Here is a 110,172-nt window from a genome sequence, read left to right as displayed (position 1 = left end):
TTTTTTCTAATAAAGAGAGAAAAACAATTCAGTTTCAACAGATGTCTACCCTTCAGAGAATTTTCATGAATCAGTTATCGGAGTCACATGTCGTTTTGTTTTGTCATGATACACAATTTCATTATTATTAATACTTTTATTATTATACTTTCTAAGAAACTGAAAGCAGGTACAATGGGATTTAAAGAAGTAGAAGTAGATTCAAACTCATTTCCGTTTTTGTTTTGTTTTTTTCACTCAATGAGAGGCAAATACTGTGTTCATGTGTTCGCGTGTAAAATACAACTTGGATTTGTCAGCTTTTGTAGTAAGCTACAGACCTGGGATATGAGACAGAGTTGTGCCGACATCTAGTGGAGGAAGATTGAATTGATGAAAAACAAAAACCTGAGATGTGAATTTTGACCAACCTATAACTGCACAGCAAAATCAGTTTTTGTGTTTGTTTTTTAATGATTATGCTACATTATGGTTTGATTGTGAGTTATATTTATATAATCAATGAGGATCGTCTAGCTAGATTGTGTTTTGATAAGTTTATCAATCAGTTATTACTTATTAGTATCTTTACTGTGATTACTGTGTTTTGCCCTTTGTGCATTTGTTCAGCCGGTAGATGTCCTCATATCCCCGCAGCGCTGCTATTATTATTTCAATGTTTTCTCTCATTCCTGCTCTTTATAATTTTCATCATAAACTCATATTTCACTATGTGCACTATGTTTTTACATTTTCAAAAGTCTTTATGACATTAAGCGCCAGACGCACAGGAAAAACACAGTAAACCTAAAAAGTCAGAAAAAAGTAGAAGCCACCAACACTCTTGTCCTCTCTTTAAACAACTTTGAAATGAAACAAAATAGAAAGCATGCTTTTAGATGTTCCCAGGTATAAATTAAAGACAAAGGGAGAGAGGGCGTTTGCTGTGGCTGCACCCAGACTGTGGAACAGTTTACCTCCTCACGTCAGATTCTCCAAAAGCCTAGAAACTTTTAAAACTGCTCTTAAAACTCACCTCTTTTCATTGGCTTTTAGAAACGTTTAATTTATTTGTTTATTTATTTTTTATTTGATCAGCGAGGTGTTTTACGAAATTGTGTTCTATTGTATTTTTATCTGTATTTACTGTACAGCACTTTGGTCAGCCTTGGTTGTTTTTAAATGTGCTCTATAAATAAACTTGACTTGACTTGACTTGACTTGACTAAATGTGGTGGATTCATGAGCCTTGAAAGAATTAAACGAATCGTCGTGTGTGATAGTAAAAAAACCCTTCAAAGATTCTTGATGTTAACATCTGTAAGAAGAAAGAAATCTTTTGTTCTTGATGAAGTTTAGCTGCCAGTTGATACGTGTTCCCTAATTTTCTGTTGTTATAAAAAGACCCAAAAGACCTCAAAGACCTAATTTTTTATGACTAATGTAGGGCAACGGTGTAAAATCTAAACACTTGTGAGACCGTCAGACATAAAGGAAACAATGAGTATGATCAAGTATTCTAAGCTGAAGTTAGAATAAATTTAGCTTTAATTTACACTCTACTTGATCCCTCTTTGAATTAAATCCCGTTGTTTTCCCCGAGCGATTTGACGTAGGCATGTTAAATCCGACTAATAATTGTTACAAATCTGACAAAAAGGCAGCTCAAAATTAGTTTTATTTTTAGACCACATGTTATGTCACATTAATGAGAGAACAGCCTCGATAATCACATTTATTTCCCTCGGTAAACATACTGTAGCGGAAAAGCTTATGCACAGTCATGAAGGCCAAACTGCGAGTTGGCTTTTGGTTTTCCCAAGGGGCTCTTGACCTTGACGTCCTCTTGCTCACTCCGTCTGTTAGCATTCACGCATAAACAGAAACATATGAAGACACAGTTACACACAGAAGTGGCAGATAAATAAACACAAACCGTTTATACAGATTTCAAACTTAGTTAACTGTGTTTACTTATTTTGTCAATCACCCCCATCTTTATCTGTTTTAAGTGCAATGTCCTCTCAGGGCCAGCACAGACCTCATAACTGGATTGGCTGTGTTAGGGGATCAACATTTTCCTTTTTTTTTTTTGCTGTTTTCCCAGTGACTCTGCTCTGATCTGATTTGCTCAGGAGATTCAAGATCACCATGTAATCTCGAGCAGTTATCAAAGCATTAATTTCTAGCAGCCACACAAAATCCAAAGCTACTGAGGCCAAATGCACACATTATGAAAGGTCAAAAATAACCCCTGTGGAGCTAAATGGTTATCCATAGCGGTTTTTGATATGGGCGGGGCGGCATCGTGGTGGGGGGCGGCATCACGGGCATCGACAAAAAACAAACAAACAAAAATGCTCGTACTCGTGCTGCCCCGACGTCATGCCAGCGCATAGTGGGAATGGCATAGGCACGATCAAAACAGGCTAGGACCGCCACTGATGGTTATAATATTAGTTTCTTTTTAATAGACTGAAACTGAAATCAGCAAATGCTAAATGCAAAGTTTCATTTGTATTTAAAGCAGGGTATACTACTTTCAGTGATATAGAGTAGCCTTTCTTTGGGGGTGCTAAAACCTCCTTCAGTCCATGCAGATATCCAAAGAGATTCATGCTAGGCTAATTGGTGATTCTGTGTGTGAATGGATTGTTTCTGTGATAGACTGGGAACCTGTGCAGTGTGTCCACCTTCTTGCCCAGTGTCAACTGCGATGGCGTCCAGGCCCTGTGTGGTTAGAAAAACTGATGACTGGATGTTGTGCATAAACTGGCCTGCTGCTTTAGGCCAAAATTAATGTTTATGTGTAAAATACAACTGAGGTCAAATTAATAGTAAGAGCTGTTGGTCTATGTAGTAGAGTGTGATTCATCTATGTGGCTGCTGTAGAAGACACTGTGCACCAATGAAGAGTGAGAACTTTAAAAAAAGAAATTAAGTATACAACAGTGATTCCAAAATAAGTTGGGTCACTGTGCAAAATGTATATAAAAAATGCAAATCTAATAAACCACACTTCACAATAGAACATAAAAAAACATATAAAATATTTAAACTAAGACGTTTTATTATTTCATGTATAGTAAATAACTGATTTTCAATTTGGTTACAGCAACATGTGTCAAAAAGATTTTAAAAAAGAGCATCTTAGAGAGGTACAGTTTCTTAGAAGTAAAGATGGGTGAAAGTTCATCAATCTGCAAAAAACTGTGTAACACTTTCAGAATTATTTTCTTCAATGTAAAAATGTGTTTTTGTCATCTACCGCACACAACATCAGAAGATTTAAAGAATCTGGAGAAATCTCTGTGTGCAAGTGACTAGGCTGAAACTCAAAATTGGATGCCTGTGTGATATCTGGGCTCTCTGGTCCCACTGAATTAAAAACTGCCCTGTTTCTGTTACAGAAATCACTGTGTGAGTTCAAGAACACTTCCAGAAAACACTGTCTGTGAACACCGTGCCATCCGAAAATACAGGCTAAAACTCCAGCATACAAAAAAGAAGCAGTCTGTTATTAAGGTGAAAAAAAAAAAATTCAAACCTACATGGCCTTGTGTGAAAAAGTGATTTCACTAAACCTAATAACTGGTTGGGCCACTCTTAGCAGCAATTTTAAGTACCTTCATTTAGAAGCTGCTTTTTGTCTTTACTTGTTTTTTCTTTGTCTAATATTTGAATCTGTTTGATAAACTTAAATATTTAATATGTCGTGTAAATGTAAATCATGTGAAGTATGAAGTGGCCTCAGACCGGTACATCCTATTCTGGTCAAAGTGTGTGGTTTAATGATTTAAAATAGTGATTTCTAAAGAGCAGTGATGCACAGCCCCTCTTTAATCCAGATTATAGTGAAACACTAATCCTGTAAAAATGTGGTTTCTTCAAAACAAATATGTTTTTGCTAATATGAAATGTGCTATGTGTACATTGTTATTGGTAAGATGAATGTGAATATAGTGTTCACATGTCCATTCATTTTCTGTAAATCACACTGTGTACAAATAGTGGGATTTCTAAAATTCAATGAACTGATTGGAGGAGCAGCTGTGTTCAGCATTACCATTGATTGTCCTGTGGCTGCTCAACAAGAGCATTTGTGCTGCTGTGTATTGTGTGTGTGCGTGTGCAGTCTCATGTTGTCAGGGTTATATAATCGGCTCCACATCTGACAGTCAAGATCACTGACAGTCAAGAGAGTTTGGTCGACCTGAGGCAGCCGACTGATGTTTTATCTTGTGTTTGTGCTCGGCTGGCCTGGGGTCAGTCATGAGGAGCCGAAATCCCTCTCTGGTTCTATTAAAAAGGGTGGCAGAGGAATTAGCACCCCAGGTTGGGTCTCTCTTTTCATTCCTCCTCACCAAAGGATTTAAAATAAGACCAACTGGGCCTGTTGCACGTTTTTACTTTATTAATATTTTGAATTAAACCTGCTGAAATGTATAATTTATTCATTTATATAACAAACATTATTAAACACTTATTTTTATTTTTATACACATTTTCAATAATGGGCAGACCAATCTGAATGTGGGACATTGTCACACATGCAGCAATTACTACCTGTATGTTTTTCAAAAAGATTGATTATAAATTCATTATAAATTATCGTTATGAATGATTTTAGATATTTTTGTTTTTCCAATATGCTATGTTACAGTAATCACCGTCATCCAAAGCCATGTAATAACACACCTCTGCCTCTGTTGCACTCGCTCGGTTTCCTGTATAGTTCTCTTTACAGCGCTTTGATTTTTGTGAAATCATTGTTAAGCAAAGCATTGTCTATAAAAAATAAGAAGCTGTGCTCGAATCTGCTTTAATGTTCAATGTAACTCAGCTGTTTGACTATTAGCAATTTCCTGGTAGCCACATTAGCTGTCTATTATTAAGGTAGGAGGTAGAAGCCAATGATAAAAGGCTAGCATAAAGATATTAATATTATATTAATAGAAAGTATTACCCATTATCAAGCTAATTTACTTTTTTTTGTTAGCAATTTGTCAGTTTGTAGGTCCAGCTTTATAAAGACGTACTGATGTAAGATTTAAGACTGACTAAGACTGTGTATGAAATAGAGCTAGGTCTCCTTTTGGTTTGTGAAGTCCCATTTTGAAATCTGATATTTTGCATTTGGGTTTTTGAGATAAAGTAGTAAACATATTTAGACGGGAAGGTGGAGTGCTGTATTTTCATATACCTTGCAAATCTAGTGAGCATGATTGTGTATCACACAGAAGGATACTTGGTAATTAGGGCAAAGTCACATATAAATAAAATACTGGAATTAACTGACTAATTTGTAAATGCTGAGGTTTTTATAATATCAACAAAAAACAATTAATCAAAAACTGTAGACATTAACCACCTTCTTTTTTAAAAAACAGTCTGTGCTTGAGGCTACAGGATCCATTCAAACAATATAGTTAATACAAATCACATGCTACCTAGACTTGTTTTGGGGGCCTCAGACACACACACACACACACACACACACACACACACACACACACACACACACACACACACACACACACACACACACACACACACTTGCAATCGTATTCCTTCCAATCTTCCACATTATTTTTTTATAACACTGATTCATGACTTCTTTCTTTCTCGAACAGTCCAGACTCTCCTTGCGCCCCCCCCCCCCCCCCCCCACCTTTTCTCCAGCACTTGTAGTCATCTTCCTGTGTAATCCTCTCAAAAAACCCATATGAAAACTTCATTGGTTGACCAGACATAATCCTCAGTGAACTCTAAGTACCTGAATATTTTTGATTGTAAGAGAAGGAAAGCCGATGGAAAAGAAAGCTACCCGTGCTCTGCTGCCAGACATTTGGATTCAGAGTATAACATAATCCAGCAGCTATTTGAAGTAAATCTTTGGCCAGTGTGGCTTAAATAATTAATCTGCAGACATAATATATGACGACACTTCATGATTAGCTATTAATAAACCCTTTAACGAGATTTTATCTCTATCCTTAAGTGTTTCACAGCAATTCTTCATAGTCAGGGATAACATACTGCACAGAAACAAGTATTTTCTTATTTTTTTTCTTGTTTAATATTTTATTATCTAGAAAATATAAGCTTCCTGTACTTTTCATTTTACTTAAAATTGCTGAGTTGAAGATGTTCCACTATTTTGATTCCTGGAGAAATTATAGCGATACCAGATAGGAGCTGAAATGATAAGCGCTGGGTTACTACTATTTTACTCTGGTGGTGAACTGACTTTCTAATTATTTATTGCATAATGCTCTTTGAAACAACAGATCCTTTCATGTTGGCAGTTAATAACGGCCTGCAGCGGTTCAGGAAGTGGGGTCAGAATAACCCTTCCTACCAGATGACAGCTCCATATGCCCACCAGTGTCCGGGCACTTCAATGTACATGTCATTAAGGCTCTGGTGGTTATTTTATGTTGATAATTACTAAAATAATCTCTAGAGGACTCTTGCATCTAGCAGAAATAGTCCTTTTTTTCAAGTACAGATCAAGGAACCATAAATGTCCAATTTCTAATGGAAAATGGTTGACTTACCTGCAATAAATGAGAAAGTTGCTGATGACACATGTGTCAGCAGTTCTTAATTATGCAACAACACACTCAACTGACAGACTGTCATCAGTTAATCTGCTTAAAAACACCAACTGGGGGCTTCTACTGTATGTTACATCCACTGAGTGTTAGGTCCACAATGCTGGTTGAATGAATACTACAGTGTAATCACCCTGACACACATCCGGTGGAGGAAGAAATACCCAGAGCTAAACTCAAGTACAAATAGCGATACTGAAGAGTAGAAATACACGCAACAATACATACTGTATACATCAGATCTTTATACAGTTAGATCTTGATGCTTATTTTTGATAATGGTGAATTTTATTTGATAGTTTACCTCCTGTACACAACTACAGTGGATTTTAAAGCAAACAATCAAGATGTGATTGACCTGCAGTGTTTCAATATTAATTCAAGCTTTTCAGAAAAATTTGGAATTAGTGTTTTTTAGGAATTACAACCCCCTTTACACATCATTCCATATTTTCAGAGGGTCAAAAGTAATTGGATAATTCATGGACAAGCAGTTTCATGACCAGGCAAATCCTTTTTCCTTGTTTAGCTGATTCCAAGTGTTGAACTTGCTCTGTGCATCTTTTCATTTGAATTCTCAAGTTAAGATTCAAGAGAAAGAGGTTTCCAGCACTGCACACATAGCTGCTATTTAAACCTCACAAGGACTGTCAGTCATTAATGGTAATTTACATTTGTTAGATAAGCATCATAATCTTTTTGAACATGAATAAAACGATAAGAAAAGACAAGAGAGTTTATCTATCTGCAATTCTTTATTATTTGATTATTGAATGGATATTGAGTGCATGTTGTCACTGTTTTAGATTAATCAGGATGACTGCAAATTATAAACATTACATCAGCCACACAAAAACAATGTTTTCCAGTATTTATAGGATTTTATAGGGACCGGTCATTATACAAAATCTACTGTATACATTGTAGAGTAGAATTGTTGTCTTTCAAATTCCACCAACTAATATTTAAGATTTGAAAGGACCTCATTTATTTCATTCATTGCATTTTCCCAGGAAAGTCTCTTGGAGGCATTTCTAAACACCTGCCAGTCCACAGTAATCAGTTCAATTAGTTGTACATAACGATAAGTTATTCGAATGTGTCACCGCTTTGCTAAGTACTGGTAAAAAATCCAAACTGTCACCCTCAGATGAGAGCAAACTGAGGGTACCAACAAGAATAAAGCCCTTGCTCCAAACTCAACACCTTCGATCTTGACTAAAATTTGGATCTGCCCAATTAATACGTCAAATGACTTCAGGAGAAAAGTTTAATTGTATGGTCAGACGAGACAAAGATTGAGCTATTTTGGCACAGTCACAAATACACATCAAAACTGATTTTGGAATCAATAAATTAGGCTAACAATAAACTTCTGAAACAGCCTTCCCAAAGCCCTGACCTCAACCCTACTGAACATTTGTGGACTGTGCATAAAATCCATTCGTGCCAGGAACCCAACTAATTAAAATGAACTCTACCAATTCTGCCAAGAAGAGTGATCAAATATTAAACCACAATTATACAGAAGCTTGTTTATGGCTGCTAAAAGCATCTGGTTGAGGTGCAACTTGCTAAAGGACCAAATAGTAGTCGGGGTGTGTGTATGCGGATTGGAGAAAAATAAAAGTACTTTGAAACGTGGGCACCAAATTCTTGTTTTCTGACTCCAATGACTCCATCTGGGAAAATGAACAGTTCTAAGAAATAATTAAAAGCCCAGAATTATCATGGCATTCATGTCCATGATGAGTGTGAATGATTTGTGACCACAAATGTATTTTATGTTGCAACATAAAACAGAAAAATGATTTGTTAAAGTAGTCCTCATCTTTAAAAACATATCCTTTTTAAAACAACTTTTATATTAAATTCTGAAGCACTCTGCTGTTTTCCAAAAGTTTACGTGTGTTATACATTTTAGCATTTCATATTACGAGTATCAACAGTTGGTAAAAGAAAACCATAAGAATGTGGTACGTGGTTTCTGAAACCTACTTAAAAAAAATAGTCATTTTATAATAACCAGTATGGTACTGTGTATTGTTCAATGTTGTGCTTAAACAATGGTGTATTTTACATAAACATCAAAGTAAAAACAAATTTCATGATATGCAGAAGTCAAATGGATGAAGTGAAATGTTCCTTGAACATTAATTCATAGAGCACTCTGGACCAGACATGAATTCGCCTCAGTAAATAACACTGATTTATTCAGTTCTTGGTGATATTGTATTGTTATAGCAAACTTTAGATGCTGGCGTGGAGGAAAGAAGCATGTTTAGTCGATCTACAGGCAGAGTGTTGTAGGGGCTGTGAATTCAAGAATGGTCCTCTTTTTTTAGAGGATTAATGCACTTCCATCCTGGTGAGAGAGATCACTCACAACCCTGCAACACATGATGGGATATCAGTGGCCTGAATGCGCTTTCATATTTCATTAACAGGCACCATAAAGATTAAGAAACTGAATGTCAGACTGTGATGTCTCTTTTTTAGCTGAATTAATCTATTTAAGAGCCTTTCATCTTCAACCAGATAGCAAAATAGGCAACTAGTAAGGAGAAAATGCTCTGATTGCTGTCTGCAAGGACATTTGCACTATAAGCAAAGTGAAAAATGATTAAAATATCCCAGGCTGCTGTAGCAGAGTCTGTAAAATCAGAATCAGAATCAGAATCAGAATACTTTATTGATCCCTGGGGGAATAAATAGTCATATTTGCTCTGTGCATCACTTGCTCTGCAGGAGTGTTTGCATTAAAACTAACTGGATTAACATGAATGGATGGATATGTTTAATTCTGAACTCAAAATTAAAACAAATCACATTTGAATTGAGTGACAGAGAAATTCATGTGGTTACAGAAGTAGCCAAGCCCAAAGTTTCTGCTGTTGTGTATGGAACTGTATATTATTAAACAGCACAATAAACTAATGCTGATCTCCCAAAGTCCATTAGGAGGTACTTGTTATTTCATATGTTTATTTTGTAATGTGACAATCATTTTAGAAATACAACTGCAGACACAACGGGTAGCAGAACAGGTGCAATGGCTACCACTGCTCAAGACACACAAAATGCACAGACACTCACAAACATCTATGTACCTGCGAGAAACCACAAGGACAGAATGCATGTAATTATTGCATGCTCAGTTTATTTGGACTTGTTCTCAATTTGAGGCACATCAATCTTTTCCCCGGTGATTAACTGCCAAATGCCGCCTCTGTAGTTCTCATTTCCCAGTGCGTACAGGAGGGCATTGAAGGTGGGAGTAGTCTTAGCCAGGATAGGCGCGATCTGCAGAGACAGGACCCAAATATTATGGTCAATTAGATTTTTCTTAGCAGAAATATTAGGAAATAATTTGTGTTGTTTATTCATGTTTTGGACTCTACATGGCGCTTTGCATGTCTTCTGTAACAAAGGGCAGAATTCTTTAAATTCAAGGAACAAATGTTTTATATTAAATATGTACATTTGAACTACATGCAAAAACAAGCAGCTAAGCTAAGCTGTATTTCTTTAATGCATTACTAAGTGGAGTCAGAAAAACTTTGTGCCAAAGTATGTAATGATAGTTGTTACCATTCTGAGCTTAGGTGAGACAAGGTTTGCATTCTCCACAGCAGCATAGAAAGCCAGGATCCCATAGGGCCCCCAGCAGAACAGCATAGTCTTCAGAGGAGTGTTGGGGTTGAACTGTGGAGAGGAAACAATAGGTAGTGGAGGGAGGATTAATGTGCAAAGGAATGAATAGTGGGAAAAAGAGAGGATAAGAACAAAAATGATTAGCAAACCACAAAGAGTGAAGGTGAGAAAAAGGCTTTGTGTCATGAGGTTGTCTGCTTGGAGGCAAGTCACATGCCCTGGTGAAAACGAGTTTGTGCTAAGATCATCAATGCTAAGCTACAAAACAAAAACACTGAGTGGGTGAATGAGAGGGCAGGTCTGTGTAATCCAAGGCTGAAAGCAGACATTATTCAGTTCACACATACAAAGCAGCACTGACAAATTTACATATAGTTTTCACAATTCCTATCTATAAGTAGCTTTAGTTTTCTTAACATCGTTTCACTGACACTATATTACCTTAAAAAAAAAGATTTTTGACCTCACAGAACTGAACACTTTTGCTTACTGTGCATACAAATGTCTATTTGTCACTTTTTGGTCATTTAATTGTATAGTAACTTTTTGGGTTACTGTGTGCACAGATTGAGTTTAGATTTACTCTGTTCACAGAGCTCCACAAATGTATGCTACACATAAGAAATGATGAAAAACCGGGGTTTATGTTTGATTTAAAAGTGGGATGAAAAACATATGATTTCATTGTGAAGCACTTTGTGATATTTATCTTGAAGGATGTTTTATAAATAAATATTTACTTACTTATTTAATAGGCTATTATTACACACTCAGTTTGTACTGCCTGGGAAACAGACCGTCCATAGGGAAACCAGACAGTGAGTCCTTAAAGACCCATTGTAAAAGGAAAGTCCGAACACTTTTTTTCTAAAAAATTTAATTTGATAGCTGGGGTCGAGATTAAAAAAAAGTGTTAAATTTCAGTAAAACACATTTCTGTATGCACCAAAGCAGCTTTAAAAAATTCTCCATAATGATTTCACACATTTCAAGCAGCACCCAACTAACTGGGCTACCATCACAACCAGCTGCCTCTTATAAAGACATATAAGTTCTTGTTTTGCTCCTGATTTGTGATATAGTAATCTTTTGAAAACAGGTGCCAAGCAATCAGAGTACATTAGTGATTTTCAAATATTTTGTGGGCTTTCATTTTTTGTATGAAAGCAGGTTTAAACTTTAGGCTCTATGAGGACGATGTTGGCAGTGCAATCTAGGTGAACTGCTACCAATTTGGTAGAATTGAATGAACTGACTTTCAAATGGGAACATTACATTAGCTAAACCTCTATAAACAATTTGTTTTTGAGGCCATTTTATCAAATGTGTGTTTGTGAAAGACCGTCCTACACTGAGTGTTAATGTTATCTCAGTAAAATGAGCTTGCTTCTAGGTTCATGAGGTAAATAAAATAGTTTTGTTTATAGAGGATTGTTTAATTTATCCCCAGAGAAAGATGAAGACTCCAAAATGCTCGAAATAAAGAAGTGATAACAATCAGACCAAGTCAGACAAGAATAGACAAAATTCTCTGTGTTTAATGATACTTTATCAAAATAAAGCCATATGCACTGTAGTGCTTTTGCTGGACATTAGCCTGATTTAAGCTTATAAAAATCCCATCCGTCCATCTATTTTCTGTATCACCCCTGACAGTGGGTGAGACACACAATACACACTAGGCAGGCTGCCAGACAAATTACAGGGCTAACACAGAGCCAGCCATTCATGCTCACATCCACACCTACATCAAATTTAGACTCACCAATTAACTTAACATTCGTCTCTTTGGCCCATGGGAGGGAATCAGAGTACCCAGAGAGAACCCACAAAACATGTAAACACTGCACAGTACCACAAAGTCTCTATTATTAAAGCTAAAAAGACAGAAAAAATATTGCTGACTTAAACAGGCTGTACTTTAAATAACAGCAAATATACTAAGCTTACAAAAAACTAAATAAAATTGTCCCAACAGCTATAATGGAACTATAGCTAAGAAACTGTGATCTGTCTGAGCTGTGGAAGAGTACACAAAGTCACTGTCTGTTAAATCCTGATCAGGCACTTACTGCTGTTGTGCCTGGCAGATAAATCTGTGGCTCACAAACTACTGTTTTCTGTCTTTTTCTAATACAAACAAACCAAAAGAAAAAAAAAAACCTCAATGACATACGAGTCCACTTAAAGTCAAAATGTCCAAGTGTTCTAGCACCATGGTGAATCTGTGTGGTGCTGAGACTGTGAAAAGAATCTCCGAACTCCATCCACATATATCGGGGATTCCCTACATACTTATATTTAATCATCTGTAAGTAGCTGAAAAGAAACACTGACATTTGCTTATGCTTGAACCTTTCCAGAAGGGATAATGATCAGCTCTGTAAAACTGATTACACATTTACAAGATGGAGTTTTCTTTTAGATAACCCCAAATTATTTGTGACCATTTTCTCTCCTTAATTTAGGTTGTGTCACATTCCTAGGCGTTGTTCTGCTTCCAAGTTTTAATGCAGACTTTCCCCCTTTTCTAATAATTTGACTGTAAACTGTTTGATTATTACATAATTACTGTTCTCTGGTAGAAATGGACCGATCCAAATATTAGTATCGGTATTGGTCAGATACTGACGTAAATTGGATCGGATATCGGAGAGAAATAAAAAATGTAATCGATCCATTAAATATAAAAAAAAAGCACCTCACAAAACTTGCGACAAGGCATAACTTGGATCATTAACCGTGGCAGCAGTATGCCTCAGGTGATAGAGCGGCTGTGTGTATAGCCTACCAATCTGGCATTTCATCTCCGAGGAAGTTATCCCAGAGAGAAGTAAAGCAAGTGTGTAAGTTCATCTCTGAATGTTTGTGAAACATTCCCGCGTTAAGCTTTACAGCCGATATATGGAGCGACTGTCTCTTCTCTCTCCCTCCCTCTCCTGCTGCTACTTCAATCATGAAATCATGAAACTGATCAATGATCAGCTGATCGGCTTTTCTGTCGCGAGTCCATCTCTCTTGCTTGTCTATCGCTCACTTCGCGCCAGAAAGAGGAAACCAGCGGCTGAACAACAGCAGCACGTTTAAGCTTGATAAGCTGTTGTTAGAATTTATTTAATATTACTTTCTACACCAGGATCTTTTTCTACGCAGCTGACGGCTGGTAACTGTGCAGGAGCGGATCTAGCAAAGTTTAGCCAGGGGGGCCGATAGGGCATGAACAGGGAAAGGGGGCACAAAGACATACTTTTCTTTCTTATTCTCATTTAAAATGTCCAGCTTTTAATAAATAATTATCTGAATCTTACAACCAAAGTTTTAATCTGATGTAAAATTTATAGAAGTCCATTACTGTACATAGTAACTATTAAGTCTAATATACCCTAGTAAGCTATAGTACTTTTTCCTTTGGGAAGGTACCACCTGTGCAGTCTGCAGTTCTGTTGAAGAAAGATGTTGAATCTATTTAATTATTCTTGAAAAATAATTGATTTCTGTGCATTTTTTCCCCACACTGCATCAAATTAAAGTTGATTACATCAATTAAGCATCATGAGGTGGAGGGTGGGTGGTTCCCTATTTTTTTTTTTTTTTTTGCTGGGAGTTTTAGAGCCCTATTAGTTAGGTTGCTTACTCTTTAAAATACCAGAATAGGAAGGATGGAGTAGGTTTAAGTTTATTAGATTGATCAGTATTGCTGAACTATGAAATATTTTGGGTGTAGTGTATTTTTTGCATACAGGTATAACAGAATAGCTTTAGTTTTTGTTTGTTTTTAAACTTGAGTATGAACTTATACAAAAAGCAGCAAGATATTTAAAAAAACAGTTTTATTGATTAAAAAACACACTATATCAGATTCATATCGGTATCAGCAGATATCCAAATTTATGATATCGGTATTGGACATGAAAAAGTGGTATCGTGCCATCTCTATTCTCTGGTGGAGTACTGGGTGTATCTACTGGGCAGTTTGTGTTTGTAATCAAAGTGTCCCTCCAGCCAGCTCGGATGACTGTAAGTAATGAGCTTATGCAACACAAAGCGGGTCACCTGATTCAACCCCTCCAGAACTCCCCTAATGAACATTGTTCTTCTCACTGCACACCAGTACCCACATTCCCAGCTAAAGCCACTGATCTTCACCCTGTGGTAATGACCTACATATATCCCAGCGTAAATGCTCTTCATTCACACACTGTTTTGTGTCTCTGAATAAAGGCCACATGAGGCTATTGTGCTTATGCTAGGTTGAGGAGAATCCCTCTGATTTCTTTCAGTGGGCAACTTCAAAGCATAGAGAGCCTTTACAAGGACTACATATTTTAGAGGATTTATGCATCTGTTCTTATAAATGTCAGATTCTTTGATTTTGGAGTAATTCCCAAAATTCAGTTAAACTTGTTTGGATTTGTTCTGTATGCGTTTCTTGCTACTCCAAAGTGAATCTGGATATCAGTGCAATCTACAACACCTTTTTCCCCAGCAAAAGACATCTTCTTCTAATCTTATGTTGCTAAAGTTTGTGCATAATTTAATTTACTGAACTTACTCTGGGGTTTCCTGTCTTCTTGAATTTCTGTGCAATGGATTGGTAAGAAGACATGACGACAAACACCTGGATACCCATGTTGAAGATGCTCATTGGAACCAAGTAGGACACGTAGTTTCTATGGACAGAGACACACACAGCAGGTTAAAAAAAGTGAAAATAACATATATTTATCTTGCAAGCACTGTGCAGAAATTATGTTTGTATATGGTACCTGTCTCCCTTGCTGTAGTCCAGTGTGCAGCAAGTCCTGAGGGGCTCGTAGTCGTACTCTCCCCAGCCAATGAGGGGCATGGCGGACCAGAAGGCAGTGAACAGCCACACAAACACAGCCAGAGTGATGGCACTGCTCCACTGCAGCTTTGTCCCTGGGAAGAACAATATTCTTTATGACTAGTCTAAACACCAGCAACACAATGAATGCATACTCAAGTAGGCTACTGATTTTGTTTCTGTTTTAAATGTCACACTGCTGCTAAGAAACAAATGTGCATTCTTAGCTAAACTAATATCTTAACTAGAGCTGCTTGTTTGCAACAGTTATAACAGAGTTAACAACAGTGTAATAAACCCTGCACTAACCAAGGGACATTTGAGTTGAGTCATTTCCTCTTGCCCATGTACCCTGGTAATGATGTTTAAAAATAAGGTGTAGGACTTATTGTTAACACTCAAGCCTTCCAGGTTGCAGTTTTAGTACAGAGGTGTCAGCCTGTGTTATAGCAACTGTTCAGGTTGCTATTTATTTGCATATTGTCTCATTATTTTGTCTGTAGAAAATTTAAAGACAGCAGTGTACTTGGCTGATTTATGTGCACATTTGTGCAACATAGGAGAGGAAAAGTTGACTGCATTTGGTATCATCAGCCAGATATTGACTTACTGGTGCAGTACTGGTGATATCTGTCCCAGGCAACAGCAGCTACAAAGTGGATGCTGGCAAGAGCTGTCATGAAGCCCTGGAAACCATGAGTCTGGCATCCATCAGAGCCATAAGGCCAATACCTAAAGACAGAGGATGTATTCAAAGTTGACTGACACAAGAAACCCCTTAAGCACCAATTTTAGTAAAATACATAAACAAATCACTAGTATAACATTTAATCCATGAACTGGTGAACACTGAGAGCAACGGGTCTCATTTCCTGATTGCAGTTTGAATATGCTCTGTACTGACCCTCTTCACTGTACAGCCTTAATTGGACCACTCTACATCGATTATACAGCTCTGTACAGATGATTCGTCACAACAGGTGGCCAGCAGTAGCCTATTGTCACCGGCATTATTTTCTCATTACATTTCATCCCACCCACATGCGGATGGACCTCGATGTCCATTATGAAAGGGGTGGTTACATCACTCACCTCAGAAAGCTGGAGAAAGCGGCGATCGTGGCGTTCATGGAGATGCCAATATCAGCCATTGCTAAACTGAATACTAGGAAATTGCTGGGAGTCCTCAGTTCTCTCACTTTGAGGAAAGCAAGCATTGTGACCGCATTTAGAAAGAAGCCCAGCAGACCTTTGGGGAAGGGGAACAAAAAACGCACACAATGCAAATCAGCGCGCACAGCGATGCTTACTGCGAAATAGCTCACACCTCAGGCGAAATTCGTCGCATTCATTTTTATTTTATTTTATTTTTAGACCATAAGTAAGCATTATTTTGCAAGTTTACAGAGAAACGGGTCCGTGTCAGTGACCGGGAGGAGACATGTCCTGGCGTAGGTTAATGGCAAACACAGCAGGCAAAGTCCTCGTAGTATTTGGCTGAATTCCAAGACATAACTTACCCTCCACAAGCAGACAAGATCCCAGGGAAAACACATCAAACTCGGAGAAGCCCTCCGGTAAAGGGTACGAAGAAACCATCCTGAAGCCTGGTTTGACACACCAAAGTGCAGCTGTCACAGACTCCTCTCGTTCCGCTTGTTTACGATGCCCCTCGGTGTGACCGAAGAGAGCCGGCTTTTAAAGGGGCATTTCACGTGAATGCTTGCAGTTTATTATGTAAAGCCTCTCTGTCGCCCCAATCCGCGCAGGAATGTCTTAATGAACGCGGAACATAACCCTTAATGCGCATTTACGCGCCGCAACAATAAAGCCTTCTATTAATTGCACAACGAGCCTTTGTGTTGTGGTGTCCCGGTGAGGATGCAGCGGCTGCTGAAGTTAAACGACGAGACTCGGGTTTGACCGAGTCCACAGCCGTGTATATACACAGGTTTGCTTCATGGAGGCACAACAAGTGTTTGCAAAACAATGCCCCTGCCAATCAGAACCACACCTGCATTCCCCATGCATCAGTGTTTAGATTTAAAACTGAAAAGCCTAAAAAGTACAACTGAAGCCATAATACTAAAAATACACAGTGATAAATGTCTGTGGGCATTTGCTATTATCTGCATTCATACACATTATTCAAAATTAAGATTAAGATTAAGACTACCGTTTTCACACCAGTGCTTTGCAGCCTGTGTGTGCAATGTGTTGCAATTCAGTAAAGCTATCTTAACCAATTATTTATTGGAAGCACTCTACAGCGGAGCCATGCCAGTGCTGCTGTTCTGTATCTCTGTTTATAATTTTTTGTTCTTGTGTGCAAAGAATCAAAGATTTTGATCAACAGACTGACATCAAGTGGTTAAATCAGCTGTGCAAGGTGCCTAAAATGATAGAGGATAAAAACAAAAACTGGACCAGCATAAAAAACTAACAAACAATATAGCACAAAGTGGGTTTGTGTGCTGCAAGACAAAAACTTGTGAACACTAACAGTCAAGTTCAGATTTTTCTTTATTGATCAACATTTGTGGAAATTACATGAAATCATGCTATTGTCCCTAGACTTCTGTGGATTCCTCAGGTTTCAATATAGGGAGAGGGGACAGAGATCTCTCCAAGTCTCATAAGGATCAAGAATCTGGATAAATTCAGATGGTAATGTAAAAAAAACGTGCTACTTACTGAAAAAACTCATAATGATTAACAGTCACGGCAGGGCTCAAATAAACATGCTACATTTGAGGCAAAGAAAAAAAAGCAAACATCACAGTGGATTATGACCATTTCGGAAGTGTTTTTCTGTGGTAATAAATAGGGACGTCTCTGCGCAGCCTATCCGATTCCGGGAGGCAATACGCATCCAGATGAAACGAACGCCAGCCTTTTCGCTAATCCTTGTCTATCCTTTTTTATCTCGGGACTCATAGTAGTCTGATCACTATGGGGCAGCGAAGCGGTGGGACAGCGCCATACGGATGACATTCCTGTAAATGAAAGAGAAAAAAAATAGTCTGATTGACTTCAGTGGGCGCAAAGTGGGCGCATGTAGGCAAATTGCGTATGCATAAAAGTTGGCCAAAATGTTCCTCGTCCTGCTGCTGGGGCTCTACGTGGCCACGGGTCAACTTTTTTCCCCAGTGAGCGCCTGCCCTTCGCAGTGCAGCTGCTTTTACCACAACCTGAGTGATGGATCAAAGGCGAGGTAAGTTGGATGCCCAAAGTGAAATGAATGTATCTTGTGTGGTATTTTTTGTGTGTTTGTTTCTTTGTTTTGTTTTATTTGTTTTTTTGCACAGTGATGCATTTTGTCATCATATGAGGACAGATGTTTGCACAGAGGTGAACACGTGTACAAAAGATAATTCAGGGAGTGCATGCCGCTCCAATTTTATTTAATGCGGGATTATCTTTCAAAGGCACTTTCAGGCTTTCATCTATGCTTTTTTGTGTTTTGGTAGGACGGGGAATAAGTTTTTAAAAAAAAATCATTATCCACATAACTTTTGCTGCTTGTGAACTTTTGAATACACATTTGTTGTCATTAATTGTCGATTTAGTTTAAAGTTTTAGTGATTCGTAAACTATGCACAAATGCAATTTGTGAAGTTAACTCAAATATTTTCCGACTTTTAGGAGCGTGATTTGCAATGATCCCGATATATCTCTCGTGCCTGTCGGGTTTCCTATTGACACCTCCAAGCTGCGGATTGAGAAGACATCCATCCAGCAGATACCCAGCGAAGCCTTCAACTACCTCTCCAGTTTGGAATTCTTGTGGATGTCTTTTAACACGCTGTCCGCCTTGAACCCGGACAGTTTCCGGGGGCTTTATAACCTGGAAGAGCTTCGGCTGGACGGGAATGCCCTTACCGCCTTTCCTTGGGAATCTCTCATGGATATGCCCAGCCTCAGACTTCTCGATTTGCACAACAACCAGCTCACTTCCCTGCCCGCGGAGGCCACCACGTACATCAAGAACCTCACCTACTTGGATCTGTCCAGCAACAGTCTGGTGACCCTACCTGCAGAAGTGCTGTCCAATTGGCTGGCTGCAAAGCCTGCACAAGGGCCAGACAGCTCCAAGATGATACTCGGTGAGAGGCAGTGCTCATCCTAACATCAAGTCTCCATTTAAATCCTTTAAAGTGCATTTTAGGTGCATTGTTTTCTTCTGAGCTTAATGAAAGTGTGCTAACTTTTTGCAAAGCAACTTTTTTTTTTAAATTTTTTTAAAAAGCATCTTAAGCTTACATAAGCAATATATAATTTGACAACAACAGCTGTTTCTGGTGAGTAAAAACATATTGTATAAAAAGTAACATTGGAAAAAAGTAACATCTTGTCTTTAATATGAAGGTAACAATTTCAATAATAATTTCTGAAGCTCTTATAATATTTGATATTTCATCTTTAGATTCCATATTTAATAACTAATATTAACAGGCTGTATATTGACATCTATTACATGCTTTTAGAGTGTAACATAGCAGATTTAAGATGCTTTTGTTTAAAACATTATCTCTTATAATGGGTGGATTTAAGTTACATTTTATTAAAGAAAAGAAAAAAGAAAAACACAGTTCAAATTGTATATATATAAAAATACACACAACTCTATGCACTCTGTTGGTGGAGGTGTTGTGATCAACAACGAGTCTTCTTATAATCTTCTTGTAGGGAGTGTGAAATGACAGCAAAGTTTGATCTTGATCTCTAGTCAATTTTCACCATCATCATCATCATCATCATCATCATCATCATCATCATCATCATCATCATCATTGCCATAGTCATGGCCATGATGTAGTTTATGAATTAAATATTAATCCTCTTACAGGATTAACATCCCTACATCCACACCAACCATCTGTAGGCTGGTCTATCACTTCGTCCACAGCTGGACACTTGTCTTCCTCCTGTAGCCTCACTTGTACCCTTGCCCTTAGGTCTCCATGACAACCCCTGGGTGTGTGACTGCCGGCTCTATGACCTGGTCCAGTTCCAGAAGTCTCCGACTCTTTCAGTGGCTTTCATCGACACGAGACTTCGATGTTCAGCTCCGGAGAGCGTGTCGGGGGTCCTGTTCAGCGACGCAGAGCTTCGCCGCTGTCAGCTTCCACGTATCCACACAGCTGTGGCACGAGTAAGGAGCGCTGTTGGAAACAATGTGCTGCTCCGGTGTGGGACCATTGGCGTCCCCATCCCAGACTTGACATGGCGCAGGGCAGATGGACGAGCCCTCAATGGAACAGGTGAGTCAGCAGCTATTTGGATAGATGAGATAAGATGATTTTGTGTGCTCTGTATTGCTGCTGTTAATTAAATAGAGAGCCACGAGTGGCGTTAGTAAGTCTGAGTGACATCTATTGCCAACACAGTGAGTTACGCAACACTGATCATCAATGCAACATTGTGTAATCACCAGCTTGTTGTCTCTTTTCACATTTGTCAAAGGGGACGTCTCCGGTGTCAAATTACTTTATTTTTTTTTAAATCGTTCTTCTGTTGTTATTTTATAACTGTGTTATTCCATCTCTGCCACTACAGTCCAGCAGGAAACCTCAAAGGAAGGAATCACCTGGTCAATCCTCAGTGTACCAGCAGTGTCCTACCGTGATTCAGGTAAATTCATCTGCAAGGCCACTAACTACGCAGGGAATGCAGAGGCTGTCATTTCCCTCGTTGTCTCCAACTCGCCAAAACCAGAGGGGAACCAAACCAACAATGACAAGAAGCCCAAAATCAAAAAACCAAACCAAATGGGCAAAGCTGCCTACCAGGAGAAACTGGTGGCCAGATATGTGGCTCCAACCTCTGCTCCTTCATCCTTGCCGGCCCTGGATCCTGGCCTCCTGCCTGGTGTTGGGCCTGATCCTGGACTATCCAGTTACAGCCTGACTGAAGGAGCCACCCCAGGGCCTGCCATCTCCCCCAACTCAGATGCACTGCTGGATCTGGAAAAGACTAATCTAAGTAACTTGGCAGCTAACGCCTCATCGTTACAGCAGGACCCGGACAGAGTGGTCCGCTCAGTAAAAGTTGTAGGGGACACAGACAATACAATTTCTCTAAACTGGAGAGCCCCTAAAGCCAAAAACACAACAGCATTTAGTGTGCTCTATGCAGTGTTTGGAGAGAGGGACATGAGAAAGATCAATGTTGGAGCTGGGCAGAACCGTGTAACCATCGATGGTTTGGTGCCCAGGACCAAGTACATTGCTTGTGTGTGTGTGAAGGGTCTGATCCCCAAGAAGGAGCAGTGTGTCATATTCTCCACTGATGAAGCAGCTAGTGCTACTGGTACCCAGAAGCTGATTAATGTTATTGTGATCACAGTGGCCTGTATCATTGCAGTCCCGCTCACTGTTATTGTATGCTGCGGGGCGCTGAAGAGACGCATTCAGAAGTACTGGGGAAAGAAATCAAAAGACATCCAAGATTCATATGTTACATTTGAAACACTCTCACCCGGCACAAAGGCCAAAGGGCTCGAGGGTGAGTATTTGAACAGACTGAATCCCGAGGAGTCCAACCGGCTGCTGTCAGCCCGCTCCAGCCTGGACTCCGAGGCCACAGCTAAAATAGAGGGACAGCCTAATGAGTACTTCTGCTGACGTCATGCTCCAGCTCCGGCTCCTGCTCCACGTCATCTTCCCCGCACTCACCCACACTCACGTCACAGTCCAAACCCCAAAACTCGTTCACATGCCCACCGGCACCCTCATCCCCATCTCAACCCACATCCGTATCCCCAGCATTACCCATATTCTTCCCCTCAGCAGCATCCTGACGTCAGTCCCCCTGTAACGCGCTCCCATACACCCCCTCCCATCCCTCCTCGCTGGATAATGCCACCAACTCCACCGCCACAGAGAGCCAACTTCTATCAACGGACTTTTGCACGCTGCACAATAATGGAAATATCAGTTTAAAGAATTTGGGAAACTGCGTAGATCTGGAAAATTTCATGTTTCTTGCAGATGTAGTGAAACTCACTGGACTGTTACACGCATATTCATCCATTAATATTAAACTGCAAGCGCGCTCATGCTTTTATGTCTAAAAGAATGTTTTTTATCACTAAGCCTGTAAGAAGAAAACATGATGCATGAAGTGAAAGAGCACAGCAAACACTAAAGTTTTATTCCACCTCACGTGCACGGCCCAGCGAAGAAACCTCTCCAATCCAATTTAATTTAAAGGGAAGTCAATGGTAGACAATCCATTGTTTATATCATATATGTATGTGTATGATTTGTAAATACTTTATCAGATTATGTACACATATACATATGCAGTTAATTCTGTGCCTCTGTATATATCTGTCATATGTTCTGAGAGAAGATATACACATAGGCATGGTTCATTTCTCTGGTGAATGGAGAGAAGCTGGAGCTGGAGAGAAGTACTGAAGGACTGAACTATGACACAATGTAAATAGGGTGGAGATGGTGCAAAAAGGAAATGTTAAATCATTTATATTCCCCCAATGAGGCACATACTTAAAATCTTTCCATGTGACTATTTTGTGCCACCTAGAGGCATCATTACCCCATTAAAAGTGGATCTGTTCGTTCCAATGATACTTACCTATTTGAATATAGTTAAATAAACTTTTATACTGCATGTACTTGAGTGATATTGTGTGTTCTTATAACTCTACTTCACCTCACAATAATAATCAGTCTCCATACTTTGGTTCTGAGATACTATGGGTCTCTGTAATCTTCACTTACAAAGTTCATTAAAAAATATTTTGTTTATATATCTGCATATTTAATCTCTTGGACAATATCAAACTTTGAACTATTTATAGTTTACTAATCAGAATATAGAGCTATCTAAAAGGCACAGTGGGTCAGACCTAGTGACACTAAGTGTTAATCGTGCGTGTCTTGCCCAAGATTTAAATGTCACTTCTTCCTGCACTGTACGTCAGGGATTAAGCTTAATAGGCTTCTCTGGTCTGCCGCACTCGGCATGTCTGGAGCACGAATGTAGCCCTCAAATTCAGGATCTTTTTTTTTTTTTGTGGACTATGGACATAATTTGTTACCTGCTTGTTATAGCTTTAATAAACATTCAGGCTTGTGAAACTTTTTCTCAGTGTTTACGCGGGTGCAGCTGTGTAGAAGACCGACATGGAAGGTAACTGGTTTCAAGTAGTTCAGTCCTCCTGGCGATTTCTGTTTTATTTATATGTCTGTGGGTGTATACGAGTCAGTGATACAGAATATAGTTATAATACATAGTTATATAGTTATTTGCCTCCAGAAGGTAACATTTGTTTTTTGACGGATCCTAGCAGTCAGTCAGATATTACAATAAATAATAACATCATCATATAAACTCTTTCTTTTAATCTTAGGTCATTAATATGTATGGAGGAGAGAGCATTTGGGGCTATACCACAAGACCTTCCACATGAGTTGACAAAAATACGAATTGAAAAGTCTCAGTTTACTGAAATACCCAGAGGGGCTTTCTCAAAAACGTTGACATTGGAGAACTTGTGGTTGAACTTTAATGAAATCACACTGATAAACTCAAAGGGTCTGGAGGGTTTGAGGAACTTAACCGAGCTCCGTTTGCAAGGCAATAAGCTACGTTCAGTACCATGGACAGCATTCGAGGACACGCCGGCTCTCAAGATCCTGGATCTGAAGCACAACCAGCTGGACGTCCTACCGGAGCATGCGTTAAGGTTTTTGCCAGGTCTGACTTACTTAGACTTATCCTTCAATCGTCTTACGGTGATATCGAAGGAGGTCTTCCAAAACTGGCCTCTCTACCAAAAATTACAGAACATGGAGGAGCGGGAGGCGACAACATCTGGGCCAAACGTCGTCCTGGCACTCCACGACAATGCCTGGCTCTGCGATTGTCGCCTAAAGGGCTTCGTGGAGTTCATAAGGTCTCTGAGCCCTCCGATTATATTGATGAACTCCTACTTGACTTGCTCAGGGCCGGACTTTAGGGCGGGCAAGTTCTTCCATGAGATAGAGCTACAGGCATGCATGAAGCCCGAAGTCAGCACCCAATCAGCCAACATCAGCCTGCCACAGGGCGCCAACGTCACCCTGCAATGTATCGCCAAAGCAAGGCCTGACCCTTCAGTGTGGTGGACATATGGTCTGAAGATAATCAGAGGATTTCATGGTAAGAGTGTGGTGACCATAGTGTGTAATAAACTACTGCACATCTGATACTTAAACACACATTTCAATGGTGGTGCAGCAAACCTTTATTAAGATCAAGAGGATTAAAACTCAATGTATGCACATGGTGATGTAAGCACCACCAATCTCCCAATCTGCACAACACTGTCAGTGTTGATTAAGAGTCTACACTGCTGTCCATCTTGTTTGGCCACCTTGTAATTAAATAAACCGGCATGTCATTAGACTTAACTTGCTGAGAGGAGTGCTTACTGCAGATCAATCAAACAACATGCAAACTCATAATAATCACACTACTGCCCCCATTGCTATTCCACCACTATTTCTGCTGCTGACATTCATCTGTCTTAGCTCATAAGAAATATTCTCAAACATTATAACAATATTGAGCCATGCAAGTATAATAACTACAGTCTACAATGTGAGATCACAGGAGAATAATTATTATTTTAAACCTTCGATTTTGTGGATGAAGCAAAACAAACCATCCTCTATTTTGACTTGAGAACAACAAAATTGTTCAAGTTGCAAAATTCTTGGGATTTGTTATAGATGGAAATATAGTGCAGGTTACAGTAAATTGAACTTTTTAGCTCCTATCAGGGTAATGATCACTTCAGCTTAGGTTTGCACAATATATAATGAACATTAGTTGTTATTTTACTGTTTAACTGTTTAAAACAAAAAACAGACAATGTGTATCTATGACTGTCTAATAAAGTACAGGACTCTTTAATTCTATGTATGTTTGTGGAAGATCAGTTGCAGGACACTTTTGTTTGGTCTTTTTATTTAATTTTATTTAATGTTCTTTAATTTTTAAAAATATTTTACTCTGTAAGCTTGTTGTTCCCATAAAATAACAGCCCTAATGTCATCCCAGAATCTCAAGAAAGAGTGGATGATGACACCATCAGATCCCTCCTGGTGATCCCCTCTGTCCATGCAGCTGATCATGGTGTCTACACTTGCATCGCTGTCAACTTCATTGGAAACTCCTCCGTCAGCATCTTTCTAGAGGTGCGCTCTGCAGGAAGCTCCCAGTCTTCACTCCTCCCAGCTGTACCGCGGGCTGGTGATGAAAATGTCTACATCGACATCCGCATCGCCAAGCAAACAATACGGGGTATCTCCATTGAGTGGTTCGCTGCCCTAGAACGTCCCACTGAAACCTGGTTCACGATCCACTTTGGTCGTGCAGATGCTGATAAAAAAGAAATAATCTACATTGGACCTGGGATTAATTCTTACTCCATCTCGGACCTGATGCCTGCAACTAAATATGAAATTTGTGTAACCCTCAAGAATCACGCACCACGCCCAGAACAGTGCATCATCTTTGTAACAGGAAGTGACATCACTGAGATGGAACAGAGGGAGAAGCTGATACATATAGTAGTGATAGTTTTAGCCATGGTGCTGGCAGTGCCTGTAGGCATGTATGCATGCACCACTGACACCAGGTTGGCCTGTTTGGATGGTATAATGGAGAGCTGGAAGAACCGAAGGAGAGACAGAGGCTCAGCAGGAGGCATGGAAAGGGAGAGGCAGGGTACCTTCGACAGTCTGCAGGCCGCCAGTGATGAGGGCCTGGTTAATAAAGGTTCCAGTGAAGACAGGAAGGTGAGGAGGAGGTCAGAGGACAGACTGAATAAGGCCAAAGCTGACCACAGCAGACTCACAGCTGAACTATATTAAAAAACCCTCAGTTAAAACAACAACAGAAAACATGGCAGTGACATTGTTATAGAACAATGTCTTACTTTCTATTTTTGGAATAAATAATAGAAATACTAGCTCTACTATACTGTGAAAAAGTCTTGAGCCACCCGTTATTTCTCGATATTTGGCTTGTTTTTTCAATGTTTTTTTTTGTGTGTTAAGCCACCTAACACTGACCTGAATCAGACATACATAATAAAGACACTTGTGCCTACACATAACAAACAACTTAGTAACAAACCTATTTTAAATTCTATCTTTAGGCACTTTGTTTCGAACAGCCTGTTGCAAAAACAGATCATTTCCCCCCATTTCTTTAGTCTATGAAAAAAGCCAAAGCTAACACAGTTGGATAGACATAAAAAATATGTTTGCTTCAACAAGGTGAGTTTCAAAGTGCTATTAGTTGAAAACGTCTAGGCATGCTGTGCAGTATATGCTTTAAAAGAAAAGAAAAGACCTGACACATGCCCTGAGTGAGGCATTGGGCCCTTCAGTCGATCAGTCGATGGATCAGCAGATCTAGAGCCCAGACCTCAAATTTTTGAAGAGAACAGAGAACAGAACAAAAGGCAGCCAACATCCAAAGAAGACTGCTAAATTAAATTACAAGAAAGCTTGTCTCATAGAGTTAAAGATGCGTTGAAAAGTATAGGTTTTTATTGACTTTAAAGCTTGTTAGAACTCTACAAACTCTGTTTTTGTCTTATATACTATAATTCTAAAAATTTGGGCACGTTTTAAAAGAATTGTTGCACTTTTTTCCCTTTATCCTAGCAAAACATGCAGAAATGAGGAGTGGCTCAAGATCCAGTGCTGTTAGGCTTATATTACTACAATATTCAGGGGAATGATCATATTTTCTGCCTTGCTTTAAATCTCATCTCTTCCTCTGTTCTAGGCCGAGGAGGTTGTTGCAAAGATGTGAACGATGGCCGTTATGTCAAGGATTTGCACCAGGGTAGAGGCTGTGCTGAAGTTGATTTTTTTCAGACTGAAGTATAATGCATCTCTCTTGTTATCACAATGCAGCATTTTTAACTATCAGTAATAATTCATTTTATAAATATTTGAAACAGAAAAGAAAAAGCCTTTGCCATTGATTTCAATCAGAACGATATCAAATGACTTTCTAAAGAAGACTTTTTTCCAGCTTCTCCAATGATGGATATTAGCTTCTTTATCAACTATTATGTGTTAGCACTTAAGCATTATTCTATGGATTTACATGCGTGTTAATTTTACCTCATTTTCTTCTTGTCATGTCAAAAGTGTAAGTTAGGATGGATTTTTAATTAGAAAAACAGATGGTTATTATATGAAAAAACCTCACACCTTGTAAATAGAAAATGTTCTAGTTACATTTTTTGTGTGGTAGTGCATATATACCTCAACATGTTTCATGTGTGCAGACTAAAGTGGTTGTTTTACTACATTTTCTATAAATTCTACAAAGGTTTTACATAAAGCAAGCACATATGCAGAATTAGTGTCAGTTACTATAGATTCTTACAAATACCCAGCAGAAAATATATTTTGCTTTAAAACATACTGTCTGTTGTCAGTGTCTGTTTAGCCCTTTTTATAGCTCTGCTAAAGCAGGATTATAAGGGGAAAATCTCAAAGTAGGGAGAAAACCTTTGAGTCTGGTTTTATGTAGTTTGCGGCTACCAGAAAACACAAGTTTATTTGAATCTCATTGTTTTGTTATTTAAGTTGTGTGTTCCATATTTGAAGATAGGCATAGCCTTAAAGATCAAATTGCAAAAATTGCGCTTGATTGCATCTGAGTGAAATTCATTCATAGGATTAGGTTATGCAGAGAGGAAGTTTCCTTTTTGTGGATAATGTGCTGAAAGGCATTCAGTTTAGTTTTATTCATTGATTTCTTTAAATCCTATCTCAGTCACTGTACATGTACGTCACAGTTCCCGTTTTTTTTCTGCGTACACACGCAACACAGCAGCGATGTATCACACATGATCTGCACTGACCAACCCGCACAGATGGCACATCAGATATCCTTTGGCCAATGGCATTGTTCATTTGACATAATACCCAAACACTGGCATCCTCTCCAATATCCCCTCCTGCCGTCACTTTATGATCAGATCACACAAACCCTCTCCTCCAACTCCATGTGTTGTCCCCTGTGACGCAAGAAGATCAGTTCATCTCTGACGGGGTTTGCATGTATTCACTTAAGATCAGGGTTTTAAATGACTGGCTGAGATTGGCAGCTCTCATTTTCTGGAGCACAGATACATCTGCTTTCTTTCTTGGGTGGGGGATTGATGCTGCTTTTTGTTGTAATCCTTTTCCACTGCCCATGACACAATGCAATGTAGAATTCTATAAACACACAATTTCAGCTACTTCAGCACAGAACAGCACAAGATTTTATCTTATTTTTTCCCCACTTGCCCTAATGTTGCCTAAAGCAGTGCATTATTATTACTGACCTCCGCAGTAGCAACATAAATAAAAGAAACGTTAACCCTCTACACAAAAGCCTTTTTTTCTTTTTAGTAAGGAAAACTCACATTTTATTTACCTTTTAAAACTTTTGTTGCTGCAAACATATTGTGGGTGCTTTGAACCTTTCATGCTTTCTTTCACTCTAAAGCATCAATGCTCTTTGCAACTTTCCACTCTGTAATCCTCTGTCAAATAGCCCAGTAATCCTGGCTGCCTCTTACATGTCATAATGCATGATCATTTGGGCTTTTCCTCATATTCCCCCATTTCACTCCAGAGCATTAACAGCTTGCAACATTGGAAAAAAAACGGGGGAAAAAATGTGAGTTTGGATCCTCAAAAAACTTTAAACTTTAAGTGTCCTGACCTGCAACAAAAGTGAAACCGTTTTTGTATGTGGATTTTCTTTTATTATAGTTTTGTCTCCATCGTACTGGAGGCATAAGCACGTCAAATGTGTCAGGTGAGGCTGCAAAATGTTCAGTTTCAGTCACACACATCTTGCCGGTTCAAACTAGATCAGGGCAGATGGACTTTGCGTTTTAGGCCACTATGCAATATTGTGCAAAGATGAACAAGTTGTTTTTTTGGATTAGAGAGGGTAATCTGCAAATTTCATGTTTTATGTAACTCTGAAATAGTGTGCATGTTTGCCTGATGTCTACACAAATACCCAGAGATTGGTTTAGTGTAACTTCATAATTAGTAGTGCTGACATTGACATTGAATCTGAGCAGAGCAAAAGGGCTTGTATCAGCATAATAAAGTATATTACATATTTGCAGAGTACAAATACTTTGTTACTGCACTTAAGTAGAATTTATCTGAGTAGTTTTTTAATGGAAACGTTTTTACTTTCAGCCCTACGTTTTAAACAAATATCTGCACTTTCTACTTCTAACATTTTAACTTGTTACTTTTGATTTAACATTTGAGGGGACTTATAATTTCATGTCATTGTGGGCCTTCAAACATCAAACTCATTTGAGCCTAAGCAGTAACACATTAAAGGCAATCCTGTGTATTAATCACCAGGAGATGCTGGGTAAAAAGAGATGAAAGATGCAAAAAAAACTGTGTGCCACAGTTTGGGGTTAAAGTGAGTCAGTGATTTTTTTAAAAAATTGTTTGTTTTCTGGGCGTTTTGGTGTCGGAACGACTGCAGGTGTCCACAGGTAAGCTGTGGTAGCGGTACTTCAGCATCTAGCTAGCCCTACAGAAGAAGAGTGACCATAAAGGGAGTTATATTTCGTGGCAGGTAATTTCAAATGCAGCATTTCCACCAGCTTAACAAACATCAGCAAACATACAAACTGTTTGTGTGTGACATTATTAATTTTTATATTATGCAAAATAAAATGAGGTGGGCTGACGGTGTTACTTAAAGGTTGCATGAAAATAGTCTGCAGTTTAGTCCAGGATAAACTGGTTAGTTTCCTGTACTGTGATGGATTTAAAGTGTGTGTGACTGGTGCACAGTGAGTGTGGTGCTCATGGTCAAGTTAAGTTACATAAAGAGTACTAGAGATTAATATGAACTTTAGCTGATAATGCCTAGATTCATTCATCAAATTCTATCTGCATACCAGCTGCATAGGGTGTAATATAAAGACAGCATAAACAGTGTACTGTCAGTGTAGACGATGGAAATGAGCCAGGACAACTCATGAAACACCTGCTCACATCTGGTTGAATTCAGTTGTGTACATCCTCAAAGAGCAGCAGGTCAGCTAATCACAGCCTGTACATTGAGAAAATCTACTGAAGCACTCAGAAATTATTGTGAGTTGTGATTCTTTTTCCTCATACTGAGCCGTTACAGCTGATTTTAGGGTTCCCCCACCTGCTGAATCCCACTTTAAACCCTGACTGTGTTCATTTGATCATCATGTGATTAACAGAAAATAGAGCTATTTTTTATTATTTTCCTTTTTTTTTCCTGCTCATGTTCAGCTTAACGGATTCAAGCAGAGTATGTTTATTAGAATTAATATTTAGACTGAAATAAAGTTTGTATTCATATCTACTAATTTAATTTAATTATTACATGAATAAGGCACGAGGTCCAGTTAGCTTTCCATAAAAACAGGTCTAGGAGTTACTTTCTAACTTTGAGTATATTTCTGAGGCAGTACTTTTTTTTTTTACTTTTAATTGAGTATAGAAGTTGAATCAGTACTTCAACTTTTACTGGAGTATTTTTCAACACTAGTGTCTGTACTAGTGTCTGCACAGGATGTCTGTGCTTTTGCCACCTCTGCATATTTGCAGAACATCTGGTTTAATAAAAAAAAAAACAAAAAAAACAAACAGCGCATGTGTAATATTGTTGTGTAAGGCCTTCTTCAAGCATCTCATTTTAATTCCTGTTGTTCATATTTTCATCGTGCTCCAAGACTATTAGTGCTCGAACTATGGCAATATCACAACAAATGCTGCAACATGAACATTTGCAAAGTTGAGAATAGCATTTTGAAGTATTTTTAAACACCTTCTTTGTGTTTCACCTCAGGGACAGTAGTTTAAGCAGCTTCTACTGTTACCAGAAAGTGGCAGTAGAGTACGGTTTGCAAGCTCATTAAGACGGCATTTGTCTTAAATTAATGACATCAAAGCTGTGTTTAAGTTTGTGTCAGTGCCTTCAAGGCTACTTTGGACATGATACATGTCACATTAACTATGTTGCAGTCTGGATGCCTGAACAGTTAAATCAGCACGTTTATAAATACTTCAATAAGTGCCTTTTCAAATTTTACAGTTCATTGAAAAGTTAAATTTGCTGGTGAAGAAGGGGAAATACTCTACTCTAAAGTAACTCTAAATAATTGTAACCTAAATAAAGTAATCTCATCTTGCAAACTAACAAGTTAATAGAGCTGTATCTATAACATACAGCTTATAATTTGATAATATAGTTTAGGGAGAACTTTAATGTTGCTACGTGTGTTATTACTTTATTTAACTAACACTGCCTTTATTTGGAAAAACAATGTGCTTTTATTAGTAGAAAATTCCCAAAATCTGCCACATAGAAAACAGAAGAACCCAGAAAATAAACATATGGCAGCTGCTACAAAACAGTGATCCAAACAGTACAGCACACCTGCAGAGTCGGATTAAAGGCCCTTCTTATGTGATCACTTGGTCTCCTTCACCTGGGCTGATCTTGTCATAGAGTTCAAGTGTCATGAAATCTCTTGTAAGGAGCTTGGATAGATCCTAAACAAACAGTCTCATTTGTTGAATTCTGAATGACTTCATTTCCAAAACCAGGTTTGCGTTCAGGAATTTTAAATTTGGTGTGTCACCACATAAATAAGGGGGATCTAATTGTTTCAGAGTCATACAAAAGCCAAAGGGTGTGAACTGAAAACATGGTTTGAATAATGACAAACATGCCAGGAATGTTTTTCTGTTTTAATAAAAATTGTGTTGTTGATTTACAAGGAGTGAAGCTCTTTGTTGTTTCAGTATATTTCAACACACACACACACACACACACACACACACACACACACACACACACACACACACACACACACACACAAAGCACTGTTCATGTAGGTTATGAAAGCATCAGTCTACCGAACAATCCCACCTTCAGGTTCATTTGCTGGCTGCTCTGGAGCTTTTTATCATCACACAGGGCTTAACGAAACTCTGTCTGATTGTCTGTCCTTTCTAAGTTCTTGAGATGGCCTCAGGTCTGAGAGTAAAAATAGAACCTTGATTAAATAGTGTTAATGATCTGGCTTTCTCTTCTGCTCCAGCCTCATCTTGAGCTCTGAAACCAGCGCTTTGCTCACAGAGTCCTGCCTGGTCACCACTGCCTTCTTTAGAGGTTTGGGTGCCACGGTTGCTGAGACTGTGGGAATGACCCACTGCCTCTCCACCGGGAGGCAAAAAGCTGGTGGAGGTGCACAGGGTGGCGGTGGCGGTGGCCACTGTCTCAAAATCCTGCCAGCATTGTTGTTGTGGTTGACATTCTCCACGATTACCTCTGGTTCCCGCTCTTCCTCTTTAACCTTAAATTTCTGTTCGTTCCTTTCGGGTCTCTTTAAGGGGTTTTTAAAAAGCCAGGTGTGCTGTGTCTTCGGCCTTCTCTTCACACGGCGATTGGGCAGGATCCGGTTGGACTTTTTGTTGCGCATGAATGTTGCGGTGGAGATGAGGACTGTCACTATGATCATGAGACTAATGATACCAGCAAGCATACCTAGGATTTGCAAAGGCTTGTTTCTATTCTGCATTAAAAATGATCCCAAAGGCCCCCCTTTGAGTTGAGTCTGTAAAAGAGCACAGGGAGAATTCACATCCATGGGAGTGAAGTCATACTCTGTCACACAAAAATATGTCCTGTGTATGTTTTGTTGCACTTTGTGCGTTCATCATTTGGTAAAAGATGTGTTAAATAAGTCTTTAGTGCCATTATAATTTACACAGACATAAAGAAAAACAAAGTCGCTTATTTATTAAATGTAGTTTCCTTGATGGACGATTGATTTTGTTGCCTGCTTCACTAATTTTTTATTAAATTAGTATTCTGCTCTTCTTATATTTTGTCAAGACAAGATCAGAGAGGTTGTCTGGGAAACTAGCGGAGACCATTCAGCATCAGAATCATAATCAGCTTTATTGACCAAGTATGTGCACACATACAACGAACTGGGCTCCGGCTATTTCTCTGAAAATGAGAATTTATGTGTGACCCAAACACAAACGTAAATAATTTGTTTAATTTGGTCGTAGCGTCATATTAAACCAGAAATACAGGTAAAACAAATTGTATAGGATCATTTATATTGTGCTCCTGTACTCTTTTACAGACACAGCCTTGTTCTGAAATAAAATCCTCTGGACACGGATTGCTACAAATTCTTGGTACCACATACTAATAACAATAGTATTGCTGTGTTGATGAGCTCAAGGCGAGCTTCCTTTATGGCACAGGCCTCCTTATAATCTTTCTGATCTTGCCCTGAGGTTGCACACGTGTCTTTTTCAAAGAGCTGCAGTACATAACAGTTGAAATGAAGACTGTCAGTGAAATGGCAAAGCTGACAATGGTCAAACAAATCCCAAACACTGTCCCTGGACGTTTCCTTAGGCCCATGAAGTATGAGAAAAATCTGGATTTGATCTGTAAACATGACAATTGCATTTGTGTGAGATTCAGTTTTGTATTTCACTATACATTCTCAAATTAAAATATTATGGTATAGTACTTTGTATAGTGTTTCAAATTTGATGAATGTGCATAAAAATAATAATAAACTGTGGATCTTCTGTTTGATATCATGCTGTTAACATCGCAACTGTGCAGGATGATTTATACAATGTCGATGCATAAAAAACTGGTATCTTAGTGGGTTTATCGTGAAGGCCTCACATAGATTTCATTGTCATATTGCTGGTCTTTTGCTTTGTTTCAACTTACAGCTTCAGTGATGTCAATCTTGACGACGGCGGTGGTGGTGAGGGATGGATGGCCTCGGTCACGGGCCTGCACCACCAGCGACCAGGTGCAGTCTCTCTTCTTGGTGATGTTCTGAATGATGGCCATTGACTTGATGTAGGACTTCAGCATTATCTCGCCTGTGTCAGCGTTAATGTCAAAGATATTGTTTTCTGGCTCAGCTTTCATGATGGCATACTCGATAACGTTGTTGGGGACCTCTGCATCATCATCCACAGCCTGCAGACAGTAAGGGTACTGAAAATATTCACTTTTACCAAGTTTCATTTTGTTTAAAGAGAGCTGCATACCTCTATTTTCACTGGAGCTCCAATCACCATGGTCTTCTCAAGGAAGTTATCATAGAAAGCAGGAGAGTGGTCATTCAAGTCCAACACAGTCACAAAGACTTCAGCCAGGTTGTATTTCCCCTCTGTGTCCTCTGCCTTCACATAGAAGTTATACTTGGACCTGACCTCAGCATCCAGGCTTGCCCACGGCTGTGTGTAGATGATCCCAGAGTCAGGTTTGATCAGGAACCTGTGTACAGTGATGAGTCTTCTGTAAACTGACTTCTTTGGACAATGAATATCAAGACACCATGCACCATGAACATTTTATACGTATTTGTTATTGTAGATTATATGATACTTTTCCCCCCTAAACAATTAGTCATCTGTTTTAAGCACTTGGATTGCACTTCTTGCTAAATCTTGGCACTGATTTTGTCACACAGACTGTGAGTTTTGGAGCTTTGAAATATAATTGTGATGTAGGCTGCTAATACCCTAACCTCAAATCTTTAGAGTGTCATTTAGGTCCAGAAAAAACCTACCTCATTTTTAAATGAGCTAACACAAAATCAATCTTATTACTTCTAGAAGCCAGATTGTTTTCGTCAGCTGGTCCTGTGACCTTATAAACACATACATTTGGTGCATTATGAAGTGATTGTTATTCAATGGAATGATTTTGTGATTAAGAGTATAGAGTAGGGGATATTAGGTGGGTATCCTAATATCCCCTCGACTTGCTGCCGGTACGTTGGGGTTTTTCCCGGTGGACGAGAGGGTTTGTTCCCTGCGCCTTAGGGTCGGGGAACGGGTCCTGACTGTTATCTGCGCTTATGCGCCGAGTGGCAGTTCAGAGTACCCAGCCTTCTTAGAGTCCCCGGGGGGGGGGGGGGGGGGGGGGGGGGGGTGCTGGAGGGTGCTCCACCTGGAGACTCTGTTGTCCTGCTGGGAGACTTCAATGCTCACGTGGGTAACGACAGCGAGACCTGGAGGGGCGTGATTGGGAGGAACGGCCTCCCTGATCTGAACCCGAGCGGTGCTCTGTTATTGGACTTCTGTGCTAATCACAGTTTGGCCATAACGAACACCCTGTTCGAACATAAGAGTGTCCATAAGTGCACGTGGCACCAGGATGCTCTAGGCCGTAGGTCGATGATCGATTTTGTAATCGTATCAGCAGACCTGCGACCATATGTTCTGGACACTCGGGTAAAGAGAGGGGCTGAGCTGTCAACTGATCACCACCTGGTGGTGAGTTGGATCAGGTGGCGGGGGAAGACGCTGGACAGACCTGGTGCACCTAAACGCGTAGTGAGGGTGTGCTGGGAACGTCTAGCAGAAGCCCCAGTCCGCAAGATCTTCAACGCACACCTCCGGCAGAGCTTCAACAGCATTCTGAGGGAGACTGGGGACATTGAGTCCGAATGGACCATGTTCAGCGTCTCCATTGCCGAAGCTGCTGCATTGAGCTGCGGCCGCAAGGTGGTTGGTGCCTGCCGTGGTGGTAATCCCCGAACCAAATGGTGGACACCAGAGGTGAAGGGAGCCACTAGGCTGAAGAAGGAGTCCTATCGGGCTTGGTTAGCCTGTGGGACTCCGGAGGCAGCCGACAGGTATCGACAGGCCAAGCGGAATGCGGCTCGGGCAGTGGCTGAAGCAAAAACTCGGGTGTGGGAGGAGTTCGGAGAGGCCATGGAAAAAGACTTTCGGACTGCCTCGAAGAGATTCTGGCAAACCGTCAGACGTCTCAGGAGGGGAAAGCGGTGCTCTACCTGCACTGTGTATAGTGCTGGCGGAGCGCTGCTGACGTCGACTGAGAAAATTGTCAGGCGGTGGAAGGAATACTTCGAGGACCTCCTTAATCCCACTGACACGTCTTCCGAGGAGGAAGCAGAGTCTGGGGATGAGGGGAATGACCCGCCAATTTCCGGGGGCGAGGTCACTGAGGCAGTTAAACAACTCCTTGGTGGCAGAGCCCCTGGTGTTGATGAGGTCCGCCCCGAGTTCCTGAAGGCTCTGGACGTTGTAGGGCTGTCCTGGTTGACACGCCTCTGCAATGTTGCGTGGAGATCAGGGGCAGTACCTGTGGACTGGCAGACCGGGGTGGTGGTCCCCATCTTTAAGAAAGGGGACCGGAGGGTGTGTTCCAACTACAGGGGGATCACACTCCTCAGCCTCCCTGGGAAAGTCTATGCCAGGGTGCTGGAAAGGAGAGTTCGTCCGTTAGTCGAAACTCGGATACAGGAGGAACAATGCGGTTTTCGTCCTGGTCGCGGAACACTGGACCAGCTCTTTATCCTCTCCAGGATACTTGAGGGTGCATGGGAGTTTGCCCAACCAGTCTACATGTGTTTTGTGGACTTGGAGAAGGCATTCGACTGTGTCCCTCAGGGTGTCCTGTGGGAGGTGTTGCGGGAATATGGGGTGTCTGGCCCATTGCTACGGGCCATTCGATCCCTATACAACTGTTGCAAGAGCTTGGTTCGCATTGCCGGCAATAAGTCGGACTCGTTCCCGGTGGGTGATGGGCTCCGCCAGGGCTGCCCTTTGTCTCCGGTTCTGTTCATAATTTTTATGGACAGGATTTCTAGGCGCAGCCAAGTGGCGGAGGGCTTTCGCTTTGGTGGCCTCAGAATCTCATCTCTGATTTTTGCAGATGATGTGGTTCTGTTGGCTTCATCGGGTGAGGCCCTCCAGCTCGCACTGGAACGGTTCGCAGCCGAGTGTGAAGCAGCGGGAATGAGGATCAGCACCTCCAAATCTGAGGCCATGGTTCTCAGCCGGAAAAGGGTGGAGTGCCCACTCCGGGTCGGGGATGAGTTCCTGCCCCAAGTGGAGGAGTTCAAGTATCTCGGGGTCTTGTTCGCGAGTGATGGGAGAAGGGAGCCGGAGATCGACAGACGGATTGGGGCTGCAGCTGCAGTAATGCGGACGCTGCACCGGTCCGTCGTGGTGAAGAGGGAGCTGAGTGTAAAAGCGAAGCTCTCAATTTACCGGTCGATCTACGTCCCTACCCTCACCTATGGCCACGAGCTGTGGGTAGTGACTGAAAGAACGAGATCGCGGATACAAGCGGGAGAAATGAGCTTCCTCCGAAGGGTGGCTGGCCTCTCCCTTAGAGATAGGGTGAGAAGTTCGGCCATCCGGGAGGGGCTCAGAGTAGAGCAGCTGCTGCTCCACATCGAAAGGAGCCAGCTGAGGTGGTTCGGGCATCTGACAAGGATGCCCCCTGGGCGCCTCCTGGGTGAGGTGTTCCAGGTATGTCCCACCGGGAGGAGGCCCCGGGGCAGACCCAGGACACGCTGGAGAGATTATATCTCTCGGCTGGCCTGGGAACGCCTTGGTATTCCCCCGGATAAGCTGGAGGAGGTGGCTGGGGAGAGGGAGGTCTGGGCCTCTTTGCTTAGGCTGCTGCCCCCGCGACCCGGCCCCGGACAAAGCGGATGAGGATGGATGGAGTATAGAGTATGCAGCAACAGCAAGTCTTAGCATGGCTAGCTTAACGTTGTATAAAGACTGGAACTAGTTGAAGTCGTGCAGATGCTTTTCGGAGTCTTGTCTCACTGAAAGGTTGCCCTAACTTCTCGTAAAGCCAAAAATTTTCATTAAATTGAACGGACAAGATAAAACAAGTTTGAAAGGTGACTTCAGAGGTGTTAGTGAGCGAGGTCAAACTCTGGTTCTCAAACTCTCGGGGTAGGCTCAACTGATGGAGCACAGAACCACTCCTGATGAGGTGAGGACAACCAGGGGAAAAATATGAAATTGAAATAAGAAGAATACTTTTTGGGGGAAACAAACAAGCAGGATGCTGTTATGGAGACCTCATATTACTAAACTTCAACCTATAGTGCCAGATTTTCTTTAATTATGCGATGCTGGAGAGATAAGATACAGTAAAAGATACAGATTGTTTCACAAACTGACTTGTTTAGCTGTCCTACAAGGTTCCAGCACAAGTTAGTCAGAAGCAAAGAGCAGTCTATTTTCTCCTCCAATCCCATTAAAGGATTATCGCAGACCGAGGGCGGGCAGGCAAAAGGACTGTCTACTCTTGTGTACACTTAAGCGCTCAACCACAAAGTGTAAAACAGTGTAAAGTCTGCAATATGAACTGCTTTATTCTTTCAGATGCAGAGCCCAAGCATGTGGTCATGCATTGCTTCATAACCATTTTAAAATCAAAGCAGCAATTTCGAGAATAATCTGAGGTGACACAGTTTCAAAATCAGTTTGACTAAACAAGCACGCACTAAGCTAAATCTCTCTCCTCTGCTTATTTTGGAAATCCTTGTCCTTGATGCCTTGATGTGACATCACATATCTCTTCTAATTTATTGCTACAGAGGGGTGTAAAAATACTTTCCCCTTGCATTTGAACAACCAAAGTAGATGGTAACCTCATTCCTACCAGCATGTGCCTGTGGGTTTGTGTTGCAGCTGAACAGACAGTGAACATAAATATAAACCCAAAAAATAAAGGATCCCAATGGCAAGATGTGTCTGCATTTTAAGTGTGAGTAAATGCACGCTGTGGATATACAGTACTCTGTAATATCAGAAAGAACTGTGTAGTCTTGGATCTGGAGAATGGATTTCTGCTGGGAAACTAATAAAAAGTGAAAAACACTAGTAAATCCTCTGGGCTACGGTGCTTAGGGGAAATAAAAAGAATCAAGTCGTGATATGAAAAACTAGTGTGCTCTTACATATCTGTCCAGCTTTCAGGCAGATGTGTTTTTGCTACAGTGTATGCTTACAGTGTAGTGCATTATTTGAAGAGATATACTTTATTTGAGCTTCTTGACACAGTTGTACATTAGATATAATGTTTATTCTATAAAATTTGGTTTCACTACTGGAAAAAAACCCACATGTCAGGTGTTGATTACTATATTTTACTATAGTATAGTAAAATATATTCTTTTTTCTTTGTACTATAAACATTAAAAATATTCTTCTGTGATCACTATCCAAAGACTGATGAATAGACACAGTGAAGGCGACAAAGTTATTTAGTTATTCTCTGAACATTTAAAAGATATATTCTAAAATCAAATTAATGCTTTTTCTACACCAATGCATGTGAATATGTGGAGGTCTTGTGGAGATGTTGCAGAGATGTTACATCTGAATATGTGAATGGAACAACAGCATTTAAAAGGACTCATTTTTACTGTGTCCTACTGGCAAAACATAAAGCTCATTTATTGCACTTACAGCTCAGCCCCTGATCCATAGATAGAGTACTTAACTTCACCCCAAGGTCCTGAGTCTGGGTCAAATGCCTGTAGACAGGTATCAATGAATCAATCAGTCAATAAAATCTTTATTTTGAACATAAAGTAAAGACAAAATCAGCAAAAGCCATCATATTCACATGGGAAAAACAAAAACAAAATTCACGTTCACACAGATTCAAGTTAGTGTAATATGTTTATGCACTGAGTAATTATACTTTCATTAATTATTTGTAATTATTTAATAATTATTTAACTACTCTAGTATTGTAACAGTATTATTTTTAATATGTCATTAGATACAAATATCCATCCATCCATCTATCCGAGCAACCACAGGCGAGAAGGAGGGTCCATGCAATTATCAATATTTAATGCACAACCTAATAGACATTTAGCACCCTGTCTCATCCATATAGTGCCGTGTAAGTGAATGACAGAGCTATGATAGATCATAGAGAATAAAATGTCATGTTTGGCTGTAGATTAAACACCTGAGTTCAACGCAAGTTTTACAGCAGTGAGTTTAATATGTTGCAGCACCTATCCTACACTAAACTGTCATTCAAGCACAGCCAATGACCAGTACTGTGTTGACTTGCCTTTTCTCTTTCCTCTTTCTTTTTAGTTTGCATCTGTTTTCGTCATGAATGAAGAAAAATCTGCACTTTCGTGTTGTCTGCCAGCATGGACTCAGTAAACTGAATGAAAATGTGCTCAACTGGAACATGATGTTTCAGGGGTCAGCTATAAAAAGACAGATTTTTGATGTCATAGGAACATCATCATCATCATCGGCTAATCTTTGTGTCTGTAGCTGCTGGGATGCCTGTTCACTGTCTCTATGCGTCCAAGGTCAGTTGTTGGCTGCTCTTCTATCTGATTGAAATTGCCTGGGATCAAGGCAACAAACCCCTGTGGTGTTCACGCAAGGTCAGGATTTAATAATGAGCCTCCCTGTTGCTTTGAGCCCCTGTGGGGCTGACAGGAACAGACAAGGGCAAAAGACGATGTGAGCCAAGTATCAATCAAATCGTCATGTCCTTAAGTGTTCCTTTTACTTCAGTACATATTTTGATGCTGTAGAGGCATGTGCTGCTAAGCATCAGAGAAAAAAAACATGTCTGTGAATTTGGTGTTACACAACAAAATGAAAGTGATAGCCATCTGGCAGCTTACGTCGCCTAGCTTTTATCTACATGTTTTCACATATTATCCCAACCCTCCCCGCTCAAAAAGTCTACATTTAGGGGATTAATAGCCCTGTTGGGCATTTTGTTAAAATCAGCATTCCTCTTTAGCTCTGAGTGACGTACATTGGTGATGGCATGTATTTTTAGACAGGATGAAGAGACTGGCTCACCGTGACTGTGACCACATTGGAGCCACCGGGTGAATTTTCTGGAATTCTGGCAATGTAGTAATCTGAAGAGAATTTGGGAGCGTTGTCATTGGTGTCCAGGAGATGAATGACGATGTCCGCTGTAGCGCTGAATTTCTCTGGTGTGTCGATCTCAACCGCAAGGAGCTGAGGAAGAAAAAAATATTAGAAATATACATGCATTTTTCAAACCTAATTTTAATCTACTGTAGTGCATGTATATTTTGGCATGCTAGTGTAAATAATTTACCTTGTATGTTAGAAAGTGGTATTTCTCATAGTCCATGGCAGCAGAGTCTTCTACTAAGATTGTGACTTGGGCCTCATTGAGTACAGTCTGAGGGACAACTCGCAGCATTCTTCCTGGTCCAATCAGTCTCAGGTTGAATTTAGCATTTGCACCCTGCAAAAGCAAAAACACATAATTATCATATCAGATCTATGCTTCATATGCATAGATCTGTAATACATAATAATCTGCATTATTTTCAGAGCTAAAAAAAAAAGCAGGCATGTAGTAAAGTCTCTTATAAAAGTGATGAGTAGCAGCAATAATATTCTGGCTCACACAGAAAGATACTGTCTGACGCTGCAACATTATTATCAGAAAATATATGTAGCCCTGGCTATATAAGTAGCTCATTATTTCAATTTGTTCATTAATATTGATAGTTAATTGCAAATGTTTAATGTGTTCAAGAATGTATACAAATGCCTGCAAAGTATGTGATGTGTGTCAGTTAAATGCACAACCTTTTTATTTGTATTTTGAGGTTTATGTCATTATTTTTGATATGGTATTGATATGTACTACAGCTCCAGTGAACCCTGAAGTAGTCTCAGGTAGAGGGGTGGGAGTAAGTGGGGAGCCGTGTGCACTCTGCAGGAAGCGAGAGAGACGAGAGCTGAACAGTGTCGAGTGAACGCAGAGTTCATAGAAGGGCGACAGACGCATTTTCGGGTTAACGGATAGTTAACTGGAGTCGAGAACTGTTGTACCCTACTGTGAGGTAAAGGTGGATTTTGTCTGACACTTGTACCCAATGTTATTGTGTAAAACGGATTAGCGCTAACACAGCCGCTAGCACAACTGCTAACATAGCCGCTAGCGTAGCCTAGCATATTCGCTAAGCTCTTGTTCTGCTCTGTTTTTATTTATTAAGCTAATGCTAAGATTGAATGTTATCGCATGTGAACTGGCATTTAGCGGAGTTGTGTGATTCAGTAGGAGGAGACGGACGTCTTGCTGGTGGTCAGAGAGGTCCCTTCTGCTGGTGTGCTGAAGTTATGTGTTCACGTGGGAGCACGTGGAAAGGACGACTGTGAGTGCTGCTGCCGCGGCCTGCTGGTAGCCGTGACCCAGTTTCCCCGCTATCCCCTTGAACTGCCTGGAGGTGTGAGTACTGTTGTTTGCACGTGCTTTTTATTTGTACTGCTTGGCAACAAGTGAAGCGACCATATTGTTTTAGGTCCCAACGCACCCTAGCCACGACTCAGGCCTGCAACGAGGGGTTTGCTAGCAGAAAGACTGTAGCACTTGAGGTGTGTGTGTGTGTTTGGTGAGAGTGCGTGTGGGCCCACAATATTATTTGATTATTTTGTTTCTGTTGAGGTAGATACCTTATCATTGTTTAACAAACTTTATTGATTTTACTTATTTTCTTTGTGTTGTTAATTCAGCATTCACTAAAGTGGAGTTAACTTTATAATTGACCTGCTTGTGTGTGATTTATTTCCATATAGTGTAGTTTTATTGCATATTTAATACCATAAGCATTAAAAAGGGAGTATCAATAGGAAAGTAACAACAGGAACCCAGGGCCCCTCTCAATAGAACGTGGGACGGGTGTTACACATATTTAGTGAAAATCAGTCATATGGCTCGTAAAGTACACAGAGCTGAAAACACAAAGACACTTGCGTAAGCTGGCAAATGGCACAGAAAGCACCTTTTAATTGTGTTGGATTCCTTTCAAACTCATGCAATTTTAGAAGGATTGACTGTGATAATGGCAGGATTAAAGTCATTATGAGGACAGAAACACAGACTCTGTCCTGAACACTATGCTGTGCTATGATGCTATGATTGATGTTGACTAAACCAGTTACTCATTAGATAACATTATAATTATTACAGAAAACAAATGCTATTACATAAAAACCAGTCATTGTTACTCTTGGCTGGCTAAGGCACCTTTGAAAGACAACCATGAGTGGTACGAGTGTTGAAAAATACCTGCAAAAAAGGAAAACTTGAAGCTTGTCATAGTCAGTGTAGAGAAAATAAGACAACAAAGGTGTTCACCTGATCAGAGTCATTGACGGTGATTTTCAGCCCCCGGAGGATCTCTCCCTCGGGTGGATGCTCATACATGGTCAACTCAAACGTGCTCTGTGGGCCGTTCTCTCCGTAGAAAGTAGGCGGATTGTTATTTAGGTCCACAACACGGATCACCACTGTGGTGACCTCATAGTCCATGAGTCTGCCTTCGGGACTTACTTCTGAAGCCTGAACAGATGGAGTAAAAGTCAAGGTATATTTATCACTCTTAGAATCAGAGACATGGGCCGATTGGGTATTTTATCTACCAATTTTACTATCGTGTTTTTCCCCCTAATTTTCCTTGTAGATTCATTGAGCCACTGTTCAGCTAATCAATGCACTTTGATTAGGTCTATAAACATTTTTGTGTGGACACAAGCACTTGTAAATAAAATCAGAAGTACAAAAAAATCCCAAAGTGTTTGTTTACATGCAAGTCTTTAGAAAATAGCTGTCTGAGAAGATCAGGCTTTGATTTATAAAGCAGTTATTATATTAAAATAATATAGGAGAGAATGTATGCAAAACAGAGTTGGTGACTGAACAGCAACTTACCCTGACTTTAATGTTGAAGATTTCTCTCTTCAGATAAATGGGGAGAGTCAACAGGGTGATGCAACCGCTTGTTTTATTGATACTAAAAACACCGTCATCACCTGGTGAAAAATATTAGATGGATGAACCTTTATATAAATATTTCTCCCTTCATTTTAAGATGATTGTAGCTTCCTTTGACAAAATGGCTCACCATCATCGAATGAATAACGGACTGGATTTGGGTTCCCCACATCACCATCTCGGGCCTCAACAGTGAATATTTCAGATCCCTAGAGAGAGTAAAGTAGAAAGATTTTGCATTTAATAAATTGGTGGTGGCATGCATCTATAAAAAATAGATCTTCAAAAGCCTCTTTTTGAACCACCATGTGTCTGGTGCAGTTAGTCACAACAAATCGCCAAAATCTAACCTTCTCTCTGTTTTCAAAGGCTCATTTAAATGTCACACTCCTAATTATTCTCATTTGGATGAAAGTCAGACTGTGTAAACTTGCTGTGATGAGCTACTGCTGTGACATTTTGCAATAGTGATAAAGCAGTGAAATGCCAGTAATCAAAGCTATGTGATGTGATGTGCCTTGGGTTTTGGGCTCTTTTGTTAGTTATTATTTATACTGCCAATATAAAACCTAATCATTCCACATGATGCCGCTTTATGACAGCAGTGTAACTAAGTTGTCCTAAACGAAAAAGAAAATGACAAAAATGTAGCCATTGTGCTAACTGTGGGGTGGCTGTAGCTCAGGTGGCAGAGCAGGTCAGCCACTAATCAGAAGGTCGGTGGTTCAATCCCAGGCTGCCTCCTGGCTGCATGCCAAATATCCCTGGGCAAGATACTAACCCCGTGTTTGCCTACTGGTGGTGGTCAGAGGGCCTGGTGGCGCCTGTGTCCGGCAGCCTCGCCTCTGTCAGTGCGCCCCAGGGCAGCTGTGGCTACAATGTAGCTTGTCATCGCCAGTGTGTGAATGTGTGTGTGAATGGGTGAATGACTGAATGTAGTGTAAAGCGCTTTGGGGTCCTATGGACTAGAAAAGCGCTATACAAATGCAGGCCATTTACCATTTACCATAACTGCCACGTATTTCAACTCTAGACTAAAATCAGTGCATAAAATCACCGGGGGAGCGTTTTCATACTCACTGGCACTGAGATTTCGTAAACATAGCCAAAGTAGGGAGTCCCAATGAAAGATGGCAGAGTGTCTTGAGCATCAATCACATTAATTGTCAGGGTAGCAGAGGAGGACATAAACTGCTCCTTCCCATTAAAGCTACCACCACCATCCTAGAACAAAAGTAATAACAGTTTAAATCTGCATTTTTAAATGTAAGTCTCCTAGATCAAGAAATTGCTAATTTACATGTTCCTCTGCTATAATCATGTTTCATGATTTTATGTTCATCTTTGAGTATAATACACCAAGCACCTTTGCAATAACAATGACAAAGTGTGTCTTTGCTTTCTCATAGTCCAGCATTTCTCCAGATTTGACACGAAGGACTCCACTGTGTCTGTCGATGGCAAACAGAGTGGACTGAGCACTCTGCAAAGAAAATGGAACAAATGCATGATTTTAAAAGCACACGCAGAAACACAAATAAGGGGTTACATGAGCAAAAGCCTGTCACTGGCACTCTTAAAACCCTTTAACAAACACTCACATGAAAAGTGGTCAGGTGGCAGAATAAAACCATACAAAAGCTCCTTGAAATAAGCCAATTCCAATATCCAGTCTTTGCCCATCTGGATGTAAAGTACCCATATGCTCAAGGACATAGCAGGCAGGTGAAAGCTGTTGTGTCCAGATGTGGACTGCCTGTCTCCTACTTCCAAGCCAGCTGTTCTTTGTTCTTAATAGTCCAAAGTGCAAACTAACATTGTGTCGCTGAGCCACCCCTCGCCGACACAAATGTAACTGCCATTTAATCCCCATCTTCATAACTACACCAACATATTCAGGCACAAATACACAGTAACACAGGAAAATATATGTAACCCCTGCTTAGTACAACTATACGTCATCAGTGTTGAAAGCAGATTATTGAAAAAACTTAGCGGTTTACAATTTTACCTAACAAGTAAAAGAGCCCCGGGAGGTGACACAAATCCCTTTGGGGTTGTGTAAGGAAGGGCGTGTGAGTGGGCAATATTTTCCCACTGCAAAGTGATACCTGTAGGTAGTAGGTGACCGAGCCCCCTGAGCCTGTGTCTCTGTCCACTGCCTCAACTTTGTAGATACTGATTCCAGACTCTGTTGTCTACAATGTACAAGAAAGAAAAGGTAACATTTAGAGCTTAACAAGACCTTTTTCACTTGGAGAAACAGATACTGTTGTCTCGGCTTAACTTACTTCCAGTACATCAATGATCGCAGGCATGTTTTGGAATTCAGGCTTTTCATCATTTGCATCCATTACAAATATTGTCACTCTTTCCACAACCTAAAAGCAAGAACCGACAGTAGGATAAAACCACAAAGCATGTTGAAGTTTAGTATTTTGACTTTTTTTTTAAAAGGAGCTAAAAGTTGATACCTTGCTTTGCCCATCAGTGATGCTGACAAGAACATCAATAGAGTCTTGTTTCTAAGTAAATAATAGTAGTAGGTTAATACAGCAACCAAGTTGTTATAAAAACACTGAATTGTCGATCTGTACATCTTTGTAAAGTTTACCTCTCTGTCCAGCTTTTCTACTAATGTAATGTTTCCAGATTTGGAGTCGACGCTGAAGTACTCTTTGGACCCTGGATCAAAGGAAAGGCCGTACCTCACCTCTTGGCCTTCAGGATCTGTGCCATTAAGACGATAAATTTGTGTACCTATAGAGAGATATCATTATTAAGAGTAAATATCCCCTCACAGAAACAAATTGTGGAAAGGTACACAGTTTCTAACCATTTACTATGAGGTGTACGTTTCTTTTGGTAACAACTGCTGTGGAACAAACCAGCCTGAAACACTAAGTACCATTTGGAGTATCCAGACTGATGCAAGGTGTAGAGGGACAGCTGCACTGCATTCGCAGCCAGCAAACTGTCCCTGACATCAACAGGTGGCAGCAGCAGATGAGCATGTTAGTGTGAGTGCATACACGCCACACAACATCTGTTCATCTATCAAAGACTACTTAACATCCTGGACTCTCACATATTGGCCACCACAACACACCATTTTGATGATTGGTTGTTCTACAGTCCTATTAGCTGTTCACACTAAATGTTCCCCAGTACAGAGGTCAATCTCACCAACAGCAGTGTCCTCTGAGAGGCTGAACAAGGCCAGGTTTCCATTGTAACTGTAGGGTCCATTGTCGTAGAAATATGGAGCAAAATCTGCTTGTGCTGCCGGCAGACACATAAATCAGAGAAAAGAATATTTAAATGTCACAGGTTTATTTGGCATAATCTTTGAAAGAAGAAATTGTGCTCCCTGAACTATCGGTGAGTGGAGGCAATAAAGCACAACCTTAATCTATGACTGAATCAGTCTACTGAGTGTTTTGTACACATACTACTGATATGAATTTGTAATTTTAACTGGTTCTGTCTCTATAGATGCTAAAATGGCAGAAGAAATGCTATGTAAACTGTATACACAACCTCCTCTTTCTTTGCACTTTGTCTGGGATTAAAGGTGCATTACATCAACCTCCTAAAATACTCTTTCTATACATAGACCTGCGATCTCTGCTGCTTTTACCTGTAATACGATTCCCGTTATTTAAAACAGTTTTAACCTACTATTGCATATCAGCTTTAAAACTCATTTCATAAAACAAGCAAATAATTTTGTGTATCTTAAAAAAATACTTATATTTCCATTTGGAAAACCCAGGACATAAATAAACTGAAAACTGAGCGGAGGTTCTTTATAACAGTGACAGAATTACAAAATTAATACATAAAATAGCCCAGAGTCTGAATATCATTCACAATCTGATCGCATCAGGATTAGTAAACAGTAAACAGACAAACAATAAGGTAAACTTACCAAAGCAGGCATGCACAAACACAAACAGTAGTAGCAAATGTGGTATCCTTACATGCTTCATCCTAAAGAATAAAGTCATGAAATCGCACCATGAAGACGGCTTCGTCAAGAGACCTCTACATGAGCTACACTTCTCAAGGTGTTCTCTGGCAACTGGAGAAGGCTAAACGCAGATGCTCACATACTAATCCAATGACACATCTTAAGAGCTGATTCAGGGCCCCCGTAGTCTCCAACTGGGCCTTAGCAACCAAAAGGCCAAAGGAGATGACTCTGTCTGCAAAAGCTGTACATCTACAACTTTGCAGTAGATGTACAGCTATATTCTTCACATTTTCAACTTTTAATGTAAATTGTGTTATTACTAGCCAGAAATATACAGAAATCTGTTTTATTCTGATGTTGTCTAAATGATAATTCATAAAAGTTAAGCTATTATCGCACTTTTTACAATCACTGGTCACAGTGAAACATAACGATCAGGATGTTAATTTTGTTTTTTAGTTTTAAAGCTTTGATTTATGATCTGCTCTGAATGACCGCAGTCTCAGCTATGTAACCACCCCGTACTAAATATAATGACCATTTTACATAAAATATTGTGACCAACTATGTTTGATGTAAATTCTATACTGTAACTGAAGGAAACGGTTTCCAGGGCCTAATCCGTGGATCGACTTCCTTCGAGGCGTGGACGTCTATCAGCAGAGAATGTACCTTCACCTATCAGCAGAGAATGTCCCTTAGTCTGTAACACAGTCAAATATATTCTCAAGTAATATTCAAGCATGCCATTCAGCGTGTTAGTACGAGCTCGGGAGCAGCTTGGGAGAACAAGAAAACAGAGACTGCTTTAGATTGTCTTCCCAAAGTGACTCAACTTTATTCACAAGTACAACAGTTTATATAGAGGGTAAAATTCATGAGACAGCAGATTTATCAGTTTAAACCAGTACAGACCAAGATAAGGGAGCGTCTTCCTGCCCTTGGGTGAAGAAGCATCCTTTGTGTAGTGTATCAGTTCAGCTACAATTGTGATTATCTCAGCGACATATTTTCAAGGCACAAAACGAAGAGTTCTTACATTAGTGAAATCTGAAACAAACCATTTGGCCTTCAACAGGCGTCTAAAAGATTAAGAAACTAATGTAGCTGAGGGAGTGATCTCTGTGGTATTTCAACCTTGTACCAGCCTGTGATTCTCACACATCAATTCTTGGGTCAAAGAGAAAAATAACTAAAACAAAAGGGGCCTTATTGAATGACAGAGTTTTCCTGTATAATGTCACTATAAAACAATATCCAGTAAATGCTACCATGGTACTAAAATACCTAACAGTAACTGTAGTCAGTGATTTGTTTATATTGGACAAGGGTACCATCTGCCATGCAGACTTTACAACCATATGTTTCAGTAACATAAAAAACCCTCACTACCTATGCAAGTAGCTTTTATGTTGAACTTTTATAACTAAAAACATCACATGTAGTACTAAAGCGGGCTAATCTTCTTGATTGATAATTTCATTTTCCAGCAGGTGGAAATCTCCTGTAAACAAATGTTATATAATACTTAGCCAGAGGTCCTCTTTTTACCAAGGTAGTTATTTTTTTTTTACAAATATTTACAAACAAAACATAAATGTTTCCAAATTTGATAGTTTTAAATTCATTTTTTCACTAATCCAAATAGTCAGTCAACATCACTTAAAGTGACTCAAATAATCTAATAATTCTTTCTCAGTTCTCTAGAGTGCAGTAATGTTTAAAAATCCAAGTAAAGACCTCAAACTCGCTGTCTCTATCCTGCTGAAAGAGGCCTAATATAATGTACGAGGGTGTACATGGTCTGCAATGGGGCTTAAGTAGGTGGTACATGTGAATGTAATGTCAACATGGATGGCAGGAGCCCAAATCATCACACTGTCTACTAGTTTACCTTATTCCTGGTGCCAGGTGTTCTACAGGTAAGTGATTTACACACAGTGGGCAATCCACGTGATGTAAAGGAAAACATGATTTCTCAAACCAGGCCACCTTCTTCCATTATCGTGGCAAGTTCTCATGGTGAAGTGTCCATCGTTGATGCTTTTGGTGGTGGACAGGGGCCACTACAGGGGCCTCACTAGTCTGCAGGTATATATACACAAAAAACCGTATTGCACTGTGTATTCTGACACTTTTCTATCAGAACCAGCATGAAAGTTTTTTGCATTTTGAACTACAGTAGCTCATCTGTTGGATCGGACCACACAGCCCAGCCTTCACATGGCTGCCCATGACCCTGTTGCTCTTTCACCACTGCAATAGATATTGACCACTGCAGACTAGGAACACCCTGCAAGAGATGTAGTTTTCAACATGCTCGGACCCAATCATCCAGCCATCAAACTCAAATCCTTACACTTGCTCATTTTTCCTGCTTGTAGCACATCAACTTTTAGGACAAAATGTTCTGTTGCTCCTTAATATGGGATGGAACAGTATCCCTAACAAGCGAAGAGATAGTCAGTGTTATGCCTGATGTGTGTTTATAGATAGCCTTTTATATCCACATTTCTATTGCATAGCTATCTACTATCTACTTTATAAGCTCAAATTGCAGACCAAAAAACAAGAAGGAAAAAAAATCCCATTTGTTTTTCATTGGCAGATGTTATATGTTTCTTCCCCACTTGGAAAAATAGGTCAAGTATACAAATGCATTGTTTAATTTCTATGCATACCATTAAAACACTTTGCATGAAAGAGGATTTACACACGTGAATAAAGCATTTCAGCATCCAGTCTCGTGCTGATATTAAATCTACTATATATAATCTGAGCTTTTGTCCTAGAACTTATAGTGGATAACATGTTCTAAGTGTGTGCGTAATTCACGAATGTTTTCACTCAGAAAAACACAACACACAGATGCAGAACATCAGGAGCATCAGTACAGTTTAATATCACTGACCTCTGACAGCAGTTAAATTCTCAGCATATATGATGAAAGCTTTCAGACTGGGCATGTAAATATCCAGCATTCAAAGAGATCAATCATTTTCATGCCTTTTGAAACTCTTACACAATATACTTACTGAAAATGGTCACATGTCAAGTTACTTCTGTGTTGGTACTTAGGGTCATGCCTCCAGCTTTAATTTTTGTAATACTGACGGATGGCATGCATTAAACCACTGTTCTCTAATCTGTACACATGTGATGCATGGAGCCTAACTCTGGTAATATAAACTACATCAGATGTAAATATGAAGCACAGTTAGCACTTACATTGTGGTTGTAAAAAAGCCCAACTGAGTTATGGCACGTAACATTATGTAGGTTCAAAAACAAGTACTTTATATGTGTGCTTATATTTAATAATAGTCATATGAATGCTATGAAGGTTTTTATATCTTCCCAATGATGAGTGTAAAAAGTATGGCTAAAAGTTCACTGTTTTATAGTTTCTAGTATTGTGATTTCAATTATTGTGACATATGTGATAAGCTTCTGATTGTTGGTGACAGACCATAAGGATGCCCAAAGGAATTTTAGGGCCATGCCTAATCACTAAGACTAAACCTGCCTCAGTGTAACCTGAACCATTTGTACTAGCTGCCAACAAATGACAATGATAAGCTTCCAGATGGGTCACATTTGTCATACCACATTTTTGAATGGGTTTGTGTTAACATAAAAGATTTAGCATCAAGATGAAACCATAAAAAAGATACATTTAAGGAATAAAGAGCAGCAGAAGACGAACATGTTGTATCACAAAACAATCAGGGAAGCAAACACAGCAAGAGAGTTCTTTCCAAAATAAAGGTCAAACATGGATTCAATCACTTATAGCTTCTGAATATGTGAAAAACACCTGCATGAAGAATCGTTCAAACCAAGTATTAAAAAGGGGAAGTTCTTCAAGTTTCATTATTTCTCCATAAAGTGTTACAGTTACACTGGATTTTTCTTTTCACATATTGCAGCTACTGTCTAGTGACAAAAAATAAACCCTAAATTATAAAATGCCAAATGAAAACACTGATTATTTATTTACACAAAAGAAAGTAAGCAAACTAAAACTATAGCCGACTATTTTACAAAATTAAAATGATAGCTGAAGCATTTAAATACATTTTATTTCAGATTCCATGTAATGATGATCATATGACTGAATGTTTCTGCCATGAACATTTCAGCTTGTTGTACAGGATTAGAGTACATAGCTCATATTTAGAACACGTTTTTGGCCATTTATCAAGATGCGATGTTGACAGAGAGAGCTACATGTAGAACTAGTTTGGCTCTGTTTCTGTACATGTCTCTGAAACGTGAGAGTCTGGAAAAAGGACTAGTGAACATGTAGATATGTTTATCACTAAGACGAAGAATATTTTGGATTAATCTTGTTGGGTTTGAAAGAATCTCAAGCATACCAAAGATACACTCAAATCATATATTTTTATTCCCTGAAAACAAACTTGTGGGTTTATACGGTATCTGGAGAGCTTGATATGTTTAACATAAATTGATAAAATTCCAGTTAAAACAAGCTGCCCTTTCCCCCCTGCTTAAAAAAAATAAATGAAAGGAAAGTCATGTATTTACCTGGGCGGAAAAGGAGATTTACCAAAAATAGAAAGGGAAACTTTGAATAAACTGAACAGTACTTGTATCACTACAAGAGCACCTGTTCTCAAGCTCCCCACTTCAGCTTTGGCCCTTTGGATTATTATTGATAATCTCTAGTGTGGTTTGCCAAGGCCAAAGGTTTGCTTTCAGTCCTGGTCCACTCTAAAACTGGGTCATGCCTTTAATCTCTCCATCTACAGTATACTGTAGGTTAGCAGCCTTTCATTTTCATAAACTGCAGAATGAATACACGGCACATTTTTTTCTGCTGGAGTAACTGTGGACTAAAATGATCATTAGCATCTGCACAATAAGCAGTTTATATATAATCTATTAACATTTTATTTCCATATTATGGATGAGTCCTGACTACATTAAAAATAAATAAATAAAAGAATTTTTAAATTAAAATGAGGGTTTAGCAGTGAAAAAATATCTAGGAAAACAGCATCAGTAAAAAAAAAAAAGTAGTATTCACAACAGTATTAAACTAAAACCTAAAGTAATGTTAATATATGCAGAAAAATGCACAAAATATGGGTATGGTGTGCTTACCTAGTTTGTTGTTTTCAGGGAATGAAAATATATGATTCTTTGGTATGCTTGAGATCCTTTTAAACCCAAAATGTTTAATGAGGATAACAATGCAATCTGACAAAAAAAATCACAATGAATTAAACACTTTAAGCCCTGACAGGAGCCTACGGAGGAGTTCAAACTAAGCATTTGCTCTCTGATGCACTGCTCCATACTCTGCTTTTACTTTGCTGCCCCCAAGTGGTACAAATCAGATGGTAAACACTACATGTAAAAATAAACAGGTCTGTTTATTTGGCGTGCGTTTGCTTGGATACAGTTTAGAGACAAGACAAAACAAAAACAAAACAAAACACAAGCATCTATCTCAAACAGCGGGTCAACTGTAGTAGTGAGTATCCAGCTGTTATATACTTATACAACCACATCTGTAGATGTGTTCTGGACCTTTTTGCCAGCATACACGTAACAATAATAAGAATAGCAATGTTTACCAGCACCCCACAGACAATGTGAAAGTACATTGTACACAGTACTGCATTATGATTCCATGCAAGTTCTTTGAAAATCGACCGGCTCTGTGAAATTGAGGCAATACTAACTAAATACACACACCTGCTTTTGTGACATGCTTGAATAACAGGAAATAAATAGCTTATGAAAGCTACAGCATCTGCAAAAAGCCTTTTTTGCTGTGCTCTGTTGTTTCTTGCAGTGTAAAGGTCAGCACTGCTCTTCAAAGTAGCAAGATAGGATGCTAATAAAACGAGCTGCTTAACCTACCCCTACCAAATATAGCTATACAGTAATCAAACCAGTGCAGCAGGATATACACAGGAGTACATCTGCAAAGTCTCACCTGTAAGAAATGAATTATTTTACACTGCAACAATCGAAAGCAAAGAGTGCTTTCTCGTTTTTCTTTGTTTGAATTATTTTCTTGTGGTCTACAGCAGAAGAATAGGCTCAGCTCATTCATTGGGAGTGACTGGGACAAGGACAAGATTAGAAATGAATATATCACAGGGACAGTTCAGGTTGAGTGGTATGAAGACAAAGAGAAGGGATGCTGTGATGGTTTGGACATGTACAGAGAAGGGATAAAGGATACGTTGGACAAAGGATGTTAAAAATGGAGCTGCCAGGCAGGAGGAAATGAGGAAGACCACAGAGAAGATTCATGCATACTGAAGGAGGACATGAAGGAGACTGGTGTCACAGAGGAGGATAAGATAGGGTGAAATGGTGGCAGATGATCCGGTGTGGTGAGCAGCTTAGTCATGTCATGACCACATTGACTGCAACTTAAAGACAAACATCAACAAAGTACATTTATTTATACATTAAATTTTTTAGGAGCTATTTCAGTACACAATAAGTTTTACTATAGCCCACTTTAGCATGAATGATTCGCGCAGCGCCACGAGGCTTTACCTCTGACAGGAGGTTATGTTAATAGGAAAGGTTCGTTGGAATCACGTGACCTTGCCAACCAACACAGGCTGTCCGGGCGAGAGTTAGGGGTGCTGTGAAGCGTGGCCAGCTCGCTCTTCGTGTCGTGGTGTCCAGCACGAGAGAAAAGTTGGAGAAAAAGTTTTGTAAGAGGAAATACTACGCTTTAACTATATTTAGGCAACACCGTGCTTAATTACTTTTATGCGGTTTATCGTTTCCTCTCTTTTTGCTTTACTTTTTTAAATCAGTCAGATTTAATTTAAAAAAGGATATATATACATATGCTTTCGCACTGGTCACTCTTTTTAGACTTCGTATATCAATGTTTCTGTACGAAGCCTCTGTGCTACATCTGGTGGAGGAGAGCAGCCCGAAACCGGGGATAGTACAATGAAGCCGTGCGTCCATCTCCGAGACAAAGCAGCAGGATGCTACGAAAGGACGGTATTTCTCACAAATCAGGGACATTTCACTTGAACTCACCAAGAGGCCAAACAAAGGTTTGTAAGACACACCATCTGAACATCCCCGCTTCTCATTTTAGTGGCTGCAAATCGCGAAATGGTTAAACAGCGCATATGCAGAGCCGTCGAATCGCACGGGCTTGTAAACATCCTCTTCCTTTTGCTAAAAAGGATGTTGAATTGAGTTTGCTAACCTATTTCAACCTCAAATGCGCGGTTTGTTTTCTGTGATAACAGCAGAAATATGCTGCAATAAGCTGCATTTCCGTTTAGCCCACTTTCCATTACACATATCAATTTCTTATTTAAATAAATCGAATATATGAAGGAATAATGCTTTGATTCCTGCTCATTATATACTGTATTAATACTGTGCAGAAGTATGCAGTAGTCTGTATTTATTCTGGATCAGTAGATGGTACAAATTACACTGAATTAAAATCCCCCTCCCCCATGAACGACTGCCAGTGCCATAGTGTTGAGCACACCACACATAGAGGGGTGCAAGTGTGAAACAGTGGTAAACAGTGAAATTAAAGTCAGTCAGTTACATAGAAATAATAACACCTGTGCAAACTATAATGGCTCTCAGTATTTGCCTATAGCACCTTATTGTTTACACTTGCACTCCTGCAGGAACAGCAAATCTTTCAGTGAGACTTTTTGGCTTTTAACATCTCCATGAGATGCTGCTCGGAGGCTTTGAAGGCAGCCATTAATGTAATTTGTAGTGAGATGATAAACAGAGTGATGTGTGTTTCTGCCTGAGCAGATAGTCAGATTTGCCAAACGCTCCAGTGACTCTTGAATATGTAAAAGTGCTCATCTCAAGCGCTTCAGCCTGACAGTTTGACGGCTTTGCCGTATTAAACTAAGATAATTGGGGGATATTTACTCACGGAGCACACAATCATTTCACAAACTACTTGAAAATTGTATTTTTTCCTTTAATTATATGCTTTGTAGAAATTATTCACTCTCCTGACAGGACCAAATGGCATGTGCGTGCGTGTCTACATTTCTTTCTCAGCAACACGGAAACGGCATTATTCAGAGTTAAGAAATTTGTTGTGCTGAATGATTTCAATTAAAATTCATTGTCAATATGGTTAACTTGTTTTCAGAGGAGCACTATGACACCAGTGTGGTATGTCTTCCTAACTGGTTTTCCTTGTTATCCATGCCAGCACAGCTCAATATTCCCAAAGCATGGAAGGATTACTACTTTAGCTAATGACACTGAATAGAATTGGAAAATATCATGCTCCGACTTACCCAGCTGTCTATGCTGATAAATTTTAAAAAAAAATTGAGAGTTAGAATTGAAGATTACTGAACTGAAAACCTGCTGAGGCTTGTGTCTTAAAGGTTACTCCACAGCATGGGAAAGCTTTTGGTTTCTAAGAATGACATGCTGGTGATAAGATGATGATAAGATGACCCAATTCATCAACAGAGACAGTTATAATATGTGTAAAGCTCTACTCAGTTTCCCACGATGTCTTGTATTTGGCTTAATGCTGAATTAAGTGTTAAAGGACTACTTTGCAGTCAGACTGTTTTAGCCCCTGTACCTCCTGTTTTTGTCCCCCCCCCCCTTTTTTTTTAGCCTTTATTTGACACATGCAGAGTGAGACAGATTTGAACCCAGGCCTCGGCTGTAGGTCTCTGTTGCCTGTTCCAACATTTGTCTTTTAACTTATGCCATTCTCCAATCCTGGTGAAAACCAATAGTGTCATTTTCTGTTGCTCTAAGAAATAAGACAAACAAATTTGTAAAAGCTGTTGCTGTTGCACAAGCACCTCAATATAGTTGAAATGTCAGAGCAGCACAAATGCAACCACATATTGGTTAGAGATTAAAAATAGACTGGTTATGTTTCGGTTTGTCTTTAAGCACTAAGGAAGCTCTGTGACAAATAGCACAAGAACTAAGATCCTATTTTTATTTGTCTTTTTTTTTTCTTTCTTTAGAATGAAGCCTCTGCATGACAAGCTATGACCCAAAGAACAGCACTGTAGAGCTCACATTGCAAAGGGAAGACTTAAGAATGAAGACCAAGTATGCAATCGTCTTTATCTGTATTGTGGCCCTGGTCATCATTGAAAAGGAAAGCAACATCCTCTCTAGGTAAGAGTATGGAGAAGAGTGTGTAATAATCTGCTAAATTTTATATTATATTTGTGCAAATCTGAGGAAAGCTAAAGGGATCTTGTACTTTTTGGGAGGTGTGTTTCCTTTCTTACCAATAAAAATACATATTAAGACCCAGCAGTCTACCTTAGCTTAGCTTGCCTTGATGTAAAGACTTCAGATGTGGTGTTGCCCTGCCCAGATGTGCTTGCCAAGATGTTTCTGTGCTTCAGATGAATGCACCTTCTTGATTTAACAATCATAAGAACAATAATCTTAACCCTAAAGCAGCATAAAGCCGGGGAGGATATAATTCTCAGGTGTGAGTTGTCTCACAGGGAGAGTTTCAAGCCTTTATCATATTAAGCTTTTGTTTCCATGCTGAAGGTTTTTTTGAGAAAACTGTGTTAAGATAATTATGAAAAGATAGGGTTTCTTATCTATCTTATCTATCTAAAAAAGATAAAATGGTACAGTGTCAAGATGTGTAGAGAGTAAGGAGCCAAAAGCAGGACTCAAGGTTGTCAAAATAAAAAAAATGAAACATTTTTTAGGTCAAAGGGAAGAAAACTGAATTCAAACAGGGATCACGCCAGAGTAGATGCAGGGACACTTTCAGCTGGAATCAAACCAGTGATCTGAGGCTTGCCAAGAAAATGTATTAGCCACTTCACTGTGAAGGCACACACACAAAAGAAGGACAAATAGACAGAAATATAAAAATATACACTGTAAGCGCTGGTAGGCCAGAGGAGGCAGACTTGAGGACAAGACACTGCTGAACATAATTAACTCAGATTGAATGTCGTGATGCATGCTCAATCATCCAGGTAAGTAAATTCCAAAAGGTTGAGTCTGTTCATCTGGACATGTTGTTTTCAGTGGGAGAAACGTTTTGGCACTCATCCAAGTGACTTCTTTAGTCTCAGCGGACTGCAGGTTTCCCCAACCTTATAAACAATACATTTGCACAATGACTGAAACCAGCACCACTGACGAACAGTGGGCTGTGAGGTTAGTTCATTGATCATTAATATGCAAACTGTCATGACCATTGATCAACAACCCCATTGATCAGCGGCCATTGATCAATGGCCATGAGTACCATTCACAGATAGTTGGGGAATGGCTGCAATCACAGCATTGTAAGATGGTGAAAGATCTATCCTTTGGCCGCCTCCTCGATTCAGAGATGGTCTTCTCTGAATCGGTCATCTATGAATCAAGTTGGGGGCCAAAGGGTAGATCTTTAGGTAGGTTTGCTTGGATTAGCAGTTGTAAATATTTTGTGTTATTGTACTGTTGTGTGTTTTAGTCATGTTTTTGTGAAGGAAATTTATAATTTCTTTTGTTTTAATTTGTTATGTACTTTTATTTTGAAAGGACTGGGTTGTAGTTGTACCATGCTTTGGAAGGTGGCCTCATGTGTCAGTGTCACTGATAACTGATCGGGGTTCTGCCTTCCTGTAGGCTATATACAGATATATATCTTTTTACCTTATAAAAATCCTCTGTGCCTCAAAAGTGCTTTCACCCTTGCTGGTTGTTTTAGTTATAACTCAGACATAAATGCAACTATCAGCTAAATAAAATATATAAAAAAAAGAATAAAATGTAACACCTTATGGTTTGCCAATGGATATTTTATAATGAAGTCTATTTATCTTGTCAGGGTCTCTGACAGATTGATCCAGAGGCAGATTCCGCAGCAGCAGGATTTCAGCAACATAACACAAAAGGGCTCCCTGATGGCACTCAAAATGTTGCTGTCGCGACTCTCTGGTACAAAGAGGGATAACTCAAATTTCTCAGAGGAAGAAGAGGAGGAAGAACTAGATGATTTGGGGACATACAGCTACGCCGGTGGCCGTAAGCACGTATTACTCTTGGCCACCACACGGACAGGTTCCTCATTTGTGGGGGAATTTTTTAACCAGCACGGGGAGAACATGTTCTATCTGTTTGAGCCACTGTGGCATGTCGAGCGCATGCTGACCCCGGCTGCAGAGGCAAACAATGGGACAGTGTTGTCGGGAATTTACCGAGATGTACTCCAGGGGCTTTTCCTGTGTGATTTCTCACCTCTTGAGAAGTTCATCTCTCCCCCACCTCAGGACCATGTCACCCCATCTCTTTTCCGCAGAGAGTCTAGTTTATCACTCTGTGAAGAACGGGTCTGCAGTCCTGTAATCAGAGATGTTTTTGAGAGGTATTGTATAAGTTACAAATCCCTGTGCTGCTAATCAAGCCTGTAATCTTTATTTATGCAGCTGCAAAAGGAAGGCCTGATGGTCATGACACTACTTTAACACTAAGCTATCGTCTGTGTGCCTTATTAATAATATTCCCAATGTTCTTCTGCATGACAACAGAGAAAAAATATTAATTTAGTATATGCATGAAATATTAATATTCCCACTATTCAGTTTTGTAAAATGCTTTTTATCATTTAAAAACGTTATGGTCTTGTTTTAGGTATCACTGTAAGAGTCGTCGCTGTGGGCCACTGAACCTAACTCTTGCATCTGAATCCTGCCTTTCCAAACAACACCATGCCATTAAGACTGTTCGTGTGCATCAGCTGGACACACTGCAGCCTTTGGTAGAGGACCCTCGCTTGGATATCAAAGTTATCCAGCTAGTTCGAGATCCAAGAGCTATCTTAGCATCGCGCATGGTGGCGTTCTCTTCAAAATATCACACGTGGAAGGCCTGGGCGCAGAACGGCCAGGTGCCCGAAGATGATGAGGAGGTGAAGAGGCTCAAAGGAAACTGTGATCACATTAGGATGTCTGCAGAGGTTGGACTGAGCCAACCTCACTGGCTCAGGAACCGCTACATGCTGGTCCGCTATGAGGATATCGCCCTCTACCCTATGCAAAAGGCAGAGGAGATGTACAAGTTTGCAGGGATACCATTTAGTTCCCTGGCCAGGGAGTGGATACTGAGGAACACCCAGACCACACAGAAAGCCAGCGGGATTTACTCCACTCAGAAGAACTCATCAGAGCAGGCAGAGAAATGGAGATTTACAATTCCCTTTACATTGGCTCAGGTAGTTCAGAGAGTGTGTGGACCCACCATGAAGCTGTTCGGGTACAGATTTGTGAATGATGAAACGACACTGACCAACAAGTCCATTAGTTTGCTTGAGGATAGATTATTTAATTAATCAGGAGGTCAACATACAGCTGTGAAACTGCACAATACTGCATGGCATGCAGTGCATGTGAGCCAGCAGAAGCAATTACTGTTCAGATCAAAACTGTTAAACAAAGGTGCCATAAAAATACAAACAAAGGTGCCTCACATGTAGGCCATACAGTAAGATGCTCGCCAATGATGTGCCTCATTGAAATAATGAAAAACTACTTGATAAAGGGAAGCATTTATTTGCATACTGTGTTCACTGAGTAGCCTGAAGATTAAACTTTGTTTCATTCTCTTTATTTCATTTAGAAATGAAACAAGCATTGATATCAAGGCCAAATGTGACAGATTATTGTGTAGGATTTTTGTTAAATCTTCATGGTTGAATTTCATGTTACAAACTTAAAGTGAAAGTTATGTGCATATGTTATCTAAGGGAAATTTTGTCTTAGAGGATCCTAAGACCTTTTCTTAATAACACCCAGTTTGGCTGGTTTCATGTTTTTATACATCAGCATTAGTCTAGGCATTTGCTAGAGTTATGTTCGAGTAGACATGATGTGCTGTGATAGAGTTTTACAAATCTTACTCAGGAAAAGTATGTTGTGTCTCGATGACAAGCATTGATATTTTCTCAACAGTGTGCCGTGTAAGAGAATAGGTTCTTCTTTTGAAAACTCTGAGATTAGAGAAGATAAATTAAGATTTATTTATCAATTTAAAGATGATATATGAGAAGTAGTAACACTCATATATCTATATGAAATATCTACTCAACTATTTTTTATTTTATTTTTTTTATTTCTAGCCAGCAGCCTTAACTGCATCTGTATTAAAGTATTTCTCACTTCTCTAAACGTCCAAGTAGGTTTTGTTTAATTTTGTTGCTTGCGTGAGAGCTGATCTGTTCTTATGTTGGTCATTAAATGTAAGGTTTTTTTGTTTTCTTTTAAATCACACAACAACTCAAAGTAATAAAATCACCCAAAAATATTAAGACCTGCAGAATCCACCCTGTAAAGATGTGTTGTGTTTTGATATGACCTGTGTAGGTTCACTCACTGGCCAATTCATTTGGCACACTTGTTCAGCTGCTTGTTAACACAAATATCTAATCGACCATTCACATGGCAGCAACTTGATGCATTTAGTTATGTATGCTGAAGTTCAAATTGAGCATCTGAATGGGGAAGAACGGTGATTTAAGTGACTTTCATGCTGTTGGTGCGGATATGCTGGTCTAAGTATTTCAGAAACTGATCTGGGATTTTTCCAATAACCATCTCTAGGATTGAGGGGAAATGATCTGAAAAAGAGAAAATATCCAGTAAGCTGCAGTTCTCTGGAAGAAAATTCCTTGTTGATGCCAGAGGCCAGAGGGGAATGGCTGACAGGCAGATAGGAAAGCAGTAGTAACTCAAACACTCATTGAAGCCAAGCTATGCAGAAGAGCATGTGGAAAACCCATCGAATCTTTAAGCAGATGGGTCAAAACAGTGGAAAACCACATCTGATGCCAATCCTGTCGGCTACAAACAGGAAACTCAGGCTATGGGGCAAAAAATATTTTAAAATGATGTTATCTGATCTTATGAATCTAAATTTGTGCTGTGACATTTGGGTGGTAGGGTCAGAATTTGGCATAAACAACCTGAAAGCATAAATTCATTCTGCCTCATGTCAATGGGTCAGCCTGGTGGTGGCAGTTTAATGGTGTGGGGGATAGTGTTTTAGCATGCTTTAGACCTGTTAGTACCAGCTGAGTATTGTTTAAACACCACAGGCTTCCTTGAATATTGTTGCTGATCACAAGCATTATTGATAACCATCTTCCATGTGTCCATCCTCTGATGGCTGTTTCCAGCACAGAAGGACCATGTAATAAAGTTCAAATCATCTTAAAACTGGTTTCTTTAACATGTCACTGTCCTCAAATGGCTTCTAAAGCCACCAGATTTCAATCCACTGCTTTTGGTATGCTGTGGAATGTGAGAGTCACATCACAGATGTGAAATCTGCAACAACTATGAGATGCTATCAGTGCAATATGAATCATAATTTCTGAGGAATGCTTTCAGCATCCAGTTGAATCTATAACACATTGAACTAAAGCAGTTTCAAGTAGGGCTGTGCGATATGACCAAAATCTCATATCCCAATATAAGAATTCTATCGTCCCAATAACGATATAAATCACAAAAATGTAACATTTTCTGTAAATTCTGTGACTCTCGGGCAGCTGGACTTGCGTGAAGTGTTTCCAGCTGCGCGTCGCGTACCTGGAGTCGAGTGTTTTAACTGATGCATGAAACGATACATTTTTAGACATAAGTTGTAACGGCCGCCGTTTTCTTTGTGAGTATTTATTACACAACGTGCTGCGGGGAAAAGCCTGTTCTAACGTTTGAGTCTAAGGTTTATTTTTTTTTTAGCACCTGGCGGCTCTTTCTTACTTCTCATCCGTAAATAATCTGCTCTTTCACGTGATTCAGTTTTGAAAAGTCTTAACAGGATCTTGAGCTCTATTGTGAAAGGTTTATGTGGAACATAAACAAGCGGACACGCGATGGCGTTACCGTCGTTGTTGCTAACGACAGGCGCTTGTCCGTCTGTAGTGTGGTTATAGTAAATATAAGAAAAAGAGAGAACTTTAAGAAATGAATATAGCCACTACAGTGACCATCAAAACGATGAAAAAATATTGCCGTAAACAGTTTATTTTGTGACACCACGAAACAAACGATAGCATAAATTGAAACGATAGACGTTTTTATATCGTCATCCGATATATATCGTTATATCGAACAGCCCTAGTTTCAAGTAATAGCAAGATATACCTAATGAAGTGGCTGATGAGTGTATACAGCCTATGACTTTAAGTGAAACCCAGGTGGTGCTGGCTTAACTGTCAGTCTTGATAAAATATGAAGTTAAGCACTGTGACTTCAGATAAATGGCAATATTGTGCTCAGTTTCACTGTGGCTTCATTGAAGCAGCTGTGAAAGGCATATGTTTCAGAATTTCACGGAGCTTCACTTACCTTCATTTTAAAAACATATGAATTCATATATATGTGTGACATACTGAAGCCAGAACAACCAATTTTGTAGCTCAAACAGTGGGTGTAGTCACAGTGCAACATAGTATGCATTTAACTAATGCAGCTATTCGGAGTGGGAATACATGCAGTTCCTTTTTTTTGGTGGGGAGGAATACAGATGTGCAGTTTCTCCCTGTTTATGGATGATTGCAAAAAGGTTAATAAGGAACAGAGGCTATTGCCAACATAACTTCAAAGTTTTTGTTGTGGCAAAAAAAAAACAAAGAAAATCAGAAAAAGTTTGAGTCTAAGTCAATTCACCAAAGGAAATCTGTTCTTAAGCCTTACTTTGGCTAATTTAGTTAGTTGCACATTTTAGTTCTTTGAATACTGAAATACTAAAATTGTTCTTTTTTACAGCTCAGATGTAGTTCTTTCAAATGCACAGTCTGCCATTGAAGTGCTAATTTAAGGGGGCATATAAATATTTGAATTTCAAGAAATGATTTGGTGCTCAGGGGAATCAGGTATTAAGTTGGCATTTTTGTAAATTAAATCTGACTTAAGCACAAACCTCTGGTTATCAGCAATGTAACAAAGTAAAATAACGTCTGCGTTCTATTTAGATACATTTTACTGAATTAACCAAACAGTGGAAAACTTGACAAACCTTGACTTGACAGAACGATAGAGCAGTAAGTTGTACAGAATGCAATTGGTAAGCAAACACTGGCACTATGTTTACTATAGTCATTGCTTTGATATCCAACTATCCGATCAGCTTATTTTGCTTGGAATGGAAGCAGTTTGAGAATGAAATGGCCAAAATGCAAATTCCTGTGGAATTGTTGATGTAGTTCAGCTGCATATTAAAATACACACTGCTGCTGCCTGTGATCCTCTAAAGGCTTAGTGTAAGTAAAGGAGAAACAGGGAACCCATTCAGGCCTGCATTCCGTCTATCTGCCTCACATCTCAACTGAGAGAGAGCACTTTAGAGTGCACAGCTGTTGGTCAAGCTGATTTTCTCCCAGATCATTTCCCTGATGTTATTTCCACAGCAGAGCAGCAGCTGTTTCTTCCCTGCAAATGAGAAAAGGTTTCCACAATGGGTCATTGAAGAGTTGAACCTGGCAATGTGTCAGGTTTTCTCAAGGTATCCAGTGTTTTTGACCAGAACTCAGACCAACTTATTTACACTCACTGAGCTGAAATACAACCTTGTCTTTTCACTTTGCCATGTGTTTATAATTGCTAATATTTTGAAAGTTTTCCTGACTTTGGTTTCAAGTGTTTTTAACTGACACACTCGACTTGTTGGGCCTGGTTTAAGCCCCTGGCTATCACTCAGGTCTTAGATTCACTATTATGTTCAGAGGATGAATCACTGAACATGCACCATTCCCTCACAAGATGTGAGACGGTTTTCAGCCACCCATTTTTCATCTCGCAGATTTCACCATGAATCACCCACTCGAATCATGTTCATTCACATGTTTGCACTCACTCACTCACTCACTCACTCACTCGGTGAAATGACCAAAATAATAAATAATTGAGTGATTTAAGTTATTGACTATAACTGAGTGCAAGTTCTGAAAATAAATGGATTGTTTCCAAAAGCAATTTGTTTGCTTGGTTTTGTCCACCTACCCTGGAAAGTTTACTCGTGGTTGTTGGTGCGACAACTGGAGACTAACACAGATTTGAGGAGGAGCAAGTAACTCATACTATAAGGCTGTATTTTGGGTTATTATTATTTTTATTATTATTTGGGTTATTATTGTTGATGATCTGGGATCTGAACTTCTGTTTGTAAAATTACACAATTAGGTTCTCTTAACTGTAATTTGCAATGCATTCAATCACATTGCTCAAAGTGAGCACAGAAAAGAAATTCTTTGGATTTCTTCAGCATTTGCATGTGGGGAAATGTTGAGATAGCAGGCCACATGCATTAATGGCATTAAATAAAATCATAAATATAATGTTTTGAATGTAAAAATATAAGCATTTTCTGTTGTGTAATCGATACTGTTGACTATAATATTCTATAAGGAAAAATTAGAGCATGCTGCAGGTATTACAGGTACTGAACTGCAATGGTTTGTTCCATATCTATTTATTAGACTCCAATTTGTTCATATAAATGGCAAGTCCTTTTCACACACTAAGGTTATTTATGGACGTCGACAGGCACTGTGCTATGACCAGTTCTGTTTGCATTATAGGTGTATCATTAGAAGGCATAGCATACATATTCACTGTTATTTATCTATCCATGAAGCCAGATAACAAACACAAATTAGTTAAACTGCAGGAATGTCTTAAAGATACAAAGACCTGGAGGACATCTAACGTCCTGCTTCTAAATTCAGATAAAACTGAAGTTATTGGCCCTAGAAATCTTGGAAATATGTTATCTAACCAGATACTTACTGTAGATGGCATTACCTTGGCCTCCAGTAACACTGTGAGGAACCTTGGAGTCATTTTTGATCAGGATATGTCATTCAATGCACATATTAAACAAATATGTAGGACTGCGTTCTTCCATTTGCGCAACACCTTTAAAATTAGAAATATCCTGTCTAAGAATGACGCTGAAAAACTAGCTCATGCATTTATTACTTCTAGTGTGGACTACTGTAATTCATTATTATCAAGATGTCCTAAAACCTTCCTGAAAGGCCTTCAGTTAATCCAAAATGCTGCAGCAAGAGTCCTGACAGGGACTAGAAAGAGAGCCTTTCTCTCCTATATTGGCTTCCCTTCATTGGCTGTTAAATCCAGAGTTGATTTCAAAATGCTCCTCACATACAAGGTCTTGAATAATCAGGCCCCATCTTATCTTAATGACCTGACTCCTTTCCACAGCATGTCTTTTGTCTTGTCTTCCTCCCCTCCCCTCAACCGGTCATCGAGGTTGAGCCCTGAGCTCGGTTCAGCCGGAGGTTTCTTCCTGTTAAAAGGGAGTTTTCCCTTCCCACTATTGCCACTACTTCCTCATAGGGGGGCCATATGATTATTGGGGTTTTCTCTATATGGATTATTGTACGGTCTACCTTACAATATAACATGCAATTGTGATAATGATATTATTATTATTAATGAGTTTCTGTTTTGGTAGCTTGTAAAGATGCACTTATTTTTATTTTTTAGATATTTGTAATTCATAACAACCTTAATGTTCACCTTATTACTACCACACTTAATTGCTAACATTTGAAATTTCAAGCGTGACACTTGCTTCAGACTGTCATGCCATTACTGTACCAGCATTTCACACAGTGGCTTTTATTCACACACAGATTCAATGAGTCAGCTTGTGCTCGAGAACGAAGGGGTGGAGAGCGAGCTAATGCAACAGGAAACACACCCCCACCTTATCAACTTTTTCGAACTCTTATCCATGTTCCTCCTCTTTCAGACATCTCCTTTGAGAATTGTTCTTCTTTCAGCAGATAGGGGAGTTTACTTGACTCATATCGCAATTGAAATCACATGGTTTTGTTTCTGTTCCTATGTTGAGTTTTCTTTTTCTTAAGGATTATGACACATAGTTTTTTAGCGTTTTAATTCTGTGTCACACAATCCTTATGCTTCCTCCCAGCCCCTCCACCCCTCATGCACACACTTTCTTCACCCCTACTTTTCTTTAAGCACACTCAGGCTCCTCTTTCTGGCTGCCTGTCGTTGGAAGGTAAATAAATCCCGTGGTTGGGGTGGAACACTGAGTGCCCTCATATGGCTCTGGAGGTACTGTGCCTGAAAGAAGCCTTGTGTTTGATTCGGCAAGGTAGATTCACTCAACCATTCCCTGCCCACAAACAGAAATGGTGCTCTGTTGGACCACCTCTAAATAGAAATAGAGTCCTTATAAATATGATTTCAGTCTAAACATAAACTTGGCCTATTCTAAAATATATTCTCCTGTTTTAGCTATATGCAATAATAATTTTAGATATGTAATGTTGAATAAAAGCTTTGATATATCTATGTTGGCTACATATTGTGAGATTATAATATTATTTTATGCCATGGTAGACCCCTAATTAAAGATTGTGAATTATTATGTAGTTTTAGTTTGCATTATTCTCCTGAATTAGAAGAAGGTGATAATTATTGCATTTGTTAAACTGATTTGCATTACATTAGACTGCTGATTTATTGTGAATGAATGATATTGTTTTATGATGCATTATACTGCTGAGTTATAAGAAATACTGTTCGCAGAAAGTCATCGCCTTGTTTGTCTGATTAGAAGAGAACAGAACATACTGGAGTTTTCTGCCCCATCTCAGTAGGAGCAGATAAACAGGGAGCCAAGGTCGTAGCTTAGGCGCCGTGTGAGAGAAAGCATGTGAATGTTTAGGCTTGTATGATAAGGTGGGGGCCACTAAAGGCTATAAGAGTTTGATCAATGCTCCACCATTTTGAGATCTGATGCTGTCTGCGTACGGTGTCCATCTCCCACGCGTGTGATCATTAAAATCATCGTTTGACTCAACCCGGCCGGACCAGTGTTGTTATTTTGGTTTTTCCTCTTGTATCCATCCCCAATATTTGAATCCGTAACAGTTTGGGGGCTCGTCCTGTGGTATTGGGGTGGAAGTTGGAGGTTTGGACGGTCCGAGGTTGTTGAACGGACAGGCACAAGCCAGTGGTCTGACGGGAGTGGGCATAAGCCGGCTTATACAAAGGTAAGGCACTACCTGTTGAATCTATTTCCAAAGTGTGCCAAACTGGACATGATAAAATTAAAGTCTACTCACTGAAATTACTGGTGAAGGCCTGTTTTGATTTTGATGAAAAAATCTCATGAGAACTGAAGCTGAAGTAATGATAATGAAACGTTGAAAGTGACAGTACTGAGTATTTAAAGCAGTTGGACTGCTGAGTGAATTTAGTTTGATAGGGAATTGGTCATTTTGTGGGTTAGAGTCCCCATTGGTCAGACAGGTTGGACCTGCGTCAGTCATACACTTGTTTTGGGGTGTTGACTGTTGTTTCAAAGTATTATAAATTATTATAGAATGGCGGTTGGACCGCTAAGAAGCGCAGTGCTCAGAGGTAATGCTTGCCAAGGCCGCGGACGCCTAGGCCCTGTCCTCTTTGAGGGATAGTCAGTTGGTCACTGTGGAGCTTGGGGTACTCCAGAATAACTAGTGGTTGGACCACTTTACCGTTTGGAACGGTATCTGCGCTTTTTTGGGCAGCAAAGGTTGGACCTTGGGTGTTGGACACTTTTAAATTAAGTTAGGGACTTTAGAGATGAGGCCAGAAACTGTTGGACAGATACTGGTTAATTGATCACAAAAAAGTTGGACTTTCTTCGATTGGACCCGTTAACTTAAATTTGTCAAAATTGTGTAGGCGCTAAATCTGTCAGGCCTGAGAGTAATTGTAAATATAAGACGTCTTTGTCCCCACCCGGAAAAGAAGCTTAAAGGACATCTTCTCCTCCAGTTATCGGTTACCATCACGGGAAATTTTCAGGCAAGTTTTTGGCTGAATTGTTATTGGCACCATGTGTCCCTGAATCTCACAAGCAAGCTCTAACTCCTGGCTGTAGACATGGAATGCTGTTATTTAAGGTGGGAAATCAAAATTTGGGAAACAAAATAAAAACACACACACACAACCAAAGAAACATATAAGAAAGGCACGTGTTAGAGGAATGCCTTGTTTGAGAAAAAAGTTAAAATAACCCACCTACCAACACACACACACATGCAATGAAGAAACAGCTTACATTCATGAACACGTGAAGATTTTCCAGCAAGGTTAAAGCAGCGAAACTTAACATACACCTGTTGTTGAATGATAAAGTTTATCCACTACTAACAAATAAACTTTCTGGGTTGCAGGACAACAACTTAACTTCAAAAAAAAAAGACACTGGTCTGACCAACCAGTGATGACACGACAGATTTAGTGGTTAAAAGATTCAAATTGTGAGATGTTTTCTGCTGATTGATTAATACAAGTGATTACTGAATGAAAGAAAATTCCTTGTTTGAGCTTTTAAACATGATCTTAAGAATTTTAACATGTACCTGTGTTGTCCTGTCAACTTGGTGGGTTATGAGTTGATTATATGGTGAGAAAAAACAAAAAAAGGGGGAGAGAAGGCTGACACAGGGCCTGGCCCCGTTGTTTCTCCCCTCTCTGAATAACACAGCCAACACAACATCATTTTCCTGTTCGTCTGTTTTTGTTTTGTTTTTGTTTTTTCTCTTTATGCTTGATTACAGGCTGCTTTGTCGGCCCGGAAAGCCGAGGCTGACCTGGACTCCTGCTCTCCCCTACCATCTTTGCTCTCTCCTCTACCATCTTTGATGTGACCCTGACCAAATGCTACAGCAGCTGGACCCACAACAACAACCTGAAAATGTCAACACTGCTGCAGGAAAACGATCTCATGCAGCGGAGACGGAGAGCATTAAACCCAAGGCCTGTTTCACTACACGGGGGAGATTTCCAGACAGCTTCAGCTGACAGAGCTGTGACGAGACGCCCATTAAGCCCAGATGAAAAGTGAGGCCGAGCAAAAGAATGCTGACCTTAGCAACTCTGCATTAAAACTGTACAGGACAGTGACAGATCAACACGGATGATCGGGCGGCAAAAAGGGCGTGCCAGAGACAGGAGGAGTAACTGAGGTCAGGAGGCACCTCAGAATGGACAAAAGCACCAGAAGAAAATAAGCTGAAGGCACAGGTGTCGGGGCTCGGCCAGGAGCTGACCCCTGAGAAGAGCCGAACAGCAGAGCTGCAGAAGGCCGTGGAAGCAAAGCAAGGGAAACATCAATGGACTTCAATCTGACTTGTACGGAAAAGACTCTGAGGTTTCTGCCCTCAGTAAGAGCTCAAGGCATCAGAGCAGAAACTGAGCATGGCTCAGGAGGAGCTGGCTGATAATCAAACCCATCAGTCAGGCTTGGAGTCCCAGACACAGGACTTGATATCAGGCCGGAGCTTGCTGGAGCAGGAGGTCGCCAAACCTGACGAAAAAGCTCCAACAGCAGGAGCAAACCCGGAAGGAGCTACAGAAGCAAAAGGGTCAAGTTAAGGAGGAGCGGAACAAGGAGAAGATGCAGGACACTGGAGAAAAGGACTGCCTCAATTGGGGCCAGAACCAGTATGGACAGAACTTTGAGCAGCAGCACCAATGGATGCAAACAGACTGAAATGGAGGAGGGCAGGACCCCAGGGCACGCTTCAGGCCATGGTTTACCCAGAACGCCAGAACAGGAAAGTGATGAACACAAACACACAAACACACACATCTACATACACTGACTCAGAATGAAGAGAAACACACATATGAACACATATGCACTCGTTGATTGAGTGAGAAATGACACACACACGTGCACAAATCGAAATGCTGATTCAATTCACTGAGAAGTGATCCACACACACACACACACACACACGCACATGCTTGTGCAATGAAGAGTGATACACACACACGGTGATGCAATGAAGAATGCTTTACTAACAAATGCTTATGCTGACACGCAAAATGCTGCACACAAACATCCAAATACAGAATCTGTTGCAACAACACGAAGCCATTGATTGTTTATTGGTTAAATACATTTCATATCACCCAGAGGGCATTTGTGTAGATTTAGGGCACAAGGTCTAAGGCAGTTTGGTTATGAAAACAATGTGTGTGCGTGATGTCTGTTTATGGCTTAAGGCCTCCACTGAATTGTTTACTGTGCTTCACACAGCCTGATAAGGAGCAGTGGTACAGAGGGAAAATGATGAATTAACGGTGTGAGCCTTATTTCGGAGCGCCACATTTTTGTGATTGAGATTTAATTGAAGGAGGAACACACTGAAAAAAAAAAAAAAGGGGGGCCAGCCCTTGGATTTACGTAAGCATCTCGCGTGTATTTAACACAACTGCCTCAGGCTTTAAAGATCTGTACGAAATCCAACAACTCAATTTGTTCTCATTGAGATGACACGATATAATCTAATAAGAGTGGTTAGTTGCTGAACTCACAGAATTCACAACACCGCATAAGATTTCAAACTACAGGAAAATCAGTGGAGTTATAAGAGGCAGACAACGACACACACACCCCATGCATGCTATTGCTATTTATTGTGGATTAACCTGTCAAGGGCAAGAACAAAAGAATTCTGCCTCAAATACAGGAAATCATAGCTTTCCTGTATTTCCTACATTGTTGGCATACATGCATAAAAGTTATTGAATAGTGTTGAAATAAACTGACAGAATTGTGAAGGATTAAAATATTCCAAGAGCTCAACTTACTCCATCTGAACATGTTTCAATCGTGTTTTATGAACACAACATGCACAGGTTTACTGAATATGAAAAGGTTGTGTTGATTTAACTCAGGTGTTTAAGTTTCTGCCAAAGCAAAACATTTGTGTGCAACCAGTGTCCACTATTGAATCAAGTAAATCCAACATGTTTTTTTTAGTGCAAAAAGGAGTTACGGTACCTGTATTCCTACACAATATTGTCCCGGGAGGGAGAAAAACCTTCTGGTGAAGTTTTGGTTGATTTTTGGGTTTTGCTTAACACTAGGTTGATTTTATCAGTGAGGTTTGGATTGTTTTCTTTCTCTAAGAGAGAGAAAGATGGTTTTATGCTTGGACATGCAATGGGCCCCAGTATTTGTTATTATATGAGTATTTTATTGGTTACGTTTGTTTTTGCTTTTGTTACAGTGCACTGAAATAAGAACATCTGAGAGGTGTGATCCACCGGTGGTGATATTTTGGTATTTTGTGAGTTCCTGATTTAACAGATCAGCTCTTTAATCCAGGCCTGAGAGATAGAACTTTAAAGCGCTATAAAATATTCTTACTGGAAACAGTCGCAAAGTATTTTTCTCCATGATTATAATGGGCTTGGAAGAGATTCACTTATATGGGACATTGATCACATGAGAAGTCCTGAGCCTAAAAGGATTGCAGCGAGTCAATCCAGTCCAAAAAACGAGGAACTGTTTTCCTTTAAAATGATGACGTCATCTTGCTGGTGATGGAGGCTCAACTAGGTTGCGCGTGAGACTCCATTATCAGCAACTTCTGGTATGAATGTGTGTGGATGTATGCATGTAACTGGACTGTGATGGACTGACGACTAAAAGTTTTAACTGACTTGATACTGAGACAAAAAAAACGGTACTGACTTTAGGATTAGTAAATGTCCACAAACAATTCACCCAGCCTGTAAAAGAAGGGTGGATGTTTTGTCTTGCTTTGTTTTGTTTTTGCAAGAACAGAAGGATGACAGGAGTGTGAACTGCAGACTTAACCCTTTGGTTGCTAATTTTGAGTTACTGATGTTTGCATTAAGAAAAGTGTGTTTTAGTAGCTTTGTTTCGATTAATGTATCACAGTATATTGTTGGGAATGTTAAATGCTAAAGGGAAGAAGAGGGTTGATTTCACTCATGACTGAACATGTTATTATTAACCATAGCAGGCCACTGTAAAGAGTCAATTAACTTTTATAGAGGGAAAAAAAAGGCCAAAAAACTCTATTAAAATCTATGGATAACAGGGAAATGGTAGGCTTGTCACATTCAAAATGGAGATATGTAATAATAAACACTGGTCCCCATCTTTTGGGTGCTTTCATTGAAATAGTCAATAATTCAGAAAAGTAGAGATATAACCGACAGGGGCATGTGATAGGAGGTGGTGCTGCACAAGAACAAGAGCAAAACAAAGAAAAATTATTGTGTTTATCTTTGATAAATTCAAATTAAAATGTACCATTACACTCAGAGGATCAATATGAAATTCAATATATGCTAATTTTGTATGTAAGTACATGACTGATAACTGTTCTGTCCTGAGCTTTTGTTTTTACAGCACCCACTTGACCACACCAACAGTTTCTCGCCACCAAAAGGGGGCACTTGCAAAGAATAGGGAGGAATATCATCAAAACTGGGAAAAGTAAGCCCCGAAGGGGGTGATAACACAATAAATTTCACATATGGTCAAATTCTTAAAATTTGACCCCAAATATGAAAAATTCTACAAACATTTAGAGACAGAGTGGAGTTCTAGATAAACATAATGTCGCAAACCAAATAAGGATGGAGCATTGTACGGAGCCCCGCAGGGGACATGGGAGAAAAAAAAATTAAGACGGACTTTTGCGAGATCTCGCAAAACTAACTCGGGATCTCGCAAAAGAGACTGAATCTACACATGTTCGCTCTTTTTCTTCAAATCGCTTAGAAACGCGCTATTTAACATCATTAAAGTCCTGGTTAAGGTTAGGTTTAGGGCTGGAATACAGGGCTGGAACGTCTATTACCGCGGGAGCGTGATTGCACTGGATTCCAGCCATAACCTGCCGCGTACCATAAGAACGCCGAAGGTCTCCCGCGGGACGAGACAAAACGTCGACATGTTACGCCTCGGGAGTGAGAACGCTCTGGAGTGAGAAGAAATGAACCAGGCCACACTGGATTACAGGGTGTAGGTGAGCTCTTTATTCTAAAGAGCTCAACAGGGGGAGTGTGAGATTATAATATTATTTTATGCCATGGTAGACCCCTAATTAAAGATTGTGAATTATTATGTAGTTTTAGTTTGCATTATTCTCCTGAATTAGAAGAAGGTGATAACTATTGCATTTGTTAAACTGATTTGCATTACATTAGACTGCTGATTTATTGTGAATGAATGATATTGTTTTATGATGCATTATACTGCTGAGTTATAAGAAATACTGTTCGCAGAAAGTCATCGCCTTGTTTGTCTGATTAGAAGAGAACAGAACATACTGGAGTTTTCTGCCCCATCTCAGCAGGAGCAGATAAACAGGGAGCCAAGGTCGTAGCTTGTGAGAGAAAGAATGTGAATGTTTAGGCTTGTATGATAAGGTGGGGGCCACTAGAGGCTATAAGAGTTTGATCAATGCTCCACCATTTTGAGATCTGATGCTGTCTGCGTACAGTGTCCATCTCCCATGCGTGTGATCATTAAAATCATCGTTTGACTCAACCCGGCCGGACCAGTGTGGTTATTTTGGTTTTTCCTCTTGTATCCATCCCCAAAATTTGAATCCATAACAATATTATAAAATTCTGCTGTTTTGCTTTAGTCCTGCAGAGGGCAGTAGACCCCAAAGGATCAACGTGCGTCTCCTGTATGGGACTCTGTGTGTGTGTGTGTCGGTGTCATACGACTGTACAATATGTGTGTGAGCAGTGTGGAAATGCATATATGTATGCGTTATTATGCATGTGGGCATATTTGCATTTGCATGTCTGTGGGGCCTCTTTCTGGTGACTGCTCATCCGTACAGCTGTAATTGTTGTGACGCATTATCTTCCTCATTAGACGGAAGTTTTCCTGCTGCTTCGAAACAAGCAGAAGAAGGCTCCTGCTTATGCCTGCTTCTCTTTCTCAATCCATTGTTGGGCTTTCTGTTCCCTTCACCTTATCCCTGGAGCTCAGTGGCATGGAAGTGTGAAACATGTCCACATCAAAGAGGGTGCAGGCCAGCACTAATCCGCAAATAATGACGGGCAGGCATGGTTGAGTTTAACACACATGTCCCCTTATAATCTGGGACGGTATAGAGCAGTCCCTCATGAGGTTGTCGTTGTACAGCACTTCTACTTCTGATAAAGATGAGTTAGAACCGTCACGGGAGTCACAGAAGGGAAACGGATTTCAAGACACCTTTAAAAAGTCGGGTCTTATGTTTTGTTATTTTGTTGAGGCTGCTGAGTGTGAAGGCTCACACACACACACACACACACACACACACACACACACACACACACACACACACACACACACACACACACCTCTACCTTTTAACTGTCAGGTGGACAGGCCCTCAGGGGGAATTCTTCCAGACTCACCTGTATTGTTTCTTCTGCTCTTCCTGTGTGAGGAGTCTGTGTTGTTTGAATACAATGGGGTCAGGGAAATCACAGCACCTGTCAGACAGGCACTCCATCATTGTGACAGGGAGGACTGGCAACAAATGGCACAAATGCTCACAACCGAATAACCCCATTTTCTTCCATTAGAGAGCAAAAATATATATTGAACCTTGATTAGCAGAGTACGCTTGATTCATATTTTGCACTTGTCCCATTCTCTTCATTACAGGTTTTCATTTTTGCAGCTTAACAAACCACCTTGTCTTTATCCTGTCTTTGTGTTGTACAGAGACAAACCTGTAACAGCACATAATTGGATAATAAGTTGTCAGCGCCATATTTACGATTTTAAATCCCCAGTACAGGTTTTTCGGGGTTTTGGTAACAGCTGGTAATGTTTCTAATTAAGCCAAAAACAAATAAATTAAGAAATAAGTCCAGCCACTTGGGGGCAGGGGAAACAAGTTGCAAACAAAACATTGACAAATCATCATCTTTTCAACTGATATAACAAATTCTTTTCAAAGATTTGGTAATTTACACAAGGAGAAGTGACAAAGCAATGCTGACGGTCATGTGGCTGTCATTTGCCACATCTTGAAGTACAATGTTTACTCTTTTAGCCTTTCTTTTGGTCTCTTTATGACCTCCCAAGGGGAAATCTCTGGCTCTTTAATTGCTGAAAGCACCACAGTGTTCACCAGCTTTGTTGTTAAGCATGCTTCCCTGCAATTTGATACTTAGCAAATAAAGTAGACTATGTTGTATTTATTAACTTATCGAGGCTGAATAAGATGCAAAGGCACGGAGTTACTGGCAGAACAGCTAACAAACTAGGCATAGTTTAAAACTATCATAAAGCTCAGCAAAGCAGATCCAGGTGATAAATTTGTCATTTTTAGTTATTACAACTATTCTGCAAGACAAGATGACATCATGACATCAAATCACAAGTTTGAAGAAATTTAAAATTAAATATATGATATTTTTCTATCCCATCAGTCATTTTAAGTCCTCTTTAAGTCTCAAGTCTCCCATTTGTCCAAACCCCAAGTGCCATCATTGTTTAGTACTACTCAGCACACCCTGAGTGATGGGTCTTCCCCATCAAGGCTAGCCCAAAGCAAATCCATTCTGGAGATTCTCACTGTTACCTTATCCTGTACCATCTCCTTTGCACCCCTCTGTCAATCAGCCTGCCAGTCCAACCTTCTTGAGTTGCATACGTTATGATTAGCAATTTCTGCCATTATGTATCCTTCCTACATAATTCATACTCTTGGTTCTTTCCAACTGTGGGATGGAGAGAACATGAGAGGGGAATCCCACCCTTCTTTAACAATCCTAGAGGCCTTGTCTCAAGTGAAAAAAATAATGTTGCATTTTTAATTATCCAACTACTAGATGATTTATAATTGATGAGGGTATGATTGGGGGCTTGCAGGTTTGCCCCTCCACTGTCAAGGAAATGAAATGGTGCGGGTCAGCTGCGTATGACAATTCACCATCACTGGCTAAAACAGGGCCAGCATTTTCCCTTCCCTCAATTGAGTCTGCTCATTCAGTCGTGTTGTTTTACCCTATTCACTGTTGAATGTTAGTGTCAACCTGACCTTTCTGGGGCTGGTTTAAGAGAAATGTCCTACCTGTGTAACCACACTTAGTACTTCTAATGAGTTATTGGCTTTGGTTGATTCAAATGTTCTATCTATCTATCTATCTATCTATCTATCTATCTATCTATCTATCTATCTATCTATCTATCTATCTATCTATCTATCTATCTATCTATCTATCTATCTATCTATCTATCTATCTATCTATCTATCTATCTATCTATCTATCTATCTATCTATCTATCTATCTATCTATCTATCTATCTATCTATCTTCATGTGCAGCTTATACACCCAACTATATTATTTGACTAAAGAACTGCCAAGAAAACAGGTCAAAGGAACCTAACATTGTTCTTGTCTTTGAGGGGGATGTTTAGAAATGGGCAAGTAATTCTTAATCGCTGTGTTTTCATCTCCAAGCAGGACAGTAATGACCAATTCTGAGTGACTGACCATGGGAATGAGCACAGCTTAAATCCCCTTCATCCTAGTCACTCTGTGTGCTTTAGTTTGATTCCCAAACTCTACACACACACACACAGAGACACACACACACAGGGTTACAGAGTTGAATCTGCTTTATGGCGTAGCCACCCTTTGATTCACCGCTCAATGAAACTTGTGACTGTTTTAATTAAGGGGAAAGTACACTGACAGTGTAGCACACGGAAATCCGCCACCATGCACATAAAGGGCGCTAATGCTTTTCTTCCTGTCAACGCAAGGCTGGCCCCCTTTTGTCGCACTGACCATTCACTTCTCATTGATTTTCTTGCCCTCTTTCTTCTGTTCTTAAGTATGGCATTGCATGAGGTCTGTTGCTAATGACGGGAAAAACATATTCAGGGCCCAGCCAGGTGAAAGACTTTCATGTGACCAGTCGGGACTGACATTTAGTGAAAACACACATTTCCTGCTTTGTTTTGTGTTCTGTTTGGGACAGTACTGCCACAGGGGATTCTTTATGGCAGCTGAAATGAACAACACAGGAAATGTGTCATGCTCTTCTGTTGTTTTGTGTGCCTAAGGGCAAGAAGAGGTTTCCCCTATTATTCTGCAGGATAAAATTAGAAAGTATCCTCACTCTCTATTTGTCTAATTCTGCATGTGAGGTATTAAAAAAATACAACTCTCTAATCAGAATAATGTTTGGGGTATAGTGAGGAGTTATACTTTTTGGTCATCAACCAGCATCCCAAACAGCTGACAGCATCCGTGGGTTCTCATGTTAGTCACACAGGTACAGTTCTCTGTCGTCCTCGTTGTGGTATTTTGACAGATGTTTGACAGAGGTTTGTGTATGCTGATGTGTGACAAGTCCTCTCTTCCTCTGGGGATCAATGTCTGTCCTGTTCTCTCAGTGATCTGATGTTTATCTGCTGGTGATCAATCACACTGCTGACAGCATGAGGGTTAGTGTTACCATCCCTGCTGCCTCAGAGTGGGCATTTAGATTCAATACACAGGACAGGCAACAACTAATAAGAATCAGTCTACATGTGTTAATCAAATATATGCCAGTATGTGTTTGAAAGCTGCACAGTGTATGCACGAGTGTGGTAAATGACATACAAACTTAACACTACCTGGCATCTATCAACAAAAATCTGCTTTATTATATGAATTTTAACCTATGAATTAATCTACTTTGAATAAATGCTTACAATCAAGCTGAGATTTTAAATAATCTTCAATAACATGTTTATTGCAGTGTTTTGACAGTAAAAGGAATCCTGCAAAAACTCTTTAAAAAGATTTATTAATTGCCTTGCGGACTCCACCATGCCAGCCCAAAATAAAGCCTCTACAGTGGAAATGGCCTCTCCACACTTAAAATAAATGATTGATGATGACTGCCTACTCAAAGCCAATGGGCCAAATTTTTGTTCTAAATGCAGGTGTCAGTAATCCTCCTCTGCCTCTCCAAATGAAGGTTTTAGCCCGAGGAAATGCTTGACCAGATTCTTCCCTTGCTGCATAGAAATGGTGTAATCTCTCAATTTTTGACACAGCAAATAAACACTGCACAGAAAGAAAGCCTTGCAACTTTATCTCTTACTTCCCTCTACATTGTCTTCTTGACAAGTTTCATGGGAACCTCTCTGAGGAGAGAAAAGAGGAGACATATTTCTTAGGTAACAAGCCCAAAGGGGCTATGCCCAGGGATTGAAGGTTAAGTGCATGTACTAATACTCACAAAAAGCAACTTAAAACCAGAATATAATGACCCTGCATATACTTCCTCTTGACCTTCCATTTGGTCACCATCCCCGGCGTTAAATAGCACAACTACTGTGTTATCATCTTACATAATTTGGAAAGGCAAAATGAAAGGCCCATTGATCACCTATGTCCATTATGTCATTCATAATACTGTAACTACAGCACCTAATTGGAGGTTAATGTCTTTTAAGCTCTCTCATAAATTATTCCTTCAGAAATCCAAAGTCACACTAGTAGGCCAACCTTTCAGCTGTAAACCTTTTCTGTGGTCCTGTCGGCACACTGTGCATGAGAACACATGTGAGATCCCAAACAGCACAGACATTGTCTAAACACTAGCATATTGGACCCAGGTTTAGGAGACTCATATGCTAATACTCAGAGGGCTGCTGTTGCTAACATACAAGAAAAGTGTGTGCAGTACTGGTTTCACCAATCCATTCTCTCCAAAAAGATAGTTCCACTTTGTTGCAGATCTCATCCAGACCCACAAAAAACAGAAAGCAAAACCCTTGTGGTTGCCTTAGTATCTGAAATCCAGTTGGGTGTTCTGTGACATTCAGGCATTCAACACTGTCATCTTTTCATAGTTAAAATTAGAACTACATGAGCTCCTTTCAGTCCTGCCAAGAACAATTTCTGATGAGCAGCCATTGATTCAGTCTATGATCGCAGACTCTTCTATTATGTGTTTGGTTTGATATGCACAGTTGTGACGATGCACCATTTGAGTCTGATCTCCAGGGCCTCTCAGTTGTTACGAAAATCAGTGTGTGCATACACAGGATGAGAAATATAATAATTTTGTTGTTGTACATCAGAGACTACTTTGTCCACTAAGGGAAATTGCAACAATTACAGCACTTCCTATGTCAGACAGCTCCTTTTACTGGATTATGTTAGAAATGCTTTGCCCCTAGCCCTGACATGGTTTGTTAGAGAGACAGCAAACTAAAGCCGAGGTTCAGCAGCATCAACGTGATTAGACCTGCCATGCTCACACCCAACACCTCACTCACCCGAGCGAAAAGATCTGAAGTTTACTCAAAGTGAAATTTAATCAGCGTAGCAACATAAAAACAATTTTGGTTCTGCGCTTCCCTGGTTGTTAATCGAAGTCCTTAAATTCTCTTTTTGCCTTCCACCCCTAAGGGGCAGCAGAGACCTGTGTTAACTCAAGGTAGCTCATCTTTGAGCAAAGACTGTCAAGTAGGGCCCTCTGTTTTTTTTTTCATGATCATGAATACAACAAAAAGGAACAAAGGACCAAAGTTCAATCGGTTCAACTATTAAAGTCAAAGTATTTATTCATCAGTCATCATAGTGAGTTTATTTATATGTATTTATCTCTATATTCTGGTCTCCAGCTAAGAACTAAACTGAGGTTTACAGGAAGAACAAGTAAGGTAAGTTTAAATGGAAAACAAATCTTCTTTTTTCTGTCATACACACACAAGCTTCATTCAGAGGGCTCATTGTCCTTTCAGTAAACAGGTTGATATGGTGACACAGCTGCTGGGTGGGCTCTCTTCTGTAGAACTGGAGGGTCCTTGGTTCAAGGCTATCAAATTAAGCATCTTTGTGAAGTATTTTGTTTTATAGACTGTATATAGTCTGTATATATATTTACAAAGCTTTGTTGATAAACAGAATGTGGCAGTATTTTGGGTCAGGCTGTGGGATGCGACATAGATTAATAAAGAGGTCTGCAAAGGGAGAGGGTGACGGTGAGGTTAGCTAGAGGGCCAGCGCTAGATGAAAGTGGGAACTCTCTCCCCCAGCTGTCAGCAGTTTTTAATGTGAACTTTGCTATTGATTGGCAAAGTTGTCCAGCCAGGTTCTAATGCCAAACTTTTCTGGTTTGGGGCTTCTGCTTTTTCCAGTGTTGGGTGGATTGTATGGTGAGTGTTAAGAGTGTCAGGTTTGTCGTCGTCAAAATGTTCGGACTTATGGTCCATTCTATCATCACGCTTTAATGTCAGTGGCTGAGCCATGTGTTGGATTTATTTATGGGTGAAAAAACTGTGTTGTTTCATTTTTCCCCCCTAGCTGTGGAGTGGGAGTATATACTGTAATTTAAAACTTCTAGACTTCAAAGTAGCTCCAAAGAGCAAGAGTGTTCACTTAACCTATTTTACTCCACTGCATGTGTGTTAAATCGGCATCTATATTTATCTCAGATACAAGTGAGGTTCCATGTAGAATACAGTAATCTTTAGCCTTTACAAAGCACTGTAATTGAATCAAGCCACGATCTTTCATCCCTGTAGTTATTTTAAGACATGAATGACACAACAAAAATTGAAATGCGCTCCCTCTCTCCCCCTTTCCATTTCAACAAAAGGTCAGAAATTCAATCACCACTGCTGCTATTGCTATAATAATATATGTATGGGAAACAGCTACAGTTACTGACCGCCAAATTCTTTGGCTGCCTGTGGTCATTTTGCCTTGCCTAAGAACAGAGGCGTTTCTTACTGAGGTTATTCATTAATCCCAGCAGGCTGAGAGTACGAGCACACGACACCAACAGATTCTTTCATTCTTAATTCAGTAACTGTGTTTATCCTTGTTAGCAGAGTTTGTGCATTTGAAGAAATCTCTTATTGTTGAGACATTTATTTTGAATGCTTTTTACTTTTAGCTTCTTAGTTATTATAATCTTTAAAACATATGACATTGATAGATAGTAGCACGTGACATTATTAAATGTACTTGTTTCAAGTGTTTTAAGGCAGCATTTAGACAACATCTAATCAAACACTCTGAATATAATGTTAATATAAATGCATGATACACACCTTTTGTTTCTCCACTAGTGTGTGTGTACAGTATACTGAGAAAGATGGAACAATGGCAATCCTCCCTTTGTAATAGTCAATGATATATTAATATAGCACATAGTGCACATTATATAAACGGTAAGCCAGAAGACACATAGATGATCAGAAATCTCATTGTGAGCATCTTAAACACTGACAGCTATTTTCATTACATTATTCAGCATCATATTTATTTATGTTGCTAACACTATTAGTGAGATTGTTTCATGTTATAGAATGCAACATGAGTCAGAGGCAGTAAATGTGGAGATTATTCAGGAAGATATGAAATAAAAATGTAAAGAAGTGGCAACAGCATGACACAGAGTATGCATGAGCTGCAAAGGAAATGTGGACTGGGAGAATGAGGTGAAGGAGGTAAATGGAGGAAGTGGAATACAGTTGAAATAAGCAGCCTCATTAATGCACCGTCACAGCTTTCATTAACTCCCAGGAACAAGGTGCACAAATATAAACCAGAAAGAAAGAGATGTAAAAGAAAAAAAAATTACAACAAACCAACTAAATCACAATCAACAGATTAGGAAAAACTTAACTATTGAGATGATGTGTTTCACTTTACGTGTGGCAGTGTATTAGCTTGTTTGTCAAAGAGAACCACAGAGCAGCTTGCGATAAAAAAAAAAAACACTGAGCATTTCTCTATGTAGAGTCTTCTTCCCTTATAGGACACAATAGATACTGTCTATTCTATACTGTCAGATACTGAATTTAAATAAAACAGTGCACACTTTTGTAAATGTCATAAAATGTGAAAAAAATAAAATCAATTGAAATTAGAAGGGGGGAAAAGCAAAACAAAGCTTTGTGCAAGTATTTTATATGATGTTCTTCTTTCTTTGCTTTTGTAATATAATTTTTTTTAAAGTCGTCTTTTGCAAATAGACTGTTGCAAAGGAAAGACAAATGCTTCCTGTTGTGATATTTTTTGCCATTGTGCCTGCTGTTTCTTGCATCAGGCATTTTTAAACTCTTGCATCTATTACCTTTCACCGGGTAAATACCTAATGCTGGAAACATTTGTCAATGTATGCAGCTGGCTGAACAGAATAGATTATTAGGAAGTGAGGGGAAAAACACACTGCTTCTCCAAACAGCACAATGCTTACCATACAAAGTGTGTTTCTTTGCCTCAGACATAAAGAAGCTGTGGCGATACCAGCATTGTCCATTTGCTGGCATAAATCGTAACTCATATTCACTAACAAGAATATTAAACATTTAATTATCTAAATACATTTGGACCTACTGTGTATTAGTCAAGACAAATGAATTATTTACAGTTTTTAAAGAGCAGGTTGAAAACACGGTAATTACATGGGAGACCATAAACATTCAATAAACATCTTAATTGTAACCATTGGACCAGAGGTTGTTTTGTGTCTGTTTGTAAAAGGTGGAAATGCTTGATTGTAGCGTAAAGAATTTATGTGGTTTGTATTGTCTTGTTTACATTGAGTCTCATTAGAGATTTATAGCTGACTCAGTGTAGCTCATTCATTCAGAATGCGGGGTCAACATAATAGGAAGGAATGAACATATTTACTGTAAGTTACTAATGAAGAGTACACAAATACATGTTACTGAATGGCAAATGGGCTCAGAATCAGAAAAAGAAACCTTGTGGCTCCGTATACCTGTACACTGGCTTTTTCACTGTTTTCCTGGGTTGCCTTAAAAAGTTAAAGGTATAAGTTTCAAAGATGTTTGTTCTTCAGTCACTGGAAAAATAAGTTTAGCAAATGTTATTTAAACTGTACAGTTTGAAAGTTACACAATACTTTTCTTGATATTTAGCACAATTTCAGTTTAATGTTACTAGTGTATGAAACAGAAAGCAAGTAGAGTCATGACCATCTTGCAACAGCATCACATCAGCTGCAACCATACACCTGTATTTACTTCAAAAATAAAAAAGTGTCATTTGTGTGATTTTGTACTGATGCAGTTGTAAAGTCTGTGTAAAGTCTGTAGTCCGCAATGTTTCTATAACCTATGCTGCTATGATCCAAAAATATACACCTGCCAAACCTCCCTCTATGGTGGATGTCTCTCACTTTCTGCCATGATAACAAACATATACACTCACAAAATGAAAACAGTAACGCCAGTGTTGTAGTTCTGTGATCAGCTGGGTCCACTCGAGTCTAAGTGACGTAAAGTTCATCATCAGACGGCGGGCGCAAGGCGCTGAGCAGACATTTGCATGCCTGCCCTTTGTTGTGTGTGTGTGGGACTGTGCAGACTCATCCACAGAGGCTCTATATTACAATGCACCAGCTACACATGAGCCCTTCAGGTGTGCTTCAAAGACGTATAACAGGAATGACTACTTGGCCGTGGTGTCTCTAGCTGTCCGTGTCTGCAACAGAGTTTAATCACTGCTTAACAGCTTCACTATTGTGCCTGGTAAACATGTTTCCTGTTACAGACAACAAGAGCAGCATATGCAGCCCTGTCCCCATGAAAATACATCCCAACATTCTCCGCTAAGGTTCCAGGGTAGCTTACTTATTTTTTCAACACACAAAGACATTCTGATTAAAAACAGACAAGCTTCACTTAAGGTGGTTGCTGTGGCAGGAAAGGCAAATGCTACAACACTTTAACTCAGAAGACTAGACTTGGACTTTCCTTTCCTTTTTTTTTTTTTTTTTTTTTGCCTGTCCTGTTTGGCTCTTTTGCCATCAGAATTGTTGTCTGAAGGCAAAGAAAGATGCCCAACGGGACAGGCAAAAAAAAAAAAAAAAAAAAAAATGGACCATCCCAGCCTTGCCGTATTGGTCTATTTGATTCACCTTTCCTTTTATTGTTTATTTATTTTCATTTGCTGAACATGGGACAGACTTGACTGGGGAAAAGAAAAGGGAGAAAGAAAGAAGGAAAGAAAAAGAGCGGGGAAGACTTGGACTTTCCTGAATTTTTCCACATACTTTTTGGTTTTGGCCCTTCGATTCACTGGCCTGCATTGAAGGGCCATTTTGTATTTTGCCTTTTGCCCTTTGACCGTTGGGATAGGCTCCAATCCCTCTCCCAACCTTGACCTGGAAACGTGAAAGAACATTTTTTTTATTTGTTGTTTGGTTAGGTTTAGAAAAAGAGGATTTAGGATTAAATTACACTCTTTCCCGATCTACTGCAAGTTAGAAGCTTGATTAGAAAATTGACATTAACTATTATTAGAAGTGCAGTTTATTTGGATGGGAATGCAATTTTTAGGAGAAACAGCCGGTACATAACATTATTTGACATGTGAAACACTTTAAAGCAGCTGAAATTTTCACAGCGTCTCAGCTACTGGCGATCGTCCTCTATAGCAGCCCAACTAAAAAAAGAGCTTGGCACTAGTAAAGAAAAACTAAAAACATCAATAGTATACTGGCCTCCTGTTGGGTCCTGTGGCCAGTGTTGTGCAAACAGCAGAAAGTTGCAGCGTGTGAAGGGTAATGGGACATCCAACGCCAGGGGACAGCAGGCGGCAGAGTCACACACTGCTGCCGAAAGAAAGATGAAGTAATCTCAGGAAACAAGTAGACACACTCCACTTCGAATTTCGCCCCAAACAAGATTAAAGTGACATTATTCTATGAGAGTGTGGCAAGAGTATTAATCTTACACATAGAGGCCGAGGCTACACAAACACGGGTTGGCTGCAGCGGTATGGGAGCACATTCTTTATTTTGTCAGTATATAGTGAAGTTCAGAAATAGCAGTGAGAGCATCATCATCTTATTTTACAATGCACTGATGAGGCCAAAACCTACTTTAGAGTATTTCAGCACCACCCCTTGTGCGTAACTGTTATAGAATTGAACTGTAGTGGATGTTACTGATGTTACATATTTAATTTACTATTCTTGTTAACACAGGACAGATTTTAGAGAGAGCTGAAAGCTGGGCTGACATAGAAAATAAAAGCTTCAGGCCACAGTGTAAACGGCTTCTAAAGTTTGGATAGATATTGCTAAACAAACAAAGACTAAAAACCATGTTCAGAAAAAACACCAAATTATAATGAGAGTGTAGATAAGTGTGTTTAGTACATTTGCTGTATATACTGGTTTCTGTATAACTACTGCTTGAAAAAGGGGATAAATTGAAAAAGTTATGCAATATTTGCAATTTTTATTCTTGTTGTTGTTTAAACCATTACGTTGTGTGTGCATTTAAATTGTTTATTGTGAGTTGCCACCTGTATGAATATAGGCCGTGTAAGTACAGAAGCTATGTCAACAAGCAAAGAATCCCCACCCATGCCATTTAGGAATTCAGCACTTTCAAATCTAGTAAATGAGCGTTACATTGGGGTTGTGTTTAGAACCTGTTGCATAAATAAGTCAGTCTCTAAAACCCCACTGAGAAAGACAGAGCTTTAATGAGTGGGGTTTAAGCCCCTCCACCTCTCTGCTCCTCCACCCTCAGCTTGGACTCCTAATGAGCCATCATCATGCAAAACTGCCAGCTTGATACACATTAATTGGATTTTCACTTTTCACCAATTAATTGACCAGCATTGTCATGTTGGCCAACCTCCAAGGGCTTCCAAGAAAATGGGGAAGCTTCCCCTTTTTACTCTCACTGACTCTAATAGCCACTGACTGGAGAGGGGAAACATTTTTCTTTTCTTTTCTTCTTTACTACCGAGATCAGCTATCTCATTATAGGCTTATGACATTTGTTGGAGCCAATCCCTTTGTGGAGAGAAAACAGTTTGTGTGCTGCTCAGTTGAAGCTTTTACAGTTTGTTAACCTGCCTCTGCCAGTGCTAGGGCCCCTGGGGGAAAAGCCTGATGTGCAGTGAGTGACTTATATTCCTTGCGTCCTAGAGGACAGACCACAGGGTGAGGGAGAGCAATCCCACGCCACCGTGTTCAACAAGCACCAAAACAAGGAATGAATACAGCCATGGCATTTCACAATGGTTATTTGATATGTTGACACATCAGTGGTGTTTCGAATTCTGCCAGGGGGATTTTTGTTCACACAAATCCTTGCTGTTCTAAACCATTTGGGGTTGGTGCAGTAGAACTAATATTTTAGTCACCCTGGTGGATATGATCTAAAATAAAATTTAAAAAAAAAGCAGATACATGTGACCTTTAGTAAACCATCTACCCAAAAGTTGATATTTGGACGGCCAAATCTAGTTACGTTTTGAGTTTGTGTCATGACTTTGGTTGTTTAAATATTAACATGTTCGTGCTGTTTACAGTTGGATCTCATGGTGATAATGAATAATTACACTTAGTTCAGAGAAACATGCATGTGACTAATATAAATGGAAGTTCATCACATATGAGGTTTATTTTAATTATACACTCCTGCTGAGCTCATTTAATGCTTGTGTATCACATTTTGATTTAAAGGATGTGTGAACAAACCCAGATCAGGTTATTGATTCAACCTCAGTGTTTCCATGAAACTGACAATCTGCGGCTGACCATATCTTGACCAAGCTTATTATGCCTCACTGAGTCGCGAGCGGCCTCATGTCAGGATGATGTGAAGAACAGATTTTTTTTTATGTGTATAAAATTGTAATTGCAGTTACAAACATCAGATGTGTTATTAGCTACTAAACTGGCACAAAGCAATACAGTGGACATACTATAAAAGCAATGCAAAACACAGAGTAAAATAAACCAAACTTATTTATTAAATTAAAACACCAGGTATTATTTTGTTGGAAACACAGGATTGGTACTTTTTGCATCAATGACTTTTAGAAAAGAGTGCCTGTTATTGATCCCTCACTTCGTTTTGACAATAATTTAATGTAATAGTTGTCTAAATGGGTGCAGTTGATGTTTCGGCCATTCATTCAACCTTAGTACAAAAACAATAGCCACAACAGTTCTCGGAAGTCAATGAAAAGAAAGTCTGCCAGCTATTCTTTTTAAAGTCATTCTTGTTCCAGTAGCTGAAAATAAACCATTCACCTCAATCAATAGTCTTCCAGTCAGGGAAGGTTGAAGGTTAGAGGTCAAACCTTTATGAATCCTGTGATTGGATAATCAAGGGCAATAGCTTTAATTAATCGATTGAGTGTTCAGGAGGAGGAGTGGTTTATAACATATAATGGGTTAGTTTCCATAACCATGAAGGATTCCATTATTTATGTAAGAGTGTCCATTATGTCACATTGGGGAGACAAAATAGGCGTTTTTTATGCCATTGACATTTAATCAAGCAGAACTTCATTAATCCCCATAATTAATTGAGCAGGCTTTGCTATGTTCCTTTTGCTACCTTTACTTTCTGGTCGGACGGGCATGTTTCACCATTATTGTTGTCCCATCCCTCCAAGGGTTGTGAGTTAATCTGCATGACCCAGCACCTGTCACATACTAATAAACACAGAACTAATTGACTTTGTTGCCCTACTTATAAGCATCCACACCAGCAAAGCCACCTTTGACTGTTTACAGCAGGACTACTATGTTTATCGCATGATATATATATATCTAGATATATAAATAAAATGCATTATTGTGTAAAATTCAGTTAAATATCGGCTTTTTTATGAGGACAGGTGAAAAGGAACACAGCTGGAAGGTTCAGATTTTGGTTCACATTTGCAAATGAATTAATAGATGCTGTTTTATTTATGTCCTGCTGCACTTTATAGCTAGTTAGTGATGTTTTTTATTGTGTCATGCACAGTCGAATGACAGACCCACTGGGACTCATAAGAAATATGCTGTTGCAGTGTTGGAAAATATGTCAGACATAAACATAACTTGTAACATACCCTTCATCCTTACACACACACACACACACACACACACACACACACACACACACACACACACACACACACACACACACACACACACACACACATATATCTATATCCTATTTGGGGGGGATGAAGGATAAACTAACCTTTTCACTTTTCTGGGTTTATCACTGTTTTATGCAAGTCAGTACACTACCTGTCAGTTTATGCTCAATTGCTTAATGAACACTTAATCTTGTGTTGTGTAGTTTGAATAATTTAAGCATCCAAAGAGATTATCACAATAATATATCAAACATTAGAAAATATCACATGGTGATTTTTTTTTTTTTTTGTCTTGTAGCTGCTCAGATTTATCATTAAGACCTTCATGTGATCCCAACCTACATAAATTCAAGCTTGGTATATATGCATAAAAACATAGTAACAAATGTATTACAAAATGTAAAGATAATAGTTGTATAGTTGTATAAGTAATATATATCAAAAAGTAAGTCACAGAAAAAAATGCAGTCTATAAATGCCCTGTAGATACTTCTTGAGGTCTTGCGTACAATCAAATGAAGTGCTATCAAGCTGAAGGGATGGAGGTGTCCATAACCTGGCAACACACACAGATACAGACAACAAAAAGAAAGAAAGAAAGAAAAAAGACTGATGTGTCCTACTTATCCAGTAAAACAGCAGTGAGAGAATTTGCCAGCTACGCCCACAGTTAGCACATGCCACACTGTGCTCAGCTCTCTCTCCTTCTCTGTTGCTCTCTCTTCCTTTTTTACACACTTAAATACACACACGCATATGCACAATGGCTGTTCAAAGTTTTTCCAGGGTATTTCTCGGTTAATTAACAGATTAGTGGTGTGGGGCAGCTCTGAAGTTCAGAGGTCAAGACTAAACCCTCTAACTCGGAGGATAATCAGTGGCAGGTGGGTCCACACTTCTCCTATTTTCCTCCCCTCCCCTCTTGACTTGTGGTAAAATAAGCCTGTCCTCTGCATAGGCTACGTTGCTCTTAACTCTAACCGCGGTTAATGCACCTGACAGAGAGAGTGTGAGAAAGGGTGAGGAGGGGATGGAGCAGTATTTGAAAGAGGCCTACACTGGACTGCCAGGACCCATATTTACAAAACTGACCAGTGGGAATCTCTGGACACAGTTTCAGTGAATAGAACTTGGACTATAGGACCTTAGGCCTGGGGCTAATGCTATAAAATAGAAATACAATAAGAGAGACGAGTGCTTTAGTCTCTTTCTCTTTTTTTTCTGCCCTGTTTCCATTCACTCCTCCCATATTCCATTCCAGGTTCTGCTTGGTGGAGAAGTCCATTGTGAGTCTGTGAATGGGAGACTTTGGGAGTGTCTCTCCTTCTGTTAATTAGGACTGGCCAGCGTTTCCGCTCCCCTGTGTGCCCCTCCATTATTTTTTCTTCGCATTCTTTTGCAAAAATTAACCCCATTCCTTCATTCTCACTTCAAAGACCAGTGGCAAATACAAAGTACAGAAAAAAGCAGGAAATTAATGCTTGAATTTGAAAGCATTTAAAAAACTATTTCATTCCAAAGTAATGATGTTCACTGAAAGCAACGGCAAAATAAAGAAGAATAACTGAATCTTTTGGCAAAGTAAACATAAAAATAACATGTAAATAGACAAGCATGACTTAGATAACCACAGACTTCAGAGAGATTTACTAATATGCATTATTGAAATACACTGATACACGCCCACTTACTGAAATAACAACCTAAAATATACCTCCCCTATGTCTATGGTGAACATCAGCTAGCAAAGAAGTCCTGGGGTACATTCTACTGCTACCCAGCAGGCATCCATTTGCTGCAAAAAAAATCACTTTGCCTCATTAGCTACACACACTCTTAGTTTGTCACAATGCCTTTGCTTGAGTCCTGCTAACAGTGCCCCCCTCTTCTCTGTCTCTAGGTGGAGACTTCAGGGGCCAGAGGCACAGTTTTGGTGAGTGAGGCCTTTTCTTCTACCCCTCTCCTAGCTGGTTTAAGGGTTGTAATTATCTTTTGCTGGGGGAGGCTGTAAATTGGATTAAAGTGGAGGGTCTCGGCTGAGCGGATCACCCCCCCCCCCGCACCTCACTCGCTCCCCCCTCAGTCCTTCACTTCCCCCGCCATCTCACCACTTGGTGGGCCACACGCTGATAAGGTGCGGAAAACCGGATTTGGATTCAGCCTCAGCATTCATGGCTTCCTGCTGGAAAAAATGAAATTTTACAACAGAAGGGGCCAGTATGCCTGTGGTATCTGTCCGTGTGGTGTGTTTCATCTGGCCTCACTCTTCCAGAAACACCATTACCTACGTTATCAGTGTGAGCCGACTCAGCCTGACTGGACTGGGAAGCTTGGCCAACTGCTTACCATACACTTTCTGACCATCTCAGTATTGTAGCTCTCTTCACTGCTGGTGGGCACCTGAAGTATAGTTTGCTTAATTGATCTGGTAGTTATTTACTGATTTGCAGAAGATATGTGACATTTTTACTTACAGTAAAGGAGAAAGGATGCTCACACTCCTGAGTATGGTATATACTGATAAAACATTATGTGCTAGAAATAGCATATAGGCAGTTAAAATCAAAATTTGGAGGACAAAGTAAGAAAAGCAGATAGGGAAAGGATGACTTTTTGGCTCTGAAGTCATTTTCCTGGCGATCGTAAAATTTTAATCCTGTCGAGGAATGTCTCCAGGTATTTACGGATTTCTGGGATACTGGTGCGTGAAATGGCAAGTCTACCTTTCCAAATGATGAGAACCCTGTTTTCACTGAAATCGCAAAAGCTTTACCAACTCATGGCAGGTGCAGCATTTGCATTGAATGGACTTGTCTATTCAGATTGGTGCCTGTGACTATATCTAAACCCTGCTTGATTAAACTTTGCCGTAACTTTTCTTTTTTACACACCTGCCAAATTCAGCTATAAAGAATGAGGACATTGACACCTATAAAATGTACTATAACACAGTAACTACATTTAAAAAAAGACTTGTGTAGCTGTTTAAAATTTTTATTTTTTATGATAAATTTGTCAAATCAGTGCATTATGATGCTGAATACATATAAGATTTAAAAAACTCATTACCACTATTACTAATATATTAACATAAAGCCTTGTCTAAGGGGCCAGTCCACATAATATGCACTTTTACATTTACATTATTACTCGGCACTCGGCCTCCAGCAAAATTTTAATCTACTTTAATCTACCTATAATCAAATATATTTTTACATTTATAATTTTTTATATTTTATACATAAACTTTTTTAAAAAAAATATTTTTGTTGTTTTCGACCCTTATTTAAAAAAGTGTGTCTTTTATGAATTTTGCTGTTTTCCCCACTCTTCTTAGCACATATCCAGGTATAAACGCACATGAATTCTTTCCCAGTATTTGCACATATATAGTTGCCTAAAGCCACTGACAAATATGATAGAAAGTTTTTTTCTTTTTTGTTTTACAGTAGGTGATGCCCATCTTTTATGATCTTGCGAAATATTCACTGATGCTTACACTAAACAAACACCTTTACATGTTCGGGTCAAAGGTTTACATCTCTCACTTCCAAACTAAATTTGTGAATAGAGTAAGTGAACTAGCATAAGGGTTTTCTCTGAGGTAATACCAAACTAGGTTGAGTGGTCCCCTATTGCGGGTATAATGACCTGAAACCTGAAGAGCAATGAAAGAGAGTCTATTGAGGAGGGTTTTTCCATTCATGTAAAATGTCAATGCATTTTCCAACAGACACTTACAAGGGATCAGTGGACCCTCAAGTGTTCATGAAGAAAATAACCTTTCAGCACTACACAAGGATGCTGCTCGACTGAGCCATTCTGCGACCATAACACCTCTAATGATTTTACCAAATAGCTTTGGCATTTTAGATAGATAAAATGAACACTAACGGAGATTCAGAAAAAAAAATAAAAATAAAAACGCAAGAAAACATCTGCAGCCATTCAGGGTTTACTTTTGCCTTCAAGCAATCTGCATGAAATCATCAAACAAAAGGCCACACAGAGTGCAAACGAATAAGCTATCTAGCTTCTTGGGTTTTAGTTACCAGCATAGAAGTGTTTTTCATTAGGTGCTAGAAAAACAGAGCTACAGTTATCAGGGATGCTCTTCTTTTGATGTTTCCTCAGCTCCCAGCCCACGCTCTTTTTTTCCTTCTCTCAGCCACTGAGATAAATGGGAGGGAGTGCTGTTAGTGGGAGATTCCTCAACACAGTGGGAGCTCAGGGCCGTCAGTATGACTGTTTGTCTAAGACACGGACTATTTGTAGTACTCCCCACAACTAATTCATTTATTATTACACACAAGAGATATGGCAGCGTAAAAAAAATATATACGTGTTTCTGTTTTTGTTATACATCAGGGCATCACCTCCCTTTAACTATTGGAGTCAGTAACATAAATTAGATATGACATTTTTTGATACAAATCATTGTATCTCTTAAATATGCTCATAAAATATTTTCAGTGATGAATTAAACACAGCCACTGTATCTAATGACTGAAAAATACCATTTAGTGTGCCTTGCTATGAAAAGACTGTCGCAATGAGTCAGAAAAACAATAAATGTTGGCACGGACAGTTTTCATTTGTAACTTTTTACTGAATGCAAAAACAAAGCGGTAATGATAAAGTTACATTCTTAAAGTTGATATTGCGCAAAGAGTTTGCTCTCTTGAGAACACTGTGTTCAGGACAGCTTGGCTAATACAGGTCTATGGTTGAATCACCCATGTATCCAGTTATATAGACCGGATATGTGGCAGAAAATAAGGGTATTCTGTCTGTGTGTTTATTAGACAGTAGTCCGAACCTCCTTTCTTCTTCAGTTTCCTGCTGTGTCATCAGAAGACAAAGATCAAACGGGGGACAAAGAGACCCTCCACGCTCTAGACACCTCTGGGTAGACTGAAGAGCCCCCACTGTTCACTCAGCCTGACCATATCTCTCTCCACTTCCTCTTCACTTTTCTCCAAGCTAGACCTGAAAAGATAAAACTTATCAAAGCTATTTGTCTGCAACGAGCCTGTTCATCCTGCCTTACTGATTAGTGATTGACTCCGGAGCCATTAGTATGTATTTGATTCTGTCGTTGACAAATACCATGTCGCTCTGTGAGATTTACTGTTTTGCGCATTCATCTGTGACTCTGCTTTTAATTTGGATTTTGACTTCTTGTGCATCTCCTTCATGAAATGACCGTTCAGTGAGCCTCTCCTTTCTCATCTGAAAACTTTGATTGCCAATCTGTGTGATCTTTGTCAATCAAACATCTGTTCAGTGTTTTGTCCACTGCTGCACCTGCTGACCTCTAGGTGACCTGCAAAATAAGCAGTGAGGCGGGAAGCTACAGGAAGCAATTTACTCTCCCAAAGCTACCTTGGAATGGCAGAGCCTATCAGGGCTCTGCCTGAGTGTCCATTTTTTGATTAAATGTGCTCTAGACCTGGCTTCTTATGTTTGATTTTCTTTCTTTTTAACTGCACCCACAGTGTTACATAGGCAAAGGGGAGGTGAAATTTCTCCCTTCCAAATGGATTGCAATTTCCCCCCATTTAGCACCTGAAGGTAATTAGCTTGAAGAGATTGCAGAGTGAGAAACACGTTCATGGAACATTAACTCTCGCACATTCTCCAGTTGCAGGGAATTAATAGGAAAGATTAAAGTTTAAAGAGAGCAAATGCCATTAGCTCACAAACCCCTTCTCCAGGGCTGCAACCAAACCATGCTAAACCAATTCTGATTTTAAAATGGCCTTTTTATTAAAAAAAAAAAAAAGTATTCACCATATTACATGCAAAGTTTCGTGGGTGTAGTAGCGTGTGCTCTTTAAAGCATGTATGTGCTGCGTGTTGCACAGGCAAAGTCGCCTGAAGCTTTATGTTGTCCTCTTTAATGAGTTTCCATGTGTCCTCTCAACTGCCCCTGCGTTATGTTAATGACTAGCCTGGCATGTACTAAATATAGCGGCAAGCTAGAGAAAATGTAAACACATAAAATAATAAGCACCGATGCAGATTTTGATACCCTTTTAGAGAGATTTTTCTTTAGCTTATCGCATCTTCTTTTTTGCACCTTCTGGGATTTTTTAAGTATCTATATGTGTATCTAATCATTTATTTCCATCATACATTGAGTTTTCATTCGGTTATACTTTTCTCCACTTATTTGCCCATTTAGCCATTCATCCATCAATCTATCTACCTTAAGGGGATAGAGGAGGAGACGGCAATTGGCAATGAATTTTTAGAGGCCATCCCACTCACAGATTCCATCACAGCCTGAAAAATTCTGTGAGGTAAAAAAAATGAAATTGAGACATGGTAGAATTTATTGCCCAGAAAATTCCATTCTACTATCTGATTTGAAAAGTCCAGTCCTCCTAGCTTCAGAAAATCTATTTCCCCACATTTTAATACCCCCGCGTAGCACTCCTCATAATTCATTCAAGTGTGTTAAGCTCAGTTTTATTAGATCTGAAACAAATTTTGGTGGGGATCCTATAGGTCATTAACCATGGAGTAATTTTATCCTTGTTTCCCTAATGATGCCATAATGGTGAGTGAATTTCTTAACTAAAGACCAAAGAACATTGTGAAGGTCAGCTTCATCTGCAGGCTCCTTCAAGCGCTTCTCAGAGAGATTGGAAAAGTCGCACATTTTTGAGGAGTCATTAATAACCTTAAAGCTGAGAGCCTATTTGCGATCTCGCTCTCTACCTTTTAATTTCCCTGCTTTTTCACACCCTCTGTCTTTTTTCTGTTCTTTGGTTGCCCTCATGCAGAAAGAAAGGAATGCACTGTGTATGTGTGTGTGAACAGGTTAAAGAGAGTCCGAGAAAAAGAAGTAGAGAGCAGAATGGGTAGTGCAGTGACATACAGATCCCAGATGTGATGCTGCCATAATTTGAATTTTATGCCTTTGTTATCGCTTTAATCATTTTCTTTATTCGTTTTGTTTCAGTGGTCTGGGAGAGACACCTGATTGGGTAAACCACCTAGGGACCCATTTTTATTTGGAATGTGGTGCAAGGTCTAATTAGAATTAGAATTTTGCTGAGCCTTGAAATGGCTGGTACTTTATCCTGATCGCCTTAGATATTGTTCCAAGTCAATCATTTGTCATCGCAAAGCATGCCGGGAAGGTTCTGCTAATGAAGCCTCGCGTTTGTTCGCCATTTTTTGCTGCCCTGGCATTTTTGTCCATTTAGCCAGCCTGATGTACGGACGGGAGTGGTTATATATCCAGTGTTACGACACTAGCAGGAGCACAGTGTGGTTGGACTGCTGGTGTCACATCCATCTGAGGTCTGTCACCATTCAGCACTCGGGGGATCTGGGACTGTATATTAAACTGTGCTTCTTCTTTTTAACAAAGAAACTACAGAGTGAATAAGCTCTTTTTGCACATTCCATATAAAATAACATAATATTACTACTTACATACCTAAATTTAAAAGTATTGCAACTAAGAACTTGTCTCTTCCACTCTATTAATGTTGCGTTTTAATCCTCTACATTACATTTGAAATTTTGTAGCCTTTAGCATATAGAATTTATTCTGAATAATTTATAAGATTTAAAGGCAAAAAAAGTCAGAAAACATAAAGCATTGGTACAAATCAAGCCCACTGGGTGATATTAGTCCATACCTGTACTTTTATACAATTTTAACACCTTCTATTTTATCACATCTCTTTCACATTCACACAACACGTAAATTAGCTTCACCCTGACAAGCTACAACATTAAAGTTCTTAAATACAATAATTCTGCATAAGATTGTTTACTTTAAAAATATTTTCATTCTAATAAATCTGTTTAGAGAAACTTTGGAATTTAAAACTATATCTGTAATGTCTTGTTGTTATGGTAGTGTATCTCAAGTAAATTACCCAAAACCTCTTCTGAAAGTTCAAAATCTAAAGTAGCAAATTATAAAAGTGCATATAAATACGCAACAACACAATTTCTCTATTGCAAGTACTTTTTTATATATCTTCAGTACTTTTTAATGGCACTTTTCTCATTTTAGTTTTGGTGCAAAATCTGAATACTACTGTACTTCCACCAGCATGAGACTTACATATGAGTGAAAATCTCAAATTAAAAACAATACAAAAAGAAACAAAAACCCAACTGAAAAGATATTGAGAAGTAGTTACAGATACTATTATATATATTTTATATATACATATATATATATATATATATATAATATATATATATATATATATATATATATATATATATATATATATATATATATATATATATATATATATATATATATACAGGATGGATCTTTTTTTTTACAATATGGTATACATGAACGTGTGTGCATGATTGTGTGTGTTGTCTCTCATTTAGATGGATTCCTCTCAGGGACAGGGGACTAGCTGTCCTGTATGTTGCTGTGTGAACAGGAGAGGGTAATGGTGTTTTGTCACAGCTTATCTGGGTTAACGTGTGTCCTACTCTCAGGTCCCCTCCGATGTATTTTATTTCCCCGAGTGCCTCCTTCGGAGAGATTGGAGTTGACAGGCGTTAACATTTAGAAATGTACCAATAAATGGCATTCATGGGTGCTGATATGCAGTTTGCTGGTAGTACATGAAGAGTAGTGCAGTAGCTTCCTGTGCAAAACTGTCATATCTAACTTGAAGGTAGTAATAATCTATTAATTATATTATAGTTTCATTGTGCTGGTGGATAATTTATATATTTATTTTTACGTTCTTGTTTATGCTGAATGTTTGGCACTCAGTTGTACTATAGGTTGTTTTCCCCCGGATCTGCTTGAGTAAACAGGTATCTGTTGAATGCACTCATGGGACTTTTCTGTTAATTGGGTTTAAATCTAATTGAAACTGAACTAAAAAGTCTGGAAAGCCTGCTTTGAACTCCTTTGAAATAAAATAAAATTATACTGACAAGATGATGGATCACCTGTAAGTCTACCTGACACTGAAATTAGGGTTTTTAATGACATGCTGCCTCCTCCTAGATGTGAAATTCAAATTCCCTCCCTGGTCTCCCTCCTTGTCGTCACCTGTCCCTTTGACTCGCATACGCCAAACACAGGCACTTTGTCTTTGTCACTGGGAGCAGGACAATGTTTTTCACCACCAAGCTTTTGTATTAACCAATCTCATATGGAACTGAGGACATAGCTCATTGAGCACCATGTTGTTGTTACGTGAGCGTATTTTTCCTTTCATAGGGAGCAGCCACAGATTTTTTCTACCTCTCATTTTATCCCTACTGTAGCAGCCCCCTTTATTGTTCTATATATCATAGACACTATTCAAATTTCTCACACTTTATAGATCAGACAGGGAAAATAACTTGCATCAAAGTTTACATTTTAAAAGTTTAAAATGTGCATTATATATTGTATCATATACTATATTCATATATTTTGCAGACCATTTTGTTGGTCTATGCTGATACAGGGTAAACTGATCATGATATCTGAAGTCCTGGTATGCCACATGACAATGGTATGAAGTCATCTGTAATCAGGTATGGCACCTTTCATGAACACCCACTCTGGCTCTTGTGTCACCCCACGATCCTCTGTTTTGATGGGGGCCACAGTAATTCATTCTGAAGCTGGGAGGAAAGGCCCGGGTTGGCTCTGGGACTGAGGGCAGCAAGTAGTAAATGAAAAATCAATGGTACTGTGACACATTAACTTATCCCCCAATTTCATAACTGGCATTAGGTGTCAGGAGAAATCTGTGTTGTGGAGGTGGCTGGTCGGGCCTTATTGGCTTTCATGGCCAATGTGTGTTGTCAGCTGGTGGAGGGAGTAGTTGAAAGTGGAGCGCTACAGAAAAATAATAAAAGACAATGGAATCTCAAGGACTTCATCATGCTGCTCCTGGTTGGTTCTTAGGGAGCAACAAACAGTGCTGACTGTTCTTTCGGCTTATAGCTTGTCAATTATCTATCTCTCTATAGACATATATATACTGTATATAAAATGTATATTTTGCCATGTTAGTCTGTTGATGAGTCTGTTGATAAATATCTACAAATTCATTATTGATCATTACTAATATAAAATTAGAGGACTTTAGGACTGTCTGAAAAACGAATACTCAGATTAACAACGCTATATACAACAGAATCAGTACCAACAGTGCCATCTGCGACTTCACACAGTCCCTCCCCTCAATTGCAGCCAAAGTCGTTGATGTTCACAACCCTAAACAACACTTTAGGAGGACTTTCTAAAGGTCAGTAAAGCTCCTGTTTTGGCAATATTTAGATATTATGCAGTTATCAAAAATGTTAACCTCGCCATTAACATTAGCCTTTTAACTATTAGTAATTACCCAATAGCTGGCTTATATTATTAAGTCAGAGGCTAATAGCTATGGCTAATAATGAAACAATGTCATGTGAGAGCTAAACAGCTAACATTAGCACTCATTCCCTTCTGTAACATTAATAGAGAGTGTAACTTTAACAGTATAAGAAAAATTATTTGTGTCTAAAACTTGTCATGTTTTTGCTAAAGTCCCATACTGAAGCAGAGAAAAGTCTGCTAGCAACTAGACATAAACAGTGGCTACCTATTTTAGCAACTCTGTTTGATCAGCAATGAAAAGACGGTACCAAGTCAACAGAGACATGACACTACTTCAAATGGAGCTGACAGCTGGACAGCAGCTGGATAGTGTAGTGGGAAGACCACACACCTTTGGAGCGGAAATCACAAGTTCGATTCTCTCCCAGTAGCCAGTAAGGGTCCTGGCTAGGCCCCCCATGCCAAACATCAAGCCCTGGAATGGCATGGCTATGTCTGCAGCCTGAACGCAGCTCGGACACAACACATTTCACTGCATATTGTACTCTGTATGATTGTGTATGTGACCAATAAAGCTTTCTTTCTTTCTAAATGGTTTAAGTACTTCTTGTATTTTTTGTGTTTTTAAAATTCTAGTATCATGGCATCCCTATTAGATATCAGGGGTGTATCCAATATATTCTGTGGTTTTACCAAATCCAACACTGTAGATTTGCTTTAAATTATTTTGGTTCAATTGACACAGGGTCACATAATTGATACCAAAAGGTTTAATACTATAACATCAATCACTGGGCTTTTAAGCTTAGAAAAAAATTATTACATTTATTATTACATTACAAGTCATGAACTTTTTGAGTGTTTAAGCACAACTACCACTTTTCCTAAATTTTATAGATTTATTAATTGTTTCGAGTGCTTGAACGTTACTAAAGTTTATTATACTGTATTTGATATGGGCAGGTACATAGTAAAAAAATACATTGTGCATAAATTAATACATACATAAATTAATACATACATTAATACAATAATGAAATGAACTGGAGCTATTATAATCAATTGGCATTATGACAGGTATAGGTCACCGAGACACCTAGCAATAGTATATGCAAAAAGCTTGTACCTTTTAGTTAAAACAAAAATAAATAAGGAATTTAAAGGTGAATTAATGAAAATTACCTAATAAAAAGGGCAGGTTTCAATGTTCTCTTTGCCTTTGGAGTTCCTCTTAATTCAAAATAGTCTTGGCATTCATCTGTCACATCATAACAATAATAATCTACAGCAAGTCAGAGAGAAAAATAGCCTTCACTTTGGAGAGCCAGTCTAATCAGTACTTTCTCTCAACTGTTAAATGTATTTAAACACTAAATTAACAACCCATAAAGGGCCTCTGGTACACTACATTCAAATTAGAGCCAGATCTTATTTACTGCCACAGAACTGCAAAAGTGACACTTTCCTTGATCACATTAAGAAATGCAACGGAGTGACCTTGGAGTTATGGAGGTAGATGACATACGACTGCCACCACCCACATCCTCAAAAACACACAGATTCACTGTATCTTCAGCCAGGAGGCAAGGGTGGAAAAAAAAGAATGATAGAAAGAGGATGACTGTCCTCATCTACAGTGTCATTAAATCATCAGCTAATGGTGTTAGCATCAGTTCAGCTACTAATGCTGAGGCGAACCACTAAGATTTATGGGAATGACATCTGAGAATTGGAAAACAGGATAAACACTCCGGGAGCTTGGGTCTTAGTTTTAGAAAAAGCCCAGCTAGCTTATGGTTCACCTCTAAGTTCTGTGTCGGGGGTGTCATCTTGTTTAGTGGGAGTCGATCGTTCACATATTTAATGCTTTAATTACACCTCAACAGCTGTGCACAGTGATTTAAGTTTATGGATGTGAAAGCTCTTAATTATGAAGCAAAATGCATAAAGCCATTTCTGATGGTGGATGCAGACAATTAAATTTATTTAAAGATTTTCTGCAGAGGCAGAGTAAACGGCTTTCTGAAAATGACCCTTCCTGAAATGCACAATATGCTGTAATGTGTTCTATAATGTGTGATCAGTGTGAACAGAAGGCATCAATCAGTAGGGCGTCATTGGAAAGTAGAGAAGAAATTTTAGCTTTTTAAATGATGTAATAAAAGAAAAAGTCAATTTTAAAAAACAGGACAAGAGAGATAAATGTACGTTGCTATCTAATTTCTGTGAAAGCAAACTATTAACTGTGAGGATGTGGTTTAAAGTTTGAAAAAAGGTAATGAGTAGACCTTGATTTAAGATTTAGTAAAATGCAAACATTTTAGGCACGTTTTTCAGCTTATTTATGCTTTTATTTTGTGATTTTGTAAATAAGGTAGAAATCTGATTCCCTCCAAGTTAATTTAGAAACATGACTGCAACCTCACACATCTATTCCAACAATCCTTTGTTAAGTATATACATGCAGTCAGCTATGCAGCACATGAATAACTGCATGTGTTGTGTTCAGAAAAGGAGAGTAAACCATAACAAGCATAATAATGTAGACAGACATTAACAGGCTCTGTATTCCATTTAGCCAAAACTGAAAGGCCACAAATGACTGTAAACTCTTTTAATTCTGTTAGTCTGATGAAATATACTTGTAGTTTGCTGATCTCTCACAACCTCACGTGTTAAGGTAACACTCTAGATGTATGATGTGGGGAATTGACTCATGCCTTCCTTTTGGTACCAGAAAGTTAACGTGACACATTTTTCTTTCTTTTGTCCTCTCTCAGCACTCTTTATTCCCTCTTTGTGGCTCTCTTTCTGTCTCTCTTGCAACCTTTAAAGACTCTGTCCTTTTTCCAGCTGACTGGTTGAGGCCTGGGCTTGGGCCGATGATTTTAAATAAAGTAATTCCCTTAAATGTTTTTTAAAAGCTGCAAGAGCCATGATATCGTGGCCATTATTGATGACATCATTACTATGTATAAGATCTCTCAGTGAATAATAACCCATGATCTGTCATTTTTCCTGTTATTGCCACTGCAAATTGTAAAGGTTAGGTGATTTATTTTAATGTTTCATGTGTCATCTGGTGTTTCCGTGCACTGCTGTCCCGATATATTCCACACTTAAAAGCATTATTGTTCCATTTTACTCCAGCTCACAATCCTGGAAAAGTACTTGTCATGAATAAACCTCAGCCTTATTTAATTGTCTATAGGCATTTTTTAAAAACTGAAATCCAGTAATATACTAAATCAATATAACATATATTTTTATAAAATGGCTAAATGCATAACCTCTATAAAATATTTCTTATAACAGAAACTCATTTTCAGGTAGTCATTTAAACTTATCTTGCTGAAATCACCTCTCAAATTTGAGAAATAAAAGTATAATCTTGTTCGATATATTTTATTTTGTTTCTTATTTAAGTTTTTTTTTTGTTATATTAAACCATGAAATCTAGGTGGACAGATTCTGCATTATTAAACATGGAACGGAGAAACAGAAAAAAACAAGCCCACATACAAAGACATTTCTGTACAGCATATTCCCCAAAGATGAATAGCTGTTTGGTGGTATGGTCGTGCAGAACAATGAGAGGGATTTCAGGAAAATGGGCTTTGGGGTGGCATTGTACGCATACATTGTGGAGGGGGGGGGGGGAATCAGCACGCTTGAGCGCATTTAAATTTACACAAACTCTCTAGGAATGACAGTGATAAATGTTACACTCTATTCTACAATATGTTTAATGCATAGGTCTGAGGAGTTAAGTTTTCCCCTCTGGTACGAGGCTGCTGTTGTAGTTACCACTATATGTTACATCAGATTCCCTTCCATTAAAATGCCAAGTGGCACAGTGAAGACAGCAGGAGAATATGACATTGAATTTGTTTACCTGTCACCTTCCTCCATCCTTCATCCCCCCCCCCCCCCCCCCCCCCACACACACACACACTTTTGTGTGTGTGTGAGTGTGTATGACTTTGTGTGAGGTCAGGCTTGACACTCTTAAATTAGACCAGATAAAATCAAAATCAAAATTTAAATTTGTAACAAAAAAAAGAAGCCACTCCTGACTTTAGTAACTTTAGAATATGTGTAACATTTTCTGGTGTATTTTGCTTTACTGATCAAACCTCAGAAAAATGCATTATGGTACTGTAAGGATGAACTGTCAGGCCTCTGAGGGGGAAAAAAATCTGTCCTTATCACTGAAGAAATTCAACTGTGACTGGCCACATCGTGGTACATTTCCTGTGCTCTGCCTATGACTGTCACAAAACGACCAGACCGCTGCTGTTGACACACACGAAAAAAAGTGCTCCAGCTCTCTTACTACCTTTTTTCCCCTTTTCTCGCGCTTTCTCTTTCCCTATCACACAAACACATACAATTATACACATACATAAGACGACACACCAGTGTGGATTATAAGCAGGAGTATGCTGGGAGTCTCTGACCTGCGTTTGATCTTCTGTAAGCAGGGTCTGCATGAGCAGCTGAGTGTAGTTCTACTGTACTTGTACCACTGTAAGCACTGATAAGATAGCGTGCAAGCTTGATCTCTCTTAAGGATAAGTGCTTTGGCTCACAGTGCACCTGGAAAGACATGGTAACACCTGAGTGGATGTTTTTAAAACATACTGTATACCATGGTACAGCCGTATATATATCAGTGAACCAACTAGGGATTACACCCCCTTTCACACACACATTTATAATACTTTCCCCTGTTCTGTATGGTTTTTGAGAGATTTTTCCTGACTTCTAAGAAACTGTCTAAAGAAAGTGCTTGAAAAGTTTTGACAAATTATGCATTTTTGTTTAGCCCAAATTAGAAAAAAGAAGGGTTTTATTGTTATTACTTAAATAACGATTAATTATTACCAGCACTAAAAAAACAAAGATGACTTGTTAACAAAATATCAGCTGTTTAGTTCATTTATGTATTTTTGGAGTAGTTGTGTTGTTTTATTCCAGTTTGTAACTAATCAATCTGAGCATTTGTGGAAGAAAAAAATCCTACCCAGGCAGCTAATAGAATCCCTTGTTGCTATTTTTTGTTGTTTATTCTTGTAACACAAGTTTTTCCCAATCTGAACAAAACCCTATTACAAGTGAACAAGTGCAGGAGTGGGTGGTTTAAACTGCCATTATGTTCTTTAGTTTTATGACCCATACAATAGCCTGGGCCAAGCATAGCTCCTTGTGTACTGTAGTGGGCCCACTGTAAAGCCTGAAATATGTAAACAAACAAGCCCAAACTTTCTCTGATTTACAACATTAGCAGGTCTTGGCTGGGAATCCTTTACCACCTCCAACAGGCCTTAGCCAGCCAGCAATTCCAGTCGCAGACAGCTTGAGCACTTTCGATTTTATACCTCAGCAATTTTTATAGCATCTTTAGCTCTGCACGCACAGACCTCACTATATTCTCCGGAAAGAGAGAGGCTGCAAGCGGCAGGGTGAAAGAGGCAAATAACAATATTGCCAGTGCAAAAAAAGAAAATGGGTGCTCGTGGAGGATGCTAAGTAGCTATAGGTCACGTGACTTAAAATGCTTTGTGCTATGATTGGTCCCTGATGCACTCCTAGCTTCTGATTGAACTGGCTGATGGTACAGCACTGTCTCGTTGCGTCTCGCTCAGATTAAGTGAGGTAGAGTAGCCAAGCCTCTGACGGTTTTAGCATCTGCGCAAGTTGCTGTAACTGATACTGTGAAGTTATAATTAAAGGTTCCAACTGAGAGACCCTGGCTTGATGCAGTTCACACCTTTCCTCTCTTCTGCAGGATAACTAAACGAGTAATGTGAAATGCAGGATTGAAGCAGAGGTTGTTTCTTCCTGTGCCAATATGAATATAGCATTGAAAGAAAAAGAAAGGATAAAGCTGCAAGAGGTTAATATCACTTAGTTTCTAAATGCAATCTGTTCTTATTTATTAGTTAGTTTTTTCCTGGTATTCCTGCAAATGCTACAGCTGTAAAACACACAGTACACTACACAGCAATACTGTAGAATGGGTAAGTGCCACTTAGTCCCTATAATTGTATTTCAAATCATATTATTTTTCTATTATCTTGTTTCAGACTCGAAGTAGTGATATGCAGCTCTGAGTCCAAATTTTTCACCTAGTGAACAAGGTTACAGCTTTTGATTGTGACACACTGTCTCCCATTTTTCATTTACCTGGCAGAAAATCAGTTGCGACAGTTAAATTTTGACAGTAGAGAAAATCTACTCGTTGCCATTAGAGCTAATGTCATGTTTCTGTGCTAATCCCTCATCATTTTTGGGCCTCATTGCCTATTTTTCTCTATGATATTAAGTATTCAAAGCTCATTTACATTCTTATTTTTCAATTTGCTGCTGCAGTAGTTTAATTTATTCCATATAATTTCTTTTTCTGAGAGGGACATTAATCATTGACTGTACGTTTTAGTGCCTCTGGGATTTTTTTTAATCAATAAAATAAAGGAATAAGAGCCTCTGCACTGAGCTAGGTTACAGATTCTGTGTAGAGGACTTGTTTCAATCGCTTGTGTTTTAAAAGATCTTTATATTTGTTTAAATTGAATTACCAGTCGTAGCACACTTTACTGTTCCATCTTGTTGATGAATGTTTCTAAGTTCGTTATCTCTTTTTCCCTTCCAATATTACATATTTCTAAATCTTTTGGCCCCTGGAGAACTTTCCCAAAAAGTTATTTCTATTAGTGTTTCTTGGTATTGTTTGTAAAGCAGTGACAAAAGCATGTCTCAGAAATAACACTCATATCAATAAGGGCCTCCCTGTAATGCTTCTGGTAGTTCTATATTTCTGGTCTGTTAAGCTGGAGGCCTAACCACTTTCATCCTCTTTCTTCCTGCCTTTTCTTGTTGTTTCTTCATCCTTTCACATTCATTTTATGCTTGGCTATTCCGTAGGCTATCAGTGTATTAATGCCATGGCTTAAGCCAAACAGCCTCTGTGAGATAAGCCTCTGGGTCGTCATGTGGCTGTTCACAGTTCATACTCCACTTTCCCCCCTTAGTTGGAAACTCCAAATCATTTAATAATATTAATCTGTTTTTTAATGTGTGTGTGTGTGTGTGTGTGTGTGTGTGTGTGTGTGTGTGTGTGTGTGTGTGTGTGTCTATGTGAGGGCTTGTGCGTGCCTTTCCCATGTGCCTGTAATTTTTTTGTTTCAATTTTTTTTCTTTTTTTTGCTGTTTCTCGCCGTGTATTATAGACATTGCACATCTTCATTAGTTATTGACTTGTTTGAAAGCCTTGACCTTCCAAAGGTGTGAGTGAAGGTGGGGGTTTGATCACTGGTTGATGAAGGGGGTCTGTAGAGATGGAGGGGGTCTGTAAACTCTGATACATAATGCTGTGAGCTATAATACTTTTTGCATGGCTGGTCGCAGGCCTGCTAATCACAAGGAAAAGACCCAGCTGTCTCACTCCATAAACCAGGCCCAGTAAGAAGACAGCCATGGGGGCACAATGTCACTTGTAAATCCCAAATTAAACTCAACTGCCCAAAGCTTCACAGCATAAAAACACCCTTACCTCAATCCCACCTCCCCATGTCTTCCTCTCAGCTCCACGGGGTGTAAATGGACAGACAGAGCCCCGATAGGTGTCCAGGTGTCAACAGTGTCAAGGTTGTGGAATGGTCAATTTGTCTGCTTGTTGGCTTGCTTTATGCATTTATTTCATGCCACAAAGTTTCTCCTGCAGCCGGGCATGCCCACAATCCCTGCACCACCACCCCAATCCATTTATTCCAGGCTCTGCATGAAGAATTTGTAAAGGTTTAGGTTTTCAAAAGGTAAATTATGCTAGGGGGAGGGAAAAGTTTCTCTGTATCTTTTCCCCCAAATCCTCTTCTTCCTTGTGTCATAGATTCTAAAAGAAATGTCTTTATATGCGTAGGGGCTAGTTTGAGCTTGCTATAGGGGAGGGGAAATGGTCTCCTTGAAGGCAATCTGTTCATTAAGATAATGTGTTAGTTCCAATTAAACTAACATTAAAATGGTCCCCATACAGAGTTGGAGTCAGCGTTTTTCCTAACTTGCTCTTTTAATTACATCGTTCCTCTCCTGTCATTAAGGATATTAAAAATTCATTAACAAGAATAGTACTGCGTCACAGCAACAAATCAGTGAGACTTTCATCTCATGTTGTCAAAAGATTATTGCCATTAGTGATTTCATCTGAAAGGCGTTAAATTCTCCTCAAGCGATATTTCAGGACTTGAGTGTCAACAGGTTACTTTACTGGTGAAATGTCAACTTGTTAAAACCTCACATTTATTTGCAAGGTGTTTTAATATAGGATTTAATGGAAAAAGAAGGAGATATTTAAATGATGAATGAGTTTTGGCAACATAGGGCTTTATGTGTTGTATTTATCCATTTATTAAATGTACATTTATTTGCAGCGGCATCTAGAGTCCCCTCTAATGTGATTCCATTGCCGGCTGTTATGTTTTCCGTCAGTTATATTTCTCGCTCCTAATTTGTTTTCATCAAATGTGTTTATGGCTAGCTGAAACTGTTTTACAGCTTTACTATTGAACCGTGCTGCTGCTGCTGCAGGAAATGAGTCTGTCCATGAATAACACAAGCTCTGGCAGTGTCTTCCTTGCCAGAGAGGAGTAAGGGAAATATAATCTGCATCTCTTTCATATCATAAGTACAAGTTTATCCTTTGCAGAGCAGTTTCCAGCATAAAGTATATGTATCTGACTTTCTAGCTTATTAAATATCAGTGCATAGCCAAAGCTAACCCACCTAATGATGAAGATTAAAGAGATAGAGCATACACACATGGGAAATGCAGCAGGTGTTAATGTGAAAATAATTAGGGGTTTGGCAAGAAAGTGAGGAATAATTAAATGAATAAATGTAAAACAACAGCTTTGAAATGTTTTGTTGGCACAGAAAAGATTTTTGTGTCCCAAAAATTTCCCCTGTGGTATCTGTGAACACCTTCATGCGAATCTTAGTCAGTATTAAAAAAATTAAGTTGAACTACATAAAAGGTATCTGAGGTGACTAAAGATGAAAATATTACTAAAGTAGTTTTTACTTGATGATACTTAAAAGTACTATGGGATTCATCTGAGTAATTTTTGTACACTTCTGTAGCATTGGTATTAAATTAAATTGAGTTCAATTCAATTTTATTTGCAGCAGTAGTGTCAAGGCGCTTTATATTATAAAGGTAATGTAAATACCTCCACCACTACCGCTAGCTTAGCCACCACGTCCTGCAGCTCCGCATTTGTAGCTGTGGCCGTGGTTTTCAAAGACGTAATCCGTTGGTCATGGGTGTTAAGAGTCGTTTGGATGCTGTCCAGCTTGTTTTCAAATCGTTGAACGGATGTTTTGAAATTTCCCGGAAAGCGAGGCTTTGTGCTCCTCCAACGTGGTTTTTAGCATAGCCATGATAGCCCCATTAGCCGCGCCGAGCTCATCTCTCTTTTGCTCCTGGTTCCTGGTGTTTCTGCTGGTCATCTTGGCAGATTATGACGCCAGACAAACAATACCACCAATATAAGTCCCCACTTTGTGGCTGATAAAAGTAGGAGCTCTGTGAAGATCGACTATTCCAACATGCCGTCACCCAGAAGTCCTTCCTAAGGTAATGTAAATACAATAATCAATAAAAAACAGAGAAAACCCATGATCAAGGGCTTTGGCGATAGTGGGAAGGAAAAACTCCCTTTTAACAGGAAAAAATTTCCAGCAGAACGAGGCGCAGGGAAAAGCAGCCATCTTTTGTAAATTATGAGCACCCAGCTTGTTTTAAAGTAGTGATTAACTTAAAAACTTAAGAAATGTCCTAGCAGCCAACTATGTAAACTGTTCCATGATACAACACATGGCAAAAAGAGAAAAGATTAAAAAGAGAGAGATTAAAGAACTAAAAAAGCATCATCATCAATTTGACAGAATGTTCAAAGCATTCAGTTAAATATAGTTTTATATTTATTATTTGTAATAATAGTATTAGCTATACTATAATGCACAATCCTCTGTCTGTTTGTTTGCCTCCTGCATGAGGAGTTGAGCAAGCAAAATTATTACAGCAAGCTTCAAATTGATGCGTTACAATTTAAAGGTTATCTATATCAGATCTTATGCTGTCATCACGTTCTGGTATCAACTGGCTAAAATGAGGCATTTACAGCATTTATGTGCCTATAATACTTTATAAATTCATTGCGTCATTTTCATATCACAGAAATCACATTGATATCCCAAAAAGTTACGTTTTGCATATTACAAAGTCATCATGTTGCCTAGCAACCACCCAACAACAGACTAAATGACCAGACAGTAATGTACCATGGACATGTGCTAGTATATACTTTCATCCATGTATTCTCTTACTTTTAAGCGTTGCAGGAATGATGGAGCATATCACCCTGTACAAGTTGCCATTGTTATTAATGATACACCATGCACTTGTATTGGCATAAGTTGCAATATACAATGAACATCGAAAAGTAAGGAAAATGGCGAATGATGCATAAATATCTACTGCTAGCTGATAAATTTGGAGTCCAAATGTGATCATGTGGCTCAGAAGAATAACAAAAGTTACAGTATAGTGGCTACATCCATATTTTATACTTATGAACTTACTAAAGTCAACTATACTGCTGCCAAATATGCTTAAAAATAAAAGCTTCTTTGTTTGTTTAAACAATATCTACAGCTCATGCAGAAGCTTTTCAGTGGTTTTAACTCTTTTAACTTTTTCTGCACTTGAAGCCTTTTTTTTGTATTTGGCTGATGACTCTCTACCAAGGAGTGACCAGTGTATGAACCCTTTCCACTCACGCACCTTCACTGAAAGCTGAGAAAAAGAAGAGCATAACGTCACCACATTATTAATATTCCATTAGGAGCTGTTGTGAATTCTATCTCGGTGCAGCCACCAGTGTATCATAGAGCACTGAAATATTCATATCCTCCTAATTAATTGGCATCAGAGGGGTGCCTTGTTTTGTTTTTCAAGTAGTACAACAGAAAAATAAGCAGCAGGTGATGGCATTTTTAAATGAAGTTATAGAATAGAAATAAACATCTTTATATATTCATTTCTATTTGGGATTTTACAGATAAGCATGGATGAAAACAAAACCAAAGAAACCAAAAACCACCCTATAAAATGAAGCTTTTGTCATGTTTCTTGAAATCTGTCCAGGTTAACATGTTTTCCCCAGACCAAAAACATCATCACTGCTGTACCAACCACAACCCCTCCCACAAGTGCAGTCATCGAATTGCATTATATTGCTCTGTGGGACTCCCATTACTCACTGGGGCTAATCTGTAATGACTGGCTATCATCAACCGG

The 110,172-nt window shown here is 39.3% G+C and overlaps 5 protein-coding genes across 11 annotated transcripts; 3 read left to right on the top strand and 2 right to left on the bottom strand.

Moving 5' to 3' along the window:
* Positions 1-9,736: 9,736 nt before the first annotated feature.
* Positions 9,737-16,966, bottom strand: rgra (retinal G protein coupled receptor a). Its single transcript, XM_085296765.1, has 7 exons — positions 16,596-16,966; positions 16,168-16,324; positions 15,686-15,807; positions 15,017-15,170; positions 14,803-14,920; positions 10,188-10,301; positions 9,737-9,899 (listed from the first exon to the last, which is right to left on the bottom strand). The coding sequence occupies exons 1-7, from the start codon at positions 16,672-16,674 to the stop codon at positions 9,756-9,758; spliced, it is 888 nt and encodes a 295-aa protein (XP_085152891.1). The 5' UTR covers positions 16,675-16,966; the 3' UTR covers positions 9,737-9,755.
* A 934-nt stretch (positions 16,967-17,900) lies between these two features.
* On the top strand, positions 17,901-22,711 carry lrit1a (leucine-rich repeat, immunoglobulin-like and transmembrane domains 1a). The gene is made up of 4 exons (XM_085296763.1): positions 17,901-18,289; positions 18,721-19,181; positions 20,034-20,339; positions 20,635-22,711. The coding sequence occupies exons 1-4, from the start codon at positions 18,168-18,170 to the stop codon at positions 21,699-21,701; spliced, it is 1,956 nt and encodes a 651-aa protein (XP_085152889.1). The 5' UTR covers positions 17,901-18,167; the 3' UTR covers positions 21,702-22,711.
* Positions 22,712-23,015: 304 nt separating this feature from the next.
* Positions 23,016-30,776, top strand: lrit2 (leucine-rich repeat, immunoglobulin-like and transmembrane domains 2). Of its 3 annotated transcripts, none has more exons than XM_085296762.1 (4): positions 23,016-23,235; positions 23,456-24,246; positions 25,150-25,889; positions 26,890-30,776. In XM_085296762.1, the coding sequence occupies exons 1-4, from the start codon at positions 23,126-23,128 to the stop codon at positions 26,914-26,916; spliced, it is 1,668 nt and encodes a 555-aa protein (XP_085152888.1). In that variant the 5' UTR covers positions 23,016-23,125; the 3' UTR covers positions 26,917-30,776. The 3 variants fall into 3 exon arrangements, with proteins under 3 accessions (XP_085152888.1, XP_085152887.1, XP_085152886.1); XM_085296761.1 differs by having other exon boundaries at positions 25,150-25,900; XM_085296760.1 differs by having other exon boundaries at positions 25,150-30,776.
* Positions 30,777-31,868: 1,092 nt separating this feature from the next.
* cdhr1a (cadherin-related family member 1a) lies at positions 31,869-49,040 on the bottom strand. 3 transcript variants are annotated; one of them, XM_085296757.1, is made up of 18 exons: positions 47,889-49,040; positions 47,708-47,769; positions 46,963-47,058; positions 46,391-46,536; positions 46,251-46,301; positions 46,068-46,157; positions 45,888-45,974; positions 45,143-45,259; positions 44,857-45,000; positions 43,907-43,985; positions 43,714-43,814; positions 43,141-43,344; positions 41,086-41,238; positions 40,818-40,982; positions 39,435-39,502; positions 34,233-34,461; positions 33,904-34,161; positions 31,869-32,752 (listed from the first exon to the last, which is right to left on the bottom strand). In XM_085296757.1, exons 1-18 carry the CDS (start codon positions 47,906-47,908, stop codon positions 32,207-32,209), a joined length of 2,616 nt encoding a protein of 871 aa, XP_085152883.1. In that variant the 5' UTR covers positions 47,909-49,040; the 3' UTR covers positions 31,869-32,206. The 3 variants fall into 3 exon arrangements, with proteins under 3 accessions (XP_085152883.1, XP_085152884.1, XP_085152885.1); XM_085296758.1 differs by having other exon boundaries at positions 48,341-49,039; XM_085296759.1 differs by having other exon boundaries at positions 32,613-33,606.
* Positions 49,041-54,357: 5,317 nt separating this feature from the next.
* On the top strand, positions 54,358-64,712 carry chst3a (carbohydrate (chondroitin 6) sulfotransferase 3a). Of its 3 annotated transcripts, XM_085296755.1 has the most exons (5): positions 54,369-54,462; positions 54,658-54,819; positions 56,758-56,914; positions 58,590-59,126; positions 59,393-64,712. In XM_085296755.1, the coding sequence occupies exons 3-5, from the start codon at positions 56,772-56,774 to the stop codon at positions 60,087-60,089; spliced, it is 1,377 nt and encodes a 458-aa protein (XP_085152881.1). In that variant the 5' UTR covers positions 54,369-54,462; positions 54,658-54,819; positions 56,758-56,771; the 3' UTR covers positions 60,090-64,712. The 3 variants fall into 3 exon arrangements, with proteins under 3 accessions (XP_085152882.1, XP_085152881.1, XP_085152880.1); XM_085296756.1 differs by lacking the exon at positions 54,658-54,819 and having other exon boundaries at positions 54,358-54,462; XM_085296754.1 differs by having other exon boundaries at positions 54,381-54,819.
* The last annotated feature ends 45,460 nt before the right edge of the window (positions 64,713-110,172 follow it).

The sequence above is a fragment of the Mchenga conophoros genome, linkage group LG13 (assembly GCF_057382185.1).
Source record: "Mchenga conophoros isolate Kocher_MC1m ecotype Shallow Benthic linkage group LG13, M_conophoros_male_GT1.1, whole genome shotgun sequence".
Classification (NCBI taxonomy): Eukaryota; Metazoa; Chordata; class Actinopteri; order Cichliformes; family Cichlidae; genus Mchenga; species Mchenga conophoros.
The sequence above is the reverse complement of the archived record's forward strand: the minus strand, read 5'-3'. Positions and strand labels throughout refer to the sequence as shown.

What these genes read in the sequence shown, in the direction of transcription:
- rgra (XM_085296765.1), bottom strand. Translation starts at nt 16,674, where the DNA reads ATGGTTTCTTCGTACCCTTTACCGGAGGGCTTCTCCGAGTTTGATGTG. An exon ending in ATATCACCAGTACTGCACCA is followed by an intron (nt 15,171 to 15,685) that starts GTAAGTCAATAT and finishes TGTTCTTCCCAG; the next exon opens with GGACAAAGCTGCAGTGGAGC. An exon ending in GACTACAGCAAGGGAGACAG is followed by an intron (nt 14,921 to 15,016) that starts GTACCATATACA and finishes CTCTGTCCATAG; the next exon opens with AAACTACGTGTCCTACTTGG.
- lrit1a (XM_085296763.1), top strand. Translation starts at nt 18,168, where the DNA reads ATGTTCCTCGTCCTGCTGCTGGGGCTCTACGTGGCCACGGGTCAACTT. An exon ending in AGTGATGGATCAAAGGCGAG is followed by an intron (nt 18,290 to 18,720) that starts GTAAGTTGGATG and finishes TCCGACTTTTAG; the next exon opens with GAGCGTGATTTGCAATGATC. An exon ending in CAGCTCCAAGATGATACTCG is followed by an intron (nt 19,182 to 20,033) that starts GTGAGAGGCAGT and finishes CCTTGCCCTTAG; the next exon opens with GTCTCCATGACAACCCCTGG.
- lrit2 (XM_085296761.1), top strand. Translation starts at nt 23,126, where the DNA reads ATGGACATAATTTGTTACCTGCTTGTTATAGCTTTAATAAACATTCAG. An exon ending in GATAATCAGAGGATTTCATG is followed by an intron (nt 24,247 to 25,149) that starts GTAAGAGTGTGG and finishes ATGTCATCCCAG; the next exon opens with AATCTCAAGAAAGAGTGGAT. An exon ending in GACAGGAAGGTGAGGAGGAG is followed by an intron (nt 25,901 to 26,889) that starts GTCAGAGGACAG and finishes CCTCTGTTCTAG; the next exon opens with GCCGAGGAGGTTGTTGCAAA.
- cdhr1a (XM_085296757.1), bottom strand. Translation starts at nt 47,908, where the DNA reads ATGTGTCATTGGATTAGTAT. An exon ending in CGGTCACCTACTACCTACAG is followed by an intron (nt 45,260 to 45,887) that starts GTATCACTTTGC and finishes TTTTCTTTGCAG; the next exon opens with AGTGCTCAGTCCACTCTGTT. An exon ending in ACCACTTTCTAACATACAAG is followed by an intron (nt 40,983 to 41,085) that starts GTAAATTATTTA and finishes TTTCTTCCTCAG; the next exon opens with CTCCTTGCGGTTGAGATCGA.
- chst3a (XM_085296756.1), top strand. Translation starts at nt 56,772, where the DNA reads ATGACAAGCTATGACCCAAAGAACAGCACTGTAGAGCTCACATTGCAA. An exon ending in GAAAGCAACATCCTCTCTAG is followed by an intron (nt 56,915 to 58,589) that starts GTAAGAGTATGG and finishes TTATCTTGTCAG; the next exon opens with GGTCTCTGACAGATTGATCC. An exon ending in ATCAGAGATGTTTTTGAGAG is followed by an intron (nt 59,127 to 59,392) that starts GTATTGTATAAG and finishes GTCTTGTTTTAG; the next exon opens with GTATCACTGTAAGAGTCGTC.